Source organism: Camelina sativa, chromosome 14 (assembly GCF_030686135.1).
Source record: "Camelina sativa cultivar CO46 ecotype springtype chromosome 14, ASM3068613v1".
Taxonomy (NCBI): Eukaryota; Viridiplantae; Streptophyta; class Magnoliopsida; order Brassicales; family Brassicaceae; genus Camelina; species Camelina sativa.
In genome coordinates this window covers 13,403,496-13,528,200 of record NC_141893.1, presented here as the reverse complement: position 1 = coordinate 13,528,200, position 124,705 = coordinate 13,403,496, and the positions used below count along the sequence as shown (strand labels likewise).

The following is a 124,705-nucleotide window of genomic DNA, read 5'->3' as shown; positions in this document are numbered from 1 at the left end:
TCTCCTATACACTTAACATGTAAAACTATTTAATTCTTTTTCTTGATTTTGAAAATAGCAATGTTAGAATCTATGCAATAAGAACGTTATCATCTTTGAAAGTCACAACCACCTAAAAATGTGTTACAAAGTTTATTCAAGTTCAAAATCACTCATTAGAAAAATTATTTTACTTAATTGTCTCTAAATGATTCATCAGGTATGAGAGTTTTGATAAAAACATGGATATAAATGATTGTATTACCAAATCCGTCAATTAAAAAGAATGAACCAGGAGGATCGTTATTTTCGTCACCGTAACATCCTGAAATGTTACCAACTTAAAAATACAAAAATTAAAGTTAATTCAGTACAAGTATCATCATCGATATTAAATTTATGAAGTGACGTATATACCAACAAACATATGTTATTTGATCGTTGTTCTAGTTAGGATCTTGTGTTATATGCCTCGTAAAGTGTTCTTCATCTTCTTATTCTTTTTCTTATTCAGTTCTTCTTCTTCTTTTTCTCTTCTTCAGTTCTTCTCCCAATCATGAACACTTGGATCAATGGTTTCTGTGAAGATTTCCTCCATTGGCTCTCCTTTCTTCTCTCCCCTCTTTTTCTTCAGCTCTTCTGCCGATTTATAAATTACTCTGAACTTTTTCAAATAATTGAATGCGGGAGTTTCTTTGTTTTTGAAATCGTCCATCTCTGAAGACCACTTAACATCTTGCATTTTCTGCTTGCCTCCAGATGCATTGACAGCGATCATGGCAAGGTGGTGCTGATATCTCTAAATATATCCAAATGAATGTTTGTACGATTAATACAACTAGTAAAGTTTTCAAGATAAATCAAAATCTTTCACCTAAACCTAGTTTTTTTTTTTTTTGTGACAAAAACAAATTTCATTTAAATGAAAGAGTTATTACAAAGACATACTGAAGTATTGTAACACAGTTATTACATACTCAAAGGTATGTGTCATACACTAAGAAAAATACAGCAGAATGGATTTTGACGATGCTTTCCGTAGAGTAGCATTATTCGTTAACCGATCTGAAAATATTTTTTGAGAAAATTGTTACCTTATTAGATGATTCATAAAATTTTAAAAGAGCACTTGGACGATGAATTCTATAATGCAATCCAAGATGGATCAGCAAATGAGCAAATGAAATCCCTTATCTAACTCATTGTATTAGATGAATCAGCAAACTATTTGGAGCTTAAAAAACACAAAAGATCTACAAGGACAATAAGAAGAAACATTCATTAACCGAAGCTATAAAAAACAAAAACAAAAATTGTCATCATTTAACATCTATATAGAAACAGAGTGATTCATATCTTAAGAAAGCTCACAAAAACTATACACATTTGCTTGAGAAATAAACACATATCTATGGTGATTTATAATTAATTAATTGTTCTATCTAAAGCTCAAACATTCTCTGTTACGCATCATATCTTGTTTTTGACACAAGTGATGTAAGATACTTTAGAAAACAAGTTATAGGTTTAATTATTTGGTGCTGTATATTTGGATTAAAAGATATAAAGTTTTTGTGCAATTTTGTGTGGGGTTACAATATGGATAATTGATGGGGAATGAACAAAGACGCAGCAGCAATGGTAAGGCAATAGGCACGAAATGCAAAATGGAGTAAAATAAGACCAATCATGGGAGTGTTATTAGTGTTATGTAGAAGTCAAGTGGTTTCCTCTTCTTGGTTAATTACTTTTTTATGCTTTACAGTAACTTGAAAATATTACTAGTAATATTAAGCAACATATAAAACTCACGAAGAGAGATAGATACAACATAATATTATCAGGTTCAAGAATGATACAAGAGTCAGAATTAACAAGGCAAAAGAGTAAAATTGATACCAGAACCGTGCTTTATTCATTAATTAATAATAACCATGACACCAAACCAAACTTACTACTAGTACAAGGCCACGATCATCCATAACACTTGCGCGAGTAGCGTCCTTCATTACATGACGAAATTGAGATAGGTAACACGAGAAAGTTCATTCTCTTCTTTTTTCATTCGAAGGAGCTTCTGGGAAGCAGGCCAATTCTTGGAACTTTTGTCCATGTGGTTCCAGTTTGGGTCTACTTTCCTCAAGTGTTGGTAGGCGGCTTGATAGTCCTTAGTCTTGGCAATAACAGCCGCATAAACCGCAAGCTGGGCAGCAGTAAATGACATTTTCTTACTCTCCATCCACTCAAAGATCTACAAGATAACCAACAAAAAAACATTCGATGATGCATTATAGTATGAATTATAATCACTCTTGAACTTATCTATTGTCTCTTTTACTCTTCTCGCGTCCATATCAAACAATTTCAACAACATAATCTTTTTCTCAGCCCTCGTCAATGTCTCCACCCTCGCCTTCGCTATCTCCTCCGCCGTTGGAAGAGCATAAGAGGTCTCGATCAAGACCGACTGCGGACCAGCGACCGTTGTACAGTCCCTCTTCCAGAGATGAACACCGGAAACCATCATACGGCGGAAGTTCATTTTCGCAATCTTCAAAACCCTAGAAGAAACTTCACTAAGCCAAGTTCACTATCATGAAATAAAAGATATCAGAATTATTTGTCAAGTAACCCTATTAAGTTCACTAACTCTCAATTTGGGCCCGAGTTACAACTCTCACTGTGGGCAGGCCACCCCGAATAAACAAATTACGCCAACTTTGTTTTTTTACGTGAACTTATTCCACTATACTTACTATATACTACTAGATAATTAACATTAATTAACTTGTTCCTATATATTTTTACCACTATACTATATACAAACCCCTAACCTTTTTTTCTTCAAAATGTTATTTTAATCAAAATTATTATTAATTATAGATTGATCCAGGTGTGTGATTCTATAGGGCTATATAAATAATTTTTTTCTTGTCAGAAATAAATATATAAATTATGTTTAGCTACTAGAATTATAATATATTCAGTTTTGTACTCTGTTCTCGGATTCTTCCAGAAATCAATCTTTACTCATCTACTTGTATATTATTGATTGGCTAACACATGAACCAAACAAAATGACAGATCAAAAAGGTTATGAAGCATAGTTGACATGATAATTTTTTTTCCTGGAGTTTAAACTGTCAGCATATTCACTGGAAGAATGTTACCTATTGACATTACACAAAACTTAGATAAAATATTTCCTGTTCCTTGACACAACATGTTCACTTCTTCCCGAGCGTTTGTGTTGTGTATGAACCTAAACCTGTTCAATTCAACATGCAAAGTTGTAAGCTTGTGATGTCGAATAATATTAGAAACTAATAACGAACTTAACACCCATATATGGTGTCTTGAAGTGTAAGACTAAATAAGAGAAGACATGTACCTTGCGTGAAAAGAATAAGGGAGCTGGATCGTCTCCTCAAAATTCCAGGACTCATGGCTGAACGAATTTGGATTTATGAGAGACCAAAACATCAAGGAGTAGTTTGTCCCCTTTGCTACTGTATGTGGTTAGAACTTAGAAGTGGCGGTTTAAAAAATATTTGCCACTTGGTACTGAGTACGTAAACTGACCAATTCCATGGCGGGTGTTAAAGCTTCCACATAAGTTGGATGGTGAAACCATTGGCTTTGCAATGTGTTATTATATGGCTTGAAATTGTAATTTTGTACGTCAACTTTGTCTAGTTGGCGGCAATATGTAATGTGTTATCATAAGTGATAACTTGAAATGATACAATATATGCAAATGCTAAAGATAACAATTGGAGCGCTGCTAAGTTGATTAACCATGTCTCTCCCTTCTTCTATCTGTCGTATTAACCACTGAATTAAAGAACGTTAATATATGAGAAGTTCAAGGGCCTGAGTACGATCGAAATTAAGAGTCAGATTTATAATGGTTGGGATCATTTTCTCAAGCAGGGGAATGACCTCTGAAGTCAGCATCAACTCTTTGTTTGTGCAGTTCAATGAAACAAACAAAACAGAGGAAACTGTGAGAAGGTTTGCACACGAAGAGCACTAGTTAGCACAGGCAGCCCATACAGTGACACTGCTAAAGACTTTGATTGGTAACAAAGAAAAAAAAAAGAGGATGAGCTATCTAACCTGTTATTGTTGACAGCTAAGTTAAAAAGAGTGATAGCTCCGGTTTCTTGTGCGGCTGCATTGTTTTCATGAACAGCTGATCCTAGAAACCGCAAAAACGCTTCGACAAACCCATTCCTTCATCATCTTGTCTTTTTTTAACTCCCTTTGGCATGCCACATACGGTTTGGCAACTGGAAAGCGAGTAGTCTACAATCCAAAAATTACTCGAGCAATATAGCAGCAAAAGATGACAATAATAGCGGGAAAAGAAAAATCCAAGAAAGCCGAATACAGCAAGAACCAGAAAAATAAAACTGGCGTCCCATAAAAATAAATTACAAATGGTTTCCATATTGGTAGGTACTAGCAAAGTAAATGAAGAAAAGAGTTCATTAATTTGATCAAAAAGAGAATAAACTTTCGAAATAATGAACAGAATATCCGGAGGTGGTAGGATTGAAGACTAAATCGTAGGATTTGGTATGGAGATCAACTAGCACAGCTGGTTCCAAGTAGTAACGACCATGAATCAGTAACTTATTCTTCTCAAGAATTGCTATAGGGTAAGTCGGGACAAAAGGGGTGCTGAAACAAGGAGTAGCTTCGGTGAGATCAATGGAACACATGTTCTTCCATGTCCCTGGAGAAGAAGAGAAGGACCATATCTTTTGGGTATGCCATGTTTTCTCTGAAATACACAAGCGGTTATCTAGGATGCACAAGACGGCGCTGAAGGAGTCAGGTATGCAAGTTTCTAAGAGAGCTTCAGAATCAGAGATGACTTTGAAAGCTTCAGTGTGAAGATCGAAAGACAGTCGTCGGTGATCCAATAAAGTGAGCCATCTAAATACACTGGCCTCTGGTCAGGGAGAATCAGATAAGGAGAGGAAAGGGCAAGGTATCTCCAAGAGTTGGTGCTAATATCAAATATGTTATTATGGGATCATCTTGACCAGATTTTAATTGCAGGTTTTAATTAGACTCTCTGAGCATAATTTTCTTTTTTGGCATATAATTTTCTTTCTTTATATTGTAAAATGTTTAAAAATCACCCAAAGTTTACTAATAAAATCTCATAAAATCATATTTCATTTCCTTTTTTAGAAAATAGAAAAACTCTAAAACACAATCAAATCTCCTAAAAATCTTCTAAATCTTTCAAAATTCTAAAATATTAAAATCCTACAAAATCTTTAAAATATCAAGTTGAATACCTCCAGCTAAGTGTGTACCAAAAGGATCTCTTAATTTTTGTCTATTGAACCTTCGAGTGGACACAGCTAGAAGAGGAAAGCTACTTCTTTAGGCTTTCAAATTTCTCACTAGTCTCTCAGCAAAATTTACCCTTTTATACTGACTATATAAACAATCAGAACCCAAAGAAGCCAAGCTCGCTGGCTTTTTCCTTCTCAAAGGTTTCAAAATACTGATATATGATTGTCACCGCCAGCAAGATTCCAGTCCCTGACCCAATCGCTCCCATGAAATCAGCCAAGACAGTGAGCGCACCGATGCATACTCCTCCAAATGCAGCTGCTGTTGGGATGTATCGGTTCAGCTCCTTCTGCAAGTTAGACTCTCTGTGTCCCGGCATCACCATTTGTTGTTCCTAATCATTTTATAGAGAATTTCAAGCATGTGAGGATCAATGTCTGAATGTTTTAATTGCTTTAGCAATGGATGACGGTTTCGGGATTACCTTGAGCTGCTTAGCTACATCTCTAGCGGAAGATCCGGAGACTTCAATCCATGTCTTTGAGAACAGGGCACAAGCAGTGAGCATGAAGACGATATAGAACAGAGCATGGAATGGATGAGCAGCCATCTCGGCAAAACTGTGACCATGGAAAACAAATATTCAGAAAAGTGGAAATCAAGTATCATTATATTGATGGGGACGGACACAATACTTGTCAATTACCTTGCTGGAGCTGTGATCAAGTATGCAAGACCACTAACTGGTATAGATTGTCCACTGTACTCTGATTCTTTCCACTGTCCCAATAGGTTTACAAAGAAATTTCCACTGAACTTCCTGTAGAGAAGCTGTCGACATGGAGATGCAAATTGTCAAATTTAAGTTCCCAGCTCTATAGTCCCTTAATTAATGAGGAAAGGAAAAGAATACACAAGTACCTGAGAGATGAAGTAGAGGTTTGAGACAAGAGCAGATTGGAGAATGATTGGCATGTTAGAGGTGTAGAACAGCTTGATCGGGTAAGAACCCTGTTGGCCACGAGAACTCTTGGACCTCACTGGCAACACAACACGGAAGCCTTGGAAGTAGATAACAATCAGGAAGATCAAGACTGTTGCAAGCAAGTTGGTAACATTCGGAAGGTTTTGCCGGTAAAAAGCTTGTCTGAGCGCAGCAACCTTATTGGACTTAGTTATCAGCATATGGAACAAGGCAATCACAGCGCCTTCAAACTCAGCTCCACGACCAGTGTTGATTGTTGTGGGGCTAAATGCTTTCCAGATAATGCTTTCACTGTTATCACCACAATATCAACTCATTAATACTATCTTGCCTTAAAAGACGAAAACTTTGATGTGAAGATGAGCTATTTATAAACATACCAGATATTGGTTGCTATGAAAAGGGAGATCCCGGAACCAAGACCATATCCCTTCTGAAGAAGCTCGTCAAGACAGATAACGATAATTCCAGCAAAGAAAAGCTGGAGGATGATCAAAATAGCATTTCCAACACCAAGCTGACCAACAGGACCATACATTCCAGAAAGAACATAAGCAACAGCTTCACCAATAGCAATCAGAATCCCAAGAAGCTTCTGAGCACCATTCCTACAAAACACACAACAACACAATGAATGAATACAAGAGACGTGACGTGTCTTGACTCAAGCTCTATCTCCTTCAACAAACACTTACAAGAGAGCACGATCCTCACGGACATTGTTGTCAACCTCAATAATCTTAGACCCAGCTAAGAGCTGCATCACTAATCCAGATGTGACAATAGGAGTAATACCAAGCTCCATAACGGTTCCACGGTTAGAAGCAAGAATGACACGCATCCAATAGAAAGGATCAGCACCGGTGGTAGAGTGAATACCATAGAGAGGAAGCTGACTGCAGACAAGGAAGATGAAGAGAGAGATGACAGTGTATATCACTTTCTCTCTGAATGGTATCTTCCTGTCAGCACTCTGCACCTCTGGTAGAAATGCCAAGAATGGCCTCACCAAATGCAATACTCTAAATCCTCCTCCCATTTGGTCAAAAAGTTTTATATATGTTTCTGCAAAATTGAGAACCAAAATTTTGAGAACAAAATGTGAGATATGTTCCAATGTTCATTCATGCAACATCGCATCATGTATAATCTCAAAATTTCACATCAAAAACAATAACAACAACAAAACTAGCTAATTGTATTCTTGTTAATTCAACATTCAAAAACTCAGATCTACCAAGAAATCACAGATCCGGATTGCGAGATTTGTAAACGAAGGAACCACAGATCTAATAGAAAACGAGAAATGGATTCGAAATCAAAACTGGGAAGAAGCTTTTACCTCTGCGAAGAAGAAACGGATTCAAGTCTTTTTTTTTTTTGCTTTCGTTTTTTGGGTGTTCGCTCGCTCTTCAGCTGACGTTGGAGCTTTTTGTAAACAAGTTACACAAAACTATACATGTCATCGAACCAATAAGAATGATACACGTGGCATGTACGTTCATTTCTGATTTTAAGTGATGACAATATTACTTAAATCATTATAAGCAGATTGACTAAAGAGAGTTTAATCTGCTTAAAATTGCTTCAACACTTGTTTCTCAAAAAAAAAAAAAATGATTTTTAATTTAGAGTAAACAAATTTGTATTTTATCCCAATAATTTAGTATTTTATAGTGTAATTTTTATTTTACTAATTTTATGTTAAGCTTGTAAAAGATGTTCAACCAACATAAATAAGCTCTTCTACCATAGGTGTGACTCAAAAAATGATCAACATTTTATCACATAACTTTTGTAAGTTTTTTCTTTGAGATTTTTATTCTACAATATACTCCATCCGTTTCAAAATATAAAATATTTTGAGTGAAAGCACGCAGATTAAGAAATAATCACTTTTAAAAAGTTCAACCAACCATAAATAAGACTGCATAAAATAAATAATAATAAAATATAAAAGTCATCTAAAAGTTACTTAAAAAGTTGAAAACATCTTATATTATGAAACAAAGAAAAACCTCTAAAGCATCTTATATTATGAAACAGAGGGAGTAACATTTAGTAATGCATAAAATGTTTGTTTTGTAGGAAAACACTAAAATAATATGCCAAACTATACCATTTGGGGTTTAGTGTGAACCAATTGGTGGAAATGAATGGTCACTTTCTCTTCATCGAATCCAAACTCCTTACGACAGTTAGTTACCATGAGAAACTCGTGTGCTAATTTTGATTATTTTGGCCAGTAGCCTTTGTTGTTACATTACATTTGCTTATTCAACAACACAATGAACCTTTTTGTCTTTATAAATATGTCAAAGAGAAGACGTATATAACTAGATATAGCAAAAACAGAAGTTTCAATCACTTTCATAGTTCAAAATTTTTACAATGCGAGACATAAACTCAAACATATTTGCTGCAGCTAACTCAGCCAAGACTATTAAAAGGGACAAACTGATTCAGCCCACTCTTTGTCTCACTAAAAAAAAGTTAAGGCCCAACACTTTTTTCGATTCTGTATATATCTTATCTATCTGGAAGGTGTGTGATTATGTGAAAAAAAAGTTATAAATGACAACAACAAAACAAGAAGAGAATAGTGAAAAAGAACACTTTAAATCCGCAGGTGACTTTGAAAAAGAGAGTTAACAATGATGAGGTCTTCTCCGAAGCGCAACCTTAAACTTTTCTTGTAATGGGCATTATTCTGATCACACACAACACTTCCATTTTTATTAAACTTAGAAGACAGATATCATGATTGATTTAGATTACTTTATATATTTTGATCCATTTGGCTAGCTAAACTCATACTATTATCTAAAACAGCGTCGTACTAATGCTTTAAACTTTAATTTGCAGATGAAAAAAAAAGTGTTTATATGTATAGCTATGCAATTTCAAACTATTAAGGGTCATCACCTTCGATTGCGGTGCGGTGCGGTGCTAGCGGCTTTATCTGAATTTTTTGTGAGTCGTCGGAATCGAATCCAATCCACCAATTTGTCTCCAAAAAAACTATACGTTTCAATCATCCTATTTTGTCAAGAGACATCGATTGTTTCTTAAAGCTCAAGATGTACTAATTATCATACAGTATGGTAAGTAATCATAACACACACACACACATACACATGTATATATCTATAGCAGTAAAATACTCAACAATAATTGTGGGGTAAAGTAAAAGTAAAATAGCCACATTGAAATTTTGAAATCTGATTAAGAAAATGGGTCACTTTACATATTACAAACAAACTAAGACAGTAAGTAAGACCTTCTTTAGAAACATATTTATAATAAATGAAGAGTGATATCATTTGTTTTTTTTGTTGTTGTTAAATCTACTTGTATTTATATTACTTTGTTTCTCTATAGAAATACATCATTTGGAGCATACAAGTGAAGCAAAATAAGTAAAACACACAAAGAAAACGGAGTATGAATGAATACACTTATACACACATGAGAAGCAAATTAAGGAAGATACATCAATTTATAGCCAGAAAGAGGGTAGAAAAAGATAACTAAATGAAGCTGAACTAAGTAGATAGATATGAGCTATATCCCATTAGTCGAGGATGGGAGCAATCCAGACTTGCTGTGAATCGTTTAAAGAATTTGTCGGATCAAAATGGCCGATGGTTTAAAAGTCACTTGATACAGTTTTGAGTATCTTTCTTTATCCACAACTCATAAACCGTCATAAGTTGGAGAATCTCATTATCAATGTCGCTAAAGATATTGAGTTTTAGGTAAGCGAAAAGAGGAAGACCTTACCCAATTGATAATGTCTTGAGAATGACGACTATATCATATAACCACGAGTTATTACAAACTTATTGTTTGAACTTTATTAGTAGTATTTTACATCTATAAACTCTTTAGCAATGAATAAACCAATTCTCTATCATTCTTTCTACTTTTTTTTTTTTATCCAACCAAAAATAAATAAATGATAAGAATGTAAAGAGTATGTTCACTCACTTCAAAAAAAGGTACCTTATCTTTGAAATATACTATAATATTTTACTTTTCACTTATCTATGAGAAATATATATAGAACAAAAAAAGAAAAGAAAATGATCACCTTAGTATAAAAATATATAAAAAGAAAAAGTAAAACAAATCAAAGACATAATTACGTATAAGTGCTTATAATTAACCCTAGTAGTAATCTCCCACAAAACTATACCCGGCCATAATTTTTTAAAAAATCCTTGTGAAAGAAGCTTACTCACACTGTTTTACACATGAATGTTATTCAATTAAGCTCTTACTATTCAACCACATACATACTATCTTTAATTAATACAAAACATATAATTTTATTAATTTAATATACACAAAAGAAAGAAAGAAAATAAAGGGAAAATATATACGATCATCCTTCTCTTTTTTTCTTCTATCATCTTTCCCACGCTTTCACGCTTTGCCTCTATTTTTTATTTATATATTTCTTCTCTTTTTTTTTTTGAAATAATTCGTTTTTCTTCTTTTTTGCTGTCAGAAGCCAAAAAAAAAAAAGCTGAATCTCTCTGTTTTTTTTTTTTTGTGTGTGTGTGTTAAGTTGCTCTCTCTCACAGTCGCAACAATTTCAATGGAGACATTGAAGAAGAATCCATCAGTGAGAAGAAAAAACAAGTTAGCGAGAACATTCCAGAAGGTATGCAACCTAAGAACAACCTCAACGAAGGTCTCCTCCACCAACAACGGAATCGGAATCTGTATGTTGAAGAAATCACATAATCCAAACTTCAACGTCGACGAAGACGACGACGACGACGACGACGACGGAGGAGGAGGAGACTCTGTTTTCGATTTAAAAAGCACTTCGAGCAGCACCAGAAGCGGAGAGCTCAAAATCCGAGAGCGTCGTCGAGCTGTGTTCGAAGCCGTCGTCGCGAAGATCTTCGCTAGCACGACTACGATCAAAGCCGCTTACGCCGAGCTTCAGATGGCGCAGCGTCCGTACGACAACGACGCTATACAAGCGGCGGATACCGCGGTGGTCGAGGAGCTGAGAGCTTTGTCGGAGCTTAAACGGAGTTTTCTAAGGAAGGAGCTGAACCTGTCTCCGCAAGTCGCGATTATGTTGGCTGAGATCCAGGAGCAGCAGAGCTTGATGAGGACTTACGAAATCACGATTAAGAAACTCGAGTTCGAAGCTACGGAGAAGCAACTGAAGATCGATGAGTTGAAGACGAGTCTCGAAGAGACCTCGGCGGTTAACAAATCGTTGGAGAAGAAACTCACCACGAGCGGATCGGTTTCGATCTCTGTGTTTGATAGTATTCGAATTTCGAATCCGAGTTTGAGTCAGTTCGTTCAGGTTCTAGGTTTCACGTTGAGATCCGTTAGAAGCTTCGTGAAATTGATTGTGAAGGAGATGGAATCAGCGAGCTGGGATCTCGACGCAGCCGCTTCCGCCGCCGTTTCGATTTACGTTAAAAACGCTTCAACCGTTTTCTCCAGGCCCAGCCACCGCTGTTTCGCGTTTGAATCGTTCGTCTGTGGGAAAATGCTGGAAGGTTTCGAATCTCCTAATAATGATAATTTCGAATTCGAAAACTTGAGATCCGTTGACCCGGTTCGGTACTTGACCCGGAACCCGGGTTCGTCTTTCGCCAAGTTCGTGGTTCACAAGTACTTGAGCGTCGTACACGCGAAGATGGAGTGTTCCTTCTTCGGGAACTTGAACCAGAGGAAGCTGATTAACTCGGGCGGGTTTCCGGATTCGGGTTTTTTCGCGACGTTTTGCGAAATGGCTAGACGGATCTTGCTTCTACACTGCGTGGCGTTTTCTTTGAGCGAGAACGTCACGGTGTTTCAGCTCAGAAGAGGTTGTAGGTTCTCTCAAGTGTATATGGAGAGTGTGAAATCAGGCGACGAGTCACAATTCGCCGGAGATAATTCGGATATACGGGTCGGGTTCACGGTTGTTCCCGGGTTTAAAATAGGCGAGAGCGTTATACAAAGCCAGGTTTACTTGTCACCGGGTAACGGTTATCCTCCGCCTTCTTCATGAACCATACAAGCGGTGGTAGTGGTTGTGAGACGCGCCGGGGGAAAAATAGAGCGGTGGCGCGTGTAAAAGGAGATGTGGTGGGGGTCATGAGTCCTTGGGGGCAGCAAGACTGGCAAGTGGGACATGTTTTAGAGAATGTGATGGAGACAGAAAAATTGGCGCGAGGGACATAAATCATCATTGATGAAATAGTTTAGTGAAACAAAATGATAATTTTTTTTTTTTTTTAAATGTTTAAAGTTTTAGATTATAAAATACATCTAAAGTAGAAATGGTATGGTAGAAAAAAATAATATTCTGTGTTTTTTTTTCTTTTTCTTTTAACGTACAAGTTTTTTTTTTTCTGTTATATATATATAAACCTGATATAGTTTTGGAGTTGGTCGGAACATGCTTGTAAATATTTTATAATCAATCTAAAGCTAGAGATATTTTAAAGCTATCTTACAATTATGACAAAGGTTTATGAAGATAGTGGAGTGACTTGAAAAATAAGATTAGAATCGGTTTATGAAGTCAAACATTTGGGCTGGTTTTATTGACTTGGTTAAGATCAGTTTTAGGCTTTTAGCTAATATGAGTGTTTGTTAATCGAATGTGAGTTAGAAGTTATTAAGAAAAAAGAAAAACGTGTATAAAATGAATGGAGAGGATCAGAGGAGAGTGTGAAAAAATACGATTTGGTTTTTGGGTAAGAAGAAGAGAGTGAGACAGATGTGTGACGTAAATAAGACAATCAATCTAGCGAAAGAGATAGAGAGACACACCAATGAGAGGTTTCCACTATACGACCGATTTTTATGAAATCTACCTATTAGGCAAACTATTCAATGCCGTTTGTATATTATTAATTCCTTATAATTTAAAGCTAGTAGATGTGTTGTGTGAGTTGGTCTGGCATAAATTATTAAGTAGTGATAAAGAAAAATAAATGAAAAAGAGACACTCAATTTTTTAGATATCAAGATTTTTTTCATTCAATGCATATTTTCAATTACTATTTGTAGACTTAATTAGTTGGCAATTTGATCCAAGGAAAATGACTGTATTTGAAGTTTCTAACAATCTGTTTTTGTGTGTGGAGAACAACACCACGTTTGGTGGTTGTCATCGTTTTGGAGTTTCGACGAAGAAGAAGTGTCATAGATTTGTGGAAACAGAAAAAAAGATTGAGACATATATAGAAAATCATCAAATGTTGCCCATAAGAAATAAAAAGAGGTTGGGTTCAACCCTTGCACCAATAGACATTTCAAAAACTTGTGGCCTTTGAAAATGTTATATATTTATAAGGACTGAATCACAAACTTGTTGGACTTAAGAATCGAGCCTGCTATTAACAGTGGACGATTTGGTAATACAAGAACATAAAGATAGAAGAAAGACTACGATGTTACCTCATGTAATTGATAAGTGTTGTATAACGCCATTCATACGAAAATTGATAGATCAATATATCCATTTACTATTATATATTGTAGATGAAACTCAAAGTAACCAATTTCAGTTGTATATTATTTAGATGGCGTTTCTTTCTGAACAGCTGCAATGCAACCATGCATATATGATTTTAAACGTTTTATATCAAATCAAATTCTAAAGCGTTTAAACCCACATGGAGAACATAATTGAACCAAAGAAGTAGAAAGGCCCATTAGGAACTGGCCCACTGATAAACCAAGTTCAATAGACTAAAAAACTACATAGATATAGGATATATATTTGGATCATATAGTATACATTGAACATATCTTAGCTTACTCTATTTCTCGTATTTTTTTAGGTGTGCAACACATTAGTCCTCCAAATTTCGACTCCTAAAAATAGTAAATAGTAAAAAAACTTTACCATGCATTTGTAGTTAGGTTAATAAGATTTAAAACTCAGATATCATCAGTTAGCTTCTCCAGAACTTGGGATCACATGACTTGCCTCCATTTGTTACTTCATCGATGACGGATGGGTACATCTTTGCCAAACTTACCTCCACATATTTTGGCTAGATAGAAGATTAACTTTTTCAAACTGTTATTAGTTACTTAATTTTAGTTCATAACGTGCTATAGATACCAATCATATCATATAGCACGACCAATCATACTTGTTTACACACCAATCATACTCTGTTTATTAGGTTTGTATACTTGTGAAAGAACAGTAGTTCACTAAATTTTCCCTATTCCTACAGTCAAAATATCTACGATGACATCTCTAATCGAATCGAGATATTGAATAAATCCTCAATAAAACTATATGAATCTCCAATCAATGAGCGGTGGCCTAGTGGCAACCAATTCAACGCTATACACCTCTACAAGTAACTAACACCTTTTCCCTTTTGAGTATTATTATTATTGAAATCTCATATAGATTTACACCTATAGTATACGTGTTAAGATATGCATTTGAAAGTTTTATTAAAATCTCATATAGTAGATAACTATTAGATACGAACCTTGTATTAAAAGGATTTTTAGATATGTATTTCCAAGTTTGACGAAAAGAAGTGTTTCAATTTTTCCATGTGGTTTTCAACTTTACACTATAGATTCAGTACCCCATAAAAATTTTCTATTCGAATCTTCAACATCGACTTTAATCAACGCAAAAATTCAAAATTGTTTCCAACATTGTCTAAATATGAGCTAAGAACTATATGATAACGTTTATAATAATTATTGTATGATTTCTTAATATATCTTTTGTTACCGAATCCTCTGAAGTCTGAACCCATTAATTTCGTCTGAACAAGAATATACAACTTGTTATAAAACGAAGTACGATTAATTAATTACAAGATGAGATATTCAACAATAAACTTTTGAATATTTTACATAACTAAAATTATAGTTACCTGGAAAAATGTATGTTGTTTCTATTTTTCTTTCAAAGAAAAAAAAACATTTGTAAAATCCTAAAACAAAAGTCTCTACCTCGAAGGAAATTTCGTATTATATATAGTTAAGAATAAAGAATGTACTAAGTTGAAAAAAAAAGAAAAAGAAAGAAACCAAAAATGAAATATGTGTCTAGCAGCCGGGAGACTATTAATTAATGGCCAACGCCGGGGCTAGGAACGGATTGGAGAAACCGATCAACGGTGGAGAGATGTCGAGATCGGAGTTTTCCGGAGTAGACTTCGGCGTGACCCCTTTTGCTCGGCGTCGAGGAGTTTGGGATTTTGCCCTTTGGCAGAGCAGTCAAGGTACTAGTCTTGGTTACGTGAGGCACGTGACTCTTATCTTCCTCTCTCACCGTCAAGTTTTCTTGTTTCTTTATCTCCAACAGCTTTCTTGAAGAGACCGGCGAAGGCAAGGCTGAGACGATGACGGCGATGACTATGAAGAGCCAGATGGTCGGAAGTAGACGAACGGCCATGACGAGCTTTGATCTTTGGGATGAAAAAAATAAGCTTTTGGTTTGAGAAGAGAAAGAGAGATGGAGATATAAAAATTTCAATAAAATTCTGAAGACTCAAGGTTGCTTTGAAACAATCAAGTGTTGGTATTTGTATATATAGTCAATAGATAGAGAGAGAAACAGAGAGTTCCTGTTTTCGAATGTTGATAAAAAGTGACTAATTAATAAATTGGTGAAATCACTATTTGTCTTTTGGGTTTTTTTTTTTTCTTTCTTTAAAATAGAAGTCTAATGTGACACTCTAACACATACATGCATAGCAAATTAGTATAACCTGGCTATAATTTTCAAACTATTGCCTTCTCTGAAATTTCATGTATAAAAATGAATTGAGAAAGAAAATTCAAAGTTCAAAAAGTCATGTAGCACACAAAGTTATGAAAGAAGATTCATGGCAGTTTCAGTTGTACAAAGATAAATAAGAATATTAAAAGTACTCAAAAGTCAAATAGAAAGTTTTAGACAGCAGCCTGAAGTGGAAAAGGTGAAATTAGATTTCACATAAAGATAAATATTACTACCAAACAATTTGTTATTCCACAATGTGAAATGTCTTTAATTTGCAAGGAGGCCAAAGTCAAAGATATAAAATATTAAAAACTAAAAGCAAAGAAGAGAATATATAGACTTGAAAAGAAAGGGATTAGTCATAAAGGAGAATGTAAGAGATTGGGTTTATGATATTTGGTGAATCAAGTTGAGTCTTATGTACGTAGTGAATCACAATTAATTATTTTAAATACAATCAGACTAATATAATTAGTAAATGATTTGATGTTCTGTAGACTAATTAAATCTCTTGGGATATGTTATTAGATACGATGTAACACGTGGGCAAGAGTTTGGTGAGTGATGAAATTGATGTTTTTCAAAGTATCAGAAGCCGCCGGCCACCATTTTCAACGGCGGTCGTCACTCCACCGTCAAAATGTTAGGTTCCCAAATTGTTATAAATAGAGGAAAATATATCGATCTCTATTTTAGAGACGAGAATAGAGGTGGGTTGCAGTAAATTTGCCTCTAAAATAGATTGCTATATTTTTTTTATTTATAGAGAAAAAAAATAGATATATATTGGAGATGCTCGGAGACCGGAAGTAGTACTTAATTAGTTAATAATCATGTGAAATAAAAGATTAATCATGAATTTTGACCGTTTAACCGAAACCGATGCTTGAAAATATGAATTGATTAAGGTAGTGTAAAGTGCTTCGAGGCTTGGTTAGAGTTGAACTTTATAATCAATTTTTAAAATGGGGGATTTGGATAAATGGCTTCTGGCCATAATATAGAAACTTTTCAGAAATTTCATTTCTTTTTCGAAAACTCATTAGTTTTCAGAAATTTTCAAGTGACAGATGTTTGTGGAATTTGTTAACAAATAGTATAGTAGTATTTATCTTAAAAATTTTGGAGTACATTTTTGTACCATTCTTTCTTATCTTTGCATCCAAACAAGTCCCAACTAAATTCTCTACAATTTTTACAACCAAACACAATGATTTCCTTATTTGATAATATTAATTTTTTAAAATCTATCTACCTAATTTAAAGCAATATGTTAGACTAAAATATAATTCTCCTTTCACTTTTATTTAATCTTATATTTAATTATTTAAATTATTATTTAATACATTAAGTTAATAAAATTTTAGATTTTTTTTAGTATATGATGTGATTTGAATTTTTATAAACGGTTATATATTTTAAAAATTGTTTTAGAATTTTTCTACCCAAACAAGTATATTCGAATATTGATTATTTCACATTTGAGTTATTTTAATATCTATCTTAACTTTACTGTGAGAACACACATAATAATGTAACATTTATATTAAAACTCAAAGAAACTTGATTTATTTATAATATATTTAAAAGTTTTTTTTAAAAATTTCTCGTGGTAAACCACGGAGTCAAACCTAATATCTTTTAATGGCCAATTTTTTTTGTTTAATATCTAAACCATATATAGAGTAAATTTTTTTTGTTTAATATCTAAACCATATATAGAGTAAATAAGTTCTTCGATCTATCTGTAGAAACTATACAAAGCGTGTTCACCACATTAAATGAGATTAACATAAAACTCGTGGAGGCAGAGAAAAGTCAAAAGCATGGGCGGTAGTAAGACTCCAGAATTGGCCTCCACGTATTTTCCTTATTTCGCTATAAAGCACTAAATTGACAATAATTTTCTTACTACATATATTATATAGTTTCTGCTGTTCTATTTCTGTCTACTTAGATGATCGTATAAGACATGTTTACTGGTAACCAGTATGGTCTCCGACTAATCTTAAAGTAGCTACTAGCTAGTAAACTCTTACATGGTATATCATATTGATTCAAAGGGCATACATCCAAATAAGATTTACATGATCCAAACTAGATGGTAGGATTCTCAAAACTAAATATAAGATAGTATATACTATATAATATAACCTTTTCAATTACTCAAAACTATAATATCGTTCTTTGGTGGGTGTAACAATCTCTGACGTCCGATACCGTTAAGGGGTAGGTTCTTTGGACAAAAGCAATTGAAGAGAAAAAAAAGTGAAGAAATGACAAAAAGAAGAAGGAAAGGAAAAGAGTGGGTAGGTCACATGGCCATGTTCTTGTGTTGCCGTCAACAGAGAAACATTGGCGTTCCGCGTTTTCATGATGAACACGTCCGGTCCCATCCTCTCTAGTCTCTCTACTACTCTCTTTTATGTACACATCTGATCTTTGTAATATAATAAATGCTTATACACATAATTTGTTTAGCACAAATTAGAGATGTATACTACTATAATAATACTACAAATATGCATACACCATTTTCGGTGATAAACTGAAACATATTTTAGTACTAAACCATTTTTACATGATAGTCATGTGACATTCAAAAGCTAGTTTTACTATAGAAAATAGGCTTTGACAAGAACACAAGATTTATAAAGTATATCTCACTTTATTAGTTTAAGAAAATTCCTCAAAACTTAAACTCTCAATCTCTTTTCTCTCAAAACCTCATAAGTTGTGTCACAACTCAACACCTCCTTGTATATTACTTTGCTAATCCTAATCCTAATAGGAATCTCACATATCTAGATAACTGCTAGACATTTGATCTTTATCTCAATGTAAACACAATCATAATAAGACTAGGACAAACTTCCATTTTAAGCTTCCCTCAAGCTTACTCCAATATACTCCTCCTTAAGTTTAAAGCTCTGTTTCGACAAGTCTTGAACTCCCAAGAGATCTCTCATCACCTTGAACTTATTTTTGTCTAAAGCTTTTGTAAGTATGTCTGCTCTCTGCTCATTTCCCGGGACATGCTCAACCACAATCTGACCACTCTCAACCCGTTCTATGATGAAGTGATAGCGCCTATGTATGCGCTTACTTTTCCCATGGAAGACAGGGTTCTTCGTGAGAGCAATCGCCGATTGATTATCAATCCGAATAGTAACCTTCTCTTCTGCAGCTCCGGTGATCTCGACCAACAAATCCTGCAACCAAACCACTTGCTTTGCAGCTTCAGTCTCGGCCATAAACTCTGCTTCGCAAGAAGATAAAGTCACCACATCATGTTTCTGCGAGCACCATGTGATCAGACTCTCACCAAGATAAAATATGTGCCCTGAAGTACTCCTTCCATCATCCGGATCGACATTATGACTACTATCGTTGTAGCCTATTAGCCTCGGTACATTTGATCTACCATAAGACAGTCCGAAATGAGTGGTTCCTCTTAAGTATCTTAAGCAATGCTTCATTGCTATACCATGTGATTGCCTTGGACTCTGCATATATCTACTCAATATCCCCACGCAATACGATAGATTCGGCCTAGTATGGAGCAGGTAGCGTAGACACCCACATTCTTCCTATAAAAAGTTGCATCAATCTCCTCTTCATCCTCAGCTTTAGACAATTTTAACTCTGTCTCCATCGGAATAAAAACCGAATTGCAGTTTGACATCCCTGCCTCTTCAAGAATCTTGTGAGCATATCGAGCCTGACTTAGTGTGATCCCATCTTGGTGTTGACAAACATGCATTCCAAGGTAATATGATAATTTCTCAAGATTACTCATCTCAAAGTTAGCAGCCGTCTCCTCCTTAAATCTGTTAATACAGTTAAGCTTGTCCCTGCGACAAAAAAGTCATCAACATAGACACCTATAATCAAGAGATCTTTACCAGCATCCTTTCGATACACAGAAGGTTCTTTTGAACACTTCACGAACCGTAACTCTTCTAAAATATGATTCAGCTTATTATTCCAAGCTCTAGGTGCATGTCTTAAGCCATATAAGGCTTTGTTAAGCTTGTAGACTTTTCCTTCACTCCCTTTTTTCTTAAATCCTTCAGGTTGACTAACATAAACAGTCTCCTTGAGTTCTCCATGAAGAAAGGCTGTCTTTACATCAAGATGGTGAATTTCCCATCCACGTGAGGCTGCAAGATCAACTAGGAGTATTATAGTCTCAATCCTAGAAACTGGTGCAAAAACTTCCTCAAAAGCCACTCCATATTTTTGCACATATCCTTTTGCTACTAGCCTAGCCTTGTATTTGTTGATACTTCCATCTGAATTCCTCTTTAGCTTGAATACCCACTTTAAACCAATTGGTTTTGCTCCAATGGGTAAGTCAATAAGATCCCAAGTTCTTAGCTTCTCTATTGATCCTATTTCATCCTCACAAGCTCTTATCCACTCCTTAGACTTGCTTGCTTCATAGAAACTTGTAGGATCATTATTTAGACATAAAAGCATTAACTCACCTTCTTCTTCGGCTAGTAAGACATAATCCTCAAGATGTCTCGGTTTAACTCTCACCCGCTGTGACCTTCGTAACTCCAGCTCGTTAGAACCTGTGTTAGAAACTGCAGGTTGACCTGCAGTCGGACCTACAAGTTGTATCAACTCGTGGTTAACCATTCGTCCATGTGTATCTGAAATATCATCAGGTTCTGTTTCACTCAAACTTTCTTCTTCTTCTTGATTCTGATCATTCTCATTAGCTTCTTCATTCTCCAGCAGACCATGATTACCATAACCATGAAAATTAACCTTAAAACTCTCATCACTTCCTTCTGTAGAGCTTTCTCAAGACCAATGCCATCCTTTCGTTTCATCAAACACAACATCACGACTGACAATAATTTTCCTTAACTGCGGATCCAACAATCGATACGCATTAGACCCAGGTTTTGTTCCCAAGTGAACAAGAATACGAGTTCTATCATCTAACTTCTTTAGATTAGGCTTCTCTACCTTTGCGTAGCCAATGCAACCGAAAATCCTAATATGATGAATTGTAGGCTTTTTATCTCGAAAACACTCATATGGAGTCTTTTCCTTTAACACTCTAGTTGCTATTCTGTTGATAAGATATGTTGAATGCCTAATAGCTTCTCCCCAAAGATAGTTTGGCATATGCATATGTTTCAGTATACTTCTAGCCATTCCCAACAGAGCTCTATTTCGCCTTTCAACAACACCATTCTGTTGTGGTGTATATGAAGCTGTCAAGTGCCGTTTTATGCCAGATGCTTCACAAAAAGAGTTAAACTCTTGAGATACAAACTCTCCACCTCTATCTGTTCTGAAGATTTGTATTGTTTCCCCAACTTCTTTCTCCACTACAGATTTGAACTTCTGAAATTTTTGAAAAGATTCTCCTTTCTCCTTAAGAAGCATAGTCCACATATATCTCGAGAAGTCATCAATGATCACGAAAACGTACCTATTTCCAGCTGATGTGCTTGGTGTTATTGGTTCACACAGGTCGCCATGTAAAAGTTCTAACCTCCTTGTTGCTCAAAAAGAAGCTTTCTGAGGAAACTCTTGCCTAGTCTGCTTTCCAAGCAAACATGAGCTACAAACTTCTTTTTTCACTGAGAATTTCGGTGCTCCTAGAACCAATTCTTTACCTAGCATCGATCCTAAAGTTGCATAGTTCACATGCCCCATCCTCGCATGCCATTTACCAGACTCACTTACCTTAGTAAGATATAGGCAAGCATTATCTCGCAACCCCATCTGAACTTTGTATAGGCGATTTTTAGACTTCTCTGTTTTGACAAGAAGATTTCCATCTTGATCTCTCATTGTCAAATACTTACCTCTCAAGTGTATATCACATCCCGACTCTGTAGCTTGACCAAGACTAATTATATTGCTTCTCAAATCAGGAATAAAATAGATATTAGTCATCTCCCTTTGCTTCCCATTCTGATCTATGAAAGCAATTGTTCCTTTTCCCATTATATCAACTCTTGAGTCGTCTCCAAAACGTACCTTTCCAGTAACAGACAGATCAAGCTTGTCAAAATACCTTCTATCTCCGGTCATATGGTTGTTGGCACCGTTATCAAGGTACCAAGTGCTATCTCTATCTGTACTAGTCTCAAATTTACTTGGCACAACTCGTTTCTCATTCAAAAACACGACCTCATGCATTAGGAGTTCGTCTGCATCCTCCGTATCCTTGTTATCAGCTTCTTGTGCCTCTTGTAACTTGAGAAGTCGATCTGGATAGTGTAAAGCAAAATGTCCGTTTTGATCACACCTAAAACAAGTAACTTGGGACATGTCTCTTCCTCCATATTGTCCTCTTCCTCGACCTCTGTAACCATATCTACCTCCACGACCTCTTCCTCTGTAACATCCAAAGTCTCCACTGTTTTCCTTGTATTGTTGTGTTGCTTGTTGCTTAACCTGTTGATTCGTATTCACATACATTAGCTTGTTCTGTTCCTCCGGAGCTTCTTCTTTGCCACTGATTCGTTCTTCATAAGTTTTTAGGCGGCCAACGATATCTTCAAATCTTACAGTGTTTAAATCTAGGACTTGTTCTAGAGAAGCAACTATATGAATAAATTTTCTGCGAGGAAGACTGTTAAGAAACTTCTTTACAATCTTTGGTTCTTCTATATTTGTTCCTAGTGCAGCTGATTTCGATCCAATTTCAGCTAGTTTACCAACAAAGTCATCAATTCTCTCAGATTCCTGCATCTTCAATCGATCAAACTCAGCCATTAGAGTTTGCAGCCTTGCTTCTCTAACACGTTCTGCTCCAACGTTTCTAGCTCGGATTGCTTCCCACACTTTCTTAGCTGTACTGAGTTCTCCAACTTGTAGAGTAAGGCTCTCAAGTATCGATTGAAACAGCAAGACCATAGCTACATTGTTTTTATCCTCGTTGACTTGGTCGGTTTCTGCTTCTATAACATCCCAGACCTTATGAATTTTGAGTGCGATCTTCATCTTCATCGCCCATACAATATAGTTATTTGTGTTGAGCATAGGACAAACAATAGAGGAAGAGCCTCCTCCTTCTTTAGGTTATGGTGGTGATGGTACCGCAAGTTCGGACATGATTTCTACGATGATCGAGCAAAGCTCTGATACAAAATATAGAAAATAGGCTTTGCTAAGAACACAAGATTTATAAAGTATATCTCACTTTATTAGTTTAAGAAAATTCCTCAAAACTTAAACTCTCAATCTCTCTTCTCTCAAAACCTCATAAGTTGTGTCACAACTCAACACCTCCTTATATATTACTTTGCTAATCCTAATCCTAATAGGAATCCCACATATCTAGATAACTCATAGACATTTGATCGTTATCTCAATGTAAACACAATCGTAATAAGACTAGGACTAACTTCCATTTTAAGCTTCCTTCATGCTTACTCCAACATTTACTAAATTAATGGAAATCATATTTTTAAGACAACTGTAGTGTTAATAACGAAATGTTTTATTAAATATTTGATAAGTGATATTATTGCCAAAAAGGAGAAGTGACTTCTTGCTGATAACCTGAGTTTTTTTTTTTTTTTTTTTTTTTGTATTTAAAATCCATACTAATTTTATAATCTATAACGACCATCCAATAATTGAATTCGTGGTAAGAAAAATCGAATCATGATTTACTAACTCTTAAAATGAACGTCAGCCACTAATTAAAGGGCTTATTATCAAAATAGGCACTTTTGGAGGTGTAACTTCGGATTTAGGCATTGTTAGTATAATGCCATAAATAATAGTTATTTATCAACTGTTCATGACAAAATTATCCCTTAGCGTTTTGGGCGGAATAAGCATAAGAAAGCTAAACCCTAAGTTTGGGGGTTCCTAAACCCAAACAGTACCTATAACCGAGATCTCAGTTCTTGATTCGCGACCAATCATGTGGCGATTTTGGATTTTTGTGGCTTGGATGCTGCGTTTCTCAAACCACTAAGCTGCAATAGATATTTTCTAAATCGATGACTCCTACGCCGTTGGTGTTGGTCGCCAGAAGTTTTGGTTTTTGGTCTGTAATTGTCGACAAAGTTCAAGAGAATTGGGAAAGAGAGAAAATAAAGTCTTTAAGAGCAAAAGGAACAAGAAAGATGACGTCAGTGAATGAGGGCAAAAGTGATATTTTACATTTTGTTGAATGCCTACATCTGAAATTCATTACCACCGTGCCTAAATCCGAAGGACACTCACATTGAGTTTTCAGTGCTCTTTTTTTAATTAACTCCTAATTAAACCACCTTTAATTACCTTATTTTTCTGTTCAAAAGAGTGTATATATTACAAATTATTAAAATGATCAGCTTGCTCAACAACAAAATATCCGTTAGTTTCTTTTGCTCTCTTTTTTTTTGGCCAAGGAATCAGCCACAATATTGTCTGTTTTTAACCCTACGTACTGATATTTATTCCTACAAATTTCTACATTCAAAGCTCACTATCTTGGAGTATATATACTCCAATGTACATTCAAAGCTCAAGTCGAATAGTTGAGAGCAATCTCCTTCAAACACAATCCAACATATATATTCGAGACTGAAGCGTAAAGGCGTAAAAACCAAAAACCATTCTTTCAGCTTGCAACGGAGTTTGTGAGTGTCCCTGATAAACCTTTTCCCAAAATCCTAACGACATAAAATCTCTCTTTTATTTAGGTGATGTCATTTTTCATTCTCTATTGCTTTTTTTTTTGTCTTGTTTTTGTTTTCTCTCCTACGTACTGTGTACAAACTACAAAGGGAGTATCATTTTAAATAATAACCCCACATTCCGAGCTTCTTCTTTTTTGGTTCGTATTAGTTGTCTTTTTTTTTGAGGGCAAAATTTCGTATAATTTGTCTTTATTGATAATTAGATGGAAAAATATTTTTCAGGTTTTGACAAAGCAGTAAATAGTGGAATTGACTTGTGCGACAATTATTCTTGTTTTTAGTATGATTTTTCATTCCTATATATTTAGTGTTAAATCGGAGAATTTAATACAAGTCTCAATGTTTGGTAAAGTCATAGTAATTGACATGGAAACGATTTATCGTTTTGTCAGGATTTGTACTTTGACTTAAAAAATTTAATAACGCGAGAAACGACGTGTTTGATCACGTTGTCTACAACCTATCACACACACACACTCTGTTGGGACTTGGGAGATATACTTTAGTTTATTTTTGTTATCTATACAAGATATAAATATTAACAAAGAGAATTAAGCAAACTAACTTATGGGCTGCCGACAATAATTGCTTGGCAGATATAATACTTTATAGTGTATAATTAATATGGTATCCAATATGACAAAACTATGAAGTAAAAGTGCCATATTAGACCAGGGCCGGCTCAAAAAAACGTATATATCATAAATTGGTTTTGCTTTTGCACCATTTTTTCTTCGAAAGTGAATACATATTTGCGAAAAATGAAAATAACGTAGCCGAACTTGGTCGCAACTCGTAAACTATAATACAAGAATTGAAAAATACACGAATGTGAAATACAAGAGTTGGGTGACACTTTTATTTTTTCAACGACCAAGAACACGGAATGGGTCTCTCTCATTATCACAATTGCTGACTTACTCGTTGCAAATTTTTGTTCTCTTTTTCTTTTACTGAGATTAAAACAAATAGTATAGTATATAAAATTAATTTAAAAGTTTATGAATTTTTGTTTTTTTTAGCGAAACAATACTTCAACCGGCCATGTATATATTGAACTCTAGTTTTTATCAACTACACATATTAACATGATACCCCATAGTAAGAAGATAAATTTTTACTAGAGCAAAAAATTTGTATATGCATGGATAATAGCAAAAAAAAAAAAACATGAGTGGGGATATTGGTAGCAAAATGGGACCTGACATGTTGATCGATGTCAGAGGCTAAGGTATCTGACTTCAGACACACTATTTCTTTGTGCCCCAAAGTATTCGCTTTGTCTCAATAAACTTTGCATTGTTCTCTTAGTTAAGAAAAACAAAATGCGAGTGTTGGTCGATGAAAAAATGAAAAAGAACAAAAGAACATGAGTTCCTTGAACGCAGCTACTGGTGTCGTTAATCTTTCATTTCTTTTTTTTTTTTTTTTTATGTTGATTAAAAGGAAAATAATTGTTTTCATATTTTTCCTTTTGTCGTATCACTTGCTCGATTGGATTGATATACTTATGGTACGTGCATTTTCATTGAAGAGTAAATAAAATTCAATCTTTGGTTGGGCCGAAAGGTCTACATTTAATAACGATGGTGACATTGTTGGACAGAATTTGTAATCCCTTTTGTAATTTAATGATTTTTTTGTTGTAATTTGTAAGACTTTATTAAAGTTTTCTTTGGTAACCACTTTTGACAAAAAAGGTAATCAGTAATATCAAACTGAAAACATGTGACACACATCATAAGAGGAACTACAAAAATAAATTAGTTTCTCATCAAAATTGAAGAGGAATAAAGATAAGCATAAACAAATACATAATTTATTATTTAGGTCAAAGAAAGATCTTTAAAGTTTTATTATATACTCATGTTAAACAAAAAAAAAATATTTCTCTTTAAATTAACAGTGATAACTCAATAAATTTAAGAATTATTTTCAAGTGAAATTCATATATATTATAAAAATAATGTTCTAATTATTATTACAATTTTATTTAAAATGAACTTATTAGATAAATATATGTTGGAAGTTGATTAATTGGTTAATCCTGCAAGTGGAGTAAACAAAGAGAAAGGTGAGAGGATGAAGAGCACAAAGATGGTAAGCATCGAAGAAGAAGAAGAGAAGAGCTTTTGTATACTCGAAGGTGAAAGAAGAAAGAAGAAGAAAGAAAGAGGCTATGGGCCATGAGTGTAGTAAAGGCCCATTAACTATTGTGGGTTAAGTGTGTTTGCTATAATAATTAGGTTAACAATGAACCTAAGTATATAAGTGTTGTGATGTTGTAATAGAACCTTATCCAAGATTATCAATGTAGAAGGTTAAGCATAAATGCTTCTTGGATCCTTTCTCTCTATTCCAATGAAAGTGAATCAAAGAGAGTGAAAGAGAGAAAGTAATAGATCAAACATTTGTGAGTAAAACAGAAGTTAAAGTAAGAAAAACAACAATATAGAAATGAAAATTTTATATTAAAAATTATATTTATTTATCTTACTTTCTTTCATATATATATTATAATATCTTTCTCATCAATTCAAAATATGAACAGTATCATTGACAAAAACTGGTAAAACGTAAGCTAAAAATAAAAAGGGTACATATTTTTCAAATATTCAAGTTCTAGCGTCTTGTGTATACAGAAGTCGAACGTCGAGAGATGTTCGCAGTTTGACGCCCACCCAACAATAGCACACAATACACGAAATACAAACGTAATAAACTCTCAACACTAGTTCATATTTAAAATATCATTTTAAAGCCTATAACCAAGACCACGGAATAGTTTTTGTGGTGGAAAAATAAAAAAACTCGAAAAACCTCTCTGCCCCAGTTATCGAGACGCTTCACCAAACATCTATGTCCGGCGCCGACAATGCTTATGCTTGCCGGCGTCGGGATCTCTGTCCCGTTATCGCTTTTTATTCCTTTAGTTTCTATGCGTTACTGTCTCTCTGGCCAAAGTCTCAATCTTTTCGAATACCCTCCTTTAAACCCTTGGACGATGGTGCTTCCAACCTCTATGTAGTTAAGAGGTGCTTTCCGGCGAATCCCCTCCCATTCCAAACCCTGCTCACCTTTTCATCGTCGATCCTGAATCTCGAGGAACCCCTCTTTACCAGCGACGCTCCACATCTCAATTCTGAAACGAATTCTTCCGTTATTCTCGGTTCTGAGGAAGCTAACAAAAATCCAGGTCTGATTTATTACGTTCTTTATCCTTCCATAGTATATCTTTGAACCGATTCATAAGTACAATTGTCCGAAGACAGCAATTGGAACATAGTCACTCATCGCTGCTGCTATGTTGGTACAAACATCATATGAGAGCTTGGTCATTAGAATCACCTAAGATTAACACCCATACCTCTATTGCTACTCCCAACCCCAAGTACCACCAACTGAACCTAGGCTTTGTTCTTTATTTTCAATGCAATTAAGACTACAAGCTTTGTGTGGAATTCCTTAACCTCCATGGCCAAGAGATTCATGTGAGGGAGGACCCACCTGCTCTGTTACTGTATTGCATTTATCACTTCAGGTTCATTCTTCTTGAAACCCCCAATCCCCCCATTGTCCATTCGCCTAAAGGTGGTAAGCTCGGGTATAATCTTTCTCTCCAATATACAACCGACTACAAGCTTTGTGTGGATCTCCTTAACCTTCATGGCTTTTGGCTTCATGTAAGGGAGGACCTACCTGCTTTGTTACGGATTTATGTTTATCATTTGTGTTTCCCGATTGTAGCTACACCTAAAGCATTGAGATATGAGCCTAAAAGATTAAAACACCTTATGGGTATGTTTTGGAACTTTCTCTTGCCGGCTAGGGTCCAAAGATATGTCTCCCCTGTGGAGCACCCTTCAAAAAGCTCAATTGCATTATTTGCGCGAGCCGTCTATAACCACTTGTTGGTTGAGGATTTCGCGAAGCTCGTCTTCATGGTCGAATCCGCTATGGTTCCGATAGATCTTTCAAACGCTGCAAGCCTCTCAAAGCTGAGCATTCATTTGGAAAACTCATGGAACCACTATTTTTATTTTCATTGTATTCTTCTAGCTTTCCGTTGTATGAACTATCCTCTTTTGAGGACTTAAGTAATGAAAATCCTTGTTTGAAAAAAAAAAAGAAAAAAAAAAGCCTATAACCAAAAGACCAATACATGGTAGGGACAATGCCCAATATCCATAAATCTGTTAAAACATTATGGCTTGGTTTACTAGACAAATAAACTATCTCAATTCTCAACTTTATTATATAGAAACTTAGACCTTCTCCAACGGAGGTTTTAAGGAGGAGTTTTAAGCAAAAAGTAGGAAAAAAATAAATCAGAAAGGAAAAAAAAACGAAGAGCTCCTCTTATTTAGTATACTCGATTTCACATAAGAGACTGTGACGTGTCACCGTATGGTTGGATAAAGTTTTATTGAGAGCAAATTTTTTTTGGCCCGATTCTTTCTCCTTGTCTCTCTCTCGCTCTCTGTCGCCAATCTCTCTCAATCGTGAATCTTACAGTTGATTCTTCGTGTGTGTTGTCCTAGTGTTTGATTTTGGATCGCATGAACGCCTTATCATCTTGTCTTTTTAGATGGGTTGGGATGGTTATTGAAGAGTTGAACAATTAGTATTACTTCATGATTCGTATAATATCGTTTTTTAGGTTTTACCGTACTTGTTTTTGGACTTGCATTGTGTTGTGTTAATTGGAAGAATTAGAATGGGGTTATTTCAAGCATCTTAAGATGAGCTAGGTGCCTTTATTCCTTGTGGGTCTCTTTAAATTAACATTGTGAAGAAACTGGTGAAGTTGATCGATAAAAATGTCCGCAACAGACTAAGTACAATGTCTGATGTCGATGGCACTCTCATTCAGGCTTGGTTTGCAACAAGATTTTACTAAATGTCAATCTTTGTTTTAGCAAAAAACAGTGTTTGAGCAATTTTTTGTATCACTGATGTAAAACGTTTATTTTTCTTTGAATATAATTTAACGTTAAATTCAAAAAAAAAAAATTAACATTGAATGCCTTTGTCTGAATTTGTGTGTAGAATTTGACTGTTTGTTTATCATTGTTTTAATCTAACAAGTCAAATGTTTGGCAAATGAGGTCTGATAAAGGGATTTGGTTGCTATAATATTGGCGTGTTTATTGTCAATTTCACCATTGTGCTAACTCTGGTCTTTGTTTGGTTTTGGTTTTCGGAAAATGCTGATCGAAGAACTTGCTAAGATGATTAAACGGTTTGGATCTGTGTCCTCTTTTCATATTCTTCTTGGTGTTTTGCATATATTTTTTATTTCTTGTTCTTATTTAAGTATCTTCAAGAAGCTGGTTTATGTTTTGCTGAGTAAGCATCTTGTCTCTATGTTTACATCTCTAATTTTAAATTATATGTTGTTTTGTAAATGATCAGAATGTGGATGGCTTACATCTTCGATATGGAATACCACTGTGACTCTCCTCCTCGCTTGCTTGCTCTCTCTCTTTATCTCTATTTTGCCTTTTAAGATCATCATCATTTTGTTGCAATGTTGGTTGGTTGGTTTTGCTTGGTTTTCAAACCGCACTGGCTTTATCTGTTTTGAGGTTTGTGAAAACTTGCTTGTTGTGGTCAGGCACTAGCCTATATTGTCAATGAGATTATTTGTTTCTCTGGAAGTGGTAAAATTAGCACTCTTCTTGTGGACAAATCAATTAAATTTTTCTTGATCTGTGTTGTTTCTCTGTTTTCTTGGATTTTCAGTACATTGCAAGTCTTAGTCAGGCAATAGCCTATTGTCATGGAAAATGTGTGATTCATAGAGACATCAAACCTGAAAACTTGTTGCTCGATCATGAGGTATATGTGATGTGTGTATATTGGTTAGTCCTTTTTTTGTTTTTGCATTGAGAACTCAGGATGTTGTTCATAATTAGTAATTTCATAATACATACGCAGGGGAGATTGAAAATTGCTGACTTTGGGTGGTCAGTTCAGTCAAGTAACAAGAGGAAAACAATGTGTTAGAACCTTAGACTACTTGGCAATGACAGAAGAAACTTAAACCTCAAGATCAGATCGATCATGACAGACTAAACTACCTCAGCTCCTAATGAGGATGTCTATTTAACGGTATGCAGAATTCTCAAGATCGATCTGACTTTTCCTACTGCGCCTAATATATCAGTCAGAGTACACGACCCAAAAGCTAAATCATTATATACCAACAACGACTCTCTTGCTTGACTAGTTAGTTAGTTATTAAGCATTAACATGTAGTTGTTTAAAATCTTTTCCCCATTTATGAATTGTACTTCTATTGTAATATGTATTATGTTTTGTATGTTTAAAAATTAATTAAATGCAATATTTTCCTATTTTTATAAAATCTTAAATGTTTAAACATTTATACTACTTATATTCTATTTAAAATTCTTAAATTTCAAAAAACTATATTTTTAAAAATAAGAGACTCAAAATTATATCATACCATTGGAAGGGATAATTTTAATTAGGAGATCAAGAGTTCTTATTTTTAAAACAGTACATAATATATTCATAAAAAATCCAAACAGTAGATAAGAGTCTCAAAATTAAAACCCACCATTGGACTTGCCCTTAGAAAGTAAGATATATGCAAAACCTAGTCAACTGTTATCAAATTTTGTTTGGAAAAAGTGAATTTTTTCAGTGCTATGAACGTTAATAAAATGATCTCATGGTTAAAATTCTTAACAACACCAATTAAACCCATCATTGCGTTTCAGATTGTTAAATTAAAGTTAATATATTTCACAACTCAATACCAATTGAAGAGCAATTAAATTGTTCATTTTCAAAATTACTCCTTTTCCTATATCACTTTTTAAAAATATCCTTTTATGTTGTTCATTTTCAAAAATACATTTTTCTATGTATAAAATAACTAAATTCTAAACTCTAAATACTAAACCCTAATTTCTCAAAACTATATCCTAAATATAAAATACAGAACCCAAACTTAAAAAAAAATTCTAAAAATTAATTTAACATATTGGAATTGTGTAAAAGAGGATAAAAATAAAAATGTTCAGAAAAAAAATATTTTTGAAAAGAGATATCCCAAAAGGGGTACTTCTAACAAATTTTCTATAATAGTAAGGTTTCTTCAAAGCCATGTTCCAAGAAGCTGACAAGTGGCGTTGTAGTCTTTCTACACGAGTTATTACTTTCAAATTTAGATACACTATTTTCATATTCATTAAGTTTAAATATAAATTTATACTAACAAAATATCTTATCATTTTTTAATATCTTTTTAGTAATTAAATAAATAGCATATAAATTAAATTTGTCAGGAATTAAAGGATATAATTTAAAAATACAATTTCACTGTAAGCTAGAATCAAATGAGTTTAAGATTTTCATTGTGTACTTAAAAGAAAATGAAATAATTCATCTAAGAAACATAATAGGGAGAAAATAATTTTTAAGTGAGAAAAAGAAGAAATAAAATTTACACAAAAAGTAGAAGATAGTTTTTAAGTGAGGATAAGAAGAAATAAATTTTCTTTTCATATAAAATTTAGTTCCATATAAATAGAAAACTAGGCTTATACCATGTGAATCTAAAACAAACATAACATATGCAATAACAAAAGAATATGAAAAATTCATCGAAAATATTTGTCTTTTTCTCTATAATCTTTTGCTAAAACCGTTGTCACAATCACAAACAATATCATCCCGCAAACAGTCTTGACAATAAGTTGTAGATCTAAAGACGATGATCTAGGTGATCATGTGTTGCGGCCAGGAGAAGGTTTTCGATGGAAGTTTAAACCAAACTGGTTTAGAACTACATTGTTCTTCTGCAAGTTTGCTTGGAATAATCATGTTACATTGTTTGATGTATATAGAGCTGACAGAGATCATTGTTATGAATGTAACTGGGTTTTCATGGCTGACCGTATATGTATATCAGAAAAAAGCAATAAAGAATTTAATAAGTGTTTTCAGCAGAAATTAACAAGCTCTTGTGATCATATTCATTGATTTTCAAATTTAAATAAACTTAATATGATTTGGTCTTTCAAAATCATTATTAAATAATTTTTTTTAGAGAAACTATATTACATAACTACGAAATTTCAATATATTAAATGAATTGTAAGCATGAAACTTTTTTAAAAATTTTGAAAAAAACATTCAGCTTGATTGGATGAAAAGGCAGACACGACCTCTAAATAGAACACATTTTTAAAAAATTAGCTATGTACAAAGTGTTACTTAGGGCATGTCCAGCAAGCGTTACTATATGAGATGTTTTTATTAAAAAAAATAATAAAATGAAAAGAGAGAAGAGGAAAAGAGAAGATATGTTTCTATGTTGAGCAACATAAGAAACATTTCTAAGATAAAAAGTGACAGGTGTCACTAAATTTATTGGTGAATTCATTGGAAAAACTAAACTATTATATTTATGCAAACTTTTGTGTATTTTAGTAAACCAATCCATAAAAAAAACTAAACTATTATATTTATGCAAACTTTAATCCACTCCATAACATAATCTGCAAAACTTCATATTTTTTTAGCAAATTAATTAAAAAAGTATCTAGAATATTTAAATTCTTGATACTAATTTCTTTTATAATTATTTGAAATATGTTTTTTGGATATTAAAAATAATAACTTCAAATTTTGATATCTATTCAAATAGCAAAAGTTTAATTATGTAAATTTTACAAAAAAATAAAGTTATTTTGGAAAATATACTTTCGAATTAATAATCCTACTATATTAATTGGGAAGTACAAATATGAAATTAACCTTAAAATGTGTAAAAAATTACATTCAATTGCCATTAGAAAAATTTAATTAATCATTAATTATTAATAAACAAAAAAATCGTAGACAGCTCAAATTAAATTAAATCTACAAAAGCAAATAAAATCTATTCCAATCTAAAATTAATTCGTACTTGAAAAAAAAATATTATTAAAAATTTAACAGCTAAGATTTTAAAAATCTAATTTTATAAAATCTACAACTACAAATTTTATCAACTTTTTTTAATCAGAACGGGTTAAATTTTTATCAAAAATCTAATCGAATAAAATCTGTACCAGTTCCGTTTAACCATTAGATTTTAAAAATTAATAAATAACACAATAACAAAATAAATTATTACAAATTTTTATCAAAACAAATTTAGCCCGCGGTTTTCCGCGGGTTTAGTACCTAGTAGAGGATTATTTAGGAACTATGACTATCTTACTACAGATCGGGTTGTGTGTTAGTGTTTTTATATCATGTTTTATATAATTCTGAACTCATCTTATTTTTCAATATAAAATGTCTAACAGCTCGAAGAAATAGATAAAGATGTTGGATATATGCAGGAAACAATGTGAATAATGTGTTTCATCGTTCTTGGTTAGTGAGAACTCCAAAAATCTTATTTTTCTTCCGACTAACAAAGATAACATTCATATAAGATGCCGCGATTTTACCAATATTTCTTCCTGGTTAAGTATTTCCAATAAGTACATTTTATACATACAAAAATAGTAAATATATATAATTCGTTACTACAAAGTACAAACTAGACTTCCTTTAAATTTGGCTACTCATTACAGTTTATTATCAAGTAATTTTTAATTATAGTTTGGTACCTCTATATTACAGAAAAGACACTACCTCTAAAATTCAATAAACATTCCATAATAAAATTATGTAGAGGAGGTTGGACTGCCGCAATTTTAAAATTTTAAAACTCTAAAAGTCAGAACTACAGTTTGAACATAATATAAAGAATTACGTACGAAACTTTAATAATAGTAATTACAGAGAGTTTGGCAGGTCTGGTAACGTGAATCATAGCACAACTAATTAATTCCTTTATTTATTTGTGCTATAAATTTTCGCGTAATTTTTATTTAATTCACGTACGTAAGCATGTACCACCAATTTATTCTTTTAAGTTATTGTTTTGGGAGATGAAGTCCCGAAAATGTGATTGTTTAGTATCTACTATGATATTTTAGATTTATAAAACTGATTAGCATTTTTTGTCGTTAGTAATATTCAGGATCTATCTAATTAAATCCAGCAACAATATGTCTACAACGAACTTTGATGCTAGCTAATCAGACAACACTCCAGCGAACAAACAAAGTGAGCGTTGAGTATCAAACTTTTGTTCCAATATAAGAAAGTATCTAATAATTTAATTAGGCCAAGTTTACTTTGAAAAATTTGTGAATTCTACCATCCAACCTAAATGATTTATTGTTAGTTTTTTTTTCCCACCATTATAAGCTACAACCATAGTCTGTCTAATTATTTTCCAAAAACGAATGAAATATAATAATCTCTAAATTTTGATTTTGATTGGTTTCCCTTAATTATTCTCTCAAATTTACATCTATATACCGATTTGACAGTCATCTTTAATTTTTCGCTACATGCATTTAAGAGTAATCTTAGTAGTTGCTCTTTTTAGAAAATTATAAGAGAAGTACAATAAAAGTTCCCTGTAATATGACAAAATGAACTCTCACTTCTCAACGTACTACTCTTTAAAAATCAATGTAGATAAAAAATAAATAAGATCGACATCGATTACATATACATAAAAATGACAGCCATTTTTATTCAGCTAACTACATTGCAATTCAACCCTATAAAGAAACTAGTAAAAGAAGAAAAACCCCCGAAAAAACATAAATAGAGTAAAAGGTGAATTCTCAAAGAGTAGAGAATCATAAGTAAGAAAAAAAAAAGGAATTACAAAATCGAATCATATTTATTTGTTTTTTTTTTGTTTTTTGCATTTCATAACAACGTATAGAGAAAGAGAGTCTTAGATGATGATTTATTGATTACCGTTGAGAAACTAAATTATAAAAAAACGCCGTGCGTACAACGCTTCCCATGTGAGCGACAACAATATCCAATACAATACCACCACGTGTCAAAAGATCTCGACTTGTGACCCAACTACGCTACTCCGGTGACGAAACACCACCGAACACTCCGGTAACTCGCCGAGATCGGCGAACAAAGACTCATCCTCTTCTCCCATCGGAAAGAACACTGCAACGTCATCCGCAGCAGCCGATACAGGAGTCTTTTTCTCCGATGAGAATATTGGACTTTCAAGAATCGTCGATGAAGTTGTCTCCATCTCCGTAAACCACGCGAACTCGTCGACACATGACGGAGTTGTTTCAATCTCCCTTCCAAGAACCATAAACTTATTATCCTCTTCCTCCTCCACCTCTGGCTCCACCTCAGGCTCTGGTTCGGGTTCGGGTTTGGGCTCGGGTTTTGTTTTAGGTCCATTTCTAGAGGAAGACGTGAGAGGCCAAGGATGGTTATGCTCAGAAGTGTAAGTGATGAGGATCATCGTTGGATCGTCTTTGCTTCTTTCGACTTGCTTCCTAGCCGGACAACCTTTGGTGCTACTACAGCGGTAATAACCTCTAGGGTAAGGAGATCCCTTAATAGGCTTTTGGCCGTACTTACGCCAAGCCCATGAATCTGACGGCGGAGTTGTGTCTCCTTTGTGCCGAGATCCTTCCATTTCTTTCATCGGTACGTTCACTACTCTCTTCTCTACAGATCTCCTGCTGTAAAGTAACAAGTACATCAATATATGAATATAATTTAGTTAATGGTAAGTTTTCATGAAAATTCTAATCCTAGATTATCTATATATATATATGTTTATGGTACCTTCTTTTAGGTGAATGAGAACAGATGAGAGCTTTCATGTCGTTGAAGGTTGAAGAATTTGGTGACTCGGGTCCGGTTTCTTGACTGCTTTCATGATCATTGTAGCTTCTCGCCATCTGATCTAGACCTCGCTTCATGTTTATATATATGCTCTATAAACTATATATAGACTATATATATTTACAAGAAATTAAGCGAGGAAAGAAGGGTCGAATCAAGAATTTGATGTTTTGTTGATCTTGATCACTTTTGGAAAGATATGAGTTGCAGATGGAGAAAGAGGAGTAGAAGTAGAGAGAAAGAGAAAATGGAGAGAAGGTGGAGAAGAAGAGGGGTTGTGTATGAAAGAGGACGTGCGAGCATATGTCAATTTAATCTCTACTTGTTTTAAACTAATACTTTATATCCTTATCATTTATGAGAGGGACCCGATTGATTACTATTTTAATAGATAATAATTTGTCTATAAGGCGATGGTTACATATGATCACACCCTTTGTTTACAATAGAATAATTGAATTGCGCGGTTTGAATAGATGGGGTTAGGTATTAATACTATACATTTGTTTGTCTTTTGTCTTTATCCTTCCTTGTTCAAACCCCTTTTTTTCTCTTTAGTATGTAATTAAATGATTGGAAAATGATTAGGTAATTTTATTGGGTGGTGTAGTGCGTGTGAACAAGGAAATGGTAACATGCATGTAGTATAATCAAACTTTAAATCATTCGTTTAAAGTTAGATCTAAAGTTTATTTCAATCTTTTTCAAGAACTTTTCCATGCACAAAAAGTTTAGTAGTGTCTCATCTATGACACTCATGATAAACATGTTAAATACATTTTTAAATTATCAGTTAATGGAATATGTAATGAACTAATGATGTCATCTTATTCATCACATTTAGCCATTTGAATGGGTAATCTTGATTTATGAGCTAACAAATTCTAGAGATAAAGTTTGCGATTCTCAAATACCTTGTTTTGAATATAAGCTATCACATTAGATTGCATATACAACTGTAACGTGTATGAATGCGTATATACCGAAACGGGGATATTATTGTTAAAAGAGCTATCACTTATCTCATGCATAGAAGCATTTCCACTTTATGCAAAAAATCTGGCTATCTTGTGTTTGCTTATATATGCATATGATATACGTATATATATGTATATTTTTGTGTAGAAAACAAAATTCCCAAACACTCTCTGATGAATAAAGTACGAGTACTTTGAATTGAAACTATAATTAAATAAAATACTAAATTAAATTTCTAAAGACCTTTTCCTTCACCAAAAGCAACATCATCATTTATCAGTTGATGACACCCATATATAATATAGTTATCCTGTTTTTAGATTTAACAATAATTTTAGTTTGTTTCTATCGAAGAGATAATCTTCTTTATTAATGATGATTATCGTTTACTGATCAAAGTTCACTCTTTCTTCAACCTAAGGATTTTTTTCCCTAATCTCAATTCAAGACAATAAAAATGGAATATACGAACAGTCAGTCGTACGTAAATGGAATATTTAATAAGATTATCACTTATCAGGGTTGTTTTTATTTGTCTTTTCTTTCGAGAGTACCTTCTCAACATTTACATACCAATACTATTACTAAATCTCTTTTTAATAAATTCAAAGCGTATATTCTAGGATTTTCCATTTTACAAATTAAAAGAGACTAGCTAGCTAATTAACCTTTAAATAATAATTTCTATTTTAGCTTTTTTTTCAGTACAAGTTTCTCAAAAAAAAAAGTGATGTAAGCGAATGTTAGTGGAAAACTACAAGTTATTTAGAATTAGATATCATTGAAGTTAGAAGATAAAGAAACCAATTAAAGTATTTTTTTTTTCATCTGAAATAAACAAACAATGTGGCAACGGTGGTTTCACGTCGGTAAAAATGAGACAATTATGACACTGATCCCATTTCCGGCAAAAACATGTGCACATTTTTGGATAATTAATTTGGTATTGTATATCGATAAACATAACTAATTAAACAATGTTGAAAGTTTGTGTGGATCGTGATTTAAGTGAATATTTGTGGAAGAACACAATTTAATAGTACCATATATTTATAATTTATTAAATTAGGCCCGCGTATTAATGCATACGTAAGAAAAATATATGAAATTTTAAGTTGTATTTAAAATATTAATTGTATTTCATTTTTTTTTTTAAAAACCGGATTTAGAGTTCACACACTCCATCTTACAATACAATTATTTTATATATTACATGATAATAAAATTAGATTTTAATTCTAAACACTCAATCCCAAGGAGTAACATATATAATTTTTATAAAACAAATGTGCATTATATCAAATTTATATCTTACTTAATATTTTTAAAAAATTAAAAATTAATAAAACAGAACTCTCAAAAATAAAACTGAAAACTTTTTTTCTCATATTTGAAAAGTAACAATATCTTAAATATATTTGTTTCATATTTTGTAATCTCATACTTAATAGTTTTACTACTGGTCCAACTAATTTTAAATACAAGTATACTAACATTATCATAAAGCAAAAATTCAAAGACGTTATTATGAAAAAAAATATTTGTTTATGTAAAGGTGAGTATTTAAAATCCTTTTTATTTTAGGATTAACAATTGACAGTATAATTTATTTAATTATGGTATTATAGTAATTAATTGTATAATTTTCTTAATTATTTTTCTTATACAATTACTAATTTAAAATTTATATACATATATGAACTGTCATTTATAATTATTAAATTGTTTAAATTTTTAATTTCTTATAATTTATGAATATGTTCAAACAAAATTTTTGTATAACACATGACAAAATCTTTAATTGTTAAAATTGACATGTGTCGCGATCACAAGAGTTACTAACTTTGAAAATCAAAGTTAATATAATAACATAATATTGAATACATTATCAAATCATTCACCGATTAAAAAACTTATAAAAATTACATTAATTTCTTATTTTGATTATCTTATTTTTCTTATATTATATTAATCACTAAATTTAACACATTTAACCTTTTTATGCTTTAATCATTTTTCTGTATAAGTTTCTTTTTACTATATGATTATAATAAATAATAATTGCAATTAAATTACAAATATTTTCCTTATTAATTGCACATATTTTCCTATTGAAATTTTTAATTTAATAGATAACTTTCCTATTAGAATTAGTGATATAATATATTACTTTTGGTTTTATATACTTTTCAAAAATATTAATTGTAATCCTTTTATTTTTAGATTTTTTTTATTTTTTTTTTATAATTATTAAATAAATTTTATTCTCACACATGTCACGATTATATGAATTACAAACTTTGAAATCTAAAGTTTATATAATAGGATACTAGGTAGCAATCCACACTATGTACGGAATAAATCGATTTAGATAAAAACTTATTATTCTAAAACTTAAGATTCGTAATCAACAAAAATAGTTTAATATTTTAATTTATTTAATTCAATTTGATATCATTTTTGTGGTTTCAATAGATTCCTAAATATTTATACATGCTAGGCAAAAAACAATATTTTAAATTGAAATTTATACATGTTAGAAAAAGGCAATATAAATGGGGGATTTTCAAAAATACCATTTTTTTATATCACTTTTCAAAAATACTCTTTTATGGTGTCTATTTTCAAAATTACCATTTTTAATAAATAAAATGATTAAATTCTAAATCCTAACCTAAACCCCAAATACTAAACCTTAACCCCTAACAACTATACACTAAATGTAAAATAGAGAACTCAAACATAAAAAAAAAATCTAAAAATTAATTCAACATATTGTAATTGTGCAAAAAGAGCAAAAATAAAAATATTCAAAAAAATGAGTATTTTTGAAATGGAGTATCTCAAAAAGGATATTTCTAACGAATTCTCGAAGTTGTGAATAATCAGAAATAGAGTTTTAATTATTAAGAATATTTAACTAATAGTTGGTATTTTACTATTAATGATCAACAATTATGTAATCTAAATTTATATGGACTTTATTTTAACAAAACAGGAGAAATGATTATTTCAAAAAAAAAGAAATCAATTTGTTGTTTTTTAAAAGAATTATAATATAAATTCAAATTAAAAGGTTACAATTTTTGATACTTTAAAGAACTTAATTTTGGTTTAAAAATGTAAATATATGAGTACTACTATTTTTACTAATTTATAAGACATTATTATAATGCTAATTTTGAAATGTTGATAAAAGTATATGTTAACAAAAGAGGTACACAATTTTAAATATGAAAAATAATATATAGTTTTAATTTGTTTTATGAATTTCGAATGAAATCTATATTGGCATGAATGTAATTAATATTAACTATTGAAGATTATTTGATAAAATATGTTTCGAGTTCTCTCGTCACGACATATCAACAATTTTTTAAGAATGTTTTTCTGTTACTATATAAAAGATGTAGATTTTTTTTTTTTTTTTTTGAACAAATATAAGAGATATAGATCAACAACAAGAAGTTTTGTTAATAGGTAATACAGGTCACAGAACGACTTTTCCACCTTCCTTAATTTGTCACGCGAGCCGCGAGGTATGTCATATACGAACCATATAATCATATACCAGTATTTTTTTTTTTTTCTCTGATTTTGCTAGGAAGTAGAATTTTACCTTAAGATTCAACATCTAACAAAATAATGTATATTTACGTTAATTTTTTTTCCTTTGATTTATATTCTTTTCACTGTAAATGAAGAATAAAATCATGTTCTTAAAAGGACTTGCAGGAATCTTTTGGTTACAAAAACCTCATTTACTAATCCTATGGAACCGAGAGTCGATAGATCAAAGCCCTCTTTTACATGAAGTTTTCCTTCTGTTACTAGTTTATTAATATAAGTACTAAATATTTGAAGGAATCTTACCAAAATCTTTATCAAGAAATTATCTTATTTATATCAACAAGTATGAATTGATATAAAAATGTTTGCGTGTTGACTTGGCATTTTATAGCCATCATCTTCATGTCATAGTTTAGTTTGAAAAAGAAAAAAAAAACAATGATAACTCGGCCTTATTGGCAATTTGCCATATAACTACAGTTTTGCTAGAACATATCAGTGTCTAATTAAGTAATTAGACACTTACTGTCTTTAAGGATTTAGGATTTTGGAAAATAATTTTTTTTTTTAAAGAATGATATAGTGGTTGTGAGAGTTTGTGTGGATAACGGAAACCATTCAATGATCGATCGTAGCTCGTAGAACATGATGATTTTACAATTGTTGTAAGAGTTATAGAAAGTACCCGTTACATCCATATATTTTGATTAAATTTTGTTTTGACCGCTTATTAAACATCTGTTAATTTCAATTACCAAAAGTATGTTAATTTTGATAAGTTTTAGTCCTAAATTAATATACACAACAACTAGAGAAACAATTCAATAAGTTTTTATAAGCAAAAGTCTAATTTTGTAAATTTTGGATACATTTGTCTAATCGTTTGGAATTGGGATTAGTAAATTGAATTTGTACTGATGCGTGAAACGATGTGGTTCCAATATAAATCAATTCAACTATATTATAGGCACGATTTGGCAAACTTTATCTATATGTATATTATGTTATTGGCGGCTAATATCATGGAAATTTTTGCTATTAAAAATAGGACCAATAATTAGGCATCTCTGACTTTTCCTAAAACCTCGGCGTGGTTCTTGTTCAACATGCCGCAGTTTATTTATATGATTTTCAATATGTCTAGATATTTACTTGTCAATTTTTATTTTAGATTTCCATCATTATTCGAACGAACAATTCTCCATTAATATAATATTTTTCAATTTTTTTCCTATTTCTTGTATATATTGGGTGTGATTGGTGAAAAGTGAAAAGTGGGAGTAAAAAGGTAAAAAAAGAGAAGTTGAAAAGAGACCAAAGTAAAATTTGTACTAAACCGGCCTTTGAACCAGAGATTTTTTTAGGGTGAGCTTGCTATTTTCAACTTTACTCATTTTTTAAGTTGGACAGTTAAGATAAGGAAACATTATATTAGATAGATTTTAGTGTCACTTATTACATAACCAAACAGCAGGTAAATTATTACAACCAAACATAGGGTAAAAAAGTCCAATAATTATTCATTTATATATTCTTCGTGGTTTCTTCTCTGAAGATCATCACTTGTTGTTCTTCTTGCTGCTGCCGCTGCTGCCGGTGGTGCTGGTGCTTTCGTCGCCACTTGCTTTAGAAGGCATCTTCTCGTCCAAGACAACAATGGTCACCTCTTTCATTGTTCCAGTCGGTTAAAGAGATATATGTGGCTAGATCTATATGCTAAAGTACGAGACCGTTCGAGTGCGTGTATGTAAGAGCATAGTCGTAAACAAGACACAAGCTTTGTTAATGGGGTTCGGATAACCTACATCCCCGGGACCAAATTCAGAGTTTATTAAATAGAATAGAACTTTAACAATACCATCAAAAGATCTCTATTTTATTGATGGGGCAACGCCACACACCTTGTGTGTATCTCTCAAGAATACCCTAAGACGCGCACATCTTCGTAAAACACTCTCTTGGTATTTATAACAATTGCTCAACCCTAGTGTTGTCAACTTTCCTATTCTAAACCGGTAAACTAACATATTTAGATAACTCATAAATATAATTAATCCTAGTTCCATAACTCGGTAGGATTAGTATAGCTTGTACCTCAAGCTATCTTCAAGCTTATGCCAACATTCTCCCTCCTAAGCTTGAAAACCTTTTCTTCCAAATTTCTCATGCCAATGAGATCTCTCATTTCTTTAACCTTGTTTCTTCCGGGCGCTTTAGTAAGATATTTACCTTTTCCTCACTTTCGGAAACATGCTCGACTTCCACTTACCCATTCTCCACACATTCTCTTATATCTCTTAAAATCTCATTTTATTTCATGTTTGATTGATCCCCCTTTTGATGTTGTCGAACATTATCTTCATCGCCTTCATTCTCCCATGTTTATATCAAACAAGATTCAACTTCTGAACCATCTTTAATACCCACAAGCATCATGTTCATTCCACAGAGACATAATCGATAGAGACTTCACCTTAGTCTTTCTAGTCTTTGTGACTACAGTGGACACATCTTAGTTTGATCCCAATCAGCTTCTCATCTAGAGTAAATCTTTACATAGGATTTTCTTTTCCAATTAGCTTGATATCTCCTTGCAAATTACCTTTGAAAACTTATGACTGAACTTATGATAATTACTGAGAAGAACCTCTTCTCCTCTTCATCCAAAAACTTTCAGATACTTCAACCTTAATAATGCAGATCATATCTCACTTGTCCCTTTTTTTCATCAGCTATATCTTTCCTCTGTCATCTCTTTTAATCTCTTCAACCATACAATCTTCTTTATGACCTTTGTTAATCACACATACCTGTTTACAAGCTGACAAGATGATCATCTCTTCTAAAATTATGCTCTCCAATCTAACCTTCAATATATTTCTTCACAACTTCTTGTTTTGAGAGAACTAAAAATTCTGCAGTTTTTCCTCTGTTTTGATGCAGAGCACAATGAAGGAGCAAACCAACCCATAAAATTATGAAATTTAGTGAGAATATCAACAAAAGTCATATGAAGACACAGGAAAAAACAGATCACGATTTGCATTTACGGTTTGAAAGTTACGGCCACTTTCCCAGAACAGATCCGGAATGATGCAACCTGCAAGCAGTCCAACTTTGAAAGCAAGTTCCCACTAAACCACAAGGATCTGATGACGATCTTTATATCATTGGAAAGATCTCGCTCTCAAGTTTTCAGAACGCCTTTCAATACTAAAATCCAAGATCTGTAACCAAAGGAAATCAAAGACAAAGTAACAACCCGTTTCACTTGACTTTACACTCTTTTATGGATTTCTTTCAGCATAGTTTCTATCCACCACGAAGCATCTCTTTGAGTTAACACTCTCCCTCATGAGGTGACATGAACATCATTAAACCACAAAGCCTTCTTCATCGACCTTTTAGGTAGTGATTATCACTAATTGCTTATGCCTCCGATTTTGTGAGCATCTCCATTACAAACTTCAGATTTCGGCTTTTAATGAAATCGACAAGAAATGTCTTTCTTCTCTTTTAATTTCCATAGGTTTCTCCATTTTTCTTCCTTGAATATGATTGTATTAACGCATTTGATTCGCTCTTCATCATCCATAGAGAGATCTGCTCATCTCTTCTTCACAGAGAATCATCCTTAAGAACCATATTCCACATGCTCATCTTTGAAATTAATTCATCAGTCTTTCTCATGGCACAAACCATTGCTAGCCGCATCAAGAACAAAAAAACTCCCTTTGCTTTTAACAAGATGAAGAACATGAACAAGCTCTAGTTTTCCTTTTTTTTTACGAAGCCCTTCCTATGATGCTCATGCTTTCAACATTATTAACATTCTTCTCCCCCTTGTTGATTGTGTGTCTCAAGAAGATAAATATTCAAGCCATGACACACACATTCAAAAATCACATCAGCAACCCACGATACTCCATATCATTCATGAGCTGACTTAGCCTTGAAGAACAGCCCAAACTAATCGATTTATGAACTCCAACAAATGAACATAAATCTTCCTTTCGTTATTTCTAAAACAACTCAACCAACAAGAGAAGTCTCGACCAAATCTCTCAAATCAAAACATCACAAAAGCTTCTTCTCGACGGACCTGTTAAGAAAGAGTAAATAACTTCACGCTTCACCTACATACCGGAATCATGGCTTCTCGATTTTGATCTTGAGCTTGAGACTTGACGATTTATCAACTCTTTTCAGCTGACATTCGGATTTGACTTCAATTGATGAGTTTCTCCACTATGAAATTCCTCTCTTATCTCTTGACAACCTCCAATGGAGAAGAAAAACGCTCAATATCTTCTTCTTCTTCTTCTTCTTGATGGCTCCTTTTATTTCCAGAATCACACATTACTCTGAATTTCATGAACTCCTTAACCTAACTTTTATTACCACTGGAAACTTCTCACGTTTCCGTCAAAATCAGATTTTTTTTTTTTTTTAACCAGAATTTAAGACCATACCCTTTTCGATCCTTTTTCATCTATGCTTCCTCAATACGATTCACGTCCACCGACTCCTTTCACTCCCTGCAATTTTCTGCGGAATCTCCGACATGGTTCCTCTCTAGTGGTCGCAGAACATCTCAAGCTCATCACGATTCCAAATCCTAGACACCTAAAGCTGAAATCGCTTTAACTCACTTGATTGCTAGCTGTGAATTCCTCTTCCATATTGATACCATTAACGACGATCACACAACAACCACTAAATCTTCCTCATCAACAACAACAGACAATTTAAGTGAATTTTCCGAATTGGGAGACCAAGGATTAACAAGATGATTTCAAACTGAGAGACCCTTGATTTTTTTTTTCTTTTTTTTTTGTGACATTTTCATTCAGCTTTTTGTGCTCACTCTCTCCTCGGCTCCGTTCCTCAAGCTTTCTTTGCACAATGAAGAGAACTCTCAATGTCTCTCTTAATTTGAACACATTCTCATCAAAGTAAGGCTTTCAGGGGCCTGTTTTATTACAATATAACAGGCCCATGAAACTTCTTTCTTCATCAATGACTTCTTTTCATACTGCCAAGATGAACATGATAAGGCTCAAAAAATCCTGCGAACTCAACATTTATTTTGTCTTTACGATAATCTGAGATATTCATTAGACCATAACTCTGCAACGACTTCTCTTATTTCTAACAAGTTCTTTGTGTCTTTCTTCGTAATTGTAATATCTCACGGCTCTTGTCACTAACCTTTAACTCTTCACAGCCACAAATCCACCAGGATCACACACCCAAAACAGGACGTCAAGAATAGATCTCTATCGAACCTGGATTAGTCTTGCTCTAATACCAAATAAAGACATATATGTGGCTAGATCTATATACTAAAGTACGAGAACGTTCGAGTGCGTGTATGTAAGAGCATAGTAGTAAACAAGACACAAGCTTTGTTAATGGGGTTCGGATAACCTACATCCCTGGGACCAAGTCCAGAGTTCATTAACTAGAATAGAACTTCAACAATACCATCAAAAGATCTATATTTTATTGATGGGGCAATGCCACACACTTTGTGTGCATCTCTCAAGAATACCCTAAGACGCGCACCTCTTCATAAAACGCTCTCTTGGTATTTATAACAATTGCTCAACCCTAGAGTTGTCAACTTTCCTATTCTAAAACGGTAAACTAACATATTTAGATAACTCCTAAATATAATTAATCCTAGTTCCATAACTCGGTAGGATTAGTATAGCTTGCACCTCAAGCTTCAAGCTTATGCCAACATCGGTATGATCTGGCAAATAAACAGCAGCCTTGTCCAATAATTATTACAAACAAAGTGAAAAGCACAATCATAATCTTCATGGGTGGGTGGTTTCTTCTCTGGAGGAGATCATCACTTCTACTTGCTCTTATTCTTGCTACTGCTGCAGCTGCCACCGATGCCGCTGGAACTTCCTGTTTCTGGCATTTGCACGTCCCATTATCAAAATGCTAACGATAATAAAAAAAATTATATGATATATGATAGTCTATTTTATTTTTTATTATAAAATACATACATAAATATATTTTTTTGGCAATTGTCATGGATACCATCATTTTTAGTTTTTGGGTCAAAAATACCACAAAACCCAATAATTTTCATTTCTAACATTTTTAATTAAAACATTTGACGAAAATACTCTCACATTTCTCAAATCCTTGTTTGCATCTCCTCTCTCTTGAGACGAAAAGATCTGATCATCGGACTCTCGTCGCCTCGCCGGTCTTAATCGCTGGCATATCTCGCCGTTTCGGGAATACTTTTCTTCGACTCGCCGTTTCGGGATACCTTGATCCAGATCACCTTAGTCACCAAAAATCCTCAATATTCAGATCGAGATCTAGCCTTGTTTTTCCTCACCGTCAGTGTTTTTGTTGAATCTCGTCTCCGCGGATCTTCTTATTTGATCAATCTTCCTCACACGACACTTTATCATCAGTTTATTGCCATTTATATGTAAGCTTCAGATCCATTTTAACGTACTGTTCTCGATTGTGTGATTTACGGTTTGATTTTGTGAAATTTAAATGATTGTGTGTGTGTGTGTTTGATATTTCAGTAGATTCTTATGATTTGGGTGTAACTTGAAATGATTGTGTGTGATATTTGAAACGATTGTGTGTTAAACAAAAACCTAAACAATTTTGGGTGATTTTTTTTTTAAATTCTTATGATTTGGGTGTAATTTGAAATGATTGTGTGTGATATTTGAAACAATTGTGTGCGAAACAAAAACCTAAACAATTTGGGTGAAAAATCCAGTAGATTCTTATGATTTTCTAGTAAAAAAATATTCTAAATTGTGGGTTACAATGTGGATGATAGTTTTTTTGAGTACAATGGGGATGATAGTTTTGGGGATGATAGTCATGGCCAAGAGCGGATTGATGTAACAACGGGGATGATAGTTTTGTTGAATACAATGGCGATGCTAGAGTATGATGCTTGTTTTTTAAAATTCATGAAAGCATCTATATAATTTAGGATCACTTTCCTGACACGATATGTGTTTCTTATCTTTCTTTTATTTGTTGCAGGATATGGGTGATTCTTTCCCAGCAGAAATCAAACTTCCTCAACTATGTTTTAACATCGGAGAGGAGCCTAGATCTGACGTGAAAATAAACCACTTTTCAAACTACGATTGCATCACAAAAGTGAAAAGCATCCTCTCGGTTGCAGAGTATGAGAGGATCAAGAATTCCTTCCTAGGACCTCTTTTGAAGGTTATCAATAGAGGATTGATGATGTAAGAGAAAATGGTGCACTGTTTTCTGAGAATGAGCTTAAAAGTATCAAAGGAAAATGAACTTTGGCTGCATTTTGGAGGACAACCAATGAGATTCTCAATAAGAGAATTCCATATGGTCACTCTATTGAAATGCTCTGCATGGGAGGGTAATGAAAATGAAAAGGAGAATCTTTATGACTGGGCTAACACTGAAAATTCTCACACATTTGAATATCTTTGTGATATTCTACGAGAAACTGATTCAGAGGCAGCAGATGAGAGGTTCGCTTTAGCGATGGTGATATTGATTGAATGCATCTTTTTACAGAGGTACAAAGGAAATAAGCTTCCTACGAAAAACCTTAAGAGGATTCAACATCTGGATATCTTGGCTAATTATCCTTGGGGGAAAGATGCATATAATCTTCTGATTACATGAGTTAAGAAGAATGTCCAATCAAATCTGACGAAGAATAAATATGACTTGTATGGATATCCGTTGGCATTACACTTGGGGATTCTCGAGTCTTTTCCAATTTTACAGTCATCTTTCAGCACATTGAGTGTAATTGAGCAACCAACAACATATCTGTGTGAAAAATACACGCACACAATTAATCCATCAATTGCTCAAGTGGAGAATATTGAAGTATCAAATAATGTAAGTTGTGTTAATAAGCATTTTCTCTTAATTTTGAAGAACTAATAGTAACTTGGGATTGTCTTACTAATCCGAAAATGTTTTTCTGCAGATGAAGGTTATTCACATATTGCCTTCAATACCTGATGATGTCGAAGATGAAGTCTTCTTGGAAGACACTAATGACCAAGATTTGAATTTGTTGGTAGACATATTGAACAAGGGCTACAAACTGACATTTGAAGACTGGCAAAAGAAAGCACTAGATTTTGGGGCAGTGATGGAAGAAATTACTATGAGATCATATCAATTTCATAACAAGCAGACGCTAAAGTCACCCTCTTCTGGAGAGTCACTAATGGAGAAACTAGACAAACTGTACAACATTGTTACAGATGGATTCAAAGATATCAATTGCCGGTTATCGAAAATAGAGGAGATTCTGGGAAGATATAAACCTACCAATACAGACGATCAGGTCAAATATATTTTTTTTATCAACTTCCAGGTTCCTCTTTAAGAAATTTTTTTCATGCATGTAATTGCTAACCGTTTTCATTTTGTGTTGTAGGATCTACACCAAGATAGTGGAATGCCTCCATTTCCCAGTTCTCCAATTACAAACCCAACATTCCCCAGTTCTCCATGCGCTGAACAAAATATAGAGCATGTGACTCAGGTTTCTGACTCTCATATTCCTATAGAGGTAAAGAATTGGTTTCTTACTCTGCAAATTAAATTTTAGGGAAAGTAGTTTTAATTATGTACTAATGCTTCCTAAAAATGATTTGTATTTGCAGAGTGGTGATGGGATTCGTCCGACTAACAGTTCTCCCACTAAACAAAATAAAGTGCATGTGGCTCAAACATCTGAGACTCAGATTCCTAAAGAGGTAAGAATTTGTTTCTTATTTGTATTTTGAATGTTAGGGAAAGTATTCTTAATTATGCACTAAAGCTTCCTAAAAACGATTTATATTTGCAGTGTGGTGATGGGATCCGGCCATCTAACAGGTCTCCCACTGAACAAAAAACAGTGCATGTGCCTCTGACTTCTGAGACTCAGATTCAGAAGGAGGTAAGAATTGGTTTTGTACTTGTATTTTGAATGTTTGGGAAAGTATTCTTAATCAATGCACTAAAATTTTCTAATGTTTTTTTTCAGCTACTATTGCTGCAAGAAGTTGAAGTTAGGTATGAGAACAAATGGAGCAAAAGAAGAGTGCGAACAATTCTTGAAAAAGGAATCAGTGTTTTGATGGACAAATCAAAGAAAGAAGAATTTTTTGGAAAAGAACAAATACGGTTCTTGCATAGAGAGAATGAAGGTGAAACAAATCCAGAAGTTTTAACTGTTGAGGTAAATGAAATGATTCTTAGAACTTTTTATAAATATTCTAACACATTATATTGACAAATGAAATAATTCATCTCCAATTCTTTACTCCAAGCGAAACCCAAATGGAGGAGTTAAACCAAACAGAGGAGTTAACCGAAAAACTCAATTTAACGAATGAGGAAATGACCCAAACTGAGGAGATGACCCAGAAGCTCGATTCAGCTGTTGATGTAAGATTTATTATACAACTTTTTCCTGTTATTTAATTTTATAGGAAAGTCTTCTGAAGCTAATAAAGGTTCCTAAAACGTTTTTTGCTTGTAGGGTGATGAAGAGAACCTTCCTCAGGAAGGTGGTGAGGAAGAAGATGACAATCAAAGTCATCATGTGGATGAAGGTGAGAATCTAAATGATGGTCTTGATAAAGAAGAAGATGACGAACAAAGTCATCATGTACCAGAAAGAGTGAGCCCAAATGATGGTGATGGTGAAAAAGAAGACAAACAGAATCCACAAGAGAAGGTATAGCATGACAAACAGAGTATAGATCACCTTGCGATCCTAGACTCCTCTATCGTTTTGTGTCCACTCCCCACAAACAAAGTATAGATCCCCTTGCGATCGAGGCTAGATCTCGATCTGAATCGAGAGGAACCACTACCAAATTGAACTTGCGAATCGAGAAGAACCACTACCAAATTGAGCAGAATCGATCACTAAACTGACATCAGAGCTAGACAAAGTTGACAGATATCGCCGGAAATGATGGAACACAACGATGGAGCTAATCGTTACCGGAATATCTCATCGGAAAAGTTGGTGCCATTGTATCTCGTCGAAGAAAATAATTGGAGTTATAAAATCTTAACACAATTTGGGTTTGTAAAATGCAAGGGTAAAAGAGTCATTGTGTTTATTAATGAATAGTATTAATGGAAAAATATGGAACGTGTAGTATTTGAGGAAAAAAAACTATTTAGATGGAATTTTAGGGCATTTTTTTTGATGTTTTGCTTTATATTTAGGTATGTTTTACTTATTTTTTGTTAATTTAATTTTTCATATTAAATAATATATGTAAGATGTTACATAAATACAAAATCTTATCAGTAAAATTTTTTAGTTTTATGATGTTAGAATGTTTTACATCAGTTATATTAAACTATAAGTAAATTAAAATAAATTACATAAATAGAAAATAAAATATAAGTGAAATACATATATATGTATAATATATTTATATATATATATTTATACATGTTTCTACCATAATCATAAATTAATAAAAATGTATAAACAACTAAATACATCATCCACACATGTAGGCAACCCATCTAGTATGTAGATAATTGTGGGTTGTATTTACTAGTCCTATCTAAAGAGTATACAGATAGATTATCATATATATAATCAAAACATTAAACTTATATTACCCAAACAAAAAGAAAACTATATTACCGAAACAAAAAGAAAGAAAAACAAAATAAGTAGACGATCTAATTTGCTTACCAATTAGTTTGATCTTGGTTTATGTTATATACAACAGCCTTTGTAAAATAGAGGGAGTATAAATTTTGAAGCTTCTCGTTTCAAAAAATTCAATTAGGTATATTTTTATTAGCCCTCCAATCTAACGGAAGTATTTCTTTGTCTAGCTACTAACGGAAGTATTTATTTGTTTCCTAATCAATTTTGTTACTCCCTCTCTTTCACAAAAATGATACACATTTTTTTTCTTGTTACAAAAAAAAAGTCATTATAGACTCTCAAGATCAGTAATTTTTACACTTTTTCGACTGTAATATTTGAAATTCCAAAAAGTTTTCAACACAATATTAATGGTTTGCTTCGTAGGCTCCATCACGTTGAACGTGATTTTCCTTCAAAGTCTGTTTCAATTTTTTTTATGACTAAAATCTCTATTCAAAATTTGCATGTTTAAGAAGAAAACACGTTGAAAGCATGGAAGAAAAACGCATGGTGTCGAAGTTAAAGTAACTCATTCGTTTGATCTAAACAAATTTTCTGATGCTAAGTGATTGCCTCCACTACAAATTTTGGCTCCAATTATTTAGTGTTATCTAAAGGAAAAAACTGAATATGTCGATTGTGAAAATGTCTTGATCCTAGAAATGCATTAAATTATCACTATTGACTAAATTAAGAAGTAGTCGAAGTGATAAATGTCTACAAAATTAATTATTTTTAATTACATCAAATAAATTATAATAAATAATTGTAATTAGTTGAATAGTTTAGGGGTATAATAAATCATATGTTATTTTAAGATGTTACCTCACAAAACATAGTGTACTTTCTCATAAAGAGACAATGACAATTACATATATTTTTCCAAGACTTGCTTCCATCCATACCCACTTTCCAACCATAGTGTATTTTTGAGATGGTTTTTGTAAATTTGACATAAAATCTAGATAACGTTGCGCTTGTCTCTCTTTCAAAGACATTAGAAATTACTTTTGTGGTAATTATTTGTGGCTCTTAGATATTTACTATGGTGGAAGATCCAAAAGCCACAAAGGAGATGTAATTAAAATGTAACTAAAAGAATTTTGTCTGTTTGTCCAAATAATTAAAAAGTAAAGTTTTTTTTCTTATTCAATGATCTATTTCTCTCTCTTTTTCACTTTTTCTCGTTCTTTTATCTTTATTATCATTTATTAACTATTATTAATAAATTTTATATATTTTTTTGCACAAAAAATTATAATTACATTTTTTCTACATTTTAAGATGCATTTTGCTATACTTTAGATTTTGATTTCTGTAACTTCCAATTTGTCAAGAGAGAAAACAATAGAAGAGCCAATGAGGTAGCTAAATCGGCTCTACTCTCCTTCCCAGTTTGTACTACATGATTTAATGAAATCTCCGGTTTGACAAAAAAAAAAGTTATATATTATCCAATATTAGCTGAATATTTGTTTATGATAAGTGGATGGTAAATTGTGGATACTTACTTGATTAGACTATTAAATTCATAATTTGAGTATGTAATGTGGTTGGTTGGATGTGGTTTTGTGGATGTCTTTCGTATTTGAAGTAACATAAATGACTTATAGTTTAGGGTTTAGGGTTTAAGGTATATGTATCAGAACTTAGGTGAATGATGTGTCTATGTTTTGGGTTCAAGATTTAGGATTTAAGATTCAGGGTGTAAAGTTTAGGATTTTAGGTTTAAGGTGTAGGGTTTTGATTTTGGGTTCAAAGTTCAGGTTCTAGAGTTTAGGGTTTAGGATTTAGAATTTAGGGTTTTTGGTTTAGGTTTAAGAATTTAGGTTTTTGGACTTAGGATGATGTATGTTGATTTATTGTCTATGTTTTGGGTTTATGTTGTAGGGGCTAGGGTTCAGGGGGGTATGAATTCGAAGGTACTAACTCCATATGGATTTGAAGGTACTATCCACATGTGTAACTTGTATCTACAAATTGCAATGGTATCCACGTGATCATGGTCGTATGGATTCGATGTGTCGTTGTACCCAAACCATATTCATCGTCATATCCACATGATCATGGTGGTATGGATACAGTGAGTTTTTAAAGTCAAATTTAAGGGAGTATCACTGGATATACGAATTCTGGTTTTTTCTAAAATCATAGTCGTCAAATTTTTTTTTGGCAATCTAGTGTATTCCAAAAAATTCTAGGTTTTATGTTAAATGAAGTTTTTAAAATTAATTTCAAGGGATGGTGTGAGTGTACGAATTCTGGGTTTTCTTTTAAAATCATGTTCTTCAATTTTTTTTTTTTTTTTTTTGCAATCTAGCTTTTCTAAAAAATTATTGAGTTTTGATGTTCAGTTTTTTGTTTGTTGTTTCGAATTTCTTAAAAAGAAAGCTAAGAATAAGTAATGTTGGGGAAAAAAAAAGAGCAAAAAGGCAAATGAGAAAGAAGAATATTTATTGTTTGATTGAGAAAAAAAAATGAGGTTGAATTAAAAAAATAAAGTAGAAGAGAAAAAGAAGAAAGAAAATGATACATGTAGAGAGAGAGAGTTAGAGATAGTTTAGTAAGTTTATGAGGCAAAATGTCATTTCATAGGGTAAAAATATAGTAGTAGCAAAAAGTGGGTGTGTTTGTTATTAAATATTGGAAAAGTGGGTGTGGGTGCTATAAATATATTGTTTCTACCAATGTTTTGGGTTAAACGTAAGGATGTTGTGGTGGATAAAAAAACCCAGCCCGGCCCGAACCCGAAAAAAGTCCACCCAGAAAAAGCCCGAGTTCATAAATCTTGTTGATGTTCATATATTTCACCATGTTTTACCTTAGTATATTCACATCTTTTGCATGATTTATTAGCACATTTAGCCATTATTGAGTAGCTTTAGGACTGTTTATGCATTAGAGTAGAATTGCATTGTATTTGCATAGTTTCTTGCATAAACAGGTGAATTTGGATCCTAAGGAGCATGGAAGGATGTTGAGAATGATTTGAGCCATCAAAGTGAAGAAGATCAAGGAGTTAGAGCAGAAGAAACCAAGCTCAGAAGTCCACTCGACCGCCCACTCGACCAGACACTCGACGGTGTGCGGAGAAGGACTCGACCGGCTGTAAGAAGCAGAAGAAGAGGCCACTCGACCAATCACTCGACCGAGCACCTGGTCGAGTTGACCGACGACCCTCCATTTTGTCTTCTAGCTACTTTTAGGGCTTCCCCCTCTCCCCTATATAAAGGCTTGTACCCTGCAGCCACAAAAAAGAAGAGCCACTTTTAGATAATATCTGAAAACCTAGTATTTACCCCTTTTGGGTATTTTCTACTTTTTGCTTTCTTTGTTTTAGATTCTCTAGCCACTTTTGCATATTTTTAAGAAATCTTTGATACTTGTTGGTTATATAACTTTCTAAGTATTAAGAATTTGAGTTTGATTTCTTCTTCAATATTGTAGATCTTCATCTCATATTTCTAATAATGCAAGTTTCATTGATTTATGGGTTTATGACTTTGTTCATCATGTTTTGTGATTGTGAGTAGTGGTTTAGGATCTTGAGGATGGATTAGGATGGATAAAGGTTATGGTTGTTTAGATTGGTCAAGATTGATTGCTTAATATCTCTTCTGGATTAGATACACTCTATGCTATTCTTATACTGAGAGGGTAAGGGTAGATCTTAAGCTTCTTAGCATCACACCAATGTCTAGGTTGTTAGATAAGGCTAATACTAGAGATTATCATGAAGCATTCTAAGAGATAAGATGTTTACTATGATTTTTGACATAGATGATCTGGTTGTTTAATGCCTGCTTTGATATGTAATAGCTAGTGAGAACTAGGTCTAAGAAGTATCTTGGCTTGATTGTTATTGTCATGAGAATTGATTAACATGTATTAGAAGATCATTGTCTAGAGATAGCTCATTGTTGATTGAGGTTTGTTGACCAATTTAGATAACCATAGCTTGAGTCCATCCCATGAATCCATCCTTAGGACATTTCTTTGTTTATTGATTTCCCTGTTTGAGTATTGTTAATTGCTTGTTGTTTGCTCTGTTTTCATTGTTTGCTCTGTTTCTGTTCATTCGCTTGTCAACTCGACTACCCACTCGATCGTACATCCGATCGAGTGCTTGCTCGAGCTCATCCCAGAGTTCTTGTTTATGTCCTGCATCATATCTGTTTCACTTCCTGTTTCATCCTAGTTTCATTTATGTTGCATCCATTTCATTTCTGTTTAATCATGTTTCATTACTTGTCTTGCATTAGTATAATTTATGTTTCTGTTTAGTATCATTATTGCTTTGTTCTATTGTTTACTTTGCATTTAGTATCCTGTCTTAGTAGCTTTACATTCTGCATTTTATAATTATCATTAGGTTGTTAGTAAAAATCATTCATCATATTGGCCTGACTTAGATAAATATTCACATCCTGATTGCTTGCATCACACTCATTATGGCTTGACATCCTTTATGCTACAACTACATAAGGGTAATTGAAACACCTTGCATCCACCTGTTCATCCATCATCTCTATCATCATCCATCAACACACAAAACCACATGTTTCACTTGTGGGTAAATCCCAACGGGTTTTTAGTCTTGTGGGTAACCCCGTGGGTACCCAAATTTTTTTTGTCTTATGTGATGTATTTTGTATTTTACATTATGTATTATTGTGTCTTTAATTTTTTGGTACCAAATATGATTTATATTATGTATTTTATTTTATTATTTTTATTTTATTTTCAAAAATCTATATTCTTATATCATATAGATAAAGTATACCAAATATATTTAAGAGTTTTGTTAACATAGATAAATATCAAAACCAAAAACAAAGTCACAAAAACAACAACAATTTTTTTTCTCATTCTTCCTTTCTTCCAAAACCTTATCGGAATCTAAACAACAACAAAACAAAGGAATTTCAGTCATAATTTCATAATTAAATCTTTATTTTTAAGTAACAATCTTAATTTTTTTTTTTACCTTGGTCTCATACTCCTGAGCTACTAGCCACAGATGTAGTACCTTCAACTCCATCATCAAAGTTGTCTTCAATGTCACTTGTGATTAGAAAATATAAATCAATAAAATAAGGGAAATTAATTATGAAAAAAAAATATTGATTTTTACTTTCTAACTCAGCATAACCAGTTTCTAGTATATAACAAGTCTTGAACATTTTTTGGAAGGAGACGGTTCCTGTAAGGATTCAATACCTGACCTCTAAATGACGCTTTAAGGATGATGTTTTCTGATTAATTTCAATGATTAGCTTCCTATTACAATGAATGCAACAACCTCTCTTTTTTCCATCTGGTCTTACTCCTACTGGTTTATACTCTTTCCAAACAAAAGACTTTAATCGTTTGTTAGAGTCAAATACCGTATGGTCCGTAGCATTAGGTTGCGATTCACTTGCTCCTTCAGCATCAGTCTCCACATCCATTTCCATGTATTCATTCTCCGCATTTAAAGCCGCCATTGTTTCTAATGTTTGAGAATCCATCATAAAATAAAACCATAACCAAAACAAACGGGAATAATGTCATTCTCAGGCCTCATAACAAAAATTCTCAAACATTGAAACCCAGAGAACTACTCTTACTAAGAGTCTCTTAGCATACACACGAATAAAACAAACACAGAGATTATCAAAAACATGAAGATTAAAGAACGCTTGAATAAAAACATGAAGTTTATGTTATAATCTCAATCTCAATCACTGCTACAGTTTCAATAAAAAATGAAGCTTTAAGTTTGAATCTATTAATTGAAATTTGAAATCGGGGAGAAGGGTTTAAGGTGTTTACCTTTGTGTCTGTGGCTTTGTGGCTGACAAAGAGAAATCGATTTTGAATCTTATTGTGCAATCGATTTTGAATCTTATTTTCTTCAGTATGTTTGCCCCCCCCCCCCCCCCCCCCCCCTCCCCCGTAACGTAGGTTCAATCTTTCCATACTACACCAATAGTCTCTTTTGTTTTATTTAACTTGCTTTAAAAAAAATTTGACTTGGGTAAATTTTTTCCAGGGTCCGCCACTGATCTGAGGAGAAGGAAGAGAAGACGGAATGGTGACTCCGAGGATGGTGGCTGATAGAGAGAAATCGATTTTGCCACTTTGGGATTTTAGTTTTAGGGTTAACTGTCCACTAAAAGAAGAAAAACGTTTATCACATGTGATATTTTTTTAAAAGTCTCGTGGGTACCCATGACCCGATAAGATAAACCCGAATGAAACCCTCCAATTCGGATACCTAAACCATTTTAAACCCATAAAAATTTAACATAAAAATCAGATTTTTGGGTTTCTTATTTTTATGGGTCCCAAATGATAAATGTCTTCTCAGATATGCTACAAAAATCATATATCATCTTTTGTAACATCTTACATATCATTATTTCTATATTTTGTGACTATTGATTTTGTTTGTTAAGATAAATTTTTTTTTCAAGATTCTTTTTCAAAGTTTTCCTAAAAAAAATGTGACCCTTACAATATATTCATTTTATATCAAAATTTTTACGTTGAGTTGAGTAATTAATCTTTTATTTTTATTTAAGTGAAATTTAATAATTTTTTTTTTGTAATATATGTTTCTTAGAAAGTAATGTTTCACTTTAATTTTATTTTTTTGTTTAGAATTTTAAAAATACAATTACATAATTTTTTTTTATACTCCACCATGCATTAAAATCTTACTTCCATTCTAAAACTCATCAACCCATTCTAAAATTTGGAATATTATCATTTTTTGGTTAAAGTTTGGATAATAACATTATTACTAAAAAAAATTCATAGTATTATTTTTACCATTTAAATTTTTTTATTTATTTTACTTAGTTCATTTTTATATAATTATTATTTTTATTATTTTACTAAAACAAATTTATATTATTGTTTTTACAATTTTAAAATTTTATTAATTTGACTTAATTCGTTTATTTATTTATTTATTACTATTATTTATTATAAGTAATATATATGCAATGAATGAATATTTAAAATAGTAATTTTTAATGCAAAAATAAAAATAGATAGTATTGATTAGGTGGATAATGATGTGGGAGAATGAAAAGAGAAAAAAATTAACTTTATATATACAGATAACCTAACCAAAAGGTCATTACTTATTGTCAAAAAAAAAAAAAAGAATTTCCTAATAGAACAATCACATGATACTTTTTTTGCATGTCGGCGCAGAAGAATTACCGGGCAAAGCTCCTTTGGCAGAGAACTCACTAGTCACTACAAAGTAAATACATAAAGAGATGCAAAGCTCAAAGTAATGGTTTCCTGCCAATTGTAATTCATTCCCACCTTTGATCCATCTAACATGTTCACAATTGTAGCTTGCAAATTTGATGTTTGTATTTATACAATCTTGGAAAGAAGCATATTCCATGGTACAATGCTACTGCATAACTTTTATAAAAAAATGCTAATGCATAAGTGCATAGTCAATAAAACTAAGTTTTTATTCTGACAAGTGACAATGATCTCGTCCTCGTATAATTTCTAAGGAATAATCTTTCATCCCACAAGTTTTATGGTCAGACAGAATCCTAAATAAAAGAGCAGTCTACCATTCTTTTTTGAGAATTTGGCAAAACTTATCAAGAAAAAAAATAAAATTAAATATCTAACTATACTAACCATATAACTATTATATTTTCTATCTAAAATATTTTAACCCAATCACCACCACCAATCTTGTAACACCCCGACCACCACTTATTAGTAGATCCTATGTTAAATTTCAGTCTATAGGCCCACTTTTTTAGTGGGTCTTACATCATTTCACTAGACCTGTGAACCCATCCATACCCAACAGTTGGTTTGCTATGTCCGGGAAGCTTTAAAGATTTGTTATTGTCCCTACATATTTTTTCCTCTGTTTTCTCCTCACGAGCACAGTTCTGACAGTCACTTCCCGGAAGGTCACCCATCTTGTGACTACTCCAGCATAAGCACGCTTAACTGTGGAGTTCTCTCAGGATATTTGACCGAAAAGATAAGTGCACTTTGGTGATATAGGTGGTTAAATCAATTATTTTAAACCTCTCCGCAAGTCTCTGAAACCGGAATGTCATAATTCACTCCAACTAACAGATCGCAACATCCTCGTTGTGCACCAAGACTATCACCCATGATGGTGTGAGCCCACTCGACTCCACACTCGTCTGGATTCGGCTCTGACACTACTTGTAACGCTCTGACCGCCACCTCTTAGTGGACTCTATGTTCAATCTTAGTCCATGGTCCCACCTTTCTTAATAGGCCACATGTCCTCTCACTAGGCCCATGAACCCATCCATATCGGACGGTCGGTTTGTTACGTCCGAAAGGCTTTAAAGACCTATTACCGTCCCTATATCACCACATGATATTTTTCTGTGTTTTTTCCTCTCTCGCATAGTTTCGACAGTCACTTCCAGGAAGATCACCCATCCTGAGACTATTCCAGCATAATCACGCTTAGTTGTGGAGTTCTCTTAGTACCTTTGACTAAAAAGATAAGTATAATTTGATGACATAGGTGGTTAAATCAATTCTTTTAAACTATCATCCCACCTCCTTACCACCCCCACTCTCTTTCAAACCCTTTGGCTGTCGTGAACCACCATCACCTCCGACCACCAGGATGGACCTCCGGCCATCGGCACCACCGCTGCCGACCGCCAGGATGATGGACCTCCGGCCACCAGGGAAAAATGCCTTCGACTGCTGTGAAGATGGACCTCCGGTCATCGGATACCACTGCCGGAGAACCGATGCCGTCGGAGAACCACCACTGTCGGCCACCGAACACCAAAACCGCCGTCCATCAAACACCACTGTAGCCGGCCGCCGGACACCACCACCACCTCCAGTCGCTTGCCACCTTCACCCTCCACTACTATCTCTACCACCAACAACAAAATGGTGATTTTCTAACCCTTTATTTTATTTTCCTAATTTTTTCAAATTATATGCTATACAGTATATTTAATTTGATTTATGATTTGGTTATTAGGCAAATTGGCCCTTCTTTTATTCAGTATTAGAATCCTTTCATACATGTTCTGTGTGCTCACAACAAATTAAAAGTACATATATTATTTCATTATACAAAACTAATTATCTCTAATTTTAACATGAATTAAGAGCCATTTATATAAAATAAATTATAAACAATTAAGAGTCAATACCAATGTATATTATTCTATGTTCTAAATAGACCTTGTGGATAACCATATGGTTTTTTAGTTCTCTATATTCCACTGTATTATTATATATATAATGTAAAGCTCTTTACTTAATTTAACCCAGTTATTCATCTAATTTCGTTGATTTGATAGGGTTTAAGACCATGCATGGTTGAGTCCACTAATTGAGATGGCTGTGACTTGAAAAAATGTGTTTGAGACCACTTGAATTTTTTTGAACGAAAAGACCACTTGATTTAAGAGTTCTATATATATATATAAAGAAATGACAAAAAAATGCTTAATGAAAAAGGTAAAAAAGGGTGGTGAATAATTTATTATATAAAACAACAAGTGATTCTTGAAATGGAAGATCCGTGGGAATGTTCTTAAAATTTTATAAAGCTTCCACCTGAAGACACATAAAATGCAAAAGCTCGAAACTGAAGCTTACTTTACAAAATTACGTTAGTATAATACATATGATGTTTTGACCAAAAAAAAATAAATAAATAAATATACATATGATGCGAGTTATGTCACTCAATAAAGTCAATCAACTTTTAAAAAGACCAAAAGTTCGAGTTCTTCAGTATATGAAGAGTAAATTAAAGTAATCTTCTTTATTTTAACAAAATACTATTGAAGACATATTTTACATGAATGCTAAAGACGCATTGTGGAGATGTACGTAATGACTTTAATTTCATGCTGCATAAACACACAGTAAAAGAAAAAAAATATATGTACCAGAGAATTTTGTTGTAACTAATTTGAGTGGTGTATCTAAAATATATTTACTGTAGTAAAAAATATTTAAGAAAATAGACAAAACAATACAATATGCGTTATCGTATCTTATGTTTTTTCATGAATAACCAAAAAAAATAAACTTTTGTATTTTAAATATAATTAACAGGTTATACTTAGCCATTTGTCTAGTAGGTCAAAAATCCATATGATTGTTGTTGTGGTTGCGGGTCAGTGTCATATATGTAGAGACGTATTAGCAATAATATATCGTAGCTAAATAAATAGTATGACGTATAACTAACTCTTTTTGCGTAGAGATTGATTTCTACAGATACTTGTTTTTGTAGTGATTCCAGAAAATCTATATCAATATACCTAAAGTGAAGTAAGTTACGGCGTATAGGAAGCTTACTCTATGAAAACTTAGGATGTTCCACCGAATATGCTATAATATAAGACAAATGTGCATGACCTTAAATCATATACCGGCCTCAATCCCTATATATAGTTTTGTTACGGTCGAAATTTAATTATTAGTCAAAATAAAACAAATAAAATGAAACAAAAGCACAGAAGGTCAATGGTTCTGAGAGAAAGGAAATAAAAAGATGATGCATGGTTGGATTACAGGGTAAATACTCTATTGGCAGATAGTTTTCTTCATCTATGAAATGATGTATGAATTAATTTCTTGCTGCCAAAGGAGATTTGCCCCGCAATTCATCCCATGCAAAAGAACATCAATGTAGAGGCATGTAACATCTTGCACGATCAGAAGACAAAGGTAAATTAATATGAGCGAGTGAAAAAAGCATTTAATTAAAACTGCATGCCTGATAATAAATTTTATTGTCAATGTAGTTTTTTTTACAAAATTTGATATTTTTTTTATGGTAAATTTTATGATTTTATTTATAACAAAAATTTCAACCTAAACTACCCATTTATAGAACTAGGTGATCCAAAAATGTGAGTCTTTTCAGTTACAATGAATGAGAGATACAACCAAAGTAAACTCTTAGGAGAGAGGTATAACCGTATAAAGTGTCTTTCTCCGAGAACAAGATGTTATTTCCAATGTCAGTTTCGCATTGTATGGTTCATATTGGCTCGAAGCAAAGCTGGCATTGAGGAATACTAGCTAGGTGAAAGTCCTTGCATTTGTTCTTTCCACACATTCTATATATTAACATGTATAACAAGCTTCATGGTTGAGGTTGGGGAGTCGAGAGCTTGGCTTTGGTTGGAAGAACAAGTGAATAGCAGACGTGAGGCTGCGCGGAGGATTTGTTGGTGACTCTTGCTGCAAGACGGAACTACAATATTGAACTGGAAAATCACATTCGAAGCAACACATGTAAATCGAACAAGAAGAAGATGGCATGGTTTTAGAGAAATAAACCCGCTTTCGTAAACCCCTACCTATTCTTCCTTCCACTTTCTCCAATTTTTCAGAAATCACGTTTCGTAAACTACTTTTTTTGTAGGAAAAAAAAATAAAACTATGGTTGAAAATTATAATTATTTCGTATTTAATACAAAAGTATTTGATGTATATCACTTTCCGTTCATGTTGTTTCTCTCTAGTTGACTAAAAGATCTCATTGGCTCTTCGACTAACACAGCGTGTGTCTCCTGAGAGCGTGTGAGTAACGCGTCACGACCAAGTCATAATATAATTACAAATTTATTTTGCAGTTTAGTTGTGAAGAACTGGCGATATTCTCACGTTTTTATGTACGTTTGTGTTGTTATCAACTCCTCTAACGAATAGCTCTGAGGTTATAATGGCCATCTTGGATAAAATTAACGTGTATATAATATATATATATATATATATATATAGTTTCGATAATCATATTTTAGGTAACAATGGACAAATTTCGTTTCATCATTGATTGTATCAAAGGTTTGCTTGAAGGATTTTTTTAAATAGCATGTTAATATGTTATCAATGATCATGTTATATTAATCATGCCGTGAGATTAGAAAAAATAGAATATTATCTAGAAAACAAAACAATTTGCAATTTTGTCATGTGATATCAGTATTGTATGACAATGTGGATCAAATAAAATAAAAATGCAAAATATAAAAGTATTATGATCAAAACATGAAACTCTAATTAATTACGATTTTACCACTTTATTTTTATTCTCTACTTCTATTCGGGCATTCTATGTAAACGCCTATAGTCCTACTCCCACTTCAGAATTCTGACTTCCCCTACGTGTAAATGTGTAATGTAAACAAGTCCTCAACTAATTTATTTTATAATATTTCTTCTTTGACAAGTTAATGACATATAAATCAGTTTGAGACCCAAATAAAAAAAAAACGTGAAACGAATTGGATTATGTATATTTATAGTTATAGAACAAGCACACGTAAGTCGTAACCATACGTGATACGTCAATATCTATTTATAAATCTGACACTCTCTCTCTCTCTCTCTCTCTCTCTCTCTCTCACACACACACACACACACACACAATCATAACCAAGTTTCTCAAGCTCTTTGATTCGTGAGGGACTGAGAGATGGAAATAAGTGAGACCTCAAAACATAATTCCGGACAAAACCCAGATGCAAACATCGAAGAAAATGTATGCAAGCCTTGGAAACGGATCAATGAAGCATCAGTAAGGCCAAGTGATCTAACCTGGAGAACTAGAGGAGGATCACAGAGGAGCAAAGAAGGCGGAAGAAAAAGAAGAAGAAGAAGAAGTGAGAAAAGAGAGAGTGTGTCAGATTTAGAAGCTAAGGAGACAAAAGGGTTTATGGATTTAGGTTTTGTTTTTACAGAAGAAGATTTAAACTCGAAGTTACCGAAGATTCTTCCTGGATTGCGGACATTACTCTGCCCGGAAGAACACAGTGAGAAAGAGTACTCGTCGGTGGTGCCGAGACCATATTTGTCGGAGGCATGGGACTTTTACAGTGATAAATGGAGTGGACGACCAGAGGAAAAATCAATGGTTGTAGATTTTAGAACGGCTAAGTTACATGGTGAGACGAACATGAAAGATAGCCTTAAATTGTGGGCTCGTTCTGTAGCTTCGAGTCTCAAATGAGATCTTATCTTATTTAATGTCTCTTTGTGTATGAAATAGTTCACATTAACCTGAAATAGTAACTCATTTTTCTTGTTTCAATATAATCTTACCTTTTTATTTCACAAAACACTGTCGTTGTTAGGAAAACATGAAAACCAAAAGTTTTCACTTCAAACATTTATTACAGAGCTTAACCACAAGGTACAAAAATTGGCCCAACAGTTAGTGAACTTACAAGTTACAAATATCATCTCCATTTTATTTGACAGGTAAACGTAAAACAATCAAATGGGAAACAAAATCCATTCAGATATCTTTAATCACCATTTGGATGTATACCATAGATTCAAAATTTAAGACTATTATCATTTATTGGTAGCTAATTAGCATACAGAGTAAATCAACCAAGGGAATAGGGATGAGCAACAATCCCCAAGATGTTAAGAACAAGGACTGGACGTAAATGAATATTTAGCCAAAAATTTACTTTATAAAATGTGTCTCACCGTCATGAGAAATGATCTTTACACCTCCATGCATAATCATCAACCAATGCCTGCCAGAAAACAAGAAAATGGAGTATCCTTAATTATATGTAGATCTTTTTTTTTTCAGTTAGATCCCTCACATGTAAGTTACATGATGTAACAATAATTATTTTAAATATTGGTGCGGAAGAATTACCGGGCAAATCTCCTTTGGCAAGAACTCACTACAAAGCAATGCATAAAGACATGCAAAGGTCAAGTAATGGTTTCGTGCCAATAGAGATCTTACCCGGTAATGCATTATCACCTTTGATATACATCTCATCTCTCCACAATTGTAACCTGAAAATTTGATGTTTGTATTTATACAATCCTAGAAACAAGCATATTCCACGGTACAATGCTACTGTATATCATAAATAAGACTGAAGTTTTAGTCCGCGAATGATCTCTCTTGTCCGTATAACTATTAAAGAATCATTTTCCATGCCACAAGATTTGTAGTCAGACATTTCTAAAGTAAAAGCGTCCTACCACTTTTTCCTTAAGGTATTCGAAATCTTGGCCATATCTATTATACGCACACATTGAAATAAAACATCGTACGTGTATTATTTCATTTCATCATACTCAATATTTAGTTTTAAACCTAAGTAAGTAGTCGATACCAATGTGTATTACATATCATGTGCTAGTACTTGTGTGTGAAAGCATTGTTAATTTTACCAACTGAAAAACTATGGAGCTAGAGACATTTAAGTTCAATAAAATTATTATTAATTAAAATATGTATCTATACTACTACAAATTCTCAAAGCCTGTTGTGCAATTAAAATCTCTCAACCTAATTATTTTTCTTCATAATTTGAAAGACTAATTGAAATGGTTGTGACTTTTCAAATTAAAATGCATTTGATCAGACCACTTGTTTCAGAGTTGTATATAAAGAAATGATTGGAAAATAAAAGAATGCTTAATGTGGAATACAAAGAAATGGGTGGTAAATAATAATGATTGTAGAAATTAGAAAGTGATTCTTGAAATGGAAGATCCGTGGGAATGTTCTTGTAGTTTTATTAAGGGCTAGCTTCCACCCGAAGACGCACAAAATGTAGAAGCTCGAAACTGCAATTTAGTCTACAAATTTGCGATATTATACTCATTATAGTATATATGATGCCACTCAGTAAAGTCAATCAACTTTGAAAAGGACCAAATTTCGAATCTTATTCAATTTATACAAAGTACTTTTTAATATGTAGACTATAGAGTCATTTACTTTAAAGATCCTTTCATTTATTTGCTTCTTTTTTTTGTTAAAATAAAGATAAAGCAAAAGTAACTTATATTACAATGACATGCTTTGTATCCTATTCTTGTATCATTTTCTAAGATTTGAGATTTTGCAATGACACAAGACGTAAAGTTCTTAGCGGCAGATACGTGCAGCTAGCATATCCTTAAGTATATCCAACTACACCAAAGATCATATACACTCATACGTACATTTATCGTTTGTAAAAATCGTTCATTACGTTAGTGAATATAATTAAGCATGAACGGTAACGAAATCCTTGGAATATATAGTAAATACTTGTGGTGATCTCATGATTGCGGTCAAATATCATGAATTTTTTTTTTTTCTAAACAGAATATCATGAACTTACATTAGTTGTTTTTGCCTTTTAGGGGTGGGAAAAAATCAAACCGAACAGAACTGAATTTTGTCGACCCAATTTTATAAATAATCTGGACGATAGAAATTTTGGTGAGATTTTGTCGCATGACACTTATTGACACTGTTCATCTCTATTTTCCCACTCGTGTTTGATGCAAGAGATAGACGAAGTTTATTGGAAAAAAAGATCAGTACTTACATGTTAGTTATAAGCATCAACCATTACAGTACGTCAGTCATAATTTTGTGGACATTTGTTAAATATGCGGACTTCCATGACACGTATACTCGATTGGTAGGAATTTTTTTAAACACAAAAGTCATTATTTCATAGTAATTATAAAATCTTTGTATTTTTATTAATTAACAAAAAACTCTTAAGTGATGTCGAGAAAAAAAAGAACAATAGATACAAGTTAAAATTCTAAACCCCGTATTAAATCCAAAATCTTATACCTGATCTATCTCACAAATTACATTTTAAATTATAAAAAGATCAATTTTTAACACGAAATGATAAATTTTAAACTATAGTTAAACTTTAAACTCCAAACCCAATATACTCGTGGTTGCAGCTGGTGTGTCATGTGTGACGTATTGCTATAGTTAAAACATTAACAAAAGATCGTACCAAAGAAAATAGTGACGTATTGCTACCATCTTTTTTTTTTGTTTTAATACTTTTTTTTTGTAGTTATTCCTATACGAATTATATTAAATGAAATTAAGCTCCAAAGTGAAAGTTCTGAGTTTCGGAGTTGGAATACAAGGATGTGGCCCAGTTGACGTTGCGTTTTGGATACTGCTTACATTACATATATGCTCTATCTCTGTGAAACATAGGATGTGCCTCCGAATATGCTAATATAATACAAATATACATGAAATCAAACCACACAACCCCTCTATATATAGCTTTGCTTATGGTCAAAGTTTAATTATTACTCAAAATAAAATAATAAAATGAAATGAAAGTACAGAAGTTCGATGGTTGTAAAAATATAAAAGATGATGCATGGTTGGATTACAGGGCGAATACTCCATTGGCAGATAGTTTTCACTACATCTATATCATTTGTATAATGTGTGTGAATCTATGTATGGAAAAATTCTCTACTGCCAAAGGAGATTTGCCCCGCAATTCATTCCATGCAAATACAACATCAATCTTGCACGATCACAAGACAAATTTTAAAGGTAAGGATATTTTTTGAGGGGAAAATGACATTTGATTACTTTTGCATATGCGCATTGATCATAGATGTTCTGTCCAATGTATAGCCTTAACATTAAGCTTAAATATTGTTAATGGAAAATTATGGTTTTAATTAGTAGAAGGTCTAGATTGTCATAGCATAAGACTGAATCTTAATATAAACAACAGCATGCTCATTGGAGGAAAAGTTATCTACCATCAAACTTAATATATCCATGGTCGAATGTCGATTGAGTAGCATTGTCGAGTAAACGTATCAGAAGACTCTTTGACTAACTCAGCATATCTCCTGAGAGCGCGTGGGTAACGCGTCGTGACTCACTTGTTAGCCTGTAGTTCCAGCTTTGACCTTCGAATATTATTGATTAATTATTAGCACTAATCAATCAGGGTTTAGGAAGGTTACCGTATACTATTCCACCTAAAATTTGACTTCCTCTACGTGTAAAATAAATGTGTAATGTGAACATTACCTGAGGTACGATATTCATATAAAATAGTTTGATACCTAAATGAAAAACGTGATAAGAGAATCATTAGTGGAGAAATCCTCCTAAGTTACTCACATATTAAATAATCATATAATTAATACTAAATTAATTAAAGCAATCCTAAGAGAACTTTAGCAAAATCACACTTCCACTAGAGAATCCAAAGAAGGTTTCTCAATCATTATTAATTTTGTGTACAAGTATTTTGAATTTAAACTTAACACACACTCTTGAAAGTGATTCAACAATGGAAAACTAGAATGTAGACAAGGAAAGGGACATTGAAAGGAAATGAAAAAAGCTCATCTAGAAAAGCTTCAAACTCAGGCTTGGAAAGATCTTGATACAAAGCTTCTGTGATGCATTTCTCCTTATCGCCAAGCATCTTGGAAATGTTTTGAAGCTGAGAAATTCTCCATTCGTAGCTCTTTGTTCTGCCAGTGTTGAAGTTGGTTCTGAGCTCATCTACAACCAAAACATGAAACTTTAAAATCAGAACCTGCATTTTAAGAACCAAAACCAGAACCTGCATTTTAAACCATAACCTGCAGTTTTTGAAAAATCAGAACCTGCAAATGATCCATTTGTTAGAATATTGAGAGGAAGAAGAAAAAAACAGAGCAAAACAGAGCAAGAGACAAAGTCTCTTCTCTTTGATAGAAAGGCAAGAGCGAGAACTGAAACTTTTATATATACATGAAACTTGTTACAATTTGTTTTACGACACACCACAATTATATATAAGTCGTACGGTCGTAACCGTTCGTAACTTGTCACAACCGACATGTCGAACACATCTAACAACAACTGTGTATACACTATTCTTCACTAACTAGAGACATATTGATTCATTTAATTATAGAACATAATAAGACCAAACTCAATTATCGATCAACACTCCCCCTTAATTGAGTTATGGTCTAAAACCTTGTGTCTCAAATCTTCAACTCTTTTGATTGGGTGTTCTCTTTCCCAAGTGTCATAACAGGTGCATATCTTCTTCTTTCATCTTCAAACCTCATACGCTCATCATAGTATTTGAGCAACAAGCTTATGGAAATGTTCAAGTTCTTGTTCATTGAACCTGCCAGACTTCTCCACATATCTTTTAAAATTTCTCCAAGTAAACTTCATCACGTGTACTCCGTGATCTTCTGTCACTTCTACTCCAAATGTTCTGGCAACCTTCTTCCACTCCCTTTTTCTTCGTTTATCACAGTTTTCAACTTCATAGTCAATATCCTTCTTCCTTGAGGATCATTTATGGAACAACGATTGCAATACCTCTTTGATGATCTTCTCTCCTTGGCTTGTCATCACTTGGATATTCCCTTTCCCTTTTGCAACTGGCTGCTTCTCCCTTTTCTCTCTTAGGTAAGCAGCTCCTTTCTTGCTTGGTGTCTTCCTTTGAACACCATCAGATTCACGTCTCCGTGACGTCTCGTGCGTGAAATGTTTTCACGTTATCTTCGGTTATCTTATCAACCGGTTTATGCTCCATTTTTTCTCTGAGGTAAGCATCCTCCTTTCTTGTTTGGTGCCTCTTTGATCACCATCACGTCTCTTCTTTGGTTAGCTGTGTAACCTCACAATTTGTGCAGTGCGTGAATCTTCTCCACGTCTTCCTCGAACAAGTTTCAGAATTCTCCTTCCACAACTCTAACTCACCATCTCTTTTCTCCATTTCCTTTTGAGAAGATCTCATATCTCCTTCATCCCTCTGGAGCCTTCTTCTTGAAGGTACTGTTTGTGAAGGTTGATGGTATTCTCTCTTATCACAACCATCTTTTCCTATTTTGATCTTCTTTTCTTCTTCTTCTTCTTCTTCTTCTTCTCACCCTTGATTTGTTTTCTCAATCTTTCTCTTCTTCTTGCAGCGGATTTTTTCTTATTTTTCTTTTGCTTGGACAGGCTCCAAGACCAATATAAGCTCTGATACCATGTTAGAATATTGAGAGGAAGAAGAAAAAAACAGAGCAAAACATTTTGATAGAAAGGCAAGAGCGAGAACTGAAACTTTTATATCTACATGAAACTTGTTACAATTTGTTTTACAACACACCACAGTTATATATAAGTCGTACGGTCGTAACCGTTCGTAACTTGTCACAACCGACATGTCGAACACATCTAATAACAACTGTGTATACACTATTCTTCACTAACTAGAGACACATTGATTCATTTAATTATAGAACATAATAAGACCAAACTCAATTATCGATCAACACCATTTAGTCACACTAAAACAGACTATTTTGTTTATACAATGCCAACAATTTCTACATACGAACCATCTTAACGACGACAACACTATGAGTAGCGTAAATCCAGTCATATAAAGCCAGACTTTGCAACATTAGCATTTACCAACATATTTACAATAGTCTATAAAGCCAGATAAAAGAAAAATGTTAGTATGCCCAGTCAAAAGTATCAACATTCCAGTATGAAAAATGAAAAGGCAAACAGAAGAAGCAACCTTTGCAGCTTCTGACAGTTTTCCCACAGCCAAAAGCACTAGGAATGACACAGGTTCCACCAAGAACAGAAGGGACAAGGGAATCAAGGACACGCTGAAAACGGAAAAGAAAGCAATCATCAACACACATCTTCAATTGACTATCAGGGTTGTAAAACCTAAACTCAGAGAAAAAGAATTTGCTGAAACAATGATAGCCGAATAGAAAATGATCCAATCGAGATTATAACTTAGCAAAGTATCTAAACAACATCACAAAACCAAGTCTATCTGCAAACGAACAGATAAGCTATAGTCACCAAGCAGAAGTCTATCAACTCAAAAAATATATATATTAAAACACATCAGCGAATGACAGAGGAGCTTTTGCAGCTGAAACCTCTGTTTTCTCCATCTCCAGCTGAAACCTTTGTTCTTCTGTAAAAATCACAAACAGAATTTATATAACCAATAAAGCACTAGCTACACCTGAACAAGGCTTATGTGGATTGAAACCATATTGGTTGACAGAAACATCAGTCTTGTGTTTATGAACCTGTCATTGAAATAAATTGGAGACAACATTTAAGAGTAGTGGGAAGATTCATATTCAGCTACTTCCAAATACATAAACAAATAATCAACGTTATTTCCCTTGGGATGGACAATTAAATGCCTGCATGAAACATGTAAAAAAAAAAAAGAATCAGCAACACACATGCGAAAGATACAATCACCCAAGTGATCTTCTTAGCAAGTTGTTTCCCAAGATAAAGTGAGAATTAGGCCTGAGCAAAAAAACCGGACCCAAAAACCCGAACCGGAACCGAACCGAAAATATGGACCCGAATCCAAACCTGGAACCGGTAGAATACTCTATTGGGTCCTAATCTCCTAAACTCGAAGAACCAGAACCGAACCGAGAACCGAATGGGTACCCGACAAACCCGAAATAAAATAATATACATAAAATACTAGTTATATATATTTTTTTTATAACATAGTTATTCAAAATTACAACTTAAAATTCAAAAATATTAGTTTTTCCTATATCAAAATACTCAAAATAACCAAAATTATATTGAAATGTTTAGCTATATTTTTTAAAAAATTAACCAATTTTTAAAAATTTAATTTTTCAAATCTAATTTTAATATTTAACATTAAAATTTCCGGGAAATCGGGTAAAATTCAGGTTATCGGATTAAATTTCGGGTAATCGGGTACAAAAAAACCCGAACCCAGATGATACCCAATTTTTCGGGTATTTATAGGTTCTGAAATTTTAGATCCGAACCGACCCGAACCCGGTAAAACCCGAACCGATATTTTCTGTTTACCCTATTGGATCCTAAATTCCTCGACCAGAAAAACCCGAACCCGACCCGAGTACCCGAATGCCCAGGGCTAGTGAGAATTTCAAACAAGAAGAAGAAGAATGGAAAAGAGAGGAGAGAGAAGGGAGATGAGAGAGTACCAAATTGACTCTCTTGTGTTTACTTTGCTTCATCTCTCTCTCTGATTCCGTCTGATTTGCTTCTCCGGCGCGGCGAAGACAACGAAGGGAAGACTTCTCCGGCGCGGCGTAATCCAAAACGGAACTGGAGTTGACTAGGCCGAAGAAATCGAGGCGAAGAGGGAATTAATCGGATTCGCCTTCAGGATCGAGAGAGAAAAGAGAGAGTGGTTTGGGAATTTTTATTTTTTTTTACTTATCAACCTACCAAAACACGCCACGTACCATTGCTAATACGTTGCTCAAGTTCCTTCCCCCAGCAACGTTTCTCCGCTTAGTGGACCCAATATTGGGTTTTTATTTTATTTTTTTGGTCCCAAAAATAATAGCAACACTGAGAGAATCCTCCAGTAATGATACTCTAACAAGCCACACATAAGTCGTAACCATACTTTAGTACCTAATTATAAAAAGTTACATACTATATATCTCTCTCTCAGAGACAAGAAACAACACACATACAATCAAATCAATCACCCACTAAGTTTCTAGAGCTTGTTGTTGATTCCTGGGGGCTCGATCGATGGAAATAGTCGAGACCTCAAAACATAATTCTGAACAAAAGCTAGATGCCAAAATTGAAGGCAATCCGTGGAAGCCACAGGAACGGTTGGATGAAACATGGATAAGGTCTGGTGACCTAACCTCGAGAACCAGAGGAGGATCACGGAAGAGCACTGAGCATAGGAAGAAGAAGAGGAAGTAAGAAAAGAGGAGCATGTATGCTTTAGAAGCTGAGGAGACAAAAGGGTTTATGGATTTAGGTTTTGTTTTCACAAAAGAAGACTTGAACTCGGAGCTGCCGGAGATTCTTCCCGGGTTACGAACATTTCTCTACCGGGAAGAACAGAGAAGAACAGAGACGTCGGTTCCGAGACCATATTTGTCGGTTCTGAGACCATATTTTGTTGTTGTAAGCTTGAAGTAATTAGGAGATGAGGTCATGTATATTTTAGGAGAAATCTAAATATACATAAAGATAAGGTCAATTATATTTAGTAGGATCTAAAATATATATTTGGGAGTTATCCAATTGGGTTTTGGCTTTGTGTTCTCTATATAAGGAGGTGCTAGTTTGTGGCACAACTTATGTGGTTTTTGAGCTTAAGGTTTTGAGTATTTTCCTTAAGATTAATAAGAGAGATATTCTTATTAAAGCATTTGTCTTCTATACTTGGTTTCTACACGTGGTATCAGAGCTTCATCAATGGCAGGAGAAGACATAAAAGCTTTGATGGAAGGAGGAGGAGAAGATAAAAGCTTAACGTTAAGTCAAGAGGACAAGAAAAGTTCATCTCAGGTTCCAGAACCGTCACCATCGACAGACGGAGGTTCTTCTTCCATTAAGTGCCCGATGCTGAATTCAAGCAACTACACTGTATGGTCTATGAAAATGAGAATCCTGCTTAGGGTTCACAAATCATGGGATGTAATAGAAAAAGGAAACGTTGATGAGACAAAGAACGATTTGGCAATCGCTCTTATCATACAGTATATTCTTGAAGCTCTTACTCTCCAAATTGGAACTCTGGAGACTGCAAAGGAGATATGGGAAGCTATCGGTGACAACCCGTCCCGCGGACCCCACTAGCCCACCGCTAGCTGCACCAACGGACCGTCCATAGACCCCACTAGCCCACTGCTAGTCACCCAAACGGACTCCAAGCTGGCCCTGCAGGGCATCGATCCTAACCCATCATTGTGGATATCCAAATCCACCAGTAGGTTATTGGTGCGTCAGGCGTTCCTCGAACCCTGGTCCCCACCCTTTAACAACCTCCCCACAGGACAAGTTGCCACCAATTGATCTGGATTTGGATATCCACAGTGATGGGTTAGGATCAATGCCCTGCAGGTCCAGCTTGGAGTCCGTTTGGGCGGCTAGCAGTGGGCTAGTGGGGTCCACGGACGGTCCGTTAGGGCAGCTAGCGATGGACTAGTGGGATCCGCGGAACGAGTTGTCACACTATCAGATCGAGGCATATTGGAGCGGACATGGTTAAGGAAGCAAGACTGCAAACCTTAATGGCTGAGTTCGACCGCTTAAAGATGAAGGAGATAGAAATGATTGATGAATTTGTTGAAAGGTTGTCTGCAATTTCTACAAAATCAGTTGCTTTGGGAAACGAGTTGGCCGAACTAATGATTGTCAAGAAGTTCCTATCAAGTTTCCCTCAAAGGAAGTTTATTCACATTGTAGCTTCCCTCGAGCAGGTACTTGACTTGAATAAAACCAGTTTCGAAAACATTGTAGGTCGACTTAAGGCTTACGAAGAAAGAATTGGTGAAGAAGAGTCAGAGCATGATGATGATCAAGGCAAGCTTATGTTTGTTAACTCAAATCCTTTTGGAGGCTACAGAGGAAGGGGACGAGGAGGTCGTTCTTCCAGGGGCAGAGGAGGACGCGGCAGGTTTAGTTTCCAACAAAAGGACAAAGATAAGGAACAAGACCTGTTGCATATCACTTGTTTCAGATGTGACAAACAAGGACATTACGCATCGGACTGCCCTGATAGACTACTCAAATTGCAAGAAGTAGTGGAGAAAAAGGATGAGGAGACTCACATAGTTGATGAGTTGATGATGAATGAAGTAGTGTTTCTTCAGGACAATAAAGTAAAACCAAGCGTCTTTGAGACCAATGTCGACAACACTAACATATGGTATCTAGATAATGGTGCAAGCAACCATATGAGTGGTATTAAGAGCTTCTTTTATGATCTGTGTGAGGAAGTGACAGGTAAAGTTAGATTTGGAGATGACTCTCGTGTTGATATCAAAGGAAAAGGTTTCATACGATTTGTATTTGAGAATGGTGAGAAGAAAGTGCTGCACAATGTCTACTATATACATGATTTAAAGAGTAATATTGTGAGTCTAGGCCAAGCTACTGAGGCAGGTTGTGAGATACGAATGGTGGAAGACAAATTAATGCTTTATGACAAGTCTGGGAAGCTACTCGTCACTACAGCAAGGTCCAAAAATCGTCTCTACAAGGTTCTGTTGGAAGTAGATATAGCATTGAATGTCTACAACTTGTCTCAACAAATCAATCCTCGGTTTGGCACGCACGACTGGGGCATGTCAATACTGATACTATGAAGCTGATGATCAATAAAGACTTAGTGACTGGCATACCTAACATCAAGGTTGAGAGACAAACATGTGTATCCTGTTTACTTGGTAAACAAACAAGAGATTTGTTCCCGCATGCGACCACGAACAGAGCTACACATCCTCTCGAGCTGATACACGGCGACCTTTGTGGACCGATCACACCTGCAACATCAGGTCAGAAGAAGTATGTTTTTGTGCTCGTCGATGATTTCTCGCGTTACATGTGGACAGTCCTTTTGAGAGAGAAGAAAGAAGCACTCGGAAAATTCAAGAAGTTTAAGATGATTGCTGAACAAGAAACAAAGTGTGTAATCAAGACACTCAAAACTGATAGAGGCGGGGAATTTACTTCAGCAGATTTCTATTCCTTTTGTGAAGAGAATGGAATCATGAGGCAATTGACAGCTACATACTCTCCTCAACAGAATGGAGTGGTTGAAAGAAGAAACCGAACACCTATGGGAATGTCGAGAAGCGTCTTAAAACATATGGATTTGCCAAATTATTTGTGGGGTGAAGCTGTGAGGCACTCGACATATTTGATTAATAGAATTGTAACAAGGTCTCTTGCAGAAAAAAACTCCATACGAGATGCTGAGAAGAACGAAACCCAATATAGATCATCTAAGGATTTTTGGTTGTATCGCATACACAAGAACAAAAGCCGTAGGGAGAAAGAAATTAGATGACAGGTCGAGACTCTTGGTACATCTAGGAACTAAGCCTGGATCAAAAGCCTATCGTTTGCTCGAACCAGCTAGTAAACGAATCATTGTAAGTCGAGATGTTCGCTTTGATGAAAACAGATGATGGGACTGGAAAAGAATAGGAACAGAGGAAGAAAATGGTGATCCGAAATAGAGGTGTTCGTCTGATCGAGCACGAAACAGAGGAAGAAAATGGTGATCCGAAAGTTTCAGAAACAGAGTCGAATAATGATTTTGTTGAAGAGGAAGTTGGTGTTGAATCAGACAATGAGGGAGATGATGAACAACAGCAGCCGTTGGTACGAAGATCTACTAGACTTCGGGCATAACCAAAGTATTTGGCTGACTATGTCACTCAAGATGAAGAACTGGAGCGTCTTTGGCTGTCTATCAATGAAGAACCCTGAGATTTTAATGAAGCATCTAAAACAGAAGTGTGGATAACAGCATGTAAGGATGAACTGGCATCAATCGAGAAAAACAAAACTTGGAGTCTAGTTGATCTACCATATGGAGTCAAGCCGATTGGTTTAAAATGGGTGTTCAAGATAAAAAGGAACTCGGATGGAAGTATAAACAAACACAAAGCTAGATTGGTGGCAAAAGGGTATGTTCAAAGGTATGGGATTGATTATGATGAGGTCTTTGCACTTGTGGCTCGCATGGAGACAATCCGGTTTATTATAAGTCACTCTGCATCGTATGGCTGGAAGATACACCATTTGGATGTTAAGACAGCTTTTCTGAATGGAGAATTAAAGGAGGAAGTGTTTGTCACACAACCAGATGGTTTCTTGGTCAAGGGAAGTGAGAGGAAAGTATACAAGCTGCACAAAGCTCTCTATGGATTAAAGCAAGCTCCTAGAGATGGAATGCTAAGCTGCATATGACTCTCAAGGATATGAAGTTTCATAGGTGCTCTAAGGAACCTTCACTATACTTTAACAATGAAGATGGAAAACTCCTTATAGTGGCGGTTTATGTAGATGACCTGCTTGTTACTGGATCTTCACAGTCTGCGATTTGCAAGTTTAAGGAGAAGATGACGACTAAGTTTGAGATGAGTGACCTTGGGTTACTCACTTACTATCTTGGCATTGAGGTGAGACATCTTGAAACAGGGATTATGCTGAAACAAGAGAGGTATGCTCTTAAAATATTGGAGGAGACTGGAATGAGTGAATGCAACCCTACTCAAGTACCAATGGACATGAACTTGAAGCTGTCAAAATCACAAGGTGAAAAATCCATTGAAGGACTCGAGTATCGCAGAAGTATTGGTTGTCTCTCATACCTGTTACATACACGGCCTGATCTTGCTTACAGTATTGGAGTTTTAAGCAAGTACATGCAGGAGCCTAAGGAGTCTCACAGAGCAAGCTTGAATCAGGTTCTCAGGTACCTTCGAGGGACATGTTCTTTTGGTCTCTTCTACAAACGAACGATGAAGATTTGCTTTGTGGGTTACAGTGATAGCTCGTATAGTGTGGACTTGGATGATGGGAAGAGTACCACAAGACATTTGTTTTATCTCGGTGATTCACCAATTACTTGGTGTTCACAAAAATAAGAGATTGTAGCTTTGTCTTCTTGTGAGGCAGAATTTATGGCCGCTACTGAAGCCGCAAAGCAAGCGATATGGCTGCAAGAACTACTTGAAGAGGTAACTGGTGAGAAGAGTGAGAGGGTGGTCATCCGGGTTGATAACAGGTCGACGATTGCGCTTACTAAGAACCCAGTGTTTCACGCGCGTAGCAAGCACATCCACACTCGGTTTCACTTTATCCGTGAATGTGTCGAGAGGGAGCAAGTTAGTGTTGAGCATGTACCTGGGAGTGAGCAGAAGGCTGATATTCTGACTAAGGCTCTTGGGAGAATGAAGTTTAAAGAAATAAAGACTCTAACGGGAGTGTTTGATATGAGTGAAGATGAGCTCAAGCTTAGAGGGGAGAATGTTGTTGTAAGCTTGAAGTAATTAGGAGATAATGTCATGTATATTTAGGAGAAATCTAAATATACATAAGGATAAGGTCAATTATATTTAGTAGGATCTAAAATATATATTTGGGAGTTATCCAATTGGGTTTTGGCTTTGGATTCTCCATATAAGGAGGTGCTAGTTTGTGGCACAACTTATGTGGTTTTTGAGCTTACTGCTATTGGAGAGGTGATTTTTAAATCCATATGAAATTGTAAATTCTAAAAATCAAAACACATGAATTTTGAAATAACATGTTTTATGCTTGGATTTGAATCCTTCTATTTTATACTTTTAAATCCATACAAATTCATTTAAAACATACTGTGGATTTTGAAATCCAAAAACAAATCATTAAATGAATAACATGGGATTTTAACAAGTATTTGTAAATCATAGAACCAATAACACATAATTTTGATAAGTAGTTTTAAATCAATGATTGAATAACACATGATTTTTGTTTAGATTTTTAAATTCATTAAAATCATAGAACCAATAACCCCTCTAAGGTTTTGAGTATTTTCCTTAAAATTAATAAGAGAGATATTCTTATTAAAGCACTTGTGTTCTATACATGGTTTCTACATATTTGTCGGATACTTGGGATTTTTTTACAGTGATTAATGGTGTGGTAAAACAGATGAAGACTCAATGGTTATAGATTTTAGAATGGCTAAGTCATGTGGTGAGAACAACATAAAGGAGAGCATAAAATGGTGGGCTCGTTCTGTAGCTTCTAAAATTAGATGAGAACCAATCTTGCTTAATATTTTTTAAGATTAATCTCTGGTGATATCTATATTACTATAGTCTTGTGTATGTATAAATTTTGAGATTAGTGTGTGATTGTAAAAGCTTATAACATAAGTGTATCGAATGGGAAAAATCTAAAATGAATGAGCCTGAACAAAGTAGTGTAGCATTACGACTCTATAGTCTATAACATCATCACCATTTCATTTTATTCTCACAAAAAAAAATCCCTCATAAAGTTACTGTTAAAATAGTTTCCACACTCTGTAGTAGACATGACGTACCTAACTTCTAAGCTAAAATGAAAATATACGCAATCTAAGCTAAAATGAAAATATGACCTGTGAAAGAGACCACCAACAAAAAAGAGGAAAGTAGTGTTCGAGTGAGAAGTTTGGATAAAAAAAAACAAAAAAATGATCTCCGTTGCCGGGGCTCGAACCCGGGTCTCTCGGGTGAGAGCCGAGTATCCTGACCAGCTAGACTACAACGGATTGTTGATAATCATATCCTTTTAAAACTAATCAACAGTAAAAAACAAGTTTGCGTCACAAGTCATTCTTTAGGGTCTAATGCTAAAAGAAAAAAACCGTCAAGGGTCAAAAATTAAAAAAGATAATATAAAAATGCAGGAGTAATAATTTCTTGAGATTCCTGACAGATTTATGATCTAGGTATTTTTCTTAAACACAGTTTCAAACACACGCAAAAATAAAGGATAGAAGATTCAATCGGTTCGGTAATGGAGATCGGCAACGATCGACGAACGAGAAAGCAGAAGAACAGAAGCTCTGTTCTGGTGTAATTTGTTGACAAGTAGCTCTCTCCATACCCAATCTTATTCTTTAAGGTTTATGTCGTGGCTCTTCTTCTCTTATCTATTCAACCTTTTCTTTTTTTTGCCTTGCGTTTTACTCTTCCCATTAAAAAAAACTGAGATTCCTCAACAACTATGTTAGCTTCACTTAGAATTAATTTGTTCTGTCTGGATTTCTCCACACTTTTTTCACCAATTGTCATATTTTATTATTGAGAATTTTGGCTCAATCAATTCTTTAATTGGTTCCCTTACATCGAGAGAGTTCTTGATTAATTTTGCATTTCCTAATAGTCTATGAGGTGAGAGAAAGAGATAGTAGATTAATGGGGAAACAAGATTCACCAAGAAGTCCTCGACCCGGAACGATAGATAAAGAAGAGAAATTTGGGAGGAGAAGTTTGGATTCTTTATCTGGAATTGATCTCTTACTCGGTAGAAGAGTATATGGAAGTGAAGTTTCCAAGGCGCCAGGATCTAAACATGATCAAAGCTGTGGAAGTAGCAACAAGTTTAGTTACTCTTGGAAGAAGCAACATTCATGGCTTCGTAGGAACTTCAAGTCTATACTAATGATGATCTCAGTCACCGGTTTCATTTTCTGTATCGATTCAATCATGGTTTCGATCTTTCATTCAGATAGTAGTGCCGCTGCGGTGCAGAACATTTCAAGGTTGAGCAATGTGACTCTGCATAAGGTTTGAAAATAATCCATCTTCTTTATAATTCTTTTTACAATAAAGTCCATCGTTATTGTTTCTTATCGGCTTTATTCCCTTTCCGTGTTTGTAAACGAAGAATGATGGAACTCAAGATGCTTCACCAGTGCAAATGTATAGCCGTCTTCTAAACTTAGCTTCAGATTCTCTTGCAAAGGTTAGTGAAAATGTAAAACATTAGATTTGTTATGTGTTTGAATCATTATAATAAATTCTGTTACCAATTGTGTTACAAGAACGAATTCAAACCCGATTCACCAAATTTCCGAGAGGAAAGATTTTCAAAGTCATCACAGTGGGAGCCTTGTGCTGACAATAACAAAGCAGCTGTGGCATTAGAGAGGTCAAGAGAATTAAGCAATGGTTACATCATGGTTAGTGCAAATGGTGGCCTTAATCAACAGCGTGTAGCTGTAAGTATATGTACCACACTAATAATTAATTAGATTATTTGATTCATCAAGAAAGTATGTATATATAGTGATTGTGTTAGTTTTCTTGCAGATCTGTAACGCTGTTGCAGTTGCTGCTCTGCTCAACGCGACGCTAGTTCTTCCTCGGTTTCTTTACAGCAATGTATGGAAAGATCCTAGGTATCTTAAACTCATCAAAGACTTCAAAACTCATATAAAGAGTTTTTTTTTGTTGATTACTTGATATTTCGTATATTAATTGCAGCCAATTTGGTGATATATACCACGAAGACCGTTTCATCGAGTCTTTGAAAGATGATGTGGATATAGTAAAGGATCTTCCACAACATCTAAAATCTACTGATAGCAAGAATCTTAGCTTGGTATGTTTTTGCATTCTCTCTTTTTTTCTTTTCTCCGGTTTTATGTATTGGAGTTTCAAAATCATAATGTTTGTTTCTTTCTTCATAGGTTACTGATACAGAGCTTGTAAAAGAGGCAAAGCCAGTCGATTACATCGAGCACGTCCTTCCTTTGTTAAAGAAGTATGGAATGGTTCATCTTTTTGGATACGGGAATCGCCTCGGATTTGATCCATTGCCTTTCGATGTTCAGGTGCATATATATATAAAAGATGATGTATATATAATTAGAGTACACTCACTTTGGTTCTTAGAAGTGATATGTTTTCTTTCTTTGGTTCTTAGAGATTACGATGTAAATGCAACTTTCACGCGCTGAAATTTGGGCCCAAGATTCAAGAAGCTGGATCTCTGTTGGTGAAACGGATAAGAAGATTCAAGATATCACATAGCAGACTGGAAGAAGCATTGCTTAATGAACCTATGGCGAAAAATACTGTTAAAGGAGAAGAAAAACCATTGAAGTATCTCGCTTTACATTTAAGGTTTGAGGAAGACATGGTTGCTTACTCTCTTTGCGATTTTGGAGGAGGTGAAACCGAGCGTAAAGAGCTTCAAGCTTACCGAGAAGAGCATTTCCCTCTTCTCCTCGAACGTTTGAAGAAATCAAAGTAAGAAACAATTCAAAGATATAAAAGCAACAACTATTCCTTTTCCCTCTTCAGTGTTCTTTAAATCTTGTTTCTTATTTTTTTGTAGGTCTGTTTCTCCAGAAGAGTTGAGAAAAACGGGCAAGTGTCCATTAACACCAGAGGAAGCAACTTTAGTTCTTGCTGGTCTTGGATTCAAGAGAGGAACATATATATACTTGGCTGGTTCTCAGATATATGGAGGCTCTTCTCGTATGCTTCCTTTAACAAGACTATACCCGAATATCGTGACCAAAGAAACTCTCCTTACACCTCAAGAACTCGCACCATTCAAGAACTTCTCTTCTCAGGTAAAAGTTTAAACAATCTTGAAGTCTGTTCTTGCCTAGACTTCATTTCGATGTTTCGGGGATCTGTTTTGCAGCTAGCTGCCCTGGATTTCATAGCTTGTGCAGCATCAGATGTCTTTGCAATGACTGATTCTGGGAGTCAACTATCTTCCCTAGTGTCTGGATTTAGAACATACTACGGGAATGGTCAGGCGCCAACATTGAGGCCTAACAAGAAGAGGCTTGCTGCAATCTTATCAGACAGTGAAACAATTAAGTGGAAGATCTTCGAAGATCGTGTGAGAAAAATGGTAGAGGAAGGTCAAAAGCTTCGTTTTAGACCTTACGGACGCAGCATTTATAGACAGCCGAGATGTCCTGAGTGTATGTGTAAATTTTGATCCTTTGAAACTAAAACAACTAGTGTTTGGTCTGAAAATTTCCTTTAGTACAAAAAAGAATGAAGGCACCGTATATCATTGATTCTAAGTTTGTACTCGCTATTAAACATTGGACTTAGAACCTCCTTAGAATTTCTCGCTACAAGAATCACAACATATAACAGAATCGTCCTGGCTATGTCTTAACTTCTTCTCTCCAATTTCCCCTCGGAAGATCTCCGTCCTTCCACCTCTCGTCTCCGTTGTTGCCTGTATAATTCAGATATATAAACACATAACTTCGATTAACTATCAAATGATCATCTCCGACTTATCTACTGAGGAGTGGCTAAAGATTCTATAATTTTATGAATAAACTATAGAAAGAACAACTTACGCAAAAGCTGAGTATCCAGAACCAGCACTGGTAGCAGATACAAGAGCTACATTAGGCCGGATTGAGGATAGGGAATCCTGAGTCCCGGCTGCTAGAGGAGGATTCTTTACGTCCCCATCAACCTGATTTAATCATAAACACATGAATAAAATAAGCAAAGAACAAAGTAGACCGCAATCATCATAGAGTCTCATTCTAGATATTTGGATCTGATAACAAACCTTATCCCATTTGGATTTCTTGTTCGGTCTACCATCACGAGCAGCGATTTCGGTTGGTATGGAAGGCAATCCACTAGGAACTAAAGCTGGAATACCTGAACCAAAAATTCAAATTCCAAAAATCCATCAAATCTTGCAGAGATGTAGCTGAGATATATAACGAACCAAACTGACACCTACTCATTTTTACACACCTGGAATGGGGATGTTAGGCTTCTGAGCAGCAAAAACCGTACCAGGTTGAGAACCAACAGAAACAAAGTCAAGCTTTTGGTTCTTCTTGCTTTCTTGCTCCTTCCTTTCCCTCTCATGCTTCATGTCAACTTCTGTAATTAACACATAAATAAGGATCGTTATAAAGCATTAAAAATACGCAGAACACAGAATATGGTAATAACTAGCGACCCATATCTTACATGGTGAAATACTAAGTTACAATGACTGCATAATACTGAACAGAGTATCGAAATTATGGCCAAATATATTAAAGATGCTTCTTACTGCGACAAAGAGTCTTGAAGTAGAGGAACAGTAGAAGAAATAGATTCAGATTGCTCTTATTAATCTTCTATAAAAGAGAACAAAAAAGGAAGAAGCTACTAGAAAGTGGAGTCACCTAATGCATCGCAGAAGTCACTTGGATCATATCCATTGGGGTCGAATACATCTTTACTGAAACAGGAACCTGCCTGATCAATGTCTTGGTAACTTACGGCATGTAAAAGGAAGTCTGGATTCCTGTACTCCTTTCTATTCCGCACTTCTGCATTGAAACTTTTCCCCATCTTTTTCAAGCTCAGAAACTTATCTATTTTCCTCTGCAAACACATCCGAAAAATATGTATCAGACCAAGCTCTGTAACTAAATCACAAACTAATCAGCTTAGAGGACTGTTATTTGACTTGTATCCAACCAGAAGTACCAAGAGACCTCAAAGGATACACTGAAGAGTTGTATATATCTTGCTTACATTCATGTCTACAAACCTCTACAAGCAATGATTCAGTATAGATTGCAAATTGACCCAGAACCAAACCCAAAAACATGAACCTAAATTTAAAAGATAGAAACAGTAAAGCACTAATACGAGCTCTAAATGAATCACAAGCAGCTTAGAGGTATGTTATATCCAACCTAAGAGACCCCAAACAACACACTAATAAGTTCTTGCCTACATTCATGTCTATAAATTTCCATAATGAGAAGTTAAAAACATGATGATCATCATCTAGAAACTTACTTGCAGCTCCTCAGAGCACTTCTCTCTCGGCGGAGGCGGAAGAAACTGATCCAGTAAGGCATCACTACTTTCCCCGAAAGCATCATCAGCTCTCTCACCATCCGCAATTCGATTACTCCAATCAGCTCTCGGTGATTCATCGTTGTTATCAAGTGACCGAGGCGTCGCATGAGCACTAGAAGCTCCACCACCATCTAACAACCTCGGCGTTCTAGAATCTTCTCCTCCTCCTCCTCTACCTCCTCTCTCTTCATCCATATAATTCGCTTCTTCTACCTGATCTTCTTCGATTCGTTTTCCACTCTCTTCCTGATTTATCTGCTCTTCTTCTTCTTCTTCTTCCTCGGCGTCTTCCATCTCTTCGTCATCCTCATCACTGTAAACAGATAGTAAAGCGATTCCTTCAGACTTCTTCGGACCCATTAGAATCTGTTTAAGATCAATTCGATATTAGGATCAACGGAGGAATTCGAATCCAATTGCAAGAAGGGATTATAAATTTGTGGGGGAAGAAGAGAACTGTAGGGTTCTTCCAAATTGCGACCCGAAGTTTAAGATCCACCGATTCAGAAACCCCCAGTTGGGATGTTATATATTTTAAAACTACGTCGTTTTATTGATTGGAAATAACTATAAAATGACATCACTTTAAAATCCATCGTTTTTTTTAATTAAAACGTCATCTGAATCATTTAAATAAAAAATTCTTGTTTTGGTATGTCATATAATAATTTGAAAATGGCAACTAACTCTACTTTAAATTTACAATATTTCAAATATTTAAAATAAATAATCAATATTATAATTATTTTTACTTTAAAATAGTTTTTCTGTTTTTTTTCTTTTTTGTTTGGCAAAATTCGTGTCAAGTTCCACGATTTAGGTCGAAAGCGTATCAAGTTCGAAGATAGAACACATCTTGTCTCTTAACAACATCTCAACATAACTTTCTTTCAAGTATAACTGAAAAACATTCATGAACAGAGTATTACATATGTAGTCTTTAGAAGTTTACCTCAATTATGTCTCTCATGATGTTCCTCACATAAAAGGAGCCAATGTAATTATGGTAGTGCTAACCAAGTATTGTATGTCATTAATTATTATCATTTCATTTTCGCCCAATTTTGTTTCTAAATAATTAACCTTTATGTTAATTAATATTTATACTTTGAAACACTAATAAAATCCACTATATCATAATTTTACATTCAATTTAAGTTCAATTTAATTCAAATACTATTGATTTCAAACCCAAAGTAAAATATTGCTCTAGAGGGTTTGGTGTTGCTCATATTTTACAAGTGATGCTTACTTATACATCTGATCATATTAATGACAGCAAAAAAGAGTATAAGGTAATTTTCATGATTTGTTTTAAAATATAAAAGTAACATTGCTTTTGTTCCGATTGAGTTTAACTTATCATTATGAGCTGAGAATGGTAATCCATACGTGAAATAGGTAAAGCATTTTTGTTATGAAGTAATACAAATCAATTTCAGTTTTGTTAACAACTTTTATTTTCTATTTTTATCCCCTTTAAATATATAATATGTAATTTTATTAATAAATGATTTACTTTTAAAAAGTTTTTTTTTTCTTTAATAATTTTGTTGCCCATACATAGTAGTACGGGTTGGATACTAGTATATATATATAAAGTCTAAACTTATCTTGATGTAATGAATTGAAACTATTATATATTTTGATAAAGCCATTTGAAAATTTACTATGAAAATTTACTATGTGAAATTTAACAATAACATATGTCAAATTTTACTGATTTTGAAGACCTTAGAAGAGGTTAATATGATATTGTTTTTAATTTTTGAATCTTCAAAATTTCAAACGTAAGACAAAATCAGAAAACTTAGGTGATAAAACAATGTTGTGTTTGTTATGTTTACAATATAATGTTCTTACCTTTTAGACTTTGCATTATGTTATAAAAAAATATATAGAACTATGTTTTTTTTTATCAATACATACTTTACATTTTGTTTAGTGTTCATGCAAAACTGCTATATATATATATATATATTGTAAGTTTTTGTAAATTTCTCTAGGTTTTGAGCTGGGGTTTGTATTCAATAATACAGTACTATAATATGAGGTGTCAATTAAAGTAATAAATGGAATATCTCATCGACCGAGATCGAATATATGGAGCAAGACATTCATCTTTGAGCAAAAAAAAATAATTTAATTTCCCTTAATTATGTGAATCATTTTTGTAATCGTGTTGGGGATTATCTAGCTAAAAATTTGTATTTAGTTGATGATTTCTATTCTGGTACTGTTAATCCGCCTATAAAATTAGAAGAATTGATGTGTAATGATTTACATAATTAATATATAACTATTTGACGAAAAAAAAATCAAAAACTAGTAAACAAAAATATGAACAGTCGTGTGGCCTAAATAAGCTCCGTCGCTTCTATGAAAACCCACAAGTTGAATTAAAATTTTAAATTATAGTCTATATATATATATTGTCACACCTAGAAAACTATTCTTCGTGTTTCAAGGTATAATTGGAGTTTTAGTATATTTTTAAAACTTAATTGAACAATTAGTACATTCACTATTTAAAATTGGCAAAATACACACTTTCACTATTTACTACTATTTGAATCACTTCTTAATCCTCTACTAATCATTTTATTTATAAATGTGCCATTGAAATTAAATATATATATATATATATATATATATATTTATTTATTAAATTACTCCTTGAATCTAATAACTAAAATATTATTCAATATATATTTTTTTTTTTAATTTTTTACGAATACAAAAAAATATGTGTTTTTTCTTTATATTTTGATATGCATTTTGTGTAATGATATTTGATAATGTTAAATATTTTTTATAAATTTTGTATCCGTACACTATATTAAGTGTACAGGTGTGTGTACACATTATAATGTGTACAAATATCAAGTGTAGTAATACACAAGTTTAATCCGTTCAGTTCATTTAGTGTACTTATATATATGTTAATATAAATGTTTTTATCCGTACAACTGATATATAATATATTCAATATGAATGAAATAAAAATATTTATATGTGTGTAATAAATGTGTACACTAAATATGTTGTACGAATGTCTTTTATGCATCTATTCTTTTGTAATTTTACACTACTATACTATACCCCACTTTTTTATCTATCTCATATCTCTTCTATTACACAAATAGTAAAACTCATCTATTTCTATAATTATAAATAGTAAATGTACTACAATTCCAATTAAGTTTTGAAAATATACTATTTTGCCAACAAACCCTTTATAAATTGTAATTTGTAAAGATTGGTTAAAGTTAGCAGTGGCTGATGATTATGTGTTCTTCCTTAAGCTTATGGATATGGTTATATAAATGATACTTCAACGAGTGTGTTTTCTTTTGGGACACTTGCAAAATTGGACCCCTAACTTGAGTCAATTGCAATGTTAGACCCCTCTTTTTCTCTCTCCAATATTTGCCATTTTCTCCCTATTAAATCCTTGGTCATTCATTGTATTCACAAAAATGCCATTATTTCTGATTTATTTGAATTTCTTGCGAAAATGTTTATTACATCTATATCCTTATCTTCTTCTTTTATTTACAGTTGTGCCACCGCCATCTATTTTCCAACAACCATGAACAACCAAATTTGAAGCTCTTAAAGCTTCAACAACCTGAATTTGTAAGCTTAAATAACACTCAGTGCTATGAAAACTTCATTTTCTTCCATCTTCTCTTCATTTTAATCCAAGAAAATTTGCAAGTGCATTTATCTTGTTATATGTCATGATTCTTGGATAGTGATTAAATTGGTGCTGGATTTCTTTCGTGGTGACTAAAGAAGACGTCCTCGGTGCTTGACATTGCGAAACAACCACATATAAGGTTATTTTCCGGTAGATTTCGTGATTTTCCTTGATTTTTTTGCGAAATTAGACTTCATTTGTTAGTCTAACCGTCATAATATCATGTAAAGAATACTATGTGGTTAATTTTGCAATTGAAAACTTATCGAGTTTCGAGCCCGTAGACTGAAATTTCAATCTCCTTAATTTCATTTGAAAACAAAAAAATATGGTTTAGACTGCATTATAATCTTTCCGTGAGATACTTCATTTGCAGTCTACTAAAGTGTATTTTTACAATTGACCAAATTCTTGACTTTTTAGTTATGACTGCCGGACGAAGTCTTCTTAGGGTAATAAAATAGTAGACTTCTATAGTGGCTATTTTTGGGTTGACCAAAATATAAAAGCATTGACCGTAATATTATTGGTATAAAATTAATTAGTTGACTGCAAAAGAAGTCTACTAATTAAAAAATTAAAATGTTGGTTAACCCCAAAAATGACCACGACAGACTGCAAACGAAGTCATCATTCCTGGAGACTTCGTACGTAGTCTACTTGCCGAAAGTCAAACTTGGTCAATTGCAAAACTAACCACGACGAAGTTTACATTTTCTTGTTGACGGATAGATGAAGTTTACTTGTTAGACAGAAATCTACTGTAAAGTCAATGGGTTGGTCAATTGAAAAAATAACCAGAGTAGACTATAATCGAAGTTAATTTGTTGAAACTTTCTAAGAAGTCTACTCTGTTATATGTTTTTAATTGCAAAACTGACCAAAAAATTAACAAAAGAAGACAACAAAAGAATTCAACTATCCTAGTAGACTTCATACGGTGTCTGCTTTATTAAATTATAATTGCAAAAATAGACCACACAAAATAGACTTCAAGGGAAGTATCTTCATAGAGGCTAGTTTATGTCTAAAATGTTGACATCAACATGAAGTCGTCATAATTTGAAAACCAATTTATTGCAAATTGGTGAATAATTTTTAAGATTTTCTTCGATATATGTTATGTACTTGCTTCTATATGTTTTTGACATGATTATATATTATACATATGGAGAAATCAAGTTTTTGGTTTTCTTAGGGAGTTAGGTCATTAACTTAGACTTATTTTGGAAGTTAACATGTTGGAGTTCTGTGTGAAGTTTGTATAATTGAAAAAGTTTTTAATTGAAATTTTTTATATTTTTAGACTTTGAATACATTTTTAGAGTTTGAATAATTTAATTTGTATATATGTTTTTTTATAAAATGTGTAATTGATTTATCAAAAAAATAAGAAAAGGTCTACCATCCTTGATTCACCAAATTTTCAGTGGATTTTTCTCCCCAAATGATTGGTGGCGAAGAGAAAAAAAGGGTCATATATATAAGAGCTGTTATGAAGCAAGCTTTCGCAGGGATCACAACTGAGTCATCTGAGTGCAAATTTGTTTAATATAAAAACAACTTAGGTGTTGATTGGTTGTTTGTTTTGCTGATTACTTGATCAATAAACGTAGTAGACTTGCTTGTTTGTTTCGCTGATTACTCGGGGCTGTGCTCAACAATTAAGAATTTAGCATAATGAAGTAATTTGACATTATTTTTTTGTTCGTTTTTGCTTAATGTTTCGAATCGTTTGGGTTTGAGTAAACTATCAGTCAACCACAACAAGCGACTTATACTCTTCTCTATCTATTACAGCCTCCCTGATCATCATAGGGTCAAACTTGATCACTTTGACATCGTCGAAGAATGAGAATATTGCCTTGAACTATAGGAGGCACGAAACAAAGTGATCAAAACTTTAACAGACACTTTGAGCAATCAAATGCAAAGTCTATATTAACAAGTAGATATGGATACTTCCCACCACCTGTGGCCTTTTGGAATGATCAAATAGCATACAAATTAGTAAAGAACATACATAAATCAACTACAACAAACTGAAATCCCCACTGCAACATAACGATCATCAGCTTTGTTACCTTAACAGATAGATAATCATGGACTGCACCATTCTGATGCTGAACACCTGAACAAATTTACCTCTGTCAGTGAAATAAACACAGGAACTCACCATTCCAGGAATCAGAGGCTAAAGATCATAAAAAATCAAAACTTTACCAGAGTGTTGAAGAATATTGAATCGAATAAACTCTAAACAATCATCAATCTTTCTGGTCTCAAACTTAGCGAAACAAAGCCCTCCTTTGACAACAGAGCAACCATTACGAGACTCTTCTTCGCTTCCATTTGAAGAGAAATACACAAGCTTGACCAGAGTCCCTACCAAAAAACTCCCACCAATCAATTCCGGTTAATTCGAGACGAACCCAAAAACGAACAAATCTAGAAACGAAACAAAGCAAAAAAAAAGAGCCAAATTTTGGGGTTACCTCCGATGTCGAGAGCCAAATGAGAGATTTGATGGAGCTAGACATCTGAATGAAATGACCAAAGATATACCCCGCATGGCGACAAAGCTTTTGAAGCGCTACTCCTTCCTTCACTTCTCCTTCATCATTCTTCTTCTTCTTCTCCTCCCTCATCTGCAATCACACCATTTCCTTTACCGCAACATCATTAATAAAATCCAGAACCAGTTTGCAAATAAAGCTAAAAACTTTAGTCATTGTTGCTTGATAGAAAAATCGATTCTTTATCCGACCAAAGTGTTCGGCTGTGCGCCGGCGGCTTGAAGCGAAGCAGATCTTTCCCGGTTTTGCTCTATCATCAGCTGCGGTAATACCGTCGGTGGCGTCAATATCATCATCGACATTGTCGTTCAAATTCCACCAGATCTGGCTCTGATCTAGCCGCCGCTATAATCTTCAGATCTATCAAAATAATAAACCACCCACACATTAATACACTGATTAACGAGAAGCAAACAACAAAGCATAAAAAAAAGAGACATAGGAGAAGACAAAGAAAAGAAAAAGAAAGATGATTATGATGATGATTCGATGAGAGATAGATTTTTTCGGTTTCAAAATCGCTTATCGCGAGAGAGAGGTAGAAGGTGGAAGAGGAAGAAATGAAAATGATTAGGGATAGAGTTAGTGAAAATTAGGTATATATAACTCGCTTAATTAAAACTGATCGGTTATGTGTCCCGCCAAACCGAACCGAACCGGAAACCGAATTACCAAATTAATTTCGCCGATCGGTTTGTTGATCCTCTCACAGATGCTGCCGAAAACCGAATATCTCGGTTTAATCGGTTCGGTTCTCTCAATTCTTACCGAACGCCCATGACTTATTAATAGTTGATGGCATAACAAAGTCAATCACCAATAGTCTACGATGAAGTCTACTTAAGCAAACTCTAAACCAAATAATTTTAACCTAATCAATCTTTCCTTCCTTAATTTGACTCGTTTATATGTAAATTTATTTTATTTTATTGCAGGAAGACTATGTGGTTATTATTTGATCAATAGGATTATCAAATTATTTTTTAATTTTTTTTAATTAAAATTTAAACTATAATTAAAGAGTAGACATATTTTTATGTCTTCTAGTTGACGTTAATTGGAATCGACCTTAAATAAATCTAACTAGACTTTTTCCGGGTTACATCTGTTATTTTGACTTCTGTTTTTTGTTTAGTCGTAAGGGAGTTAACTGTAATTTCAGCACCTTTAATAGTTATGTTTCTCAAATATCGAATATAAAATCTACGGTTTCATTCAAATACAAATAAAAGTACAAAAAATGCAATTGTCCCTTTTCTTTTCCGGAGAAAACACAACCACTTTGAGATATTCAAATGATAGCAACCTCATATAATAAGCTAATCAACAAGACGTAGTTTGATTTTTACTCGGTAATCCTTCGTTTGTTAGTCGAAATCACATGTCAATATCACAAACATTTTCTTTTGTAGATATAACATCTTTTTCTAAGTCATTTTAACACTAAATCAATATCCATATATATTTAATCAACAAGTAATACGATGGTTAAAATCGAAAAAGTGATCTACTTCTCTTATAGAGAACAAAAAATGCCTAGTTCTCTAATTTTTTTGCAAAAAGTGCATATTTCTCTAACTAACTCTTTCACTAAAACTAAACTTATGTGGCAATATATATATTTTGTTACTAGTGATCTGAATTTGAAGAAAATTCATACATATAGCAAACTTTTTTTTGTAAGAGTTTATAAAGAAAACACTTTTTTTGCTAAGAATGTATAAAGAAAACATGATTACGAAGATCTGGATAATATTGAGTGTTAACGTCAATTCGTGACCACGAAGATCTGGTATAGAACTTTGGAAATAATATTATTAAAAGAACGGGAACTTATGCAAGGAATGGAATTTGGTTTTGGTCGGCGATGTGAAGTCCACGAACTCACGTAAGCACCAACTCAGCAACACCTGGTTCTCACAACTACCATTCGTTAAAGATCTAATTCATATGGTTATTATGTAGGTTGTCACAAAACAAAAGTTCATATACAAAAGATATATAAATTTATTATTAGATGTGCGAAAGGAAGATATATAAATTTATTATTAGATGTGCGAAAGGATGGGATAACGAAAAGCCAAGAAAAGGTAGGGATTTTTAAATGTCTAAAGTCAGGTGACGCGTGACCGTGTCGTAAGATGGCAATGATCTATGAGTCTATGATCTGCTGATCGATCAGAGTCCTTTTAGTATTGATAAGTTCTTTCTGTTATCTGGCACTACAGATATTACAGAATCTATAAATATTATAGCGACAAAATCACAAAAACCATTGGTCACTGCAACATTGATGTTTTGATTTGTAAAAAAAATATTTCAAAGGTTGTTGTTCAATTCAAGATTCTATTTATAATATCAAAGGCTGTTGTTCAACTAATTTATTGTGTAAGCTTAATCTTTCAAGGCTGTTGTTCGATAATTCTGTAACTATTCTTTGAAGATTAAGTTGAACTTTTTTTTTTCGCTGACTAAATTTAATATTATAGCAATTTTTTTTTTTAATAAAATTGTTGTTTTGGTGTATAGCGTGCTAGTTAAGCTAGTACAATAATTCATTAGAAACACGTGTAAATATGCTGGCAAAAATAAAGACGGATTACTGATAAACTCAGACCATATCAAATTGTAGAAAGCATATACTAATTCAAACCAAAACCGTTATAAAACAAGACAAAATTAGGTAGGCCAAACATTAACAACCGGCCAAAACAACCAAATTCTATTTTATATTTTCGTCGTGCAGTTTCATTTTTGGTCGTTTTCACGTTCGGCCAACCAACCAACACAAAGGAGACTCAAACGGAACAAACAAACAAACCAACCAACCAAAACCCCAAATACAAAAAAACCCAAACCAATAAAAAAACTTCTTTCTTTGGTCACGGATGGATCAAGCCTTGGCTAAACCACCACCGGTGGTCACCACCGTCGTCCCAGATCCGCCGCCACCACCACCACCAACGCAGCCGTATGTTCTACGATACATGGCGGATCTTCTTGGCCGGATTGGTATAAAGGACACAGACAAAGATGGTAACGTCAGCCCACAGAGTCCGAGGAGTCCTAGGAGCCCAAGAAACAACATTCTCATGGGAAAGTACGAGCTAGGGAAGCTTCTTGGTCACGGAAGCTTCGCTAAGGTTTATTTAGCTCAAAACATAAAGTCCGGAGACAAAGTCGCCATTAAAGTCATCGACAAGGAGAAGATCATGAAGAGCGGTTTGGTTGCTCACATTAAACGGGAAATCTCGATCCTCCGCCGTGTTCGTCACCCTTACATCGTTCACCTATTCGAGGTCATGGCGACGAAGACAAAGATTTACTTCGTTATGGAGTACGTTCGAGGCGGTGAGTTATTCAACGCGGTGGCTAAAGGTAGGTTGCCGGAAGAAACGGCTCGTAGATATTTCCAGCAGCTGATCTCCTCTGTTTCGTTCTGCCACGGGCGCGGTGTTTACCACCGTGACCTCAAACCGGAGAATCTTCTTTTAGACGACAAAGGGAATCTTAAAGTCTCTGACTTTGGTCTCAGCGCGGTGGCAGAGCAGCTTCGACAGGACGGGCTCTGCCACACGTTTTGTGGGACTCCAGCCTATATTGCACCCGAGGTTTTGACTCGTAAAGGGTACGACGCAGCGAAAGCTGATGTTTGGTCTTGTGGAGTGATCTTGTTCGTGTTAATGGCTGGTCACGTTCCGTTCTACGACAAGAACATAATGGTTATGTACAAGAAGATTTACAAAGGCGAGTTCCGGTGTCCTCGTTGGTTTTCGTCGGATCTTGTTCGGTTATTGACTCGGCTTCTTGATACGAATCCGGATACTCGGATTACTATACCGGAGATCATGAAGAACAGATGGTTCAAGAAAGGTTTCAAACATGTCAAATTCTATATCGAAGATGATAAATTGTGTAGGGAAGATGAAGATGAGGAGGAAGAGGCATCATCATCTGGACGGTCTTCGACTGTTTCAGAGAGCGATGCGGAGTTCGTTATGAAAAGGATGGGGGTAGGGTCAATGCCAAGACCAGCGAGCTTAAACGCGTTTGACATTATATCCTTCTCTTCAGGGTTTGATCTGTCTGGCTTGTTTGAGGAAGAAGAAGGAGGAGAAGGGACGAGGTTTATATCAGGTGCTCCTGTTTCAAAGATCATATCGAAGTTAGAAGAGATTGCGAAAGTCGTGAGCTTCACTGTGAGGAAGAAAGAATGGAGTTTGAGACTAGAAGGTTGTAGAGAAGGAGCAAAAGGGCCTTTGACGATTGGAGCTGAGATATTTGAGCTGACTCCATCTCTAGTGGTGGTGGAGGTGAAGAAGAAAGGAGGAGACAGAGAAGAGTATGAAGAGTTTTGCAACAAGGAACTCAGACCGGAGTTGGAGAAACTAATCCACCAAGAAATTGTAGTAGACGAAACATTGAATTTGCCCTCCGATATTGAATAGTAACAACGAGGAAGGCTGAAAACTGGGAGATTACTACTAATTATTTATTCGTTATTTTTGTTCTATGTTTATGTTGATGATGGTGTAAACTGGGAGATTACAATGATCTTCAAGATTGACGTTGATTTTGTGATCTCCGTAATCTCTTCGTGAGTGTGTGTGTATATATAAGTGCTAATGTAATGTGAGTGATAGGAAGATGAGAGAAGCAATTTAGACGATTTTTGCTGGTCATAGAGCCAGTTTGTTGGTGGATTGCTCAAAAATATTGTATATATATGTAAAGCAAGAGATGAGCTTAATGAGAAGAGAATACTATCTCAGCCTTCCCTTTAGTTTAACTGTTATGTTCATCCTAAGCTTTACTAATTGCTTAGTTAGAGTTCTGTAGTACTCTTTGTGACATTTTTCATCAGATAATAATTAAAACACCTCAATGTAAAATAAAAAAAAAAACAAAGTAGTTAATAAAGTGAAAACTCAGTGTGTGAACATAAGGTTCATCTATTAGGTAAACTCACAAATATTGAAGCTGCACATGTAAATCACTCAAGAGATTTGTGGGTATAGATTTTATAAGGTTCATACAACAATCACACCGGTGAATGAATTGGTTATATGGATTATGGACTACTGCTAATCAAGCTGAAATGCATGTATTAACCTGGTGATCCGGGGGAGGTCAGATCTTGAGAAGCTTCAAGCGCAAGTTTTGGATTGATGAGATGTATGAGCAACCAGTTCCTGCAAAAGAATGAAGTAATTAGTATCTTCTTGCTTAAGCATATTCTATATGTGAAAATGAGAGATGCTTACTTCGGAATATCGGCTATGATCTCTGTGCATGTAGGAAGTCTTAACAATAGTTTCCCACTTAGTAACGTTTCTGTAGTTTTCTGTAAGATCCTGCTTTTGGGGGTTGAATGAATATCTACGTGAATGGATCTGAGAGGCGGCTACTGAAGGCAGATTATGACAAAGCCAAGATTCAGAAGGCTTTTTGGGGGATGGTGGTGCAAGAAGTGACCAATCTGAACCACTATTGATTTTTTCCAACTCATCACCCTTCACCATTTCACCACTTCTAATACTTATATTCTCAAAAGCTTCAAGGTCATGATTAGCCTCTGGTTTCTTTCCCATGTCTGCTTCCTCTGGAGAGGTCATGGCATTTGAGTTATACTGATCCTCAGTCATGGGATCATTCTCGGTGTCTACATATACTGTCTTCTCCAAGAGTGAGCTTATCGAACCATTGCTTTTTTGGTAGAGTAACTCTTGAGACAAGCTTATGTTTCTAGTATGCTTACTCAACCTGTTAGCTCTCAGGTTCTCAGTTTCTTTACGAGTCTCAGGGAAACCAACAGGGTGAAAAGGAGAACTATTGCCTGTACTGCGAAAAGGTGACATACAGCGAGTGTGTCTGTAAGGAGATGAAGACCTACTTGCAGGAGAAAGCAAGTTTGATTCAGAGTTAAACTTCTTCCCAATGCTTGAATGAACCGGTGATTGAACTTTACCACTCAGCTTGTGTTTAGAAACTGAATCAAGAGCCAGCTGGAAAAATGTACAACAGCTTATAGTCAGTGAGTGTCTATATAATATCTATAAGGGGACTAATAAAAGTTCAAAGGACAGGAGTGGAACCTTTTTGACAGATTGGAATCGAGATTTAAGTTGAGAAACCTTGCTTGACTTCACTTGATCATGGCTTGGAGATGTCATAAGAGAGTTGTGTTTGGCTTTAAAACCAGGCACAGTATTCAGCATGGTTAGAGAGTCTTTAAAACACAATTGTGGCAACATCCCACAACCTCTCTTTGAAAGGTAGGCATACTCAGAACCTCCATCATCATCATCATCATCATTGTTCTCACTTGCTTCATCATCTATGTCTTGGTGGTGATAATAAGATGGGACTATAGACTCATCATACCTATTAGGAGTTTGCTGCTTCTCCCCAGGTACTAACTCTCGCATCTGTATCGTTGGTTCAGGCATAAAACTCGATGGTTTGCGATTAGAAGCATAGTGAGGCTGCTCCACAGTCATGGCTTTGGCAGCTGGTAAAAACCGGTTCAACATAAACTCCCAAGATTGAGTGTCCTCACAACTTTTTAGTGGTTTCTTGGTCTCAACAACACCATATCCACTCACACCACTAATGCTGTTGTTAAAAGAAAACGAGTCCTTTGGAGAGAGTGTATCACGAGCATCAGAAAACACATCATCTTCATCATCCTCTGATTCTTCAACTTGTTTACCTTTTGAACTCTGCAATCTTGTCATGTTTCCATCAATGGCTTTACCCGGTGGACGACATGGTTTATAGACTTGTTATTCTTCTTGCGTCAAGTCACAGACTTGTGTTCTGAAATCGTTACCCTTTAATCTCCCAGGAGCTTGCTCCCAAGTGAAAGGAACAGAGGCAGGTTCAGTAACCTGATCCAAACCCATCATCTCTGGGACAAGAACTGGATGACATTCACTTGTCTTAGTAGAGTCATAATCAGTGAAGTTATTACTCTTGTTTCTACGCACAGAGACAGCTGATGTGTTCTGCATCCGTCTTGTTGAAAGAAGAGGTACGTTGTAGTTCAGTTTCCTCTCCGCCATTAGTAAGCAAAGAGCAGTGTTCAGTTTTCGTTCTTAGGATATGGCTCACAGACCAACGAAACTCATTGATATACCAAGTTCTCTAGAACAGATCTGACACACAAAAAAACAAACATAACAGTGTTCAGTAATCTTGAATTTTATCCATACAAAAACCACGTAATATGAAGTTGGTGGTAACAAACAATAAAGAATTTTGACTACTAGAAACTTCAAATTTTTAATATAATAATGCTAACGCAAACGCAACACCGCTAAATAAATTTGAAATCTAGCCAGGAATAATATCAAAAACAGACCCGTGACATCAATCATTGTAAGGATATGCACAATTGAGTACTAGACACAACTAGAAGATTGTGATGATCTCATAATCGATGTAATTAATTAGCAGAGTTTAGATCAATCAAATGGATAAATTAATGATTAGGAAAGTTATAGTCGATAATCAACTAACTAAACTTGTTTATGGATAAATCCATTCAACAAATCAAAATTTTCCAAAAGAAAAAAAAAAAAAAAGCCTTAAAAGCTGGAAAATTTGACAATAACGTTACTGGGAAGAAAAGCACAGATCGGAAGAAGCAAGAATGGAAGAAAGTAAACTACCTTGGAAGAGAACCGTAGGAGGAGTCTAGGAGACACTTGAGATAAAGGAGAGGAATAAATAGGCTTGAGAGTTAAAACTTGAAAGGAGACTGAGGAAGACTTGAGTAAACGTAACAGAGAGAGAAGGTAAGCTTTTCTTCCTTTTGGTGAGTATGTGCCGTGAAGATGACGGAGAGAGGAAGATGGAGACTGGAGAAGAAAAAGGGAAAAGGTGAAGTTTAGTCACGAGGTGATTGGTGCATTTGGACTCTTCTTCTTCCTGCCTTTACTTGTATTTACTTCACTTTCTCGTTCACTATTGGTCAAAGATCTTGTTTTGCCTCTATGCACATTAATAGAGGTGGCGGTATTTAACCAGATTTAACCGAAAGCGAACCAAATCAAACCAGATTCAGTCATTTCTTGTGACCGAGACCGACCTTATATAATCCTTAGTAATTATGAGGCCTTTTCACTTGTTACTTTTGCATTTTCGGGGAATTATTTAAGGTGTGTACCGACACATTAGAGAGAATGATGGAAGCAAAGAATTTTTGGCGTAACCAACAACAACTCAAATTATTTTCAATCATTTAGTTATATAATAGATCGGTTGAATTGAATCAGTTAAGAAATACATACATTAGAGTTTTTTTTTTTGTTTTTTCTGATAAAAGTGTGTACACTTGTCATCATAACTTCGGAGAGTTTTGGATATTGTTATACAAGTGATGACATATGCTATAGTATGCTTACATGATGCAAAGTTTGTATGATTTTTTTTTTTCTGATATTTATAAAATATTTAATTCATATACACAATACCATAATAATCAAATCAGTGAAATTTTTCCATCACACAAACACAAAAGAGAGATTATGGTAATTTTGTTTGTGTGTGTTTGTGTGTTTAGTAAAGGGATAAAACGATTGGCTAACTAACACTCTTAGTCAGCAGGCCGCTTTCGAACACCGTTGCGGCGTTGCCCCCTCATTAACGTATTATTGCATGCTAAGTGCCAAATGCCACTCTTTTTTTTTGCCAACTGCTGATTTTTTTTTTTTAAAGTTCTATTACTAATTCTTAGAAAACAAAGAAAATTAGTTAGATTACACTAGACAAGATAAAATTAAGTAGATGAAATTTCGCTTAGGTATTTGGTAAAATTGATTGAGATTTGAGACGGTAGAGGACATGGAGAGTGATTTTGTTTATTTAGAAAAATGGATTTTTGGATAATTGGATTGTATATGATAATAATTGACAAAAAATGAAATTAAGAGTGATTTGCAATTCATTTGTTTATATAGTCTTCTCTCCCTCTATCACAATCCAATCACTCAAAAATTTGTTACCCTTGACTAATTCTTCAGACATAATAATTAAACAAAGTAAAAGTCGAAAGTTATTATCATCATGCAATGGAATCCCATCCCATACTTCAATTAACATATGGAAATTTAGGAGATTAAAAACTTTTTGAAACTTATTTTTGTTTTTTGAATTAACAACTTTTAATTGGTTAATCCTATTGAACTATAATATATTTAGTTTGTAGGTGCTAAGAATTTGAAGTTTAAACCAAAGTTTTCAGTTAGCAAACAATAATAACAAATTATATAGCCACAACCGTGATCAATACAATAAAAGTTGGATGCGTTGCTCTTATTGTCTAACACATCAGCTTTAATATTCAACCTGGTGTTGACACCTCAGAAAAAATCAACAATCTATCAAATTAAAACAATAATACAAGTCAGCTTTTTTTTCCTTATGTGGATAAAGCATATTCGTTGGTCGTTGGTTGATATACGCGTCCCTTACTTCTACTATTCGATTCTCTGCGACTATTTCATTTGTGTGAAATTGAGATTAAGGAGTTTTAAAATTTGTTTTGCACTTTTTGTATCGTGAATCTCATGTATGGAATTGGCGGAAACCCCTAATTTTGATTGTGGGGAAACCTTTGTTCTTTTTGGGTTATTAGGACTTCACTACAAGAAAACACGCTCTTTGCGATGGAAATCTGCGACGGACAAATGCCCTCGCAAATTTGCGATGAATTTGCGGGTCATTTGCTACGAAGACGAGGACCCTCGCAAATCTATCGCAGTCTTGCGACGAATTAGCGAGTAATATAATCCATAGCAAATTTGCGAGGGATGTGCGATTAATTTGCGAGAAAAAAGTTGTCCCTCGCAAAAGGTCCCTCGACAATCCCTCGCAATTTTGCGAGGGATGTGCGATTAATTTGCGAGAAAAAAGCTGTCCCTCGCAAATCTATCGCAGTCTTGCGACGAATTAGCGAGTAATATAATCCATAGCAAATTTGCGAGGAAGAAGCGAGGGATTTGTGAGGTCATTATGGGTTTAGGGTTTAAGGTTTAGGGTTTAGGGTTTGAGCTTAAGGTTTGAGCTTAGGTTGAATTCTGAAGTAAAGTTCCCAGTAAACATCAAGAGACAAATTTTTTTCGAGATGAATCAACATGTGTAAAGAAAACACATAAGATATATATATGTAAATCAAGATGTGATTTACTTCCATTATGAACATATAAGACCAAGTGTTAAAGTGTTTTGATCAACAATTGCAATGTAGAGTCCATAGTCCAGTAATCACCAACTATATGAACAATGAACTTTCCAAAACATAGGAAAAACATGAAATTAATAGAGATTGTATCATTAAGAAAATAAAGTTGATACAGAAGAATATATACACTTGTGAGGGATGTGCGGTTGATAAGCGAAGATTCCCCACAAGAGCCTCGCAGATCACTCGCAATTTGCAAGGGATGTGCGATTCACCCTAGCTAATCCCTCGCTAAGTCCTCACGGTTCCCTCGCAATTTGATATTTTACATGCAAATTAAAGAAGATCATTACTAACCAATATTGCATCAAGAGACAAGACAAGAAACTTTGGAGGTTAATTTCCAAAGCATAGGAAAAGCTGAACTTAGCAAACTAATAACATGAACTTAGCAAACTAATAGTATGAACCTACTTTAATTTTATCTACACATAACAAACTATTTGTATATACACCTAATAGTTTCCATTAATTGTCTACTCATAGCAAACTATTTTCATATTTTGTAGGAAAATATGAACTTAGCAAACTAATAATATTGGATCAATAATTGCCAAAGCATAGGAAAACTTTCTTTAGCTTTTGATTGAGTACATTTTAATGAGGATGATCTTGGTATATAAAATGAATTTGATTATAAAAGTGCGAGGGAGTTGCGACGGATTTCTTACTTGGCCTTGCAGATCCCTCGCAAAGTTGGTGTATTTTAATTGGTCAGTTTGTCGGTTGTTGCGACTTGGTTGCGAGGGATGTGCGAGGTTCCCACGCTAATCCCTCGCAAAGTTGGTGTATTTTAATTGGTCAGTTTGTCGGTTGTTGCGACTTTTTTGCGAGGGATGTGCGTGGTTTCCACGCTAATCCCTCGCAAATTTGGTGAATTTTAATTGGTCAGTTTGTCGGTTCATAGTTATTCCGTCGCAATATTTACTAGGGATTTACGAGGGCACAAAATATTTATATTTACTAGGGTCTTCTCCGGCAAACCCTTTGTCTTCTCCGTCGAACCTTCGTCTTCTCCGTCAAGGTATTAACCCTAATATCTCTTCGTCTTTTTTTCTATCCTCCTCGTCAAACCCTAATCTCTTCAATTAACCCTAATTTCTTCAATTAACCCTAACCTCTTCAATTAACCCTAATTTCTTCAATTAACCCTAATTTCATCTGTTAACCCTAATTTCATCTATTAACCCTAATTTCATCTATTAACCCTAATTTCATCTAATTTCTCTTAGATCTGATTAAATTGATTTTGATTTTCTTATAGATGTTAATGGAAACGATTACACAAGGTTCCTGTCTGATCAAGGTGTACCTGCTCCCACCGGTTCTAACCGTATACGGACTCCCACTGGTTCTAATTCTCGCCGTTCAACCTCACAACCACTACCTCAGACACCGTCTTATCATACTCCTTCTCCTTCATCCTCTAATGTGAATCTTGGCTCTGGGGATCATCAGGAGGTGACTCCACCTGCTCGTTCGTCGTCTACAGGAGCTTCTACACGTCTCAACAATCTTACACTGGAAGAGTTGCTCAATAGTCCTGGGCGTGGAGGTTTAACGAAGCTTGACCCACGTCGACCTCCAGGAACTGTCTGGTAAGCAATGCTTTAAAGTTTTTAATTTCATGTTGAAATCTGATATCTGCATGTTGAATGATAGTTACACTTAATGATAGTTGCATGTTGAATCCGAATCAGTCTTCATGTTGAATCCGAATCATTCACTCCTTTTATTTTGTATTTTGTTTGGAGGTTTGACCAAGATTCCTCTGTTGCCGCTACTGTACGAAGCATCTTTGAAAGAGATTTCAAAGAGCCTCATGCCAATTGGACACAAACGCCGACTAAAGTGGTAGATCGTTGGTATGAATCTTTTGCGGTAAGTCAAATATATTTTGCTACTTTACAATATGTTTTGTATGTCAAGTTTAAGCATATACTAATTTACTTTTTTGTTTTTTGGAAGCAAATATATAATTGGGACCGTTCCATAAACGATAGAGTTAGGAAGGAGTTTGAAGACAAGCTTAAGGACAGGATGTGTGATCAAGTCTCCAGGTGGAAGTTAAAGTGGAAACTGAAAGGTGATGAGGCAAAGCCATGGTGGATTGATCCTCAAGTATGGGGTGGTCTTGTTAAATATTGGCTTGATCCCAAATCAGAAGTCAAGAGTACCAACAGTCGTAATGCTCGATATCATGATCGTGATGGCACCGGCATATATAAGCATCGCTCAGGCCAAACCTCTTTTAAAGCTCGAGCTCGAAAACATGAAAGTGTTTAGGCCTTCTTCTTTTTGAACTAGCATTGACCTTATGGACAATCAATACACTAATCATCTGTCTGTTTTTCTGTTTCAGTGTGAGCTAACTGGTGAGTTAACTCCTGATTTTGTACGCATCCTAGAAGAGACTCATCGAAAGCCTGATGGGTCTTTTACGGATGGAAAGTCTGAGTCTCTGTTCAACGAGGTGTCGTCCAAGATTCAAGAGTTAGAATCTGAGCATTACACAGGGGATAATGGAGAGAGCACTGCTTCTGGTGGGGTGCCCATTCATGTCAAAAACAAAATTTACACATTAGTAAGTTGTCTGTTTTATATACTTTTGAATGTCTTTGTTTTTGTTTGAGTGTTGTCTTTGTCTTTCTTTGAAGTTTCATTGTTGTGTTGTTGTTTTGTTGGTAGGTTGCTCCAAAGAAGAAAAACAGGATTTATGGCGTTGGTTCTTTGCAGTTTGAAGCATCCTCTACCAGTAGCGGTCCACTGCCTATGTCTCCGGCTAATGATCCGGTAATATTGGCTCAGAAGCTAGCTGCCGCTGAGGACTGTATTCAAACTCCGGCGACTCAAATCCAACAAAGTTCAGAGAGGATGCATAGCTATGATGCATACTTCGAGTATCTTGCTGAAAAGGATCCGGAATTTGCTTCTAAGTTTGGAAACACGACAAGGACCAACCCAGAAGCCGGAGGAGAGGGCAACACTACCAACATCGATGAAACAGGAAACCCCGGTGCAGAGGGCAACACTACCAACTCTCTCTCTCAAACTTTTTAAAACCTTGTGTTTTGTAATGTAAATATTTTTTTAAGACAATTTAAATTTCATTTCAGTTTAAATTTTTTTGTTAAGACAATTTAAATTCTATTTCAGTTTGGATTTTATAGGAATTTTAATTCTATTCCCAATTGCCAATTCAAATTAAATTTTCAATTCAGTTTCAATTCAATTTCAATTCTAATCCAAATTCAAATTTAATTTTAATACAATTTAATCCAGCTTGCAACATATTTGCGATGGATTCAGTTTCTCGAAAATTGCTTCAGATTTGTGAGTCAAGAGGTTTCTCGCAAACTGCTAGTGATGTGCTAGGAATGTGATCCTCGCAAATTGAGAGGCGTTTGCGAGAAAAAATTTTCCTCGCAAAATTTGCGAGGCATTTGCGATGTTTGATATTTGCGAGACGCGATTTGCGAGAGATTGTAGTATCTCGCAAATCCCTTGCGATTCACGATTTGCGAGGGATGTGCGATGGAAGAATCCATCACAAATTGATTGTTTTCTTGTAGTGGTTGAATGGTCTCAAAGTAGTCTCAAGTATTAGATGTGGCTTCAATGTTGCTTATTAGGGATCACAATTGACGAAGTAAGGGGTAGTGGATAAGTAATCTGAGATGGAATTAGATTCAGGTTCAAATATTGTGAGAGAAATTATTGACAAAGTAATCTGTCAATCACCATCGAATTGGTCTCTAAGCTAGAATACGTTCACGAGGAAACGTGTTTTCTACACGCGCACGGCGTTTGGCGGTGGGGAGTTGCGGCGGGAGAATGAGGTCGTGATTGAGACATCTCTCTCGGGTCCTAACAATCCAGAGATGTGGATCACGGTGGACGGTGTGCCGGCAATTACACATCTCAAAATGCAGCTTTTATGGTAACTCGTATTAATCAATAACCATTGAGTAAATGGAGTTATAAAGTCTAAGTTTTAAAATTATTATAAAGTATAATTTATAATATCTATTTTTAAGTTTAAATATTTATAATAGTTTGAAACTTTTTGGAAGTTTAAATTCTTTGAAATAATTTTAAGAGATATTATTGGAAAAAATCATTTTTAAAGTGTTGGCAGTTTTAATTTTTGAATAAAATGATATAAAAATCTTAAATTTGAATCTTGACAAAATCTTCTAAATATCTACATTATTAATTGTGAATCATTATATGGAAATTTAAAATCTTTTTACTGTGTTTGGTTATATGGATAGTAGAGAAAATTAATTGTGAAGTTGTTTGGATATGGTTATAGGCATACTTTGTAAATATAATAATTATGAGTATTTTTTTATCAAAATGAACTTCAAAAATACTATAGTAGATGTTTTCTTAAAGAGTGACATATATTTATTAAAAAAGAAGTTAGTGAGTTATATTTGAGATAAAATTAATATTATTAAGCTATTATGTCTTTACACAAGTAAACATTTAATAATATGACTTACAGTATATACAAATTATGAAATTAAATTAATAGTTGAACAAAACAAGAAATTAAATAAATAATTAGGATAAGTATTTTATCGAATATTTAGGTTTACCTTAACATATCACTATGAGAACTGATTTAATGATTCTGTACTTTTTTGTAAGATTGTTTTGGCTTGGACTTCCATCCCATGATCGCAATGAAGGCATGAAAAAGAGAAGAGTTTGATTGCTAATCCTCTTGCTTTTTAAAATGTAAAGCATGTGTGATGGAACATGACTTTAAACTATATAGATTAGTTTCTTAAGTATATGTTTTTTGGTATGAATTGAAATTCAAACTACAATTTAAGAAAATTTTCCCGCGGCGTAGCGTGGGTGTTAACCTAGTATCACATAAGGATCCAAATATGTTGAGCAAGTTTGAGTGACCATCACAACAAAGTTGATAACTTTTATTTGGTCAAGTCTTATTGAAACTTGAATATATTGTTATAGTTCTATTGGTGCTTAGAATTTGAACCAGACTGATTACTTTAGCAAGTAAAATAACAAATCATAGCCACACAACCAGTGATGTCACATAAAGATCCAGATATTTTTGATCGTGTGGTTTGCATTTGTTCTGTCATCCCAATAGATTTCTAACTTGTCGTGTATAAAGCCGTATCCATTGTTTGGAAATGTATCACTAACATTTTCCATGGACTTGGCCCTTTTGATCAAGGTTTCGAATATGTTACCGAACGAAGCCATCTTTTTTTTTTACTTCCTACGATACTCAAATTAAAATAAATGTTCACAGGTACAGAGAACAAAATCCAAGATAACATTTTAAGAAGTGAACCAAAAATTAACGAAATAAAAAACAAATAAAAGTGTCTTCTTAATTAAGCAGAGAGATGGGAAAACGAAGATTATAAGATCGTTGAACCAAAAAAAGCTTTAAAAAAAACAATTTAGTTCTGCTCTTGAGCTTCTGCAGCCTCCTTCTCTGCTTCAGCCATTAGTTCATCAAAGTTCTCAGACTTTCCAAGTGTGATCTCGATCTACAAAGTCATATAAAGCCACAGATTTAGCTAACAATATAGCCAATCTCAATTCCACAGAACAAACAAAAAAAAACCCACAGAATGAAGCTTTAAATCCCACACAGCCTAAGTAATTTCTCGAATAATTTGTGAAGTTGAAATGATATTACCTTAGCTTTCTGCACAGGACGACCCCTTGAATCATCCTTGATATCCACAGTGGAGGTCATGATCTCTGTAAGAAGAAGCAATTTCCAAATTAGCAAAACTTAGTCACTGAATCTTTCAAACCTCTTATGTTAACATTAAGCTCATTCAAGATTTTAAGAAGATCTTACTCTTTTCAACAGCAAAGCCATTGTTCTTCAATATCTCAGCAACCGTAACCACAGTAGCAATGGCTGCACAATGCACACAAATCAATGTTTTATGAGTGAAACCAAACACAAACCTCTTCCAATAAAGAAAGCTGAGAACAAGATAAAAGATTCTATCTCATCTCTCAATGACAATATAAGGAAATAGCTTTTCAGGAAAAGCTTTGAATTGAATGAACTCAACACTACTCAGTTTACATATATCTCAATTAATTAGAGAGATTAGCTTAAAAACCATACATTAAATACAGTAAGCTCATAAAGAGAACATTACCCATTCCTAGTGCAGACAATTCAACATCAGTGTACTGCTGCATGTACCTCTGTTCAAATACAAAAACACCAAAACAAAGTCAATACCATACACATGTTTTAGTCAATCTCCAGAAGCAAAACAAATTTCATAAACCCTAACAACACAGAGCACCAGCAAAATAAACCCATTCAAACAGAGACAACATTAACAAACACAGCTCGAATCTACAGATTTCAACCTAAATACGAATCAATCAACAGTCGATTTCAAAAGTTTTATCGGTTTACCTTGGCGAGATTGACGTAGAAGAACAAAGGTTTCTTAGTGTTGGAAACCTGAATCCGATTCTTCTTCTGGGTATCAACGGCCAAGTTCATGTTGTTCACTCCTTCCGTGATCTCTTCCATTGATAACTTACTCGAAAATCAAAAATTCCTCTTCACGAAATTAGATTTCTCTCTCTCTCTCGCTGTGTCTCAGAAACGATGAAATTGAAAGAGAAAGAGACGACGATGAAGCTTCTCTCTGTAAGAAGAACCAAACCCCCAAAAAACCCTAACTCGATATCCCAAAACCGACACCGTTTCGACACAGCCTAAACAAATGGGCTAGGATCCGGCCCAAAAGGCCCTATTCAGAGTGTGAGTGAACATTAATATTTTATTCAGAGTGTGAGTGAACATTAATTCTGCGATGAGCCGTATCGGCGTTATCCGATCAGATCGTTGAATTGAATCATCGAGAAGAGAGAGACTCAAACTCGCCGGAGAAGAAGAAGAAGCTATGCCGATGTTCAAAGCTCCGTTCAACGGCTACTCTGTGAAATTCAGTCCATTCTACGAGTCACGCCTCGCCGTCGCTACAGCTCAGAACTTCGGGATCCTCGGAAACGGACGTATCCATGTGCTCGAGCTCGCTCCTGGAGCTCCCGGAGTAACCGAATCCGTCGCTTACGATACAGCAGACGCCGTATACGACGTGTGCTGGTCGGAATCTCATGACTCTGTACTCGTCGCCGCGATTGGTGACGGCTCAGTGAAGATTTACGACACGGCTCTTCCTCCTCCGTCTAATCCGATCCGATCATTCCAAGAGCACGCGCGTGAGGTTCACTCCGTGGATTACAATCCGACGCGGCGTGACTCGTTTCTCACTTCGTCGTGGGACGATACGGTGAAGCTTTGGGCTATGGATCGTCCCGCGAGTATTAGAACATTCAAGGAACATGCGTACTGCGTTTACCAAGCGACTTGGAACCCTAAACATGGTGATGTGTTTGCTTCTGCTTCAGGAGATTGTACTTTAAGGATTTGGGATGTTAGAGAGCCTGGTTCAACTATGATCATCCCTGCTCATGATTTTGAGTTGTTGTCCTGTGATTGGAACAAGTATGATGATTGTATTTTAGCTACGTCTTCAGTGGATAAGACGATTAAGGTTTGGGATGTTAGGAGTTATAGAGTTCCTTTGGCTGTGCTTAGTGGCCATGGATATGCCGTGAAGAAGGTGAAATTCTCGCCCCACAGGAGGAATCTGATAGCGTCTTGCTCATATGATATGACTGTTTGTCTTTGGGATTACATGGTGGAAGATGCTTTGGTTGGTAGGTATGATCATCATACAGAGTTTGCTGTTGGGATCGATATGAGTGTTCTTGTTGAAGGTTTGATGGCGAGCACAGGTTGGGATGAGCTTGTTTATGTTTGGCAGCAAGGGATGGATCCTAGAGCTAGTTGATGATCATAAGTAAGTCTGTGATTGCAAAAAAAAAAAAAAATTCCTCTTTATTTGTTGTGGAATTGGTTTGGTTTTGTTCAACGGATGTAGTCGGAATAAAGTTGGGATCTTGCTTAAAAATGCAATGTATTGGAACTTCGCATATGAACAAGCTTCTCTGTAGTGTATACATTAGCTTGTTGTTACAGTATGAGCTGATCTAATCACTTCTTTTGCTTACGATATGGTGATATTGATCAGAGCAATGTAATTGTTAGCATGTTGTTACAAAACCAATGTGTTATTGCAAGTGAAGAAATGTGTAGTTACTATACAAATCTTGAGTCTCTTCTACTTAAGTTCAACAAGCATAGCACATGGTTTATAGATATTGTGAAACTTCTAAGTCATTGCTGCTTTATTACCGTGTGTTGTTGTCTTTACAATGTGTGAGTAAGACAATTGGGGTTATTACTGTCTGTAACTGTCTTCCTTACATGGTGATGACGTATGCTTTGGGTTTTGAATATGTAACTTTGCATCTGCATTAGGATTCAACTTGTATCTACTATCTCTTAAGGCAACAAGTTTAACATGTTTCTTTGAGCTCCTGTGTAATTTGAACTGATTTTGAGTGTCTCCTGAGAGTCATGAACATCTTAGCTGACTAGAAGATAACATTTTGTATATAATGCATTATGCATACCATTGGTCCGTTTGGGTTCAATCCTCATCATCAACGTTACTTGTTTCTATATGTATTTTCGTTTAGGATTTGGTTCAAGAGTAGAGATTATCTCGTTAATTAATCAAAACCTTCTCAATGGGGTGAATTGAATGAAAGAATTTTATCGAGTCCGATTCTATCAAGAACAGCTGATTTTATCTAGCTAGATCAAATGCCGAGAATGTCGCTTCACTATGGAAGGTGAAGAAAAAAAAGGTACAATGGATGCAAGAATCAGTTGAGAGGGGTTGCACACTTGCACATGGTTCAACATTGATTGGATTTTATCTAATGATACATGTGTAGAATGAAGAGTTCTGACCTTTGTATTATATATTGTCTTTAAGGTCATCAGACTTTTGTATCAAAAGTATTTTTCTTTCTGAATAACGCGACCGTATTACAAGATGGCGAACAAGTTTTAAGTAAGTAACATATGTCCTTATCCATCAAGTTATCTAAATTTTTGTAAGATCCATCTGTAAACATTCTATCAGCTCAAAAGGAAGTGAAAAGAAGTGTTCACCAAACACCAAAATGTAAAAGAAAGAAAGAAGAGAGTGAGAGAGAGGGGTCCATGAAGTCAATCACTTTCAAAAGGAAAGCAAACCCACATGATCTTGTTCCGGATGCGGATATATTGAAAACACACTTCTCTTATTATTATCCTCTTTTCTTTCTACTTTATTAATTATATAGATCATATACAATTATACACAATATGCATAGTGTAGTACGTGTCTATATTCTCTCATTTTAAGTTTTCTGAAAATAATCCATTATTTTGTTAAGGTTTGTAGTCTTGTAAATTAATGAGAGAAGAAAGACGATCCGACGACAAGTAACTATATTGATTTTTTTTTTTTTTGTGATATATTTTAGAAAAGTAATGAATACGAGAAAAGACTAAAGACAGTAGGATCTGAAATCCCAACAAGATGCGTGTATATCATGATTCAGTGAAAAGGATCCAAACTAAATGTCATCCAAAGCTCGATCTTTTCTTATTGGATTGACTTTTGATGACACTTAACGACAACAAAACGAATAACAAAAAGTTAACACCGAAAAAGACAATAGGAAAAACACACACAAAATTGCTAGGATGATAAGTTGGTTCTAATAGTTGTTATGTGGGTTTGGAACCGTACTAGTTAATTAGTTTTTTCTTTCTAGTTTATGAAAATGTTGATTGAATATATTGGTTCTCGATTGATTATTACAAAAATTACAATATAATATTTGTAACAAGGTTTTTTCATTAATAAGTTTCTTTTAAATTACTAAAAAATTTTGTATATTATCAAAAATATTTTCAGTCTTGCTAATGTTTTTAATCTAGGCTTAACTTGGTGAATTGTGGGAAAATGATGTGTAATGTGTGGTGATGATATAATAGAAGACCCAATGATGCTACAACATGTGTCTACCCATAAGCACCCAGCCTAGCTAGATGAACAACATTGTGCATTATACATTAATTAAAAACTGAAATTAATTATAAGATAATGAAAGAAATAAAGAAGAAGAGAAGAAGAAGAAAAATAATTGAAAGCTTTATAGCGAAGAAGAGGGGTCCCCTCAAATGCTAATAGACGATGGATCCAAAAGGTAAAGTACATTTACATTACACATCGTTGGGTGCAATTATTCATTCCATCTATCTCAACCCCTCTTTTGTTCCCTCTCCCCTACCAAATTTTTATTTATTTTATAAAAGTTAGATTTATATTTGTATGCATTTATATATATGTTATTTGGCTTTTTTTTTTCCCCTTACTCCATTTGTTTGTTTATATTAAGGTATTATTCAAACGATTCTTACATTTTCGTATGGTTTGTGTTCAAGGAATGTTTTTTTCCAAGGAATATATACCAAGCTTTTACATTTTATTTTTGGTGTAGTTTTAGACTTTAAAGACATATATGTCGTAAGGCTCCTCTCACAATCAAAAGGACAACCCCACTTAGTTATCTCATAATGATTATTTTATACGGATCACAATTTGAAGTTCCCTATACTGTTAGTGGTGCAATGTATGTATTCATATAAAAAATGAACAAGGCAGATATTATGAAATTTTTTAAAATCTTCCACATATAAGCTTTAGGTAAACTGATAGCTCAATGAATATTTCAAAATCGAGCAATACCAAAATCAAATAAAAATCCAACATATATTCCCAAAACTCAGCCGCTGAAAAAGAGCAGGAAAAGAGCAACTAACAGAAACCATAATACTATTTATAATACGCACTCACACAAAATATACATTATACTATAGTAAAAGTTTACAAGACGACATCAAAATCTAAATATAAAAACGCACCAAAAGACTATAAATAAATAATAAACACACATGGTCTAAATTTCTCAAAAAAAAAAAAGATATTACAATTTAAATTTAGTGTTCTTCTTGAAGCTTCTCTCTTCAAGATCACTACCTTACGTCTCTCTCTCTCAGTTTCATCTCAATCTTCTCATATAACTTTTATAAACAAGAACCAAAATCTTTAAGTTATTTATTCTTCTTCACTAAAAAAAAACACACAACATAGATAATGAAGGAGACAATAAGGTGTTGCATCGCTTGCATTCTACCGTGCGGAGCTCTTGACGTGATCAGGATCGTTCACTCAAACGGACACGTTGAGGAGATCAGTGGGACGATCACGGCCAGCGAAGTCATGAAAGCTCACCCGAAGCACGTACTCAAGAAACCATCTCCTCCACCGTCCGACAACGACGAGCGTGACGTCATCTCAGCCACAAAGATCGTCGTCGTCCCTCCGGAAGCTGAGCTCCAACGTGGCAAGATTTATTTCCTCATGCCTGCAGCTAAATCTGATAAATGCGCCGGAGGAAAGATCCGCCGGGATAATAAAAGTAACGCAAACAACGCCGTCAAGAAGCGGTCGTCACAGCATCACCGCGGTAGTGAGAAATGTAATGACGAGAATAAAGATAAAAGTTCCGAGAAGGATTTGTTGATCTCTGATCGGTACTTGACGGAGATATTATCGGAGAAAGTGGCGACGCAAAAAGATCGGAGGAAGGGACGCGTCGGCGTGTGGAGACCGCACTTAGAAAGCATATCGGAGATCATAACTGAAGACTGAGAAAACGGCATCGTTTTTGAGGATTACTTGATAGTAAAAATACGTAGCATTTTTTTTTTCACCATCATTTTTATTTTAAAGATATCGTCAGTTCAGTTGTGCATTTCAATGAAAATATTGAAGAGAAAATAAGTTTTTTACTTGGGCATCAATTTCTTTAAGGGTCTTTTTCTTTAATTGTTTTAGTCTTTTAGATGTGTACTCTTATTGTTAAACGTACTACACCTTTCAATAGAAAGTAAATGAATTAGTGCTGTAGTGCATAATATAACTTTTGTACGCTGACGTATAGTTTTAAAATAACTCATGTATTTATTGAATTTTGAAATTATTCATTGTTTTTTGTATCTAACTATTTCCCTTGTACATTAGTAAGAATGTAAGATTATATCTATTCCTAGCCGATTTTAGTAATTTTTGGATCATATAAGCTAAAACTAGTTTCAGACCCGCACATACTTGCGGAGTTATTTTTGCATAATTTTTAAAAAAAATATAATTGTCAAACGATCAAACCCGTCTAATATATCTGATTGCAATGTTTAAATTTTGTTTGATCTGAAAAAATCTCATTCCTCGTAATTCATATGAGTAAATAGTATATCCGCATATGTTCTGCTTGAATTCATGTTCCCAAAATTCTCGTCCCGTATTTTGTCATATATGAATATACCCAAACAAAATTCTCATAACCTAATTACTATGGAACTAATTTGAACGATTTTCTAAAATATAATAAATCTGTTGTTTAATCTTTTTTTTTCTTCTTAATATGTAAATTGGGTCAGTTTGGCAACATGGATATTTGATATGATTTTTTTTAACCCTTAAGTGTATTCCCAAATTAATAGTATAGATTTCCTTCAATTATTGAATGAAACATTTTTAGTTATACTAATGACAATTTAATGTAAATAATATAGTAAGAGAAGAGAAAATAATAAAATGAGATATAAAGCGTGAGTATTTTATATATGAGATATCATAAGGTATTTTATTAAGGAGAATTCTATTAATTTGGATATTATTAGTTTTTTTAAGTAATATATGTATTCGTAAATCGATGGAGAAATAAAATTACAAAATTGTTTCCTGAGGGGGAAGACTATGATTGGTCATTAGATCTCTTATATAATTGGTCTTCGTTATAGTATTATATCACTGGATTTTATAATTTTTAATTGATCATTAGATACATATATATCTTAGCTATTGGTATAATATTATTACTTATTTTTCATTTTTATTGGACTGGATTTTTTAAATTTGAAGATTTCTGTAAAAACACTATAATTACATATTTATATATAATGTTTAACTACATAGTTATCCAAATTAAAGTATATATTCATGTTATTTTAATTGGTGATCTTATGTTTTTTTTGGCAAATATAGTTATTGTTTTTAGCAAAAGAATAAACATTGAGCCAGTTTCAAATGATCTTTGATTTTTTCACCATTAGAGCTTTATAAAATTATTAGAAATGTAACATTATTTATATTTCTAAAGATATGATTTTAAATATATATATTTTTACATCTCATATTTTTACATCTCATAATATAATTATATTATTTTATTACAATACATAGTGAAATTAATTTAGTTTTAAAAATATGTAGGAGATAATATTTATCAATTTTTGAATAATATTTACCAATTTTAGAATTTATAGGAGCAAAATATTGTGTATATTAATAAATTGAATAGCAGTGGCAGTTGACAAAAAAAAATACAGTGGCAGTTTTATGTAATTTTATGGAATACTAAGGGTGAACAATAAATTGGATATGAAACTCTTTGAGGACGACACATCAGCTTTTTCTCCATAATGTTTCTCTTTTAATATATAGGGGATACATGTAACTTGTGTTATGCTTATGGAAAATTAACGTATGAACAGAAAAAGCTAAAAAAAATAAAGTATATATGTATAAAAGATTTGAGATGATTGCAAATTTCCACTCTTATTTTTCACTAGAATATGTGAAATTTTAAGTTGCATTAAAAATATTAATTTTATTTTATTTGATTTTTTAACCGGATTTAGAGTTCACACACTCCATTTTACAATACAATTTTTTTGTATTTTACATGATAATAAATTAGATTTAATTTTATGCACTCAATCCCAATGAGTAACATTTATAATTTTCATATCAAGAAAATTGTGAATTATATCAAATTTATATCTTACTTAATATTTTTAAAAAAACTAAAAATTAATAAAACATAATTTTCGAAAAAAACTGAAAAAAACTAATTTTATCTCATTTTTTAAAAAGTAACAATATCTTAAATAGATTTGTTTCATATTTTGCAATCTCATACGTAATAGTTTTACAACTTGTCCAACTAATTTAAATAAAAATATACTAACATTATCATAAATTAATTAAAATTCAAACACGTTATCATGAAAAAAATATTTGTTTATGTAAAGGTGAATATATACAATCCTTTTTCTTTTAGAATTAATAATTGACAGTATAATTTATTTAATTATGTTATTATAGTAACTAATTGTATAATTTTCTTATAGAATTAGTAATTTAAAACTAGAATTAGTATTATTTTTTATATACATATATGAACTATCTTTTTTATATGAACTATCGTTTTATATTTATTAAATTGTTTAAATTTCTAATTTCATATAATTTACAAATATGTTAAAATAAAGTTTTTGTATAACATATGACACGTATCGCGATCACATTAGTTACTAACTTTGAAAACCAATGTTTATATAATAACATAATATTAAATAAGCTATCAAATCATTCAACGATTGGAAAACTTAAGAAAATTACATTAATTTTTTATTTCTATATTATGTTAATCACTAAATTTAACACATTAAACCTTTTTATACTTTAATCACTTTTCTGTATAAATTTCTTTTTACTATATGATTATAATAAATAATAATTGTAATTAAACTGCATATATTTTCCTTATTAATTGCACATATTTTCCTATTGAAATTAGTAATTTAATAGATAACTTTTCTATTAGAATCAGTGATATAATATATTACTTTTAGTTTTATATACTCTCAAAAATATTATTTTTTTACTATATGATTATAATAAATAATAATTGTAATTAAATTGCATATATTTTCCTTATTAATTGCACATATTTTCCTGTTAAAATTAGTAATTTATTAGATAACTTTCATATTAGAATTAATGATATAATATATTTAATTTTGGTTTTATATACTCTCAAATATATTAATTGTAATCCTTTTATCTTTATAATTTTTTAATTTTCTTATAATTATTAAATAAAATTTATTTTCACACATATCAAAATATTATCGATATAATTGACACGTCGCGATTATATGAATGAATTACTAACTTTGAAAACTAAAGTTTATATAATAAGATTTCCAACTAAAAGACGTTTTTGTTAATTAAATTTAAATATCTCACTTTCATTAAGGTCCCCCCCCCCCCCCCCCCCCCCCCCATTTACTATTCTTCTATTTGCCGAGATTTTGTGTTAGGGACCGTGCACGTACCAGTTCATACGTTGGTGCAAGGGTACGGTTATTACAATGTAGGTTGGTTTTTATAGAGAATGATGATCAAAAGAAATGTCACGGAGGAATAAATGATTTCTCATCCACAAAACAAACAAGGAAATTTTCCACAAGTGTTGCAGATAAGCATGTCTACCCTTTTATGGATTTCCCAGAGCTTAAATAGGTTTTTGTCTGCAATTACCGAATGCTTAATTAGCATGCATGTAACTCTCAACTAAATTTGTACTTCAAATGATTGCCATCCGTCAAAATCTATTCGATCATTAATTTTAAAAGCATGCGCGTGAGGTTCGATCATTAGACAGCCTATCTTAATTGAATACTGTACGTACAGTATTTCATTAATAAGTTTCTTGTATTCATTGAATTTTGAAACTAAATCCTTTTTTACCTTCTTCACGGCACATCCATGGCCATTAAGCACAGCCAAAGGAACTCTATAACTCCTAACATCCACTAACGATTGGCGTTTTTAGAATCCGATGCGCGTAAGTGACATTCTATAACTTTACTTCACATGTAAAACAAATTCCATTAATGTTTTTTTTTTAAAACAAGTGTGACGCTAACTCCTACGTATTACCCATAATATCATCTCTTAATTCTCAAATGAAATCTAGAACTACTTTAGTTTGTTAATCTGTATAACTCAAAAATGATCATTCATAAATTTAAGAAATGCTTAAAAATGTTTACTTTTTAGATGCTAAAGCTAACATATTACATATATACAATATTCCTTTTCATTGTTTCTTTCTTTGATCGGTTACAATTTTATTCATTATTTCTTCAAAACGGGAATAAATAGAAGTATTTGTGCTTATCAGAACACAAGTCACGGGGACTCACACTCCAACGACGCATAATAAAACTGAAACCTTCACTTCAAAACCACAAAGCAAGCTTAAACACTCAAAACCAAAAAAAAAAAAACAAAATTGATTGTTCTTTCAATGGCGCTCCTGAGCACGATGAATCTCTTAGCACTAGCTCTTGTACTCCTTGTAGTTCCGAAGATAGATGGAATTGTTTGATCCTTTTTTGGCGGCCATTGATGCTATCAAGAAGATTCAAGAAGCAAGAAATCTCAGGTCCAAAATACAGGATTTTGCATGGGAACCTCCTCTAGGTTAGGAAAATGAAGAAAGAAGCTAAGCTTTCGGTTCTTGATTCAAACTCCAACGATATTGTCCCTCGCGTTTTACCTCATCTTGATCAATGGATATTGTCCATACGGTGACATTCTCTCTCTCTCTCTCACATCGTGCTTTCTTTAGTTTTTGTTAATCACTATACTAGACAAAGGTGAGTAACTCACAAGTTACCAAATGGTATCTTATTAGGGGAGACGGTTCTCTACTGGTAAGGAACACACCCAAGGTTATGCATCTCAGATCATGAGCTAGCAAAACAGATCTTATCGAACAAGTTTGGTTTCTTTGCTAAATTAAAGACAAAACCTGAGATCCGTAAACTTGCTGGTAATGGACTCATCTTCGTAAATGATCTTGTTTGGGTTCGTCATAGACGAATCTTAAACCCTGCATTCTCTATGGACAAAAATCAAGGTTTTTTTTGGTTCTTTTCTTTAAATTGGTCCTTCTCATGTCGATTAGAAGACATAAAACGATAGCACTTTTTTTGCTAAACTTTTGTAATTTCTTCATTTTATCGATCAGATCATGAACCAACTGATGGTGGACTGCACTTTTAGGATGTTCGGGAGGAGTGGAAAAAACAGAGGAACGTTGGCGAATCCGAGCAAGTGATGATGATGAACAGAGAGTATAAGAGATTGACGGCTGATATTATAGCCACCGCGGCGTTTGGAAGCAGTTATGCGGAAGGAATTGAAGTGTTTAGATCACAAAAGAAGCTCCAAAAGTGTTGTGCTGCTTCTCTTACTGACGTCTATATCCCTGGAGTCCAGTTAGTGTATAATCAATCTTTCGTCTACTCTATAAGTTCTTTCTTGTGTGAGTGATTTGAAGATTGGTTATTTGTCTTGTATCCCAAGGTACTTTCCTACGCCTTTGAATCTTCGAATATGGAAACTTGGTAGGAAAGTGAATAACTCGATCAAAAGAGTCATAGTGATATGATTGTACAATGCCACGTCACGAGGATTCAAGTATTTTGATAACGTGGTTTGTATCAATGAGAAAGGGAAAGACTGGGGAAGAAACAAAGGCTTTGCTAGTTTGCTGAAGGGAAAGACTTGGAGAGGACCAGAAGCTTTGCCGTTGAAGAGAGACTCGTCAAGCTCATTTCGGATTCATGCTTATTGTTGAATGTTGAATACAATTAACTAACCTTAGAAAGTTAGAAACCATGAGCCTGAGGGATTCACTTGAGCTTGATTGATATTCATATGACCTTGTCCACTGAATAACCCTCTACCCAAAAAGAACCGTACCCGACCCGAGTACCAGATTCCCCAACCCTGATAGTTATGGACTACGGATGAGGGAATACTTAATGATTCACACAGCTCCTGTTCAGTCATGTCTCCTTGTGCAGAAAATTCCGAGTCTCAATCACAAATCATAACTAGAATTGTCTAGTCTTATATGGCAGATGACAATTTGAGTTTTTTTTTTTTTTTTTTTTTTTTTTTTTGCCTCTTTGGTTCTTCGATTTGATTAAGATAAATGCAACACATGTCTGATCGTCTTTTGATCGCCGTATTTCAATCACACCACTGATAACATCAACATCAGAATATCAACACACTTGCAACTTTTAACAGGACAAATGCAATAGACTGCAGAACTTTTACCCGCCACCTAAAAAGAGACTTATTAATCTGCTTCATATATTGCAGACTTGATGAATTGGTTTTTCTTCATCTCCTTTGACTCAAACACCAAACCCTCTGATTGAAAGATACATTTTGTCTGGATTGAAGACTGCATTTGTGTATATGTGTTTAGTTCTTTATTTGTGAAATAGACGTACCGTCCAAAATTTAAGATATCAGAAGTTGTAGATTGTGAAATGGTGTCGCCTCTGCCAGCAGCTTCACCGGATAAGAAGATCTTGATGCAACAACCTGCAACTTATGTGCATAAACTCTTCTAAACCTGCAACAACGTGTAACTTTTCCAAAGACACAATTGTGGCTGTCCTTGCATCGCCATCGGTGCCACAGAGAAAAGAAAGCTTTTCTAAATTCCCACCAAATTGCAAAGCTCTGAAACTTCAATATGTATCTTCTGTGACTGACTCCACACAGTGTAAACTCTTTTTGAATCAACATTCTTCGCCATGTATTGATCAAAAAGACTGTCTATGTCAACGTTCCCACAAATTTCCATCACTGTTTTGATTAAGGAAACCTGCCACTGCGCCTCTCATCCTTTCAGTGGCAAATCCTGATTGTGAATTATCAGTGCCAAGATCCAAAGGCAGATCATGTCTGTTTATCCATGTTAGAAGCCAATGGTGGGTGAAATGGTGTTGCTGCAATCTGTTAATCCCATTGATGATGGCTGTCTCATTTGCTTAGACTCCCCATTTAAACTTAAATTCTCCAAGACTAGCATACTGCATTTGTTTCTTCTTACTTGTTATTCTTAGTCTTACAGACATTTTGATGTAGATTGAACATTAGTGTTATGACGATTAGAGAAAGTTGTTATCAATGGGTGTGATTGACTGATTGTAATGGCAAAAATAAAAGTTGCAAGATTCACCAGTTCTGCATTCTATTGCATATATATGTCTTGTTGGAGTTGCAAGTGTTGTTATTTCTGTTGTAGATGTTTATTCTTGATGTTATTGAAAGAACTGCTTCTAGTCATGTACACGATCATGTGTAGATAATTAAAATTGTGATATCAGTGGTGTGACTGAAACATTAGCAATCACAAAGACCGCTTCTTATATTTCTGCCTTGTGTTACATTTATCTTGTTAAAATCTCGAAATTGTGATAATACTCTGATGTAGATGGCTTATGACTCTCAGTGGAATACATCGTTTAAAACCATAGAATTCAAAACGGAATCATGAATCAGTCAAAAATCTTACGATACAAGTTTTTTGAGAGAACTAAGCAGAGAACTACAGAGATGGAGGAAGCCAGTAAGGTTTGAGAGAAGTAGGTACACCCTTAGGAGCTTCAAAACGATGGGATGTGTTGTCAGCGATGTTGTAAGTACCAAATCCCTTACCTATATAATAGATGGAGTTAGGCTGGAGACCGGGGCAAGAGCTGGCGTCGACGCAGAAAGTCTCGCTCTCTGAAAGGAAGATGCAAATTTCTCCAATGTCTTCTGTGTAACACATGTATCTTCCTTGTGTCGTCTCCACCTCTCTAAACACCATGAACCGCATGGTCGAGTACTCAATCTTGCCATGAGCCGACGAGAAGTAACCCTGTGCGTACCTGCACAACACACAAACAACATCAGCCAGCCAGCTATTGAACTAGTCATCCTTTACTTTTAGTATTAGAGTGTGTAGGTACATAATGTACCATTTGATAAGAAAACGATCGCCACTTGAGGCTGACTCCACCAGATGTTGTGTCCTGCAACACACATCCAACAGTCCCCAGTCAGACTCGGCCAACTGTGGAAGGTCCCGGATCAGCAACTGATGCATCTGAGGGCTTTTGTTCTTCTCCAAGTGAAGATCCCAAGAGTACAGCTCGTTGCCTCCATGAGCAGGCAAGTAGAATCTTTGGTCCCTCTTGGAAAACATGAGATTTGAGGTCTCCAAGTTCACAAAGCTTTCAACAGGGTTAACCTCGATGTTAGTCCAACGCCGCCAGTCACAATGTGGTCTGAAAAGACTGAGTTGTCTACCCAAGAACTTGGTACCAACCACACAGCCCTCATCAGAAGGAGAAGAAGACGACATCGCCACGTTCCAGACAATGTCGGTCTGGTTAGTGGGCAAAGCAAGAAATGAAGGCAGAGGAATCATCTTGGGGCTGGATTTGGAAGCCAAGGGTTGGTAAAGGTCGCTCATACATAACGAACGGTCGTGGTCGTGAGAGAAAAGTCCCCAACCATGAGAACTCCCAATCTGTCTTGATTTAACGAGCTCTTCGGGAAAGGTTTTGTCCGGAACTGTAAGAAGCTCTTCCTTGGCCGGATCAAAAAAGTGTACATCTCTGATTTCGCTACCGTCGGGCAAATCTTTCTTAAGCGTAGTGCCGAGCATCATGTACGGAGTGCTTGAAGAGGATGAAAACAAACGAAAGCTCCTCCCACTCTTGTGTCTCTGAACAAACTCAACAAAGTGAGAGTAGCACAAAAAGATATCAGATCCAAAATTCCTAAACCAATTTCAAGTATCAATTTAATCAAGCCCTTTTGCCCTAACTAAAGCATGTCAAAGCTGTTTCCTTTAATCATTTAATGTCACCTATTTAGAGACAGAACTCATTAACTAAGTATGTCAAAGCTGTTTCCTTTAATGTGTCACCTATTTAGAGACAGAACTCATATTGAACTAAAATCCAACCATAACAGAACAAAAAGCAAGAGAGGGAGAGCTTACGAGGGCATCGTTCACTGGTGAGAGTTTGGAGAGTCCGAAGAAAAGCCGAGACATCATAGTTGAAGATCACCCACACCACACAGAAACTCTCAAAACTAAATTAAGAAAAAAAGCTTACAGAACAAAGATATGCTTTTCAGTTTTGGCTTGGTAACCAATTTTTCTTGTTTCTTATTTTTTTTTTGATGATACAGACCTACTCTTGGAATTTTTCCACCATGCCTGATATATCATATATGGAAACGGAAGACGCTTTTGTTCTGTGATTATTATTTTATAATAACAACTCTTTTATTATACTGTGATTATTAACTTGTATCTTGTTTTAAAAAAAAGTCATTTTGCAATTTCTCAAGCTGAAGAAATATTTTTTTTTTATTTAAAAAACACAGCAAAGCAAACGAAGTAAGATCAAGGAAAATTAGAAAATACTTCTAAATATTATTTTATCAAAAAAAATATATAACTTGACCTTTTTAACCAAAAAAAACTTTAAACAAATTAAGTAGATATAATAGTACTATCACGAACAAAGTACTTTAACAAACAAACTGTCACAAACAAATTTTAGTGGTGAAAAAAAACTAAGTAAAAGTAAAAAAAAAAAATTTGATTTAATTTGTTCACAGAAAAGTTATATAGATGGTGATAAGAGCATATTTTAATAATAAAATATTTTTAGGTGTAAAAATAAATTATTGGTGGTAAAACATAAAGTAAAATTATATGTGGATGCTAATAAGATGACACATTGATGGTTGATTGCATGTATAACATTTTGTGAATAAGTTGTGAAACATTTTTGAAATTTGACATTAATAATATTTATAATGATTAAATGTTTGAAAAAAGTTTTGGTGGCTGATTATTTAGCTTTAGATTATTGTAATAATTGTAATAATAATTTAAAAATATAAAATATAAATTAGTGTATTAAAATAAAAATTTCTCTCTAACTAAAAATATTTTTATATTTATTTCCGGAAATTTTATTTTAATTATAAAAAAATATTTCTATGTTCTTTTAAATTTAATTTTTGTTAGACAATTTTAAAATTTGCACATCGTGCGGATCTTAATCTAGTATATATATATCAACAATAGTCACTTAGCCATCCTAAAAAAACAAAAAAAAAACAAATCATATCTTTGTATATATGGACAAGAAAACAAGTTGTGTAAGTAGAGACATTTAGTTTTATAACTTCGTATGGTAGAGCTTAATAATATAGACGAGTCCAAAATCAAAAATTCTGGTAGTTTAACGATGAAGAAAACTAATAGTATAGATTAGTCCAAAATCCAAAATTTCTCATTCTCTCAAAGTTTTTTTTCAAAATCCAAAATTCAAGTAGTTTAACGGTGAAGAAACTGATAGAAAACAATATCAAGATGGAGAAAAGACAGTCGTATGCGGTTCAGTTCCGAAGAACAAATATTTAATTTCTGTATGACATCACAATGTAGTTTTGTCTTTAACAAAATATTTAAAGCAAAATGATGTCCTCAATTATATTTTCCACATATGCCTTAACCAAAATTACTCTTTCTCATTTTATATAAGTTTTCCAATATAATTTAAATGCCAAAATGAGAAATTTTATAAAATTAGACTTCATATATGGTAACTTATTATAGTTGTTTAGTTTTTTCGTATATTAGACCTCATATTTCCTTTGTTTTTGATGAGTATAGATTTTTTGTACTGGAATTTCTCATTTCTTAAACCATAATATTTGTTGTTGGCATCATATACACATTATCATCTCTGCAAATATCAACATCAAAAGAGATATTTAAGTTCTTTGTTGCGTGATTTATCATTTGTATTTCAAAAATTATCATATCGTCAACTTTTTGTTTTTTCTAATAATTATTTATTTTTGTATATATATATTGTGTGTTTTAATGGATATTTATCTCTCCCAAATCATATTATTGTCGTTGTTTAACTATTACTGGTGAAAATAAAATTTTAGTTATTTAGTGTAACATATATGTATAGAGATATAATTGAATATATTACTATTTTCTTTCTAATATAGTTACTAGTAAATAGAATTAAAAATGAATATTAATGATTAAATAGGAGTGTAATGTTTTTATATAGAGTGATATTTTGTAATATATTATTATTGAACTGTAAACATCTTAAGATTTTTTTGTATTAAAAATATGTTAATATTTAAATAATAATAATAATAATAATAATAATATATTAAAATTTAATATAATTCCAAACTGTCAAAAAAATCCTCAAAAATAAAAATAAAATACCAAAAAGTATACCAAGTATTTTCCATTACTTTTAAAATACATAAACTATTTGGACTTTTAGATTAATACACCAGCTAAGATTTTCGTCTCACAAATTTAATTGAATATTGCTCTGTCAGCAAGAACGGATATAGTTAAATATTAGGAAAACCTTTGTATGCCTGAAAGATACATCCGATCAAGTGGTTAACGTGTCCTATTGTCACCCCATAATATGAGTTCGAATTCAAGTTGACACCTTATTTGTTACTTTTATCCTTTTAAATTTAATTTTTAATAAAATCAAAATACTTAGACTATGTGCAATGGGGTTGTTGAAAAAGTTATTCAACTTCTTAATTTCTCCAACGAGGGTGTTGAAGAAAAAAAAAATTTACGTGGATTCATTCTTGTTGAATCTGATTTTTTGGGGCCTACGATCACATAT

The 124,705-nt window shown here is 33.9% G+C and overlaps 14 protein-coding genes, 4 long non-coding RNA genes and 2 other non-coding genes across 30 annotated transcripts; 9 read left to right on the top strand and 11 right to left on the bottom strand.

Annotated features, from left to right (window-relative positions):
* Positions 1 to 5,138: 5,138 nt before the first annotated feature.
* On the bottom strand, positions 5,139 to 7,766 carry LOC104741523 (uncharacterized). The gene is made up of 7 exons (XM_010462406.3): positions 7,623 to 7,766; positions 6,976 to 7,345; positions 6,661 to 6,888; positions 6,217 to 6,571; positions 6,002 to 6,126; positions 5,780 to 5,915; positions 5,139 to 5,689 (listed from the first exon to the last, which is right to left on the bottom strand). The coding sequence occupies exons 2-7, from the start codon at positions 7,317 to 7,319 to the stop codon at positions 5,450 to 5,452; spliced, it is 1,428 nt and encodes a 475-aa protein (XP_010460708.1). The 5' UTR covers positions 7,320 to 7,345; positions 7,623 to 7,766; the 3' UTR covers positions 5,139 to 5,449.
* Positions 7,767 to 10,629: 2,863 nt separating this feature from the next.
* LOC104743600 (protein GRAVITROPIC IN THE LIGHT 1-like) lies at positions 10,630 to 12,753 on the top strand. The gene has a single exon (XM_087485874.1). It carries the CDS (start codon positions 10,884 to 10,886, stop codon positions 12,309 to 12,311), a length of 1,428 nt encoding a protein of 475 aa, XP_087342000.1. The 5' UTR covers positions 10,630 to 10,883; the 3' UTR covers positions 12,312 to 12,753.
* Positions 12,754 to 15,048: 2,295 nt separating this feature from the next.
* Positions 15,049 to 15,812, bottom strand: LOC104741521 (precursor of CEP14). The gene has a single exon (XR_015580703.1). It is a non-coding gene; the product is annotated as a precursor of CEP14 (transcript).
* An 11,628-nt stretch (positions 15,813 to 27,440) lies between these two features.
* Positions 27,441 to 31,061, top strand: LOC104741520 (uncharacterized). 2 transcript variants are annotated; one of them, XR_015579337.1, is made up of 3 exons: positions 27,441 to 27,887; positions 30,107 to 30,532; positions 30,632 to 31,061. It is a non-coding gene; the product is annotated as an uncharacterized LOC104741520 (long non-coding RNA). The 2 variants fall into 2 exon arrangements; XR_015579336.1 differs by having other exon boundaries at positions 27,468 to 27,887; positions 30,437 to 30,532.
* On the top strand, positions 28,132 to 29,037 carry LOC147928156 (uncharacterized; the record flags this gene model as incomplete). Its single annotated transcript, XM_087483115.1, has 1 exon — positions 28,132 to 29,037. A coding segment is annotated over one exon (657 nt), but the record flags the coding sequence as incomplete, so codon positions are not given.
* A 4,173-nt stretch (positions 31,062 to 35,234) lies between the features above and the next one.
* Positions 35,235 to 36,828, bottom strand: LOC104741519 (putative WRKY transcription factor 65). 2 transcript variants are annotated; one of them, XM_010462402.3, is made up of 2 exons: positions 36,395 to 36,828; positions 35,235 to 36,288 (listed from the first exon to the last, which is right to left on the bottom strand). In XM_010462402.3, exons 1-2 carry the CDS (start codon positions 36,529 to 36,531, stop codon positions 35,631 to 35,633), a joined length of 795 nt encoding a protein of 264 aa, XP_010460704.2. In that variant the 5' UTR covers positions 36,532 to 36,828; the 3' UTR covers positions 35,235 to 35,630. The 2 variants fall into 2 exon arrangements, with proteins under 2 accessions (XP_010460704.2, XP_010460705.2); XM_010462403.3 differs by having other exon boundaries at positions 35,235 to 36,285; positions 36,395 to 36,767.
* A 17,686-nt stretch (positions 36,829 to 54,514) lies between these two features.
* On the bottom strand, positions 54,515 to 57,607 carry LOC104741518 (uncharacterized). 2 transcript variants are annotated; one of them, XR_015579146.1, is made up of 4 exons: positions 57,507 to 57,607; positions 57,080 to 57,183; positions 56,680 to 56,756; positions 54,515 to 54,933 (listed from the first exon to the last, which is right to left on the bottom strand). It is a non-coding gene; the product is annotated as an uncharacterized LOC104741518 (long non-coding RNA). The 2 variants fall into 2 exon arrangements; XR_760327.2 differs by lacking the exon at positions 54,515 to 54,933 and adding an exon at positions 56,409 to 56,591.
* An 11,629-nt stretch (positions 57,608 to 69,236) lies between these two features.
* Positions 69,237 to 70,121, bottom strand: LOC147928155 (uncharacterized). Its single transcript, XR_015580759.1, has 2 exons — positions 69,850 to 70,121; positions 69,237 to 69,769 (listed from the first exon to the last, which is right to left on the bottom strand). It is a non-coding gene; the product is annotated as an uncharacterized LOC147928155 (long non-coding RNA).
* A 4,416-nt stretch (positions 70,122 to 74,537) lies between these two features.
* Positions 74,538 to 75,644, top strand: LOC147928154 (uncharacterized). The gene has a single exon (XM_087486038.1). It carries the CDS (start codon positions 74,538 to 74,540, stop codon positions 75,642 to 75,644), a length of 1,107 nt encoding a protein of 368 aa, XP_087342164.1.
* Positions 75,645 to 79,521: 3,877 nt separating this feature from the next.
* Positions 79,522 to 79,594, bottom strand: TRNAE-CUC (transfer RNA glutamic acid (anticodon CUC)). Its single transcript has one exon. It is a non-coding gene; the product is annotated as a tRNA-Glu (tRNA).
* Positions 79,595 to 79,694: 100 nt separating this feature from the next.
* LOC104741516 (O-fucosyltransferase 8-like) lies at positions 79,695 to 82,879 on the top strand. Of its 3 annotated transcripts, none has more exons than XM_010462400.2 (10): positions 79,695 to 79,950; positions 80,212 to 80,615; positions 80,716 to 80,793; positions 80,873 to 81,049; positions 81,141 to 81,229; positions 81,315 to 81,432; positions 81,521 to 81,664; positions 81,757 to 82,082; positions 82,171 to 82,411; positions 82,486 to 82,879. In XM_010462400.2, the coding sequence occupies exons 2-10, from the start codon at positions 80,244 to 80,246 to the stop codon at positions 82,789 to 82,791; spliced, it is 1,851 nt and encodes a 616-aa protein (XP_010460702.1). In that variant the 5' UTR covers positions 79,695 to 79,950; positions 80,212 to 80,243; the 3' UTR covers positions 82,792 to 82,879. The 3 variants fall into 3 exon arrangements, with proteins under 3 accessions (XP_010460702.1, XP_087341668.1, XP_087341667.1); XM_087485542.1 differs by having other exon boundaries at positions 79,768 to 79,950; positions 81,130 to 81,229; XM_087485541.1 differs by lacking the exon at positions 79,695 to 79,950 and having other exon boundaries at positions 80,058 to 80,615; positions 81,130 to 81,229.
* LOC104741517 (uncharacterized) lies at positions 82,817 to 85,236 on the bottom strand. Its single transcript, XM_010462401.3, has 6 exons — positions 84,630 to 85,236; positions 84,005 to 84,206; positions 83,583 to 83,714; positions 83,389 to 83,483; positions 83,168 to 83,289; positions 82,817 to 83,040 (listed from the first exon to the last, which is right to left on the bottom strand). Exons 1-6 carry the CDS (start codon positions 85,050 to 85,052, stop codon positions 82,974 to 82,976), a joined length of 1,041 nt encoding a protein of 346 aa, XP_010460703.2. The 5' UTR covers positions 85,053 to 85,236; the 3' UTR covers positions 82,817 to 82,973.
* A 4,830-nt stretch (positions 85,237 to 90,066) lies between these two features.
* LOC104741515 (uncharacterized) lies at positions 90,067 to 91,558 on the bottom strand. Of its 6 annotated transcripts, none has more exons than XR_015580511.1 (5): positions 91,163 to 91,546; positions 90,891 to 91,043; positions 90,619 to 90,780; positions 90,480 to 90,542; positions 90,067 to 90,265 (listed from the first exon to the last, which is right to left on the bottom strand). XR_015580511.1 is itself a non-coding variant. In XM_087485597.1 (4 exons), exons 1-3 carry the CDS (start codon positions 91,271 to 91,273, stop codon positions 90,652 to 90,654), a joined length of 393 nt encoding a protein of 130 aa, XP_087341723.1. In that variant the 5' UTR covers positions 91,274 to 91,558; the 3' UTR covers positions 90,288 to 90,526; positions 90,619 to 90,651. The 6 variants fall into 6 exon arrangements, 2 of the variants coding, with proteins under 2 accessions (XP_087341723.1, XP_087341724.1); XR_015580509.1 differs by having other exon boundaries at positions 90,480 to 90,526; XR_015580508.1 differs by lacking the exon at positions 90,067 to 90,265 and adding an exon at positions 90,288 to 90,374 and having other exon boundaries at positions 90,480 to 90,526; positions 91,163 to 91,555.
* Positions 91,559 to 93,670: 2,112 nt separating this feature from the next.
* LOC104741514 (CBL-interacting serine/threonine-protein kinase 18) lies at positions 93,671 to 95,754 on the top strand. The gene has a single exon (XM_010462395.2). The coding sequence runs from the start codon at positions 93,860 to 93,862 to the stop codon at positions 95,417 to 95,419; it is 1,560 nt and encodes a 519-aa protein (XP_010460697.2). The 5' UTR covers positions 93,671 to 93,859; the 3' UTR covers positions 95,420 to 95,754.
* Positions 95,755 to 95,858: 104 nt separating this feature from the next.
* LOC104741512 (uncharacterized) lies at positions 95,859 to 99,101 on the bottom strand. The gene is made up of 4 exons (XM_010462394.3): positions 98,645 to 99,101; positions 97,067 to 98,128; positions 96,236 to 96,976; positions 95,859 to 96,163 (listed from the first exon to the last, which is right to left on the bottom strand). The coding sequence occupies exons 2-4, from the start codon at positions 97,706 to 97,708 to the stop codon at positions 96,119 to 96,121; spliced, it is 1,428 nt and encodes a 475-aa protein (XP_010460696.2). The 5' UTR covers positions 97,709 to 98,128; positions 98,645 to 99,101; the 3' UTR covers positions 95,859 to 96,118.
* Positions 99,102 to 106,609: 7,508 nt separating this feature from the next.
* Positions 106,610 to 108,015, bottom strand: LOC104741511 (uncharacterized protein At2g34160). Its single transcript, XM_010462393.3, has 5 exons — positions 107,660 to 108,015; positions 107,391 to 107,439; positions 107,078 to 107,140; positions 106,910 to 106,974; positions 106,610 to 106,757 (listed from the first exon to the last, which is right to left on the bottom strand). Exons 1-5 carry the CDS (start codon positions 107,777 to 107,779, stop codon positions 106,668 to 106,670), a joined length of 387 nt encoding a protein of 128 aa, XP_010460695.1. The 5' UTR covers positions 107,780 to 108,015; the 3' UTR covers positions 106,610 to 106,667.
* A 140-nt stretch (positions 108,016 to 108,155) lies between these two features.
* On the top strand, positions 108,156 to 109,426 carry LOC104741510 (peroxisomal targeting signal type 2 receptor). Its single transcript, XM_010462392.3, has one exon. It carries the CDS (start codon positions 108,156 to 108,158, stop codon positions 109,107 to 109,109), a length of 954 nt encoding a protein of 317 aa, XP_010460694.1. The 3' UTR covers positions 109,110 to 109,426.
* Positions 109,427 to 112,030: 2,604 nt separating this feature from the next.
* On the top strand, positions 112,031 to 113,086 carry LOC104741509 (uncharacterized). Its single transcript, XM_010462391.3, has one exon. The coding sequence runs from the start codon at positions 112,377 to 112,379 to the stop codon at positions 112,932 to 112,934; it is 558 nt and encodes a 185-aa protein (XP_010460693.1). The 5' UTR covers positions 112,031 to 112,376; the 3' UTR covers positions 112,935 to 113,086.
* Positions 113,087 to 117,323: 4,237 nt separating this feature from the next.
* LOC109128804 (uncharacterized) lies at positions 117,324 to 118,549 on the top strand. Its single transcript, XR_002035113.2, has 4 exons — positions 117,324 to 117,727; positions 117,835 to 118,059; positions 118,171 to 118,420; positions 118,509 to 118,549. It is a non-coding gene; the product is annotated as an uncharacterized LOC109128804 (long non-coding RNA).
* A 1,870-nt stretch (positions 118,550 to 120,419) lies between these two features.
* LOC104741508 (uncharacterized) lies at positions 120,420 to 122,294 on the bottom strand. Its single transcript, XM_019235866.2, has 3 exons — positions 122,002 to 122,294; positions 120,971 to 121,722; positions 120,420 to 120,880 (listed from the first exon to the last, which is right to left on the bottom strand). The coding sequence occupies exons 1-3, from the start codon at positions 122,056 to 122,058 to the stop codon at positions 120,556 to 120,558; spliced, it is 1,134 nt and encodes a 377-aa protein (XP_019091411.1). The 5' UTR covers positions 122,059 to 122,294; the 3' UTR covers positions 120,420 to 120,555.
* Between the last annotated feature and the right edge of the window lie 2,411 nt (positions 122,295 to 124,705).

Coding starts and splice junctions, on each gene's coding strand:
- LOC104741509 (XM_010462391.3), top strand. CDS start 112,377: ATGAAGGAGACAATAAGGTGTTGCATCGCTTGCATTCTACCGTGCGGA.
- LOC147928154 (XM_087486038.1), top strand. CDS start 74,538: ATGGTTAAGGAAGCAAGACTGCAAACCTTAATGGCTGAGTTCGACCGC.
- LOC104741512 (XM_010462394.3), bottom strand. CDS start 97,708: ATGACAAGATTGCAGAGTTCAAAAGGTAAACAAGTTGAAGAATCAGAG. Junction 96,977..97,066: donor GATTCCAATCTGTCAAAAAG/GTTCCACTCCTG, acceptor ACATTTTTCCAG/CTGGCTCTTGATTCAGTTTC. Junction 96,164..96,235: donor ATCATAGCCGATATTCCGAA/GTAAGCATCTCT, acceptor ATTCTTTTGCAG/GAACTGGTTGCTCATACATC.
- LOC104741511 (XM_010462393.3), bottom strand. CDS start 107,779: ATGGAAGAGATCACGGAAGGAGTGAACAACATGAACTTGGCCGTTGAT. Junction 107,440..107,659: donor TCTACGTCAATCTCGCCAAG/GTAAACCGATAA, acceptor GTATTTGAACAG/AGGTACATGCAGCAGTACAC. Junction 107,141..107,390: donor ATTGTCTGCACTAGGAATGG/GTAATGTTCTCT, acceptor TGCATTGTGCAG/CCATTGCTACTGTGGTTACG.
- LOC104741519 (XM_010462402.3), bottom strand. CDS start 36,531: ATGAAGCGAGGTCTAGATCAGATGGCGAGAAGCTACAATGATCATGAA. Junction 36,289..36,394: donor TCTCATTCACCTAAAAGAAG/GTACCATAAACA, acceptor GTTACTTTACAG/CAGGAGATCTGTAGAGAAGA.
- LOC104743600 (XM_087485874.1), top strand. CDS start 10,884: ATGGAGACATTGAAGAAGAATCCATCAGTGAGAAGAAAAAACAAGTTA.
- LOC104741510 (XM_010462392.3), top strand. CDS start 108,156: ATGCCGATGTTCAAAGCTCCGTTCAACGGCTACTCTGTGAAATTCAGT.
- LOC104741516 (XM_010462400.2), top strand. CDS start 80,244: ATGGGGAAACAAGATTCACCAAGAAGTCCTCGACCCGGAACGATAGAT. Junction 81,050..81,140: donor TTAATCAACAGCGTGTAGCT/GTAAGTATATGT, acceptor GTTTTCTTGCAG/ATCTGTAACGCTGTTGCAGT. Junction 81,665..81,756: donor CATTGCCTTTCGATGTTCAG/GTGCATATATAT, acceptor TTTGGTTCTTAG/AGATTACGATGTAAATGCAA.
- LOC104741514 (XM_010462395.2), top strand. CDS start 93,860: ATGGATCAAGCCTTGGCTAAACCACCACCGGTGGTCACCACCGTCGTC.
- LOC104741515 (XM_087485597.1), bottom strand. CDS start 91,273: ATGTCGATGATGATATTGACGCCACCGACGGTATTACCGCAGCTGATG. Junction 91,044..91,162: donor GCGCACAGCCGAACACTTTG/GTCGGATAAAGA, acceptor GTGTGATTGCAG/ATGAGGGAGGAGAAGAAGAA. Junction 90,781..90,890: donor TTTGGCTCTCGACATCGGAG/GTAACCCCAAAA, acceptor GTTTTTTGGTAG/GGACTCTGGTCAAGCTTGTG.
- LOC104741523 (XM_010462406.3), bottom strand. CDS start 7,319: ATGGGAGGAGGATTTAGAGTATTGCATTTGGTGAGGCCATTCTTGGCA. Junction 6,572..6,660: donor TTCATAGCAACCAATATCTG/GTATGTTTATAA, acceptor TGGTGATAACAG/TGAAAGCATTATCTGGAAAG. Junction 5,690..5,779: donor ATGTAGCTAAGCAGCTCAAG/GTAATCCCGAAA, acceptor TAAAATGATTAG/GAACAACAAATGGTGATGCC.
- LOC104741508 (XM_019235866.2), bottom strand. CDS start 122,058: ATGATGTCTCGGCTTTTCTTCGGACTCTCCAAACTCTCACCAGTGAAC. Junction 121,723..122,001: donor CACCAGTGAACGATGCCCTC/GTAAGCTCTCCC, acceptor GAGTTTGTTCAG/AGACACAAGAGTGGGAGGAG. Junction 120,881..120,970: donor GATCGTTTTCTTATCAAATG/GTACATTATGTA, acceptor TGTGTTGTGCAG/GTACGCACAGGGTTACTTCT.
- LOC104741517 (XM_010462401.3), bottom strand. CDS start 85,052: ATGGGTCCGAAGAAGTCTGAAGGAATCGCTTTACTATCTGTTTACAGT. Junction 84,207..84,629: donor AGTGCTCTGAGGAGCTGCAA/GTAAGTTTCTAG, acceptor ATGTGTTTGCAG/AGGAAAATAGATAAGTTTCT. Junction 83,290..83,388: donor AGAAATCCAAATGGGATAAG/GTTTGTTATCAG, acceptor TGATTAAATCAG/GTTGATGGGGACGTAAAGAA.